This window comes from Triplophysa rosa, linkage group LG21 (genome assembly GCF_024868665.1).
Source record: "Triplophysa rosa linkage group LG21, Trosa_1v2, whole genome shotgun sequence".
NCBI lineage: Eukaryota > Metazoa > Chordata > Actinopteri > Cypriniformes > Nemacheilidae > Triplophysa > Triplophysa rosa.
This window is the reverse complement of record NC_079910.1, coordinates 10,955,353-11,077,248: the sequence shown is the minus strand read 5'-3', so window position 1 is coordinate 11,077,248 and position 121,896 is coordinate 10,955,353. Positions and strand designations below refer to the sequence as shown.

The 121,896-nt window shown below is 38.4% G+C and overlaps 3 protein-coding genes across 10 annotated transcripts in view; 2 read left to right on the top strand and 1 right to left on the bottom strand.

Annotated features, from left to right (window-relative positions):
- Positions 1 to 272: 272 nt before the first annotated feature.
- kcnab2b (potassium voltage-gated channel subfamily A regulatory beta subunit 2b) lies at positions 273 to 51,451 on the top strand. Of its 7 annotated transcripts, XM_057362983.1 has the most exons (17): positions 274 to 462; positions 2,992 to 3,081; positions 9,177 to 9,307; positions 31,638 to 31,681; positions 31,886 to 31,923; positions 32,852 to 32,931; positions 35,235 to 35,279; positions 36,262 to 36,306; positions 36,976 to 37,019; positions 37,117 to 37,203; positions 38,454 to 38,498; positions 39,890 to 39,975; positions 40,112 to 40,232; positions 41,541 to 41,635; positions 43,013 to 43,133; positions 44,560 to 44,648; positions 46,109 to 51,451. In XM_057362983.1, exons 3-17 carry the CDS (start codon positions 9,231 to 9,233, stop codon positions 46,196 to 46,198), a joined length of 1,107 nt encoding a protein of 368 aa, XP_057218966.1. In that variant the 5' UTR covers positions 274 to 462; positions 2,992 to 3,081; positions 9,177 to 9,230; the 3' UTR covers positions 46,199 to 51,451. The 7 variants fall into 7 exon arrangements, with proteins under 7 accessions (XP_057218967.1, XP_057218966.1, XP_057218968.1 ...); XM_057362984.1 differs by lacking the exon at positions 2,992 to 3,081 and having other exon boundaries at positions 273 to 462; positions 46,109 to 46,220; XM_057362985.1 differs by lacking the exon at positions 38,454 to 38,498 and having other exon boundaries at positions 278 to 462; positions 46,109 to 47,684.
- megf6a (multiple EGF-like-domains 6a) lies at positions 51,370 to 82,537 on the bottom strand. Of its 2 annotated transcripts, XM_057362954.1 has the most exons (34): positions 82,187 to 82,532; positions 73,615 to 73,737; positions 69,409 to 69,534; positions 67,392 to 67,514; positions 66,843 to 66,965; positions 66,350 to 66,487; positions 65,488 to 65,610; positions 65,226 to 65,348; positions 64,967 to 65,134; positions 64,521 to 64,652; positions 64,309 to 64,437; positions 64,100 to 64,228; positions 63,715 to 63,849; positions 63,487 to 63,621; positions 61,956 to 62,081; positions 60,901 to 61,032; positions 59,946 to 60,074; positions 57,156 to 57,287; positions 56,885 to 57,013; positions 56,677 to 56,805; positions 56,188 to 56,316; positions 55,694 to 55,822; positions 55,433 to 55,561; positions 55,193 to 55,321; positions 54,896 to 55,024; positions 54,676 to 54,807; positions 54,011 to 54,139; positions 53,775 to 53,903; positions 52,627 to 52,755; positions 52,234 to 52,362; positions 52,018 to 52,146; positions 51,813 to 51,941; positions 51,568 to 51,696; positions 51,370 to 51,483 (listed from the first exon to the last, which is right to left on the bottom strand). In XM_057362954.1, exons 1-34 carry the CDS (start codon positions 82,344 to 82,346, stop codon positions 51,467 to 51,469), a joined length of 4,341 nt encoding a protein of 1,446 aa, XP_057218937.1. In that variant the 5' UTR covers positions 82,347 to 82,532; the 3' UTR covers positions 51,370 to 51,466. The 2 variants fall into 2 exon arrangements, with proteins under 2 accessions (XP_057218937.1, XP_057218938.1); XM_057362955.1 differs by lacking the exons at positions 51,370 to 51,483; positions 51,568 to 51,696; positions 51,813 to 51,941; positions 52,018 to 52,146; positions 52,234 to 52,362 and having other exon boundaries at positions 52,642 to 52,755; positions 53,746 to 53,903; positions 82,187 to 82,537.
- Positions 82,538 to 119,592: 37,055 nt separating this feature from the next.
- Positions 119,593 to 121,896, top strand: part of emc1 (ER membrane protein complex subunit 1) — a 7,967-nt gene continuing 5,663 nt past the window's right edge. Inside the window, exons 1-6 of the mRNA XM_057362967.1 lie at positions 119,593 to 119,707; positions 119,885 to 120,012; positions 121,043 to 121,108; positions 121,195 to 121,288; positions 121,386 to 121,514; positions 121,659 to 121,785. Of these exons, the coding sequence (XP_057218950.1) occupies positions 119,616 to 119,707; positions 119,885 to 120,012; positions 121,043 to 121,108; positions 121,195 to 121,288; positions 121,386 to 121,514; positions 121,659 to 121,785 (636 nt within the window). The 5' untranslated portion in view covers positions 119,593 to 119,615. The remainder of the gene's footprint in view (positions 119,708 to 119,884; positions 120,013 to 121,042; positions 121,109 to 121,194; positions 121,289 to 121,385; positions 121,515 to 121,658; positions 121,786 to 121,896) is intronic.

Below are 121,896 nucleotides of genomic sequence, written 5' to 3'. Positions count from 1 at the left end.
AAGTCCTTGTGATATAAATCTGATGCCATAAAGTTGATTCAGCTACAGTAAACGCAAAACCAATGTTATTTTACTACTTTACGCGCTGTATTTTTAACGCTTTCCTTCGACAGAAATTATGTTGTGAGTTATTAAACTATTTTTACTTTATTTGTGATATTAAGCATTTTTTATTAAGCATATCTAATCTGTAGAAAAAACGCGGTGACGTCATATCATTTTGCGTATTACATAGACATCCATTCTGACCAATGGTGTCATTTACAACGGCACTCTTTCATTTTAATTCTGACGTCCATAGACAGCAGCTAGAGGCATCCTACACTTAGCGATGTAGTGTTGTCTTGTTGTCGAGATGACAGCGGTACGATATGTTTTCAATGCCGCTTGTGTTGTTTTGCATGAGGATTTCCCCGACATCGGCGCACAGGCGAGAACTCGCATATGTCTCAGCATTTAGAGGTAAGGCATTGCTCGTGCACGAGGATGCGAGCATGTTCACAGACAGACTGTATCGGTGAGAAAACTGCAGTCAGATGTGAAATGTGTAACGTTTGGCTAAATGGGCCCACCTGAATTCCTCTCTGTACGATCCAGGATGTTTACAAAAAACTAGCCATGGTGATAAATGGTCTTGAAACTTTACTGAAGTAAACGTTATGGACTTGTTGCAGATTCGTCATAATTGCAGCAGTGATTGTGTATTTTATTTTTAACTATGCATAGCCTATGGCAAATAGCACAAACATTTTACTGTATGGGAGCCTTAGCGACAATTATATTCAATGTAATGCGTAGCTCACCTGATTGCAAACGATGATAATTTATGGAAGCATTTCCTTGTCCTCTCCTCTCCTGTGTGAAGTGAAGCTGTACAGTACATTAGAGCTGAAGTTGAACATTATACCTTTAAACTCTTTGGTCATTGGGTCCCTAGGTTGTCATATTTCATTTTTTAAAGTGATGCTATATCTTTTATGTTGTCTGTGGTCTCTTTTAACGCAAACTGTTCAAAAAGATTTTAATGCAATTTGACATTATAATACTAAAAACTGAACAAGTTATGGTTACATTGCTCTGGCACGTGTGTTGATTTTACTTTTGTGCTATGTGTATTGCAATTTTAGATATGAATATTTGCAAAATATAGCATATTTCTAGTTTATTAGTTTGAAGTTTCCATGCTTTTAATGTAATTCATGGATTCAATAGTATATGTTGTAAAATAGGCATCAGATTTCTGTTTTCAGATTTCAGAGTCATTTAAAAATATAACTGAAATTCAATTTGCAATGACAGGCAGCACTTATATATAGTATATATTGCCACCAGTCATGGTATTTTTTGCTCAACACTATTGACCTTGGTTAAAAGACACTTGTTTTAAACGCGGTCCAGAGAAAACTGATGAAAGCAGCTGTCCATTCAGCACCTCATCTAATGGCCAAGCTAAAGCAGCATTATGCACAACCACTGTTATAAACCTTGAACCATGTTTTTTGCACATGTTTCTTGGGAACAAAATACAGAATGCAAGGCTGTCTTATATGTAAAGATCCTTTGACTGTGGACAGAAGAGTTTAAAATAGATCTGTGTTTTACAGTTCTGATCACATAAATATTTAGTTGAACTTTTTACAGCTCCAAAGAATTGTTGTTATCACATTCTCCCTTTTGCGTGACGTAAGTGCCATGACATGAAAGACTTCGGCTGCTTCCAGCAAGTCTATCACCACAGATCGGTGCGAGCCGAAGTGACAGAGAGAACTGAAACATTCCTGTCTCACTACTTCAAGGACAGGGCCTTCAGCTCTGCCTGCCATCACCTTCAGCAGCTATCACCTCTATTTCAAGTGATGCTCTTTGAGTCTTGGGTGAGAGTTTCAGTGAAGTGTTGAATGTTTAGTTGGATGGAACAAACCCTGTGATGCTGCGTCATTTTAGACAGTGCAGACAGAAACCAGAGCTTATCTATAGAAAGTGTTCCTTCACCTCTGTGTCCCTGCGGCAAAGTGATAGTTTAGCCTGGTGGAACCTGTAAGATGATTCATGTTTGTGCACACACCATATATCTTTTCTGTGAAGTGCAGTTAAAAGCTATGCTAAAGGTAACTTTTGAATGTTGTGTTTAAACTTTTCTAAGTTACCAGACTAGAGCTCTAAACACTTTCATCAGTATAAATGTAATTGATGAGAGTTGTTTTACAGCAAAAACATCAAAGATACATTTGTGTTGTATTAATACTTTCAAGAAATATTTTCTTTTGTTTCATTATTTATCTGCATAATTATAAATGTAATTTATATATTTTTAAATTTCACAGTCTTTATTTGCAGCTGTCATAAATGACTATTGAATTAATTTTTAGAATACATTTTATAATTTACCATTTTTAAACATTCAGTTAGTCTTACATTACATTTGAATTAATCACATTGTGCTAAATTATTACTTTGTCATTATCAATATTTCCAATATGAATAATAATAAAGGAGAATAAAGACAGAATCCTAGACTTTATTTCCATTTATTTTGTTTCCAACACAAAATATGTACTCGCATATATGGCAAGAAAATTTTGGAAAGACATGACTGAGGACAGGCCAAAAAGCTAAGAAAAAAGTTATATTAAGTTATTGCATTTTTTTAGTTTTTTGTCAGGGTATAAAAGAGACAAAAATAACAATGGTTTGTAGAATGACTCTCAAATATCAGTCCAATAGCTTCATGGCTTCGATGTTAATTTACACTCAGACAAGCACATCAGCATTGTTTATTGTGTTTTTGTGTATTTCACCCTCAAATACATCTTCACACAAGCACACACGCATACACAGGGTTGATGATCTGCATAGCCAGAGTAGCAGACTGCTGAGTTTGGAGAGGAATACATTACTGCAAGCCAAAGCAGCGGCAACATCCTGAGCGCACTCCTCCCTTTCTTTCCGTTCCCTGTCTGTCTCTTCCTTTCTCTATCTTACACCTTTCAGAGAGGATTCTGCTTAGCCCATCTGCGTTTCTACAGTGAAAGCCAAGCTGGAGTTATCGGACAGCAAGACGCAGTGCTGAGCAAGACACCGGTGAGTGCAGAACTGCAGTGTGTTCTTATATACTGTATTCTACATCTAGAGACTATTTGTCTGTTGTGTCTGTTTTCATGTTTTAAGCAAAATACTTACGGAAGGCAGAAATGCGTCTCTGATGTCTTTATGAAACCTTGCGTTCTACGATGCTACGCGTGTTAAAATCATATCCTGTTTTGTGGGAAACGTATTGGCAATGTGAGATAATGCCTGAGAAAGATGTATTTCATGTTTATTTGTATGCTAATGCATCCCACACATGTAAGATATGCAGTTTCTTATGGGTGATAACAGTTCACTTTCACACAGTTTGGCTTCGGTTCAAACTCCGTGCTGTGATTGGCTTACTGCGGTCATGGGGTTGTGATACACCATATACTGTATATTGAGTTATGGAGTTTTCTCTGAAAGTGAGGTATTGTGATTTAGCATGTAATACTTTAGCAGCTGTGGGTTTTGAAATATCTCTCTTTCTGTTTCAAAACTTTTTGTCTGAACATTGCTTCCCTGGAGCATGTGAAAATAGGTGAATCTGAGTTTCAGTGGCTGTAGCTAAACTTTAAGTACACCTTGCCCACTTATTCCATTGCATGCTAAATTCATATCCCTGTCCATTATGTTTTTTAAAGTACAGACTCAGCTTTGTGGGTTCAGCTTCTCTCAGTGTTTATGAGTTAAAAGCATTACAGTTGAAATGCATCCAAATATACAACACTTGGGTGTAGGGAGCATTTCAAGTTTCTGTTATTTATCATGCTATTTCAATTATGTTAATGTACAGTAGGGCTGTGGAGTTAAACACACTTTTTTCTACAATTTACAATTTGTTATTGATCAAGACTTTCTGTACTTTCTGCCGTCTGTATCAGGAATTGGTCTGGTACTGTAGAGTTTGGGTCAGCTAAAGGGTTGCGTGCCATGTGTATCTCATATAATTGCCACAGACTGGAGGTTTTGTCTTATGGCATGTTTTTTAATCAAATCTTTCGTCACGTTTCTCTATTAAGTCACCTGTACTGGAAGCAAGCACTGCAAAACTAGATTGCTCCTTTTATAATCAATGAATCTGCTTGTCTAAGGTAAACTTAAAACGTATTACAACTTTGAAAACGTTATGTTGATGATGGGAAGTCTTCATGTGAAGGAGGTGAAACACAGACTAGAAGTGCATAGTGGCTTATTAAATCTTTTTCTGTTTGAAGGTATCTCTTAAAGGGATAGTTCAGATGTACTTTCCATCAAGTCATTCCAGACCTGTATGACTTTTTTTAAGCAAAACACTTACAAAAAAATGTTTTGGGGTGAATTATCCCTTTAAGAAAACTAAAAAAATTCCATGCACGGAATAAGAACCAATCAAATGAATGTCCTCCTATCTCTGGTTTATAGGCACAGAAGAACTGTGAGATTTGAAGTGTTGTAATTGTTTGTCTGAACACTATAACAGGCAATTATGATTGATTTTGTAGTTAACTGAAGATAAGGAAAGCAACATCTAGGATTTATTCCTAATGAAAACTTGGCACCACTTCCTTATTTTGAAATACCAAATAAAATCACCCACAGCCTAAACAACTTATTTATAAGTTCACGTATCGGATTATCTGTAGAACGTTTTTGATGTATTTAAACACACATAGTTATAGTATGAGCACTTTAAGCCTGGCTGTACACGTGACACATAGTATCGTGTATGCGATTTTTTTCTGTATGACCATGCTCATGATTTCTCATATTTTGTAACAATTTTACTGATTTGATGCCGTGAGTACTGAGGTCATGTGGGGTGATTGCTACCTCATGCCACCTGGCCGCTCAGCGGACGCTTCAGCAAACATATCGAGGGCCAGATTGAACCCGTTGCCTCTTTGTCACATGGTCATCCAAAACCACAGAGTTAACCATCAGACTTAAGGTGAATTAAGCAGTAGACCTACCACAGGGTTGAGATATGATACGTATTCTGATACAAGAGGCCCAAGATAAGTGATGCGATAAAGACTGGTAAAATGTACCTAATCGTCCGTGTACATTTCAGGAGGTCGATTTAGGCTCTTTAGGGTGTGACCCAGGATTTCACAAATAGTTTTTATTTAGACTGAAAGCTTGTCAAAACTCACAGCTAAATATATTGATTTTAACAGTACTGATATTGTAAGTTGTTGCATTTGTCTTGATAATATTATTGGTTAAAGCAAGCTTTTCTCTGTTTATTCCTAAGTTCGACTCTGGAACTTCTTGAATGTGACAGATGTACAGTAAGGAACACATTAAGTGTCTATAACCCACAAGCCTCTCTGGCCCTCTGTTTGTTCCTCCGTTTCTTCTGGTACATTGCATCACTCTGCAGTAGCATCTGTACTCCACCTGCCACACAGAGCCGTGTAAAGTGTCCACCCTTCACTCTCTCTCACTTCACCTTCCTGCAGGTTTTAGCGCTGCAGTTTATAATGCACTGCTGGTGAAATTGTGCCAGACTGGAGATGAGCCAGTTGGCTAAGCGGTGTGAGCAGACAGCATGTGGACTCCATCAGGCTTTCAACGGCAGTGTCACGCTTGTTTACTGATAAAAGCAGTATGCTGGAAATAACACGCAAGGATTACTGTTTGACACCTCGTGTTGCTGTTTGGCACAATTGTTTTGTAGTTATAGCAGTCAAATGTTTGTTGTTAGCCCAGAAGACGTTTGAGAACAACAAGATTTGAAGTCAACATAAGAATGTTTAGTATGGCTTAGCTGTCTGCTTTCAGGAACAAAATGGCACAGAATTGTATGGCAGGACGATTCTAGTCAAATTAGAAATGCGACAAAGATGTAAATGAGCTCTTATGAAGTCTAACTGATGCAGGGGCATAGCGAGAATTTTTTTACTGGTGGCCAGGTAAGACCCAGTGATTTTATTAGGGTGACCAAAAAATCCTTACAGACAGAAATTCTTTAACTTCTACTGTAATTTAAACCAATTCTTCATTACACATAGTTTGCTGGTCAAAAACATACACAAAGAACGTAAACAATTTATTTGCAATGCTTTTATGTGCTAACATTATTTTAAAATAATTTGCTAGCTATCATTTGATAGGGAGCATTTCAAGTTTCTGTTATTTATCATGCTATTTCAATTATGTTAATGTACAGTAGGGCTGTGGAGTTAAACACACTTTTTTCTACAATTTACAATTTGTTATTGATCAAGACTTTCTGTACTTTCTGCCGTCTGTATCAGGAATTGGTCTGGTACTGTAGAGTTTGGGTCAGCTAAAGGGTTGCGTGCCATGTGTATCTCATATAATTGCCACAGACTGGAGGTTTTGTCTTATGGCATGTTTTTTAATCAAATCTTTCGTCACGTTTCTCTATTAAGTCACCTGTACTGGAAGCAAGCACTGCAAAACTAGATTGCTCCTTTTATAATCAATGAATCTGCTTGTCTAAGGTAAACTTAAAACGTATTACAACTTTGAAAACGTTATGTTGATGATGGGAAGTCTTCATGTGAAGGAGGTGAAACACAGACTAGAAGTGCATAGTGGCTTATTAAATCTTTTTCTGTTTGAAGGTATCTCTTAAAGGGATAGTTCAGATGTACTTTCCATCAAGTCATTCCAGACCTGTATGACTTTTTTTAAGCAAAACACTTACAAAAAAATGTTTTGGGGTGAATTATCCCTTTAAGAAAACTAAAAAAATTCCATGCACGGAATAAGAACCAATCAAATGAATGTCCTCCTATCTCTGGTTTATAGGCACAGAAGAACTGTGAGATTTGAAGTGTTGTAATTGTTTGTCTGAACACTATAACAGGCAATTATGATTGATTTTGTAGTTAACTGAAGATAAGGAAAGCAACATCTAGGATTTATTCCTAATGAAAACTTGGCACCACTTCCTTATTTTGAAATACCAAATAAAATCACCCACAGCCTAAACAACTTATTTATAAGTTCACGTATCGGATTATCTGTAGAACGTTTTTGATGTATTTAAACACACATAGTTATAGTATGAGCACTTTAAGCCTGGCTGTACACGTGACACATAGTATCGTGTATGCGATTTTTTTCTGTATGACCATGCTCATGATTTCTCATATTTTGTAACAATTTTACTGATTTGATGCCGTGAGTACTGAGGTCATGTGGGGTGATTGCTACCTCATGCCACCTGGCCGCTCAGCGGACGCTTCAGCAAACATATCGAGGGCCAGATTGAACCCGTTGCCTCTTTGTCACATGGTCATCCAAAACCACAGAGTTAACCATCAGACTTAAGGTGAATTAAGCAGTAGACCTACCACAGGGTTGAGATATGATACGTATTCTGATACAAGAGGCCCAAGATAAGTGATGCGATAAAGACTGGTAAAATGTACCTAATCGTCCGTGTACATTTCAGGAGGTCGATTTAGGCTCTTTAGGGTGTGACCCAGGATTTCACAAATAGTTTTTATTTAGACTGAAAGCTTGTCAAAACTCACAGCTAAATATATTGATTTTAACAGTACTGATATTGTAAGTTGTTGCATTTGTCTTGATAATATTATTGGTTAAAGCAAGCTTTTCTCTGTTTATTCCTAAGTTCGACTCTGGAACTTCTTGAATGTGACAGATGTACAGTAAGGAACACATTAAGTGTCTATAACCCACAAGCCTCTCTGGCCCTCTGTTTGTTCCTCCGTTTCTTCTGGTACATTGCATCACTCTGCAGTAGCATCTGTACTCCACCTGCCACACAGAGCCGTGTAAAGTGTCCACCCTTCACTCTCTCTCACTTCACCTTCCTGCAGGTTTTAGCGCTGCAGTTTATAATGCACTGCTGGTGAAATTGTGCCAGACTGGAGATGAGCCAGTTGGCTAAGCGGTGTGAGCAGACAGCATGTGGACTCCATCAGGCTTTCAACGGCAGTGTCACGCTTGTTTACTGATAAAAGCAGTATGCTGGAAATAACACGCAAGGATTACTGTTTGACACCTCGTGTTGCTGTTTGGCACAATTGTTTTGTAGTTATAGCAGTCAAATGTTTGTTGTTAGCCCAGAAGACGTTTGAGAACAACAAGATTTGAAGTCAACATAAGAATGTTTAGTATGGCTTAGCTGTCTGCTTTCAGGAACAAAATGGCACAGAATTGTATGGCAGGACGATTCTAGTCAAATTAGAAATGCGACAAAGATGTAAATGAGCTCTTATGAAGTCTAACTGATGCAGGGGCATAGCGAGAATTTTTTTACTGGTGGCCAGGTAAGACCCAGTGATTTTATTAGGGTGACCAAAAAATCNCTTACAGACAGAAATTCTTTAACTTCTACTGTAATTTAAACCAATTCTTCATTACACATAGTTTGCTGGTCAAAAACATACACAAAGAACGTAAACAATTTATTTGCAATGCTTTTATGTGCTAACATTATTTTAAAATAATTTGCTAGCTATCATTTGAAGTAAGTTAGCATTTTTTATAGAAAATAAACATTGCTGTACCCCAACTTAAACTTTCGCGAAAATGTAATTAATGAATGCAATCCAGTTAAACAAGACTGATTTTACTGACCTGATCCTTCTGCTCGCGATGAACTTCCATGGTACACAGACAGTACACTGTCACGAAGCGAGCTGTTCAGCTATAGCGCTCAGACTGTTTGCGTCAGTGCATCAGCGTATGACATCATATTAACGCGAGAATAATGTTCTCGCGTTACTTTCAGTGCATACGATAAATGATCTGCGCAGCACTCTGTAAACTCCGACACACATCTTAAAACTGCTTCGCACAGCAGAGGTGGCCAGATAGGTGGCTGTCGATCATTCAGGGGTAGCCGTGGCCACCCGTGGCCACCATGTAGCTACGCCCCTGAACCGATGGTCTCCTAAACGATTGTGTGTTGTATTACTTGCATTTACTGTATGTGGGAAACTGTATTTGGCGCCACCTATTGGCCATGCTTCTTTTAGACTGATGACCTGCATCATGCTGTATTTTTATTTGTGCACCTCCACTAAATGTCCAGTACATCCAGTTTTAATTTATCAATTATCTTTTTTTTTTTTGTAAAAAGTTAAGTTGGAATTGATGTTAACTTTCTTCTTGTACAGAAGCTGAGAGTCTGAGTGAGGCCGGTCAGCTGGTGTCACCTCCCTCACGGCTCCATGTACCCCGAACCTAACACAGATTCTCCTGCCCGTCTCTCCACCCGGCAGACGGACTCTCCTGGCATCAACTACACGTGAGCAGATCCTTCTCACAGTCTTATAGTTTTGACAGACATTCTTTACAACTTATATTAGATCAAAATTTTAAATTAAAGAAATAAAACCAGAAGTGTACAGGTTTATGTCATTGTCATATTTGTTTTAAGAAACACTATATATATAATATATATAATATATAAATATATAAAATGTATACATATTAAAGGTAAGATAAGATTAAGTGACAGGACGTTTCATTTTGACAACATGAAATTTTCATTAATACTCATATTTCATATAGTCACATAGTCTGTTGTTTTAACAGTAGATTGTTTCATTTTGCCACACAGGATTCTTACATTTATATTATGCATTTATATTTAAATAGTTCATTTGCAAAAGCAGATAACTCAAAAATCATGTTTTTTATTGTGCATTCCAATAAAAATCCAACTGCAGTTGGGTTGTTTTGATTGACTAATAATAACTAATCGCCTGAGCCACCTCGTAAAATAGCTACGAATTCCTGTGAGATCAGACCGTTCCTTCAATATTCATCAGCAGCATTCTGTAGAGCAATACTGTGGCTATTCCTGATTTTGGTAATCTGTGTGAAAGCTATTCTTATCATAAACATCTTTAAAACAGGAGGTAGCATTTCTAAATGATTTCTGCATAGTTCGTGAAACATCTTGCATATTGACATTTCGGTAGAGTTTCAGTCTTAAAAAAAAGGAGTGCAGATACGTGCCGGCCTATGAAATGAGTTATATAATTAGAGTGGATGTGACTTCACTTGGAAAGGGTCTCTGCTAAATAATAGATGCTTCTGTTTTAAAGGCGAGCCTGGAGTCCTAAATAAGAAATAACAGCAACGGATGCAACATTCACTGTAATTAACACAAGCAATATAAACGTATTAAAGGCTAATGTGCTTTTTGATGTATTAGGCTGCTGTGAACAGCACTCATCATTTCCTTTCTGAAGAATTAAATTGTCTTCTGGGTTTTATTTCAACTCGCATGCATAATCTGAGCCTCTGTCTTATCTAAAGCATATCTGCGTTCAGCTGCTTAACATTTTCACTTGAGTAGTTTCTGTCCTCTGTGTGCATCTATTCTATTCTACTATATATACAATATGGTATTTCTATCCATTTTCATATACCGGTTAGGAATACCCTGTTAGAAGTAGGTTTTCTCCTGATATATTCTTTGTTACAGTACAATCCATTTTATCTTGTAAGACTTGGCCACTCTTCGCTGCTCAGTTTGGTTGTATCTTCAAAATTTTGTACTCGCACAAAACAGGAGAAAAAATGGCTTTTAGTCCTCTTTTTTGTGCTATAGCATCTAAGGCTTTTAGAGCACAAGCTGTCCTGAATAATTAATGTTTGCAGAGCATTCTTGCACCGTAATAGGTTCAGCAAACATTACAGACGACATTCGCCAAAAGTGGTTGGCGTTTGATTTTGTCGAGGGGTGGAGCTTTGCTGTCATTTAGTCTCATATCAGGCGCTCTCAGGTTTGGTGGAAAACTGTCTTCATTTGTGTGTGGACCAGCTTTAAGTTTTCAGATGAGCAGCGTAGTGCAAAACCCGTATGTCACTCGCCCTCCACGGAACCGGGTGAGTACAAAGCCAGAACTTAAGATGGGTATGAGTCGTGCTTGAGGATGTTGCATGGTGGTTCTGCTCACAACCACAGCCCCGTCCCGGGCTATGGGAATATGCATGGCAGAGGTGCGGTGAGTGGGGCTTGGATTCAAATAAGCACAGTCGAGTGTCTTGGTCTACTGTTCTGCACCGTGATGTTTTAGTTATGAGGAAAAACAAATACGGACTTTTTAAGCTGTGGAGAAGCAGCAGAGGGTAGAGTATTGTTAACCTTCTGGATTTACAGCTTTATGATAGACGTTTTATGGGAGGCGAGTAATTTGCATTTTATTAGCTCGGCACAATGACAATAAAGTTGAATCCAATCAAATATCATCTTTTTTTCCATTCATAACTGACTCTCGAGACCCTCAGAGACCCTCATGAGTTGTACTTTGTCTTGAGATGTTGAGATTTGAACAAGCAGGCTAGAATTTATCAAATGAGACCTGACATATACTGTACATGCTGTCCTAGGCTTGGAGGCACGATTGTTGTTAGTTTTACTGTATGCTTTAAGTTGCTCTAAATTCTGCTGAAGTCTTAAAGGGATAGTTCACCCAAAAATGACAATTATGAAGTCATTTAAAACTTGTATGACTTTTTTTCTTCTGCAGAACACAAAAGAAGATATTTTGAAGAATGTTGGTAATCAAACAATGGCGCGGTACCCATTGACTTCAATTGTATAGACATAACAGCAATGCAAGTCAATGGGTACAGCTATTTGGTTACCAGCATTCTTTAAAATATATCCCTTTGTGTTCTGCAGATAAAAGAAAGTCATACAAGTTTCAAACGACAAGTGGGTGAGCAAATGATGAAAGAATATTAATTTTTTGGTGAACTATCCCTTTAATTATGAAAAAGTAAACACAGGTAACAGTGCTGTGTGGATGTTATGTTGTTCATGTCAAGTAAATTATTAAAAATGTTCTGGTTTTCTGAGGTTATACAGGGTAGATAGTTCTGAATAAATACCATTCAGTTTATTGTTGTTTGGAGGTGTGCATTTTTAGTTGGCTACTGTGGAAAGGAGATCGTTTAGGAGATAGCCGATACCAATAGCCGTTTTTTCAGAGTGATATCTACGTTACCGATTCTGAAGATTAAATTAATATTTCTTAACTTTCCGAATGTAATTAATCAATATAATGACTATTAATATTGAACATCAAACTGGTAATATGGCTATACATTTTCTGTATAGACTGTTTCATCTTAACAACATAAACAAATGTTACTGCGCATGTGCACTTTTGTGACCCCAACTGAACTTCCGGTACACATTCACAAACAATAGAGTGCCTAATATTTCTGATAACAATCAAAAGAAACCGAGAAGAACCGTTACTTGGCTTAACTTGTCTTTCCAGTATCTTGAATTTAGACTCCTATACCAAGCTCAACCGCTAGATGTCAGTGTACTATACGGTTTGTTTAAATGAGACCGAACTACAGGACCCATTCAACAAATTGTTTCTTTAATAAAATGAACATATAACAAAATTCAACAAATCGTTTATTTAATTCAACTACTATACAGTAAAATAATAATACAAATAAAATATAAATAGTTATATCAGTAGACACTAGCCAAACACAAACCGGAAGTTAACTGGGGGTCAGGCGTGCGCGCGTTTGTTGAAACGGTCTATACAGAGCACAAATTCATTGCATTATATCGGCCCTGATCATCGACTGTTTTTAAACTATGAAAATGTACTTTTATTGATACCGATTATTGGCTAATATCAGTGCATCTCTACTATCAAGATTTATCATCTGACAGATTTGATTAATTGTTATCATTTTTGAAAGCATCTATAACAACTGATTAAATGTCTTTGATCAATAGTTTTCCCTTGTTGTCATGTAAGAATGTTTTTACATTTATGCAGCACTTTAATTCAACTCAACAGTGCATTCATATGTGTTTTCCATTCGGGGTTAAACCCATGACCTTTGCGTTAGCGTTAGCGTTAGCGTAACAAGAACATATATGACCTATCAAGTGGGCCTCTATTTGTGCTGTATTATAATTATAAGTGAAAAGTACATCATGTCTTGTTTGCTTTTAGAATTCCAGCCTTTGTTGGGGTCAGTGCCAGTCTATTTTTTGACTCCTGGTTGATTTATCTGACTAGATGCTGAATAGATCTGGCCCTCATGTCTTCCACAGCAACTGCAGCAGGGTTTGGATCGTGTGAATTCCTGAATGTCTACTCACTTCTGTTGCTTGAGCATGCATGCATACAAAATTCCAGTTTCGCTTCCATCCCGAGCACACAAATGCATTCTGTTAAGATCTTTCTGTTTTAAGGAGTAGTTCACCTTCAAAATGAAAATTCTGTCATATGTCATGTGGTATTATTTTGAAGAATGTTGTTAACAGCCACCCAATTCACTTGCATTGGTTTTGTGTCAATACAATAGAAGTGAATGAGGGGGCTGTGCTGTTCTGTCATCAACATTTTTCAAAATATCTTCTTTTGTGTTCTGTAGAAGAAAGAAAGTCATACAAGTTTGAAACGACAAGAGGGCGTGTAAATGATGACATAATTTTCATTTTGAAGGTGTACTACTCCTTTAAATTTGCCATGGTGTTTGGGTCACACATGGAAAGACGGAGGGTGGGTTCACGATATCTGATTACAATGCATGGAGGTGTGAGTTTGGTGTTGATTGTCAAGGGAGACGGGCGCTATTTAAAGCAAGGCCACTGACTTGCACAAGTCTGCTGGTCTCTGTCATGCTTAACTCTGCGCCTGTGGGAAACGCAGTCTCATAGTTCAGCGTCGGGCACCGGGTCACCTGGTCGCAGGGCATGTTTGCCACTCACAGAAGCAGTCTGACCGACGTGCGGGTTGTGCACGCCGGCCACACCGGCCACACCAGCCACCGTCCCGGCCGCCAACTGAGTGTGCCTTCCGAACAGATCCCCAAGAATGGACCGCCGGGTAACACGGTACGAAGGAGCAGCAGCATTACCAGCGGCAAGATGCTGTCACTGTCCTTCAGCGAAAGCATGCGGAGCGACATCGACCGCTACCTGTCCGACCAGGGCCTGTACCCTTTGCGGCAGGGCGGGGGAGAACTGGGTGAGATTAGGAGCCTGAGAGAGGTGCGGGCAGCCGCCCAGCTCAAAAACCTGGAGGATTTCCTGAGAACCAATGGAGTGTCGCTTCAAGAGTCAATCTCCTTCCAGACTGGCATGAGATATAGGTAAGTGTCTGGTGGAAATTCTGAGGTTGAGGTTCTTTGTAAAATCCTTGAATAATTATTTGGAAAACTGTGATTTCTTTAATAGTGTTCTTGGGTGATTTTTAATGAAGCAGTGTGTCTGTTGTTGTTACTTTGGAAGTGTCATGGAGGCTGTTTTATTTGGGTTGTGTGTATCTGAGTCATCCAGAGAAAATAGCAAGTCTCAAGCACAGACAGAGGGGCCTGGACCAGCTGTTTGGCCTGGATTAAGTGCTTTGCTTTTATACACGGTTAGAAATGTCAGTTACTTCTATGACAACTTGCCATTTAAACATGGTCCTTGGAGGTTTTGGAATTCGAGAGACTGAAGGTCCTTGCACCGATGATCGAGGACAGTTGGTTGGTGTTTTGACAGAAGCGGTGTAGAATTTCAACAGTTTGTGTCCATGCCTTCCCATTTAGGTCAAACTGTGATTATTTTTTGTTATTTCATGCCTTTTCTAATTACATACAGTAAGATCTTTGAAATGTGTTTTTTACTCATAAGGATGTCACAATGTACTGGTATTGACAATAACAGTGATATTACAAACCATGAATATTGATACCGCGTTAATGGGCTAGTTGCACCAGATGGCGCCGGTGAGCTTTTGCGATGCCAGAGTCCACAGACTGATTTCCGGTCGTATAACACTATCGAGTTGTTTTGGCTAAGGCTTAACGAAATGCTCAGCAATGTAAATAGGATCTGTCATATCCTAACCCTGATCTATATAAATGACTGGATTGCGCCTAGAACACTAAACCAATGGCAGGAGGTAAAGCCACCGGAAGTCATCGCGCCGCCATCTTGGTATGCCCAACTGACAGAGAGCGCCATTGACTTACAGTCAAAATGACGATCTAAAATAACCCTTTTTTCAGCTTATTAGGCATGGGATAATTTTCAGTTCACATGTGTGTTTAAATTAGTTGTTACTTCTGATGTTTTTTTCCAATGTTTATGTTTATTTTGGGCAGAATAGCGACATACAGAAATCAATATATAGAAGGTGAGTGTATATTGCACACTGTTGTACTGGCACATATGTAAGTTAATTGTTTAGAAATAAAGCTTCATGACTTAAAGGACACATACAGCCTGTATTAATCTGTCAGGGTTTGACAAGGGAGAGAACCCAGATGCAGGCAGGCATAGGTGAAGGGGTTAACAGAGAATTTATTTAAAATAAAGAAACAAAACACCCATGAGGGGGTAACGAAGACAGGACTAATACTAAAAAACAGAAACCAAAATACTTCCCACGTGGGGGCAAAACGAAAAACAAGAACAGCAAAAACTAAACTAAAGAACACGACCAAACGTCTTACACAGAACACGGCAGGGTAAAACACAAAACTCACAGTCCACGGACAAGAAACAGCTAAGCACGGGATACAAAGACATAGAACGCAAGTACAAACACAATCCACGAGCACAGGACAAAGAAACATGAGGGCATTTTAAAGGCAAGACAAGCGAGGGATAATGACACAGGGCAGGTGGGAAACATCAGACACGGCAGGGAAGCAATACATGAAACGAGAGGGGCGGGGCCAATGACAAGACATGAGAAAGCACATGAGATGTCAAAACATAAACAACTCATGGCTTTCTCACATAAAACCTAAGGGCTCTGTCCCGATCCTGCCACACGACTAGGAATAAACAAGAAGGTAGGACCGTGACATAATCTGTATATAGATTTCAGAATAAGCACATTTGTCATATGATGAGGTGTATCGGGAGTTTGCTGATCTGATATGTACGCTACTGTAATGAACATGAACGTAACTCGCTCTATAGCTAGTAAGACGCGAAAATTTAAACGACTTTAAATAATTAACCATTTACATGCTTAAGACATTGTAGCTTCAGTGTAATGACGTCATGAGCAATCCAGTCATTTATATAGATCAGTGGTCATATCGGTCTAAAAAACACCCATAATAATTCCCACTTAAACCCGGAAATAATTTATGGAACGGTGCTCTTTTAATGTTAGCAGATACTTGTAATGTTTTCTTGCTATTAGTAACATTAATGTTTTGTTAATGTTACTAAATACTTACAATGTTACTAAATCGAGACGCTACTTCCGGGCTGAAGTGGGAATTATCGAATTTCCAAGACCATGTGAAGGCAGAATAAGTACACAGAGTAAAGGCTAGAGAGTAATGCACAATCTTATCAGCTGTTGCGCTATTTGTGATCACAAGATGGCAGTAAACACACATCATATGGGCATTGTGTGCCGCAAAGTTTGTTTCTATCCAGAAGCGGAGCTATTACTCTTCATTTGTCATGTTTAGTGATCCATTTATAACATTTACTTGAGATTAGATTTTTATGGATTTAAGACATTCAGTCAGCCGTCCTGTGATGTCACCGTGTTTTGCCATGGTCCTACAACACAATGCAATTAACTGTCAGGCCAAGACTTGTTAACCGTATAAGAGTAATGACTAATACGTCATTTAGTGCAGTGGAGAGGTGTTCTCTCTCTCTCTGTCTGTGTTGTGGTCGTTCTGTAGAGCTAACCAAGCACATCTCTTTTCTGCTCTATTTCCCCTTTAATTAAATGCTGCGCTTCATTCTGTCTCTTTGTTTTTCCTTCTGTGTTTCCCTTCAATTTTTTATGCCGTGTTCGTCCCTAGGGCATGAACTCTGGATTAAATGTGGTTACAGTCTGGGGAGGAAGGCTTGCAGCTTGAATTATAAATAAATACATACATTGGTTGATTTATGTCAGTTCTGTTCAAGGTCAGATTTCGTCCTCATCTCACCCAAAGATCTCAGGGAGTTTGTCCAGAAAGCATATGGAACATTCGTACCAAAAAATGGCTACACACAGACATTTTGACCTTGAGAGAATTGAAAAGTTTCTGCTTGCTATGAAAAAACCTTGAATTCTTATTCGCCACACTGACTGTAAATTTGCATTGAATAAGTATTCACATTCATCATTTGCAATTGTAAACGTGTTGCCATAGAAATACAAATATTCACTATGGATTCCAAAGGACGTACAGTAGCATTCAGCATCAAATCTGCTTTAAAATGTGCACGTAACATTTAAACCATTTATTGTTTAATAACTGCAAGCAATGTTCTTTTTCTCTGTTCTGTTGAACAAGCAGTTGACTGCAGACTATAGTGCCTGCCTAGTAAAAGACCAGGCGGTATACATTTAGTTTTAAACAAAGTGCAGTTCGTTTTTAAGATGATGAATGATGGAACATAGGGAGAACCGCAGGCCGCAGTGCACTGTCAGCTTGAAATGGGAGTGCCGTCATGTAGAAAAGCAATTCCTCCATATCACTACTGTCCTTTAAGAGCACTACATCCTGTGTTGCTGGCTGGATGTGTGTAACTGATAGCAAATTTGCTCTGAAGATATGTTGAGTCAGCAGTTACGAGAGCATCAGTGAGGTCAGGTGCTGATGTTTGGTGATGAACTTCCACAATTGTTCCACACATCTTTATGGACCTTGGGCAGCAGATGGAACAGAAAAGTGTCCTATTTTACTCTAAATGTGGGTATGAGAATATTGCATAATAATGTTATACCATTTATTGAAAGATATACCTTTAGCTGAAATAGCCAAGCCTGTTCATTAGATGAGTTTGTGTCCAGATACTATTGGTCATATACAGTATGTACAGTAAGGGCCATATAATCAGGAGGGCTGTCAGATTCACAACATCTGCACCTTTGCAGACCTATGCAGATTTTTCCCCTACCACGCTTTAATTGCGCTTTCTGTGCACGTGATTAGTTGGAAGAAGCTTATGGAATTTGTTGATCCTCACACTCTTCACATTGCTTTGCTGACCAGCACAGCAGCATTCAGTTTCAGCCGCTGGTATATGTAGATGTAATTGTCAGTGCTTTACTGCAGTAATTGTCATGCTATCCACCTGCTGGGTTTAAACAACAACAATTTACATTGAATAAATATTCACAGAATAGTCAACAAAACTAACCAAATAATTTGCCTTAACTTTAAATACAAATACAGAAATATTTCAGGTACTTTGTACAAATGTACAATAGTAAAAAGGTCCAGCAAAAAAGTGTCTCACAGCAAAGCCTACACCAATGGTAAAGTTGTAATTTGCCAAAAAGCAAATCCTTGCGAGCAAGAAAAAAACAATGCTGTTCTCTCCAAATGGGTTTCCTGCTATTACCAGGTAGTAAGTATTACCAGGTTCAAAATTGTTTACGATAGCATGTGTAGCATGTTAAACCGCATGACATGTCAACTTTATTTACATGTCAAAACCTGTTTTATGTTAACAATGCTCTTTATTCAGATTTTTGCTTGTGCTTTTTAATAAAGTCACTAACTGTTATCTGGCCTCTACTCTACTGTGTTTAAACTGTTCATTTATGTCACTTTGAGAAAATGTGTGCATTTTTGGTTCACAATGTACTTTTTCCTCATAGTCAGAAATTGTTTGGTGCGTTCCTGGTGAGATATCTAAAGCCTCAAGCTCAGTCTGATATTCTGTTCCATTCTGCTGTATTAATTCACAGCATTAACCGCTTCATTAAATGGTAAAAATATTTTAAAGAAACGTCTACTAAGATTTTGTTTAATGTACACTCTTAAAGGGACAGTTCGCCCAAAAATGAACCCACTCTCTAGTTGTTCCAAACCTGAATGAACCAAAATGAATTTCTTTGTTTGGTTGAACACATTGGCCACCATTCACTTCCATAGTAGAGAAAATTACAACGGTAGTCAAAAGTTCCCCCAGAACTGTTTGCTGTTCTTTAAAATGTCTTCTTTTGTGTTCAACAGAACAAAAAAATATAAAGTAATTATTCCTACTATGGTAGTTAGTGGGGGTCCAAGAACTGTTTGGTTACACACATTCTTCCAAATATCTTTCTCTCTGTTCATCAGAACAAAGAAATGTATTCATGTTTGGAACAACTCGAAGGCGAGTAAATAATGACAGGATTTTTATTTTTGGGTGAACTGTCCCTTTAAAAAGGATGTGTTAATTTTAACACACTGTTGCTGTTACGCTGTTCAACACACTATGTGTTGATTTTGTGTAAAATAATTGAAAGGGACAACACAAGTTGTGTTAAAAGTAACACTAAATGTCATAGAAACTGAATACAAAATGTGTTGTTTTTATAAATGTATGAATCTCAGATCTAAAGAAATGTTTATCATTTCTTGTCATTTGAAACGGATTTCTATTTGTCAATGCGCTTTACACAGTGAAGGAGTGTTTGTGCAGGTGAGAAGTTATTGCCCACATTTGCTTGTTTTTTGCTTGTGATGAAAGCGCAGGAGCCCTGTCGTGAGGCTCACTGGAGAGGGACTGAGCTCTGCTCTGAGGCAGATGATTGAACGACTCCAGTGGATTTTCCAGAGCTTAGTTGACTGTGGATAAGTCGGTAGTTCAGCTTCCAATCAAAGGCAAGACAGGAACGGCTTGATGGTGTTTGATGTGCCCTTGTTTGTGTTGTCTAGTGACCCTAAAAAGGTTGAATCACATGCTATAGGCCTGCTTCATCTAAAACTATTGAAACTATTTTACACAAAATTATACAGTATATATATGTGTATTATATAAGTATACATATACTACAATTTATTATTATGTATTTTTAACCATACCGCTGCCTCTTTATACCACAAGAGCCCTTAACACACAGTCATGCTTACCGTTCATGAGCGTTTGCCTTCTCTTCCCTAAGTACACCTCGCACGCCCCACCTCTCTCATTAGAAAGGTCACGTCTCCTGGTGAGCGCAGCGACTCATAATGGGCTACAGCAAAGGTTTCCATTCAGTAATGATAATTCAATTAGGGCTTGTGCATCCACTGCACTGACATTTTCTGTTACCTGTAGCGGTGATGACTGATTTGATTTACAACAACTGGCAGAATGGGAAACAACTAACAGGTGGACATTGCTATGGGCTGTTGTCTAAATGTAAAACTTGTAGATTCCAGGTTAATCTTTGCACAGGGTCACAGTGACACACAAATACATTTGTGATCATGATAAAGTGTGGATCGTTCTCTCTCCCCTTTTTATTCACAGTGCCGCATCACTCGAGCCTACTGTCAGAGTCTTTGTGTTCTGAGGCAGGTGCGTGTCAACGAGCCATTCAGGAAACGCTGTACGTTCACTTAAGCCGCCTGTCCACTTCCTTTCATCTAGAGGTGGAATGACATGTGTTCGGCTAATCCCGAGCGTATGAAAACTGGGCAGTCGCTCCATCACTCAGTGGTTTTATGAGATGCTTTAGGGCACAAGCGAGCTGTAATTTGCTAGGGGGACGTGTGTCATTTGCGTGTCAGATTATTAAAGAGCTCGTCTCAGAGTGTTTACGGTTGGTGGTATGTTTGTTGTATGCATTAATACTAAGGAACGCAGGAGTTAGTTTACAGATTTTTTTTATTTATACTTCTAGCTTTCCCTCCGATCTCTGACTTACAATCCTACAGAGACATTTTGCTATTTGTTCAAGAGTAATTTTTTTCTAATACTGCTTGCGTTCTCTCCAGCTACTAACCTCATGCAAAAAGATTTTTTGTTGTGTTTTCATTTTGAAAAGAAGGTAATGTGGTCACTGGTCAATGTCAAATTTACTTGCACATGATAATGACCTTGAAATAATGCAGAATATTTTACGTTAATTATTCATGTTACATTATGCTATTTATATACTGTATGTACAGTCATGGAAAAAAATAAGAGACCATACCAAATTTTCCTTTAATCAGCATTTAGATGTATTGCGGCCATTCCGGTCCAGTGTCAAAAAATCACAGCATGACAAGACACATGGAAACTATTGTAAAACAATTGAATGTATCAAGGTTATTGCATGAGATTTTTTTTAGTTTTCCTAAATACATGTACAAATATTGCTTAAATGTGAACTTGAACTTGTTTTTTGGCAGTATTTGAGCATTTTTCTGTTATTATGACGTGTTTCTCCAGTGTCCTTTTTTTGCAAATAAATGCAAATAGAAACAATATTTTTATCTGAAATTCAGGAGAAATATTGTTAGTAGTTTGCAGAATGAAACAAAAATTATAATTTTACCTAAAAACATATAAATAGTAAATTTAGAAAAACTGAAAATAATTTTGAAATGGTCTTTTAACTTTTTCCACAGCTGTATAGTAGTTTATTTGCATCAAAATAAATGTAACTGCAGATCAGGCGATACTGTATAATAGACATGATTTACTAGTTTCATTCTCAGAGCAGCGGCAGTCGGGACAATGTGAGAATACTCATATTTAAATGACATTTAACATGCGTGATGTCAAATGTGTCAAACTTTTGTTCTGATGAAGTGTCCTTGTAGTTTCTTTTCCTTGTTGGTAGGATATTGTGTTATGAGCATGTGCGTTAAATACTCCGGCTCATGACAGATTTGTGTTTCGTCCTTGAACATTCTGTCATGCGTAGGCAGTGTGGTATATCAGGTACGAGCTGATCTAACACAACATAGCATGAGTTTGGACCTTCCCACTTTCCTTTCCAACACTCCAAAACTCTCTCTCGCTCTCGCTCTCTCGCTCTCTCTCTCTTCCTCTCTTCCTCTCTTTCTCTCTTTCTCTCTTTCTCTCTCTTTCTCTCTCGCTCTCTCTCTCTTCCTCTCTTCCTCTCTTTCTCTCTTTCTCTCTTTCTCTCTCTTTCTCTTTCTCTCTCGCTCTCTCTCTCTCTCTCGCTCTTTCTCTCTCTTTCTCTTTCTCTCTTGCTCTCTCTCTCTCGCTCTTTCTCTCTCTTTCTCTTTCTTTCTCTCTCTCTCTCTCTCTCTCTCTCGCTCTTTCTCTCTCTTTCTTTCTCTCTCTCTCTCTCTCTCTCTCTCTCTCTCGCTCTCTCTCTCTCTCTCGCTCTTTCTCTCTCTTTCTCTTTCTCTCTTGCTCTCTCTCTCTCGCTCTTTCTCTCTCTTTCTCTTTCTTTCTCTCTCTCTCTCTCTCTCCTTCAATCTCTCTCCCTCTCCCTCTCCCTCTCTCTCTCTCTCTCTCTCTCTCTCTCTCTCGCTCTCGCTCCTCTCTCTCTCTCTCTCTCTCTCTCTCTCTCTCTCTCTCTCTCTCTCTCTCTCTCTCTCTCTCTCTCTCTCTCTCTCTCTCTCTCTCTCTCTCTCTCTCTCTCTCTCTCTCTCTCTCTCTCCTCTCTCGCTCTCTCGCTCTCTCTCGTCTCTCTCTCTCTCTCTCTCTCTCTCTCTCTCTCTCTCTCTCTCTCTCTCTCTCTCTCTCTCTCTCTCTCTCTCTCTCTCTCTCTCTCTCTCTCTCTCTCTCTCTCTCTCTCTCTCTCTCTCTCTCTCTCTCTCTCTCTCTCTCTCTCTCTCTCTCTCTCTCGTCTCTCTCGTCTCTCTCTCTCTCTCTCTCTCTCTCTCTCTCTCTCTCTCTCTCTCTCTCTCTCTCTCTCTCTCTCTCTCTCTCTCTCTCTCTCTCTCTCTCTCTCTCTCTCTCTCTCTCTCTCTCTCTCTCTCTCTCTCTCTCTCTCTCTCTCTCTCTCTCTCTCTCTCTCTCTCTCTCTCTCTCTCTCTCTCTCTCTCTCTCTCTCTCTCTCTCTCTCTCTCTCTCTCTCTCTCTCTCTCTCTCTCTCTCTCTCTCTCTCTCTCTCTCTCTCTCTCTCTCCTCTCTCTCTCTCTCTCTCTCTCTCTCTCTCTCTCCTCTCGCTCTCGCTCTCTCTCTCTCTCTCGCTCTCGCTCTCGCTCTCGCTCTCGCTCTCTCGCTCTCGCTCTCTCTCTCTCTCGCTCTCGCTCTCGCTCTCGCTCTCGCTCTCTCTCTCTCTCTCTCTCTCCTCTCTCTCTCTCTCTCTCTCTCTCTCTCTCTCTCTCTCTCTCTCTCGCTCTCTCTCTCTCTCTCTCTCTCTCTCTCTCTCTCGCGCTCTCTCTCGCTCGCTCTCTCGCTCTCGCTCTCACTCTCACTTTCACTCTCACACACTGTTATGCCATGCTCTTTTAGATATTCTCCCTCTCTCGCTTGCCATTTATGCATGTGCTCAGTACACCGTGGGCAACATTATAAGATGTTTATCTAAGCAAACAAAACTGTTAAGGAACATCAATAAAACGCCACCAGGGTGGAAGAGACTCGAGCGACTGAAGCATCGCGGGAGAAAGTGGTGTAAAAAGACAAGCGACTCATCGTGGAGTGCAGACAGGAGACCCAATAAACATGCTTGATGTTCTGCAGTGTGACATGGATGGATGTGGAATTTCCCCATGTGCTTTGTGTTGATGTGATTGGTGTCCACGGCTTCACGGGCTGCTGCTGAGCCACAGTGCTGGAATTCATTCATACTAACACACACACAGACGCACGGAGTTGCCTATAATGCGCTCATACAGGCAGCACATGGACATACACGCTCTACAAGCTCTTCAGACTACATCCATTTTTTAATAGATTTAATCGATTTAAACATCTCACCTCCTGTTCCTAAGGACTAGAAGAAACAAAACTTCAGCTATTTGTTCTTCTGTAAGAGGTCGCAACACTGGTGCCTTCTGAGAGACTTTAAAAACGATTTGCTCTTCTAAGAGTTTGAATTCTCGTTGTGGTAAGGCTGTCCGCAGGGGCTCGCCGTCAGCATGCAGGTGTCGTTTGTGTGCACGGACCACAGAGCGGTAAGCCGGAGCACGGAAGACAGACTGAACCGACAGAACACTAACAGCCCCAGCTTGGGGACCAAAAGCAAGTTCAGGACCGTGGCATTGGTGGCCCGAAGCCTGGGTCATTTGTCTGTTCAAAATATGCCATCTTCTGGTGACCACTGCTTGAGAACTGGCATGAAATATCGGTAGGTCTCTGTTTCTTCCTGGTCTTCTTGAACATTTTTAGAGATTTTTTTCTTTGCACTCCTGCCTCTGGCAATTAAATTAATATAAATTGTAAGAAATTGTTTAAATGACACATAAGTGGGTTGTAAACGTGGTTGAGCTGGTGGTGATTGAGGGTCAAATCATTTTTTTATAATTAAATATATGTTCTAATATAATTATGATCTTTATAAGTGGTGTCTCTTTATTGCTCTTCTTAACGTTCACATTTGTGTATTAAGTGTGCATTTTCTGCAGATTTTCATTATGGCTTCCATAACTCCACCATTAAAGTTCAAGTCTTTCAATTGATAAACTGACTAAACTTGTGTGGACACATTGTTCTGCTGGTCTCAGTTTAAATGGAGGGATGGAGATTTCCAAACAGCAGAACCTCTGTCATTGCCCATTAAAACTATTAGCATGGTTTTTGTATGTAATTGAGATGATACTGTATGATCAAATTCCACTGCTGAGCAATGTGGGAGCACAGAGAGCTCTTTCACTTTTACCTTTTAGCACGCATATGGCCCATGGTTTTTTTGTAACTCCTCCCTACAGTATAGTGTGGTATGGTAGTTTAAAGTAATCCAACCTCCCTTCTACTTTTTCCATAATGTAATTTGCATAATTGTACATCAAAGGCACTTAGTTTGTAGCCGTGCAAAGGTAATGTAGAGGATCGCCCACTTCCTGATTAATCTGCAACTGTATACTGTACCTGAGAAGTGCTGCTATCAGCCGTCTGATTCTCTCATTATCATTAAGGCTAAGAAATTCAAAACTTTTAATATGTAAGTGTCACATAGTATTTATGAAGTGTGTGTGTATTTTACGGGAATATGAGGTGTTGTTTTTACATGATTTGTGTTTTACATGATCTGTGTACTGTGTTTGTACTGTACCTGGCCACTGTTATGTTGCAATTAGAATTTCGCTGCTTTACATTCAGAGTGAATTACTCTAACAACATTGTTGTTGTAAAATAATTTGATGAATCTTTTAATTATGAAATTACTATTGTTATACGATTGTTAGAATTCATAACTGTAAAAATTAATAATTTATAATGTTTGTTTTATTCTTTTTACTCTTTCATTTTCTACATTAAAATGTGAAAATACTGTATTAAGATCAATTAAAATGCTAATATATTAGCTTTATACTATTTATAAGTGACTTAATATTGGTTTTATTCTTTCATTTTCTGTCCTAAAATATGAAAACACAGTGTTAAGATAATTAATTTATTATTTCTCATATAAGCATAATACTATCATATAAGATATTTAAGTAAGTATGTTTTAGTAAGTTATTTGGAATTTTTCAGTTCATTTCCAACCTGATTCATTGTTATTAGTTTTTAAAAATAATAGAAAATCCCTTTTGGTTATTCACCTGCAACAACTCCAAAAATTGTCCTGTTGTTGGTTAGTAAAGGTGTGTCCCGCATCACCCGTGTTCATGTAACATGATGAGCAGGTGATGGAAGATTCATTCCTCAAAGGGCTTCAGATAGTTTATAAATGAGATATATTTATAAATTATAAATGAAATAAATTTGGTGAATTTAAGATGGTTTTATGATCAAACACATAAATTGTTGTCATGGTCTTTTGACATTGCCTTGTAGTTTTCTTGTATAGTGTATAGTGCTCTGGTCTCAGTGTAAAACAATGTAAGTGACATCCAGAGATTTCACTATGAACTCAAACATTTCTTAACATCGAGATTTCAATTTTATAGCGCTGACCTCTCTCTGTGTGCCAACAATTGTCTCCTTTTTTATCCCCATCAAGTCTATTTAGTCCATTAAGACCTCCATTAAGTCTCCTGAGCTTTAAAAGAGCAACATCTGAGCAGTAACATTTTCCTCTGGGGCCATATTGAGTTTCCTGTGGTTGTTTCGTTTAAGTGCGCGAGTGAGTTGGAGAGATTGAGGAGGGTTTTGTTGAGGCATTGTGTAACCGTGTGCCTTTCTGGGATTGCCAGAAAGAAAACCAAAGTGGTGATTACATAAATGCACAAATGGGATGCAGTTTCTGCCTGCTGTTCCCTGGGTGGTGAACAGCGGGACCGCTTCAGTCTGGCCAGCCAGTTATGCAAGCTACCCTTTATTTTTCTGGGATAAACCCACTGGATCCAGTGTGTGGACCTATTACTGGAAGAAGCCCAAAGTGGAAAGGTGGAATGAGTAACTTAAGATCTTAAAGCCAGTAATTCATAAAATTATATACATCCATGTCCTCTGTGTTTTCGCTTTCATTTATCAATGAGAGCGTAGTTTAACACATTGTGTGTGTTTAACATTTGTTTAAATTCATACTGAGTATCTCAAATAAGTGCAAATATGGATATTCTGTCTTGTAATAGATTTTATTATGTACTGGTTACAATAATGATGCACAATAGTGTTTTTAAATTGACTTTAAATATCCACTAAATCCACTTAAATAATATTATACTATTATTTATATATTATATATACTACATAGTAAATTACATTTACCTGCATATTACCTGTCAGAATATTAAATCAGTTATTATATATATATATATATANTCCTTTATTTCCTATTTTCCTTTTTGTTTTCTTTTGTACTATATATATATATATATATATATATATACTGTATGTATACAATAATACATAAGGAATTTCCACTTTTTCCATCCATTGAAAAATATAAGCACTATAGGTTCCAATATGGAAATGTACATATTTTCCTGTATATTGCCATACAGTATTTTTTGTTTCGTAGGGGATCTTTTGTTCACACATGCTGATGTTTAGGCACACTGTGAGTAAAATGTGTACACACTCTGCATTTGTTCGGAGATAAGGTTACTCATTCTGATAAGATGCCCATGCCTCCCGGGCAGTATAACACCTGTAGTTCACTAGTGAACCGTAGACGTCCTCGCTGATGCATTCATTTTTCCTTCCTGGTTCCATTTTCATAACTTTTAGTCTCCTACCCATTCACCATATCACCTGTGCCTCCAGCCTTTCTTACGTAACCACATTTTGTGCTGTTCCAGATATTCCACGTGAAGCCTTATTTAGTTAAAAAGATGCAACGGAGAAATATTCTCAAATTCCTGTCAGCTTGTTGTACATTGAATGCATGCGGTGTCAATGAATGTATTGTGAACTTTGTGATCTCTGAGTTTGGGGTGTTCTTCAGGGTAATCATCTGCTATTTTAATGAGCTTTTAAGTGTGTGTGTGTGTGTGTGTCTTTCTTATTAAGACATCTGCTGTGTGTGCCAGCCGTAGGGCAGGAGGGAGGATCCAGCTAGTTTACTGTCTCATCGGATCCCGTCTGAGCCAAACTGTGCCTGACCATGAAGTTCATGGCATGAACATGTTGAAAAATCTGTCATTAATCAGTGTTGTTCCAGTAATTATAAATGAGCAACATCATAAGTGCATGCGCTCAGTATGGCATTATCCAGTTCCCGTACCTCTGACAGCTGCTGTGTTAGCGTACTGTAGGTAGTCTGCTGGCGGCAGTTAGAGACCCGATTTAATCGGCGTTAAGAGCCTGATGACATCTATTAACGGACCCCAACGATTAGTAAAGCAGACCCAGCGTTTCCTCGCCAAGTGCAGCTCTCTGGAGAGGTCCTGAGTTCAGGAGTTTCTCCTCTCAAAGTGAACAGATCTTTTAAACACTCATATGCGGCTGAGTAGCTTCAGTGCTCAGTTATAAGACTGAGAAAGATGTGTTTATAAAGACATGATGAATTATAGGATACAGGTTCTCTGGATAATCTGCGCTTTTGTTTCGCTGATGATGCAGTCAGATTTCTACTTTCAAGTGTTATGGATTCTGCTGCAGTGTTTAATACAGCAGAGACAAACCGTCATCTGTCAGTCCTAGTCCCAGTAAGGTTATTCCCATTAAAGGTCCTGCCCTTTACTGCAGTCCCATGCCTTTAAGGCTTCAGTTTGCATATTTTGCGACCGCTTGTATCTCAAAGGCGTTCGTTATTGACTATGTATCACTGTTATTTAGGTCAGTATGTGCACGGAGCATGTGAAGAATCACACTTGTGTAAATCATGTTTGAGAGAAGCTTACCATGATTCATTGTAGCGGCTCATGTAAAGGGCCCTTCAGTGACCTGATGGTTGTTCGTTACCATCCGCTTTACTGTTCTGTCAAGGACAACCCACAATTAGTCATGGTGCTTAGGTCCTGCTTGGACTGGACACACCAGTCTGGCGGTGGATAGCATTGGTTAGCCTGTTTGTATAATGTCTGAGTGGTTTGTTTGTTTATTCCATTTAATGAAGTAATCTGTATGAATGCTCCCTTGGTGTAATGTGAAACTAGACGCAGGCATTTGCATAGTAGATGTTTAGAGTTTACATGCATGATCACATTATATGCACAATCATATAGTTTAAACTAGTCTACCTGTTCTCTCAGTCGGACCAGTAAGTTGCCAAATCCCCTCAGCAAACCTGGGTTAAGCTGGGTTAAGCTCAGTACCGTCTGTGTGGACAATGTGCCACTGATTTATCTAAAAGATGAAGACGTGAAGGCGAGATGTGTATTACGATAACCTTTAATTACATTACACATCACATTACATAGAGAATCTGAATGCAATTAAGGGTAAAAGGTTTGTAAGAGAGAAGTTTTATAATTGGTGCACTTTAAGGTAGCTCATGGTCGTGAATCAATAACTAAGCCTTTAAAAGGTAATTGCTTTTTAGAGGACCTAAAAAGCCTCACAAAGCATGGCCAACCTTATTGAAGAAAAGGTTTGCTGGAGTCTCAGACTGTCAGGGTGGACTCGTTTAGAAAAGACAGTTTAAAGCAGTTAAAACTGTGTTCAACATGCCAGTGACTGTGGCACAGTGGCTTGATCTCTATCATAATAATTGATGGGTAACATGTAGGGGGAGGTCACTTTAAATACATGTCATAATTACACTGGGTTTTTTTAACCCTGCGTTGGGTCAAAAGGGGACAAACCCAGCCATTGGGTGAAAGTGATAGTTCACCCAAAAATGAAAGTTCTGTCATCATTTACTCACTCTCTTGTCATTTCAAACCTGTACGACTTTCTTTCTTCCGCAGAACACAAAAGAAGATATTTTGAATAAAGTTGGTAACTGAACAACGCTGGCACCCGTTCACTTCTGTATGGGCACAAAACCAAAGCAAGCGAATGGGTGCCAGTTAACAACATTCTTCAAAATATCTTATTTTTTGTTCTGCAGAAGAAAGAAAGTCATACAGCTTTGAAATGACAAGAGATTTAGCAATTGATGACAGAATTTTCACTTTTGGGTGAACTATCACTTTAAATGAATTAACCCAGACAATGTTTATATTTGATCCAACAATATGTTAAAACAACCCAGCATAGGTTAAATTATAACCCAACAGTTGGGTTTGTCCCTTCTGGACCCAATGCTGGGTTGAAAATAATTTTATTTTAGAGAGTATATTTGGTCATCATCCTATCGCACAAACAATGACCGCCTAAGACTTTTGCATAAATACACTGTAAAATATGCTTGGTTATTTTCAACCCAGCACTGGGTCGAAAAAGGAACGAACCTAATCCTTGGGTTTTAATTTAACCTACGGTTTGTTGGGTCATATTAAACCTATGTTAATTTAACCCAGCAGCAGGGTTTGTCCCTTTTGAAAATAACCCAGCATTTTTAGAGTATAATATCAAATCTTTTTTTATTTCAGTGCTTTAACCATAAATATGGATGTTCTCAAATGCAGATTCTCTTGGCAGTTTGCTGCGTTCCATAATTAAAGAAGGGTAAAGATGTGCTTGACTCTGATATCTGTCTGTTCTCTGGTTACAGCCGCTAAACCACCTTTTTGAACAGCCAATGGTCCATTGCTAGGGTGTTCTTCTAAAACTAATAGGCAATATTTGTTTTTCATTTTTAATATAAAATGAGTGGTTTATATATGATTTAGTCTTATATTTTAGAACATTTGTTTTAGTTCATTTATTTACTGTTGCCTCAAACCATCACCACTGCACTTTTAGAGAGGTGCTGAATCAGTTTAAAGACCCTACGACATCTTTACGATCATTTGCTTGCAGTGCATGCAACCTTTTTTATTCTGATGGGCTGTTTTAGATTTGCTGCATTACTGGCAGTGTTATAAATACACTCTGAGTTATTAAACAATTTTGCATAGAAAATTATACTGATTATTACCGTACTGTTGTAGATCAGTAGTGTGCTCACTTGTACTAGTTTCTGTGGAATTGTGCCTTGCAGACAGAAAGACTGTGAAAGGAAAATTGTAAATGGATTATGGGCTCTCCGCATTACTTTCAGCAGGTGTACAGTTCACCTTCACTCGCTGGTCAGTGGATCTCCCTTCCTGTAACTCTACCACCATCACACCAGTTAAAAATTCATCAGTGGTTTTCAGAGCCTCCATGCTCACTGATAATTTGATTTAAGCAGATAAGTTCCCTGGTGATGGTCAAAGCCACTGAGAGGTGACATCGTTGACAGCCTGTTTACATGTAATGTATACACTGTACATGCATATACTAAAAAAGCTGTATTCAGAGCTTAACAACATATTTATATATTTTGTTCATATGTTCATATATATTAATCAATGTTGTTCATACTTACTTTGGTATCAAAAGCTTTCCTGTAGCTCAGTGGTTAGAGCATGGCGTTAGCATCGCCAAGGTCATGGGTTCGATCCCAGGGATTGCACATACTCAAATTTAAATGTATAATATATCATGCAATTTATGTTGCTTTGGATAAAAGCATCTGCCAAATGCATAAATGTAAATGTAAATCAATGTTTAATTCATGTGATGTGCATTGCACTTTTTTCAAAAGTCTCAACATTGTAGATTTACATGTACACCATCACAACAATTTATGTAATATTTAGCATTTTGTTGAAATGAAATGATTTTGTATCGTCTCATAGTCTTCTTTAGATTTTTTCCACATAAAAACTAGTTCTCAAGTTAAGTTTCAGATGCAGTAAAAACACAGTAAATAATGGTAAATGCAAATCTTTTTCAAGGACCCACTTGTGGCCGTTAGTTCTGGGAAATGTTTTTCCACCTTCTCACTTTGTTGTCCTGTTCTTTAAGGTTTTCAAATTAATTTATTTATTTTGAAAGCATCGTATTCAGTCGATGTCTGTCAAGGTTGATTATAAATTGCTCCTCATCCTCTAAATGAGAAGCACAGATGTACTGAACAGAGGGAATTATGTGTCCTTGACTTTGTAGTCATGTAGTACTTGCCGAGCACTGTAACCCTGGCTCTTTACAAACTCAAAGGATGCAGATAAAAGGCCCAAACGGCTCTCTGATTGGTTCATCTGGCTGTAGATAGTGAAGCTGTCTCCAGGCTAGAATTCAATCTTTCTTCTGTGAGTGGAAGCTGCAAAGAAGACTTTTACCTCAGTCATACTGGTACACAGTCATACTGTACAAAAACATTAATTTCAGATTTATTAATGAATGTGTGCCCCTGACCACAGAGCATACCCATTCATTTTTGGACTGGGTTCAATCTCATGTAACTTGAAGAAATGCCTGCATTTCATTGACACAGTCAGTTATTGAATGTGATGTATAGTGCTTGATACATATTTTCTTTGTTTTGCAGGAATCTTGGGAAATCGGGGTTACGGGTATCATGTCTTGGGCTGGGTGAGTGAAACATGCAGATCAATGTTTGTGGTATCTTTATACTATATCAGAAACTTGAATTAGGATTGAATTAAGATTCTCAGAGCAGCAATGAAATGTAAAGGGTTGCATTACTCACAGACTGTTGTACTGTTATATAATACTTTTAAATCAGTCACGCCGAACGTCTCTGGCTCTGAGTCCACTTGTGCATTCTCTCCTCAGGCACCTGGGTGACCTTTGGTGGACAGATCCCAGATGAGGTGGGGATTTAGTGAACTCTTGGTTCATACAAATGTTGAATTGTCCTATTTTAGCAATAAACAGCAAGTAATTTTTCCTCTTAAAGTGTTTTTAGTATGTTTTTTTTATACTACACATGGGTATAGAGGTCACTACTGTTTGTTGAGGTTTCATACCAAGCCGAAAACAAGTATCTTCTCAGACTGGACAATAAAGTTTATTTTCAAGTAGTCTGCATATAAGGTATTTCTGCAATGGTATCAGTAACCAAAATCATTTTTGTGTGATGCTTATTAATAGGTGTCAGTAGAGTCCAAAACCACTCTTGTATCAGCCAGCATAATAAATAAAAAGGTCCAGTGTGTAATTTTCTGGAGGATCTATTAACAGAAATGCAATAATATACATAACTATGTCTTCAGATGTGTGTAAAGACCTTACATAGTGAAGCGTTATGATTTTATGACCTTAGAATGAGCTATTTTTATCTACATACACCGGGAGTCCCGTTACATGGAATTCACAATGTTGTTTTTACAGTAGCCCTAAACGGACAAACTGTCCTACAGAAAGTGTTTCCTAAACGCGTTATCTCCTTTGGCAAAGAAGCGAAAACGTGACAACGTCTTAGTTCTGCGTCAGCCTCCATAGTGCTTCGGAAGGGAGGGGTGGAGTGTGCTGTTATTTGCAATTCTCAACCTCACCGCAAGATGCCGCAAAATTTCAAACACTGGACCTTTAAAACACGGCCAATGAACAGCTTTGCAGAATACTTCATGTGTAGCTTGAAGGAATAGATAACTAGTGAAAACCATGTCAGATGTATTTGGTTTTATATTGCCCCCCTTCTGCTGTCCACTCAGTCTACACTTCTATTATATCTCACCCATGTCTCTCTCTCTCTCTCTCTCTCTCTCTCTCTCTCTCTCTCTTTCTCTGTCTCCTCAGGTAGCTGAGCAGCTAATGACGCTCGCGTATGAAAACGGTATCAATCTGTTTGACACGGCCGAAGTGTATGCGGCAGGGAAGTGAGTACATTTCTCTGCATATCCCATCATTTCAAAGTGAGGGATCTATAGGCTCATATGTAATGATTAGTAGGGTATTAAAGCGGCCCTAACACACGCGGTTTCTGCCAATCTCATATTAATCTTGAGTACCTATAGCGTAGTATTGCATACTTTGTATCTTCGAAGAGTATTTAGTTTGATCACATTTATAAAAGATAGATACAGCTGTACGATTATTTCCGAAAGCATATGGCGTGTGCGGGGGGGAGGGGCAGGCTGAACTAAAGCACGTACGCACCCATTGCCAACAAAACACAGACATCAGTTTCGCTCATCGCATGTGGTTCATGTCCGGCATCTTTTAGCGCTGGGACGGCTCCACATATCAGTTTCAAACGATCTCCAAATCCAGCGTTATATCCACCGTTTATATAACATTCATCACCCAAATGCAGTGAACAAACAAACACCTGAACTTCACCTCTCTCTCCTGCACACAAGTGAAAGTGACGTCTGCGCATGCTCCTTCTCCTGCTCTCCTTGCTGCCGCGTGGGCGTGCTGCGTGCTTTTCCGGGAGAATTGTCCAATAAGGGACTAAGAAAAATTGTTACGAAATGTAATGTTTTTATATGTTCGAAAAAAACTTTCCGAAACCTGTACGATCGCTGGGAGAGTGTATCGAGCACAGAAATACTACGTAATACACCCAACTCGTTTTTTGACAAGTTGACCGTGTTAAGCATGAGAAGACAGCACGTTTAACAGTGTAAAGAAGTCAGAATTCATGACACACCGTTGCACCACCCCTTTAAAGTCTTGGTTTTGGAACATGATGTAGGACTGTAAAGACTGCTTTTTCATTTTATAATGCTGATTTCTATTTGCCACTGTTCTCAAAGCATCTCAGACTTGAAACTTTTGAAGAATGTAAGACAGAAAAGAGGTTGAAAATTTAATCAATTTCACAGACCTTTTGTTATAGCTTAAAAATAGGATGGATGCATCTTAGACATATAGGAGGCGAATGCATTCAATACGTATTTGACTGAGAGTATTTCTCTCTGAGATCCTCGCTACAGTATTGCGTTTATAAAAATATAAGGAATGTGATCTAGATATTCTAGAAAAAATATCAATTTTATAGAGCATCATCTTACTCCAGCTTTCTTTGTGGGAGTTGATAATATGCTATTCATCTAAAATATGTTACACCAGGCGTTTTCAGTGTTTTCAGGCCAAGTACAGAGACAGATGATATGATTTAAAATGAATTAAAATTAAATGTTAAGCCTGGCCTGAATGAACATGTGTACGTAGTGGTGCATTAATGTTGTTAAATATTGATATGATGCTTACATTACACAGCCAATAAATGAATCATTCATGAACAGTGATTACATTTTACTCTCAATTTTAATGTGGGAAGGACAATGAAACATTTACTGTAACTTACTGTACCAATACCTATATTTAAAACACTACAAAAGACAAGTTTGTCGTTTGCAAGCAGATTTCACAGAAAGGTGAATTGCCACAAAACTGCCGTCTCGCAGTAAATTTAGCAGTGGCGTCTGTTTTTCTGCAATGCTGTGGAAATGTAACGGCAGAGAATTGCTGATGAAGTTCATGTTGAATATCCTGACTCAGTGAAAATCCACCCAACGATCCATAACGCTATTTTATCGTAAAGGCACATAACCGCACATTTATCGTGCCTCTGTGTTCGTGTACTGCATTTACCATCAGCGTTTGATGCCAAGTCAAGCTGGCCGTGAGGCTTCGGTTCAGAGCGTTGATAGCTCATGAAGAATAATAAACACATCATCACGGATAAACAATCTGTCCCTTATCGCTCGCACCCATATACACGCCTCTGTCAGCAGAGTCACTGTAACCTTTCTATCCTCACAAACAGCAGTTTCAATCATCTGTTAGATAAAAGGGGGATTCTGATGAAATTTTACAAGAATGTCTGAGGACATCTGCTGTGGAGCATGCATCATAACAGCGCTTCATTTGTTACAAGCTGTCCGCAAGACTCCCCTTCCCGGAGCTCCGAGAGCGGATGGGAGAACCATTCATGAAGAACATATCGGTCCTTAGGGCAGAAATGTAACATCTGTCATTAGGTGCGCTCCTCTTTTAAAAAATGGAGGGAAAAAATGGTTTACACGGGGAGTTCCTGCATGTGAAGTCAATGCTTCACTAGCTTAATTCTCCAGGAGCTGAGAATAGGGAATCCCCAATAAAGAGAGAGCTTGCTTTTAGATGATTTGGCTAAAATAGTTCCCTGATAATTGATTCAGTTTATTTTTAACAGGGCTGAAATGGTTCTCGGCAGCATCATCAAGAAGAAAGGATGGAGGTAAAGGGTTCAGAACACTCGGATTTAAATTGTTATGCCATGTTTGTGTGCAGTTTTGTCTTACTCAGATGTTTGGAGAATCGCTTACATCATCTCAGTGGGAAGAAACTTGCTGTACCTTGCAGCTTCTGTTTGTTTGTGAATGACTAATGTGGAATTTGCACATAAAGGGGACATCAGCTTTTATTCATCCTATGATTCACTGTGCTGTGTGCGAGCACTGAAGCGAAATCTTTCCTCAGGGGAAGATGTCTAATTTTGGCCTCAAGTACCGCATAGTACTGGAATGACTGCGATTTCAGTCCAAAAAAATCTTATTCTCTTGAGATTTTACCATAAATATTTTTTAACAAATGCCCTAAATTTAGATCCTTTTCTGCGGGGAATGCGATTTACCAAAAAAGGTCAGTTCTGTGCATAAAAGGGTCTAAATTGAGCTTACAGTAAGAACAGATTTAGATTTTTTCTTTTATTTAATGACATGAAAATATTTTTTAATTTAAAGTAATAGTTCACCCAAAAATAAAAATTCTGTCATCATTTACTCCCCCTCGTCGTTTCAAACCGGCAAAGTTGGTAAGCGAACAGCGTCTGCACCCATTCACTTCTATTGTATGGACACAAAACTAATGCAAGTCAATGGGTTCAAAATATCTTCTTTTATGTTCTGCAGAAAAAAGAAAGTCATACAGGTTTAAAATGACAAGAGGGTGAATAAATGATGACAGAATTTACATTTTTGGGTGAACCATCACTTTAACAACAGTAAATGAATCAAAATTTTATGTAATACAAAGTTCTATCATTCATGCATTATTTTTTAATATAAAATCAATTGATAGCTCAGGTTATGTTGTGTACTGTAACTGAGTAAATACAGTGACCTGAATCCTAAACTCACACGTTTGTTTACCCAACAATCATTGTGAAGTCTAGCATGTCCTTGCCTTTGTTCTGCTTTCAAATCTCCTGTCATTCACAGACGTTCCAGTTTGGTCATCACCACCAAAATATACTGGGGTGGAAAGTAAGTGTGTGTTGCGTGCCTGTGTGTCTGTTAGAAAGAGGTTAATGATGATCTATAATTTACGCCCTGTAGTGAGAGCAACAGGGGAAGCGGGTTAATGATGCTCTCCTTCATAAGTGTGTGACTGAGGTGTGTGTGTGTGTGTGTGTGTGTGTGTGTGTGGTATACAGTAGTAAAGGCGTCCTGCAGACCCTCACTTCAGACCAACAGACAGCTCTAATTGTTTCCTATCTGTGATCCAGGATAAATCCCTCCCATCACCTCCTGAGCTGCTCTTTCATTCAGAGTAAATTAAAGGCCACGGGCAAGATCTGATGTGAGGTCACCATTAAACGTTAATGGATTTAAATTGCCGCATTGCTGCTTTTTTAATAGTCATAGCCTTACATTAAGTCAGTGAAATTTATTCACTTCATTATAATTTAGTGCAGGGGTCTTCAGGGTTTTTCAGAGCGTTTGGTGGATAAAGAGGCCTTCTGTTAAATATTGTGTGAATTAGTACCATATGTTACAATATTGAATTTAGCTTTGTTTAGATTTATTTTTTATTATCTTTACACAATCAACAATCGCAAGCAATAATTGGCAGACCCCCTACAGAACTTCTGCGGACCTTAAAGTATCATTTATTTAGTGTGAATATCACTCTTTGTATTGTGTGTGTTTCAGAGCAGAAACAGAGAGAGGCTTGTCTCGGAAACACATAATAGAGGGTAAGTCATGTTGCAAAACCCTCTCTCCTCTGTCTCTTTAACTGTGTTTTTTATTATTTATACACAATCATGTAAAACCTTGTTTCTGACCGTCTAGGTCTAAGAGCGTCTCTGGAGAGGCTACAGTTAGAGTATGTGGATGTAGTGTTTGCTAACAGACCAGACCCCAACACCCCGATGGAAGGTAGGTGTGTTTGCGGGAATGCATTGCGGTTGTAGCCCACTCTTCCGTGTGCTTGCATTTTTGACCGTCAGCACCTGAATGGCTCACTTAAACAGCTTTCAGCTTTAAAGATCAGTCATACACCTGATGTCAGCACATGATTATTCAAGTTTGCATTAGGGGTCATATGGCGCAAATAAGTGTTTTTCTGTGTCTTTGGTATAAGTTGCCCATGCATGTATTAGACACGTAAAATTGCAAAAATGAAAGTGTCGTAACAAAAGATGCATTCTATCTAAAAGCGAATGCTCACCCAGACCTGCCTGAAACGCCTCGTGTAACCACACCCCCACAAATCTACGTCAGTTCGTGGTATGAGTTGACTAAGACCGCCCAAATGTATAAGCTGGGCGTACCTGTCAGTACAATTGCTTTGGAACCTGATGTTCCAAATATGGTAAGAGGCGTTACATTTCCGTCACACGCTTGCAGTATTCGACCAATCACTACGCATTGGTGAACTGGCCAATCATAGCACACCTCGCTTTTCAGAGCCATGAGCTTTGTAAAACATCTGTGTGTTTCAGAGAGGCGAGAGGAGATACAAACATGCACAGTATTTGGAAAATACAGCGTTTTTAAACCTTAAATCGTGTATACACATTGCGTTGCGATTACATCTATATCAAACAATAACATTCGTTTTAGCCGTGTCATACGACCCCTTTAAAGCAAATGCATCAATTATGCAGATATTGGGTACAGTAAAGAAGAGTGCATGGTCTTACTTTTACTTTTTACAAGCATTAAATGAAGAAGTAGATCTTACATGTTTATGCTGTAAAACATGAAATAATTGGGTTTTAAATGCAAATCTGTTTAAAGGACTAAACAAAGCCAGCATGACAGAAAGACTTTAGATTACGTCTAAAGCATAGAGTATTCACAGCACTATAGCAGGGTCATTCTGTCATACTGGTATCTGCTAAAGCCATTTGAGAAGGGAATTGTGGGATATTATTGCTGTCAAGGTACTGTGCTGTACTGCTGTGTGAGCTTTGCATCTGGACTGATGGTCAGAGTCTGGGTCTGAGGTTCGGAGGTCATGGTTTGTGCACACACCCCCTGATTTAGGTTTTAAGCGTGTTCCCTTTAAACCGAGATTGTCAGAATCCACTCCGTTCCAGAGCTCCTGCTTTCCCTTCTTAGAGATTTCATTCCATTTGCTGGTACACTTCTTCACAGTTTTTTGTTTGTTTGTTTATCACCAGGAGATCCATTTAACACTTCAAAATCAAGAACATTCATCATAGAAGGTACATGGTACCCTCAGTGAGAGTTTTGACCTCCTGTCACCGATTAGCATTTTATGGCTTTGATTTGTGATAGTCTGCCCTTTTCCTGGTGTGAGAATCCTGACCATGTCCATAAAATGCTGAAGATTTCCAGAAATTCCTCTTAAATCTGGTATGCACTAGAAATGATTCCTTTGAGTGTCCTGTCCATCTTGCAAGTGAAATTTGGAGAAGGTCATTGCATCTTACTGACCCATGAGTATTGTTTTCCTCGCTTTTTTGTTTGTTTGTCATGCATTTTCATTTAACCTCATTTTTCAAAATCATCTTTAGAAATGCACTTGTCATGTAGATGCTGAGCAGACATTTTTAAGCCTCCAATTTTCTTTCTTTTTTTAAAGACAAATAAAAACATACAGTTAGATATAAAATCATAAAATCATGTAATTACCAGTTTTAACTCATACAATGTTGGAGCATTATGTTTGTATTTTAAAGGTATTTGTTTTTCTGCAAGATGATTGGCTGCATCCCTGCATGTGAAATTTTAATAATGAAACCTGTAGCTGTTCTCTGTCCTTTCTCTGCGTGTGTTTGTCTTTTGCTTTGTGTTTAACAGTCTTGTGTAACATTCTCTTATCTATCTAATTCTTCGTTGCAGAATTGTTCACAAATCTTGTAAAAGACAAAAGCTTTTCAACAGAATCTAAAGACCTTAAATTGGTTGTTCAGAGATATGCATATAAACACTTGGTCGTGTTTATTTGTTAGTACCGGTTAAAATTAGTCTAACTACAAATATACATTAAAGAAGTTTGTGAATGTCGTCTTTTCCCCCTGCAGGATTTGCTATATATACAGTATATTACATATGTGTATGTATTTTTATGTATATTTATTAACATTCAGCTGTAGTATTTTTCTTTGGTGTATTATTTTTTTCTGATTTCATTCTCATCATAGGCAATGTAGACACAGGCGTAATTCTGGATAGCAGTTATAATAGCATGTAGTATGTAGGCTAGACCGTGGAAAATTGCGGCTCTGTGAAATGTCAATGAAATGCAGCCTTGTGGGAATGTCACACACTCATTTATTTTGCACCCACTGAAAAACTCAGTTCAGTTACTATCCGGTGCATAACCTTCAGGAACTATTTGAATGCCTTGTCACTTTCATAAAAGGAATGTAAGACAAATGACCTTTCTTTCTTTTAGCCTGGCTGTCTCAAATCTTCTTCTGCTCCACTTCCATGACTTTAATCTTATATTCGGCCTTGGTTTTAATAACTAGGTGTATTACAGTCTCTCCGTTTGCCTCTCTCTCTCCCGACTGTATTTACCTTTGTTTTACATTCCCTCAGTGTGTAAATCTGTTGTCCAGACTCTTGACTGTGAATGTTTGATTGGCAGAGACGGTTCGAGCGATGACCCATGTCATCAACCAGGGAATGGCAATGTACTGGGGAACTTCTCGCTGGAGCTCAATGGAGATTATGGTGGGTCTGGAAAAACTGGAGTGAATTATTCCTCACATGAAATAAATAACTTATTGCACAAGATGATTAATTCTTTTGCTACTTTAACATTATCGTCTGTCTTCAGTGACTCTGAATGTGTGTTAATGTTCCTCAGGAGGCGTACTCGGTGGCACGACAGTTTAACCTGATCCCACCCATCTGTGAGCAAGCTGAATATCACATGTTCCAGAGAGAAAAGGTGGAAGTACAGTTGCCTGAACTCTTCCATAAGATAGGTGTGTGTGTGTGTGTGTGTGTGTGTGTGTGTGTGTGTGTGCCAGCAGTGCCCAATCCCTTTACTTAACACTTAAAACACCTTAAAGAGATACTTCACCCCCAAATTTTTTTTCCATCATATCATTCCAAACCTGTATGACTTTCTTCATCAAAACACAAAAGAAGATATTTTGAAGAATGTTGGTACCCAAACAACACTAAACTCCATTGACATCCGTTGTATGGGCACAGACCCACTGAGAAATTTTTCAAAATATCTTCTTTTGTGTTCTGCATAAAAAAGTGTCATATCGCTGCTGTCCTTCTGAAACCTTGTATCTCCATATTTCGTGATTTTTATTTTTTGGCAGCGGCTATTTGCACTAATTGTAAATAGATGCAATAGATGTACACTAAGTGAAAATAGTACTAGGTTCTGTTTACACTGAGTGAATATAGCAGCATTTCTTAACGATATGGTATTTACACTAACCGAAAATAGCTTTTTTTTCTTTGAATTAAGTAGAAATAGTAGTTAGATGCTATTTACTTATAAGTAGTGGCAGATAACGTTACTATTTGCACCTCAGTATTGTTGTGCATTAAACATTATGCAATAATAACAGAGTGTAAATCATTATATTTATGAAAATTATTAAAATGATGGCAACTTATTGAGATAATAAAGTCCTACACCTACCCCTACCCCTAACCTTACCCTAAACTTTATGAATAAAAATGAATTTTAAGTTTTAAATCAATTTTATTGAAAACAAATACCTTTATGATCTGTAAGGTAATAGAAAAAGGTTAAAAAGCGTTTTCAGCGAGAGGTGGATTAGAACCCCGGTCACATATCCAATCACATATTGGTGGGTGGGGCTAGTGTAAATAGTCTCTGCCAACAAGTCGGGCTATTTGTACTCAGTGTAAATAGACACTCCGTTTTATTTTTTTGGCATAATAAATCACTATTATTAGTCACCCTTTATGTTTGTCACTGAGTATAAAACCAAATATCTAACCAATAAAAAGTATTGTTGCTTGTCAACTTTGGCAACTCAGTATGTAATTATTGAAAAAGTACAGTATTTGTGTAAAGTTGTTACAGTAATTCTGTTTGAACTAGAAGCTTTAAACAGGACTCTGCAAATGTGCTGTCAATAAAATGCTTTCATCGCCTGTACATCATCTTTAGAGGAAGAATGTCATTTTACAAAACCACCTGAAATTTGGCAAGGACAGAAAAAATCAGAAAAGGAAACAAAGTTCTGATGATCTGCAGCTCCAGATATGAGAAGTGCCTGTATCGTGTGATTATGTCACAGGTGTTGGTGCCATGACCTGGTCTCCTCTGGCATGTGGGATCATCTCAGGGAAGTATGACAGCGGTGTGCCTCCAAACTCTCGAGCCTCCCTCAAGGTACTGTATAACTCCTGTTACTTTCTCTCTCCAACGGTGACACCTCAACAGTCCTCTTTACGTACCTGGCTGTTGTCAGTGTTGGTATTTATTATTGACAATAATTATTCTTGAGTCTTCTCAACATTGAGTTTCTTTTGTATAGTGTGTCTTTTAAAGGGATAGTTCACCCAAGAATGAAAATTCTCTCATCATTTACTCACCCTCAGGTTGTTCCAAGCCTGTATACTGTAGATGTATTTGTTCCCCTGAACACAAAGGAAGATACTTGGCATATTGTTAGTAACCAAACAGATCTCGTCCCCCATTTACTGTCAATGTTTGGTTACTGACATTCTTCCTAATATCTTCCTTTGTGTTTAGCAGAAGAAAACAGTGTGTGGGTGAGTAAATGATGACATAATTTTTGGGTGAACTATCCCTTTAATTGCTGTAATATGTTTTCCCCCTACATATCTTTACACATAGCCATTGCCTTCTGATGCATGCATTTGTGGACTGTATATGGATACATGTTATGTTATGGATCCATGTTGGAAGGGAGAGGAAGCTGGGGTGCTGAGGGCACTGCAGTAGGTTTGTACCAATGTATATAGTATTATTTGTTAATACTTTTGAAACCAAATACTTCAGCAAAATATCCGTGGCACACACATTTGTCACAAGGTATGAGTATGACTTATGTTTAATGCACAGCTAATGAGCAGTAAGCATTTAAACTGGTAAACAGACGCAATGATGCTGGTTTTGTGCATTTACACTAAATGTGCGACGCCTGGTTGTTCCATCACAGCGAGGCACCAAACCACTTGCAAAAACCTTTACTCATTCGGTTCCCCTGTGGTGGAATGAACTGCCAGCCTCCACCCGAACTGCAGCATCCTTCACAACTTTCAAAAAACAGCTCAAAACATACCTGTTCTGCATTTATTTGACTAACCAATAACTGTCTGACTGTCTGTCTGTCAAAAAAAAAAGTTGTTCATTCTCTCCTTTGCTTGCTCCAGCTTTAATCCTCCTAGTAGCATGGCCTTGTAAACTAACGGTGTTTAGCGTGTTGACAAAATGTTTATATGCTCTCCTACTTGTAAGTCGCTTTGGATAAAAGCGTCTGCCAAATGAATAAATGTAAATATGCTATGTCCTATAATTGTCTCATAGCTTGTACAAGGTTTGAGAAATATTTCGGCCGAACCAGCTGAACCCTTCCCACCCCATCACGCTGTCCCTTCAGCACCTCCTCATAAAACATGTGTGCAGATTTCATCCATTCCATCATTTCTTCACAAACAAAATAAATATCCCTCCGGTTATTCCTGTGGTTTAGCGGGCCAGCGGCGCGAGGGTCTGAGCAGGTGTGCTGTGTTTTTGAAACAGGGCTACCAGTGGATGAAGGATAAGATCCTGAGTGAGGAAGGCCGCCGTCAGCAGGCAAAGCTGAAAGAGCTGCAGGCCATTGCGGAGCGGCTGGGTTGCACGCTGCCCCAGCTGGCCATCGGTAATACTGCCCGGGCTCTGCTGCTCTCTCTCTTTCTGTCTGTCTGTCTGTTCGCCTGCCTGGAGCTCAGGGCAGGCTGTCCCTGGACCTGTCTACAGCTTCTGTCCTGTGTGTCTTGTTGTTTGTAAAGTCTGGAAGTCTGTCGTTGGACAGTGCTGTGTCTGTTAAATGTTATAAGATTTCTGTTTTCTTGAAACAACATTTCTATCAACCAAATGTAGGCATAGTCTCAAAGTCAGACTGTTTCTTCATGTCTGAGTAGGCTGTTCTTGGCTGGACTTTATGCTGCGAGACCACCCAAATCAGAGGGCAATGTTTGGATGATCAGAATTTCAGTTTTGGAATAACAAAGGGTGTTTATGGAATCGCAAACCTGCCAAAATGAGACATACATAAATATAGTTACTAAAGTTATTACTCAAAAGCACGTGTCATTTTGTCAAACCACAAAATGTCACTGTGGTGTTAGACCTTCGCCCATAGCTAGTCCAGCACTCTGTGCTCGATTGATATGTCTGAAGTAAAACGCGCCCCTTTCATCATCCTATGGACACAGTAATGTAGATGGGTTGTAAATGTGTCCAATGGTGTGACAGCAAAAATGGAGAAAAAACTAACAATGAAGATACATTTCTCTTATGCTATTTTATGTTATAAATATAAATATTAATAATATAAAATAATATATTATTAACAGTTTGTACGGTATATTTGTGTACTACCTAGATATGTGAAATAAACAAATGTTGACAAATACATACAGTAAATAAGTACATAAATGTGGAAATAAGTAAAAGTGGAAATAAATACATGCATAAATAACGTGGGGAAATACAATAATATTGTATATTTATTTTTGTATTTATCGCTATAATTTGGCAGATTTGATATTCCACAGTTGTCGATCTAGTAATTTCCTACTTGTGCAAAGCGTATTAGGCATATTAAACAATCAGCTGCTAACTTGTTCATTGAAGGGAAAATAGCATAAAGTAGTGAAATGTGTCAGCGTAGGTTTTCTTACTGTACATCTACAGTATAGCTTTAGGTTTTGTATCCCACACTTTCAGACATTCATCATTAGCCGGCCTTAACACAACAACCCAGTTACAGGTTTTATTTTCTACAGCTCATAACCTTTTCTAATAGAGCAATAAAGGTCAGGGGAACAGCAGGAGATGTTGTGCGGGTTCAGTAGGATTGTGTTGACTGATTACTGTTGACCGAATGCATTTTCAGAAAATATTAAACAGAAACTAGGGCACTTAGTGGATGTCCTTGTTGTGTGATGTATCCTATACGTCTCTCTGAAACAAGTTAAATGTTGAATTGCTTTTAGACTCAACAAAAACTCACCAAGGTTGAGCTTTGGAAAATGTGGTACAGTACAGTCATAGTAACAGATGAAAATGGTATCTTTTACTAGCGTGGTGTCTGAGGAATGAAGGGGTGAGCTGTGTGCTGCTGGGAGCCTCCAGCACTGATCAACTGATGGAGAATATAGGAGCTATTCAGGTGAGTGCATGAACGACTAAGAGGTTTATCTTAAAGCTCAAATCCCAGTTGCCACTGGCAGCAGCATAAAAAAGCTGTGTTCTGTATGTGTTTTCTTTAGGGCTGTCAAACGATTAATCGCGATTAATCACATCCAGAATAAGTGTTTTTGTTTACATAATATATGTCTGTGTACTGTGCATATTCATTTATTATTTATAAACACATATATATTTAGGAACTATTTAGTGAAAGTGAAAAGGACCTATCTGTCAGATATGGTGACCCATACCTGAAATGTGACCTCTGCATTTAACCCATCTGGTCAGTAGTGAAAACACACATTGCAAGTCACGAACACACGTACACCTGGAGCAGTGGGCAGCTATCACCGCAGCGCCCGGGGAGCAAGGTGCCTTGCTCGAGGACACCTCAGTTGTTACCCGCCGGCACTGAGAATCGAACCGGTAACATTCTGGACATGAGTCCGACTCTCTAACCATTAGGCCACGACTGCCTTTGATTATTTTTCTTAAATAATTACATGTATGTGTATGAGTTTATATACAGAATTATTATGCACAGTGCCGACATATATTATGAAACACAAACTTTTATTACGAATGCGATTAATCTAGTTTTTGCTTAGGATTTGGCACAGAATAAATATTATGTAACATGCTGTAAACTAGAAATGTTAGAGTTTATACTGTATATATTTGAATCTCTGTACAAGAGCTATTCAAGCTGTCGAATGAGTGAGATTTGAGTTTTCACTCTAGAAATTATTGAATGAAAGACACAAAGACAATGAAATACAAATGGAAATTTGTATTTCTTCTGTAATTATGATTCAGGTGGATTCTTTGGATGTGAACAATACTTGTAACTGTGTATAGTTATAAAGTTAAAAGTCTTTAAGAAATAGTTCACACAAAAATTCTTTCGGTCCACTCACCCTGATGTCATTTAAATCCTGCATGACAAAAGAAGATGTTTTGAAGAACAATGGTAACAACATCAGCCTCTAATGTATAGACACAAACCCCCTGAGACATTTGATTTTTTTTTTTCAGGAAATGGAAAAAAACTGTTTACTTTTAAATGATTAAATACAGTGTAATCAGAGTTGACAAGCTTTTTAATAGCTTTCTATTGGTTAGATACTTACAAAACCCAATAACAAACATACATAAAGGGTGACTAATAATAATGATTCATGACAAAAAATAAAAATAACAAAATATGCAGATTCGAGGTTTCAGAAGGACAGCAGCGATATACTACAGGTTTTGAATGACATGAGGGTGAATAAATGATTGCAGAATTTGTCCCTTTAAAGCACTGGTTTCTGAACATTTCTACGATTATTGCATTATTTTTTTCAATTTTAAACAGTTAACATTCATGGGACAAATTAATTTATAAAAAAAGAAAAAATGTACAAAAAATATTAAAGCTTCAATGAAACACTCTTTCAGGTTCTTCCGAAGTTATCATCGTCTATTGTACATGAAGTGGACAGTATCCTAGGCAACAAACCCTACAGTAAAAAGGACTACAGGTCCTAAAAGGAAAGTGAGTGAATGTCGACTTGCTTCTTATTCTGAGCTTTGACTGAATAAAACATTGGCACACGGGACCAGCACTGTCACACGCCAACCCGCACAAAACAAGGAGTCTACCGACATTAGCCCGAGAGGAGCAAAAGAGCACGAGCAGACCGGAAGCATGCTCACGAACAAAACAGCTAGTCCGGCTCAAATAAGAATGGCACTCCTACCACTAGAAGAAACCACTTGCCTGCTTCCATCCCTTCAAAGTAAACACTAAAGGGGTGCATTATTAGGACTTATTAAAAATGCATGAGATCCACTGGCCAGTGCATGTGCTTTTCCCTCCATGTTGGAAAGAGTACATTCACATAAGCTTAAACATATCCCGAAACAATCTTCGTAATAGTACTGATGAAGCACTTTACTGATACAACAGAAAGTTACATCACTGGACAAAAGCGGTTTCAAAACCATTCATCTCTGTCATTTTCACTATAGGTTTTATATGGAAATGTTGCTATATTGATAGCCAATATTCTGCTTGTTTACAAGACCTTGTTTATATAACCAGCTATGGCTACTTTTTAGTTCTAAACATGAAGAAAGTTGTTATAGGGTAAACAGACGTAGTGTTGGGTTGTGAGACGGTCAAAAATATTAACGACACAAATACAGGCCTCCACAAATGTGCAATATCTGAAAGTGTTCATGAACCTATAGTTTGCACTCCGGCTTATTTTTCAAACCTTTTCCCAGATGAATGATCTAATACTTTGTGAAGCGTACAGCTGACCGGTTCATTCTGAAACCAAAGAATTGTGTGTCGTCTGCACTGCTGTTTTCATCAAGCGAACATAGGAAGGTCTGGAATGTACATGACGCCTGATGTTTGATTATGTTATGACGCGTTGTTTTAAGTTTTATAGTTTGTCATGTGTCTGCAGTACTGAGAGTTTGCCTTAATGTTCCATATTTAAAGTGGTTTTTGTTTCATGTGAATATGTACAGTATGTCCTTATTCAAATCGTTTTGTGTGCTGGGTTATTTTTGAATTTCTGTTGGGCTGTTTAAAGACAATGAAGATCATTTGTTTTGCTATAACGGTTAACATATAACTTTTTAGTATTAGCTTTTATTGTGGGGAGCAAATGTCTCCTCAAGGATAGCAAAACCTGAGATGCACATGCTGTACATTATTGAGACCAGTCAATGGTCACAAGGTTTCTGAGTTAGGGGAACGAAAATCCGTTAGGACTGTATTAAAACAAGAGAAGTCTATAGAAAGTCACCACAAAGTTACCAACACAAATGTGTGTGTGCGTGTGTGATTGTGTACAACACGATTTATGTTCTTGTCCAATGGCTCCCTCTACTGATCGAGATGCTGTTTGAACTATAAAGCAATCACCAACATATGGGTAGTTGATGGACGCAAATTTGTCTTATGGTGTGAAGGGAAAAATTTGAAAAAAAACTATCTTATGCTATTTTATATGATAAATATAAATATAAATAAATAATATAAAACAATGTAATATTAACAGTTTGTTTTCTAAGATTTGCTACGTCACACCATAAGACACCTTTTTTCGTCAACTACCCATATACCATCATATTAATGAAATATTTAATAATATGGGCCTACATGTAGTTTCTGTTTTTAATTATTGATATTTTACACTTATACATTTTATTATATTCTTGCAGTCAATGCAGTGTATGCTAGTACAGTGGTTCTCAAACGTTTCCGTTGTGTGGCCCCCTTTGTGTAGCGTGCATCGCTTTGTGGCCCCCCTTTATAAAAACTAATTATCTTAAACTTATCATTTTAATTAAACCAAAAACTAATTCTGTTATACAATCCTGGGACATCAATACTTTTGGTTGGTTGTCTTATTTTTCTGATGTTTGATTATATAAAATGTATGATAAATGTGTATATTTCATATAATGCCACAAAAGCTGTGGCCCCCCTGGATCCATCTTGGGGCCTCCCAGGGGTCCACGGCCCCCAGTTTGAGAACCACTGTGCTAGTACAAGTTGTTTAATTGTGTGATGTCATTACGCATGTGTTTTCCATAAACATTATTCAGTCTTTATAAAACTGATCAATCTTATCATACTCAGTCATGAAACCGATAAGCCAATGAGTAGGACAGCACTAGTTTGCTGTCAATGAGTTACTAGATTATATGCCTTATTCAATTCTAACACTAAATACTCAGTGCTGACAGCCATTTATTTAGCATGTGTATCATCTGTACTGATAGAATGAGCTATAGTATATGCATTATGGCATTTCAAATACACCAGTAATGAATGGAGAAGCATAAGAAGTGTGATAAAAGAGAGCTATAACGTGATCGATGTTATTGTCATAGTAAATACAGATTCAGTGCTAAAATAATTTGACATACATGCGTGTCACTTTTTTCTGAACCTAATGTGTTGTTAAACATCTTTATAGAGTTCAAACAAATCTCAATACATGTTGCATGGATATACGAAAAAATGGCAGATCAGTGGATATTATAGTAATAAACTGTTTTGGGCTGTGATTAATTGAATGTAATGAATAAGAAGGTTTTGATTGTTGATTAAACATGTACAGTATTGAACAAGAACAGAATCCATACAGCTTTTGGAAGAAGTACTTTAACCAAAGACCACAGTTGGATAACACAAGCTTCGATGATAGAATTGGCATTGCTTCAGTTGCTGAGGCTGGATGTAAAGTCCTTGTTCATATATTTGTTATATGAACATGTCGGGCATCGGTCTGCATCTACATGTGGGATTTTAGTTGTACAGTACATCAAGTTGGCACAACGTTTGTATCTTGTGATGGGCCTCGTATAACCTGCTCTAATTTGAATATGTTTTCTCTTGCTCAGGAAGTCATGACTTGATAGAAGTTGCTAAAACTGACATCTGTTCCATATGTACTTGTTTATTAATGTAGACTATAGGCCTCATTGAATGAGAAACTGTTTGCGTGTAAAGCTTTAAAAACAAAGCGAGTTTTGTTATCCCACAAGGACAAATGTCGCTGTACAGTACACTGTAAATCATATCTGTAGAAATGACAGTATTATTGGCAGCAGTTTGCCAGTAACTTACTGTAGATTTACATTTATGTAATTTACTGGCATGAGTTTGTTCAAAGATAAATGAACAATAAACATTAACAAGTCTTTATCTTTACAGAAAAAAACTATACAATAACAGCCTCATGCAAAGCATTCTGGGAACCAAAATTAGAAACAAAAACAGAAAAAGGTTGATGAGGATTTCTGGTTTCCAGAATGCATTGCATGAGGCTGTTATTTTATAGTTTTTTTCTGTAAAGATAAAGAAGTTACTGGTAACTAGCTGCATAACTACAGCAAAAAAATGTACAGTGTAGAAATAGTGGAATGAAATAGGAGTACCTAGTACATGAAATTATCATTTATTTGATTTCATAAGAATAGAAGACTGTTTTTGGTATAACCTTTTATTCTGACAGTTCTGTAATATTGACCATTACTGTTATTCATAGTATTATGGTTCCTGTATACACACAAGTAGACAAATAATGCAGAGTTTTGTATACATAATGGAATGGTTTGATGACCTGTATATATTCGGAATCTAGATATATGTTATTGATTTTATTTACTGTACTATTATCAAATTAGACTTTATTTATTTTTACATTGAGAACTACTGCTTATGACATTGCTTGAGGAAAACATGTACAGCTTCAAACCTATGAAAATAAAATAAATGATTTATTGGTCTTTATTCCTTGATACGTATGAAATGTGATAATGGGGGATATATTTTTTATTGAAATTATAATTGTGTCCAAAAATATACAGTACACCACAATAGTTTGGAATAACACTGTTAAACTGCACGAACGAAAGACTTATGAAAACACATTTGTCTTTTACTTAAAACTAGTGAAAAATAAAGTTACCTGTTACTTCTGAAATCATTCAAAAACCAAACAAGTCAAATGCCAGAAATAATAAAAGAGTAATGTGCAAATTGCAAAATACATGAACATATCTTTATAATGCAAAGAGAATGGTATGGCCAAGATTTCTTTAACTGCAGTAAAAAAAACATTCTATAAAAATTCAATGTCTATTTTAGCACTTAAAATGTAATGTGTAGTCATAAAATATCCGTAAACTTGCATCAAAATCTGCTGTGTTGGTCATGGAAACATTTACTGTTACAAAACCTGACAGTGCACAAAATATTTTTTTTGAAAAAGTGCTTGACGCATCTGCAGTAAAAATGGAAACACACATTCCCCTTTGAGGTTGCATAGTCTAAATTCTGTAGATCAAATGTCACAAATATTCGATACGCATTGCAAAGTTGTATAGACACACTTTAGGAATCTCTTTACAGTACTCAACAAGAAAACATTCATTATCTCAACAACAGGAAATAGTTCAATGTACAATGCTTGAGAAATGGACAATGTCAACACACAAATATTACATATCAGATTGTGTGCAAAGTCTACCTAAATTGAAAAAGAGAGAATTTGTTTGAAATTGTTCATTGTGAATGGTGGAAGATACTTACCATTTAACAGATGCATTTTTAAAGTACCTTACAATTGCAAGATTTCTCTGAAAAATGATTTAGTCTCACCTTATGACACCTCGTGTAAATGACGAGAAAGGTTTCATTTTTGAGTGAGCTAGTACAGTGGTGGTGAATAAAGGGTTACATTTTAGAAACACTTCATTTTCTGGCTCTTCTGCATTTAGGAAGATCTGATATTGTCAAGTGAAACAGGGATCTGGATTGGTAGTTTGTGTTTGATCTGTGCTGGAGCAAAACCCAAAAGGAAGCTGGTCCTCCCTGAGCAGAACTGATGCTTAAAACATTTTTAAAAAATGGTATTTGTCCTCATCCAGGAGGAGCTTCAATATTATAAGTCGTCTTCCTGTTGTCTTCATTGTCAACTTTTCCAGTAGAATGAATAATGAAGTTTTTCCTACAAACCCATCTGAATTGCCACAAGAGTTTGTGCATAAGTCATATTCTTCGTACGCTGTAGGTAAAAAAAACAATAAAAGGCTAAAATTTTAGCCAAAGGTGTACTCACAAATTCAAGCCCAGTCAGTTAACATTCAGCAACCGTATCCATGTTCAGTTTTTTTTTGTTGGACTGTCACATACAGTATTGTCTGAACTGGGTATGAAACTGTAAGATTACTATACTGGTACGCTGGACTATGACGAGTCCATGTCTTTGTGTTTCTGCTTGTTCTCTATCTAGACGTGAGCCCTGCAGTGAAAGAGATATGACAAAGTTATTGTTTAAATATGCATAATTTACTGTGATTTAACTACTGTATAACAGTATAATGACCTTCTTGGCAGCTTGGTCCAACCCAACCATTCAAACAAGTGCAGTGTCCGTTGCGCGGATTGCATTGACCTCCGTTGTGACATTCGCATCCCTCCGAGCAATCTGGGCCGAACCGATTCACTCCACAGTCTGATGGGAATTCAACAAGAAATATTTGACTAAATGACTAACGCAAAAATACATTACAGGAAATTTCAGTTTAGGTAAAAGCAAAACTACCAAATGGTTTCAGAGGAAAAAATTACCTATATCACATCGAGATCCCATCTTCCCTGGTGCACACAAACACCTGCCGTTGACAGGGTCACATGGTGAGCCTCTGTCACAGTCACAGTTTTGACCACAATTAGACCCAAATCTGCCCGGCTCACAATCTAAAACAACAACACCATTACCTGAGCAACCTAACCCCCAGTACCAGCTAAAACATTACATGAGACTGTTCTGCACCTCTCTCACAGCGGAGTCCCTGGTAACCTGGAGGACACATGCAGCGGCCAGTGCTTGGGTCACATGGTGCGTTGCCGCAGCAGTCGCAAAGATGCTGGCAGCGATGTCCATGAAACCCAAGAGGGCACACTTGAGAAAAAAGAAAAAAATGCTATTATATTGACTACATTAGATGCAACATGAGAAGAAATGACAAAAGATGCAATGGTTTCTCACCATGTTCACAGAGATGACCGTAGTAACCAGGAAGACAGTGACACTCGCCGGTAACTCTGTCACAGGCAGCATCATTTTGACAGTCACACGCTTTCTGGCATCCAGACCCATATTTGCCTCTGGGACACTCTGAACACAAGAACATGTTTAACTCACTAATGCACCATAATGTGTTGTTATCCCAAAGGTTTTATACAGTAAGTAAAAAATTGCAGTATGACTTTAGGAATACTGGTACTATAGGTTTATGGCTTTATGGGATACTTTAAGATTTTGTCATATTTGATTTTCAACAGTGCCTATCCCTTTTCACTTTCATTGCTAAGCACAAAAGTAGGTATTTTCACACTTTTCCCCCAAATCGGTTCCTTTAAGGATGCATAATCAGCTCACCTTTATCACAGCTGTCACCTGTCCAGCCCAGTCCGCAGGTGCAGTTCCCTGTAATTGCATCACATGCTCCTCCATTACTGCAGTTACAGCACTGAGCACAGTCCTCTCCGAACCAGCCCTCAGCACAGCCTGACACACACACACAGGTTTACTATCCCATATACTTCAACTGTTTTTATAACCGGCTAATGATCTTCTGTTAGCTGTTGTTAAAACTAGTCCTCATATAAACCTGTTAAGTGAGGACCATTTGTCATCATTATTTTAAAGGGGTCATATGACACGGCTAAAACAAATATTATGGTTTATTTTAGATGTAATGCAATGTGTATACACCAGTGGTTCTCAAACTTTTTCGTTGTAAGGCCCCCTTTGTGCATCACTTTGCGGCCCCCCATATAAAGACGTATAATCTTAAACTAAGAATTTTTATTAAACCAAAAACATTCAGTTATACAATGCTGGAACCTCAATTCTTTTGGTTGGTGGTGTCATTTTTCTGATCTATGATTGCATAAAATCTATGATAAATTTCTATATTTCATAAAATGCCACAAAATCTGTGGCCACCCTAGATCCATCTTGGGGCCCCCCAGGGAGCACGGCCCCCAGTTTGAGAACCACTGGTATATACGATTTAAGGTTTAAAAACGCTGTATTTTCCACATACCGTGCATGTTTGTATCTCCTCTTTGTCCCGCCTCTCTGAAACGTGCAGATTTTTAACAAAGCTCAACGCTCTGAAAAGCGAGGTGTGCTATGATTGGCCAGTTAACCAGTGCGTAGTGATTGGTGGAATACTTCAAGCGTGTGACGGAAATGTAACGCCTCTTACCATATTTGGAACATCAGGTTCTAAAGCGATTGTACTGACATGTGCGCCCACCTTATATACATTATAATACATTTGGGCGGTCTTAGTCAAATCATACCACGAACTGACGTAGATTTGTGGGGGTGTGGTTACACGAGGCGTTTCAGGCAGGTCTGGGTGAGCATTCGCTTTTAGAAAGAACGCATCTTTTGTTCAGACACTTTAATTTTTGCAATTTTACCTGTCTAATACATGCATGGGCAACTTATAACACACCAAAGACACAGAAAAACATGTGTTCGCACCATATGACCCCTTTAACAGACTTAATGACCTTTCCTACAGTCCTCCCCTCGCTGGCCACCTCTACACACGCATCTGCCTGTGACCGGGTCGCTTCTGGCTCCTTCGCCACATAATGCTACCTGTGCACAGTCTTGACCATAACGCCCTGCTGGACAAGCTTCAGAGAGAGTAACTGTTAGTAATCACACTGGTTCACTTTTATTACATCGTTTCAAAATGACATCATAATGTATGTGTTATAAAACTTAGCTTAGTGTGACTAACTGATATTGCAGTTTGGTCCGATGTATCCTGGTGGGCAGGTACAGGTGCCAGTGGTGGTCTTACACACGCCGTTATTAAGACACTGGCACTTCCTCTCACAGTTTGGACCATAATGGCCTGCCTCGCACTCTACAACAGTTAAAACAATGCATCATGGGTACAACATACTTCAGGCAACACTTTAATGTTTTTAACTTTGACACAAGTTTATTTGTACACTAACAATAGGCGCATTGAAATTCACAACTTTTTGGTTAAAAGTTAATAAATATCAGTTATAGAGAGGCTAAAGTTATAAATTGCAGTTTAAGTAGATGTTGAAGGGATTGTTCACCACAAAATGAAAATTTTAAACAACGGTGGAACCCATTCACTTGCATTGGTTTTGTGTCCATTCAATAGAAGTGAATAGGTACCGCGGTTGTCCGGATACCAACATTCTTCAAAATATTTTCTTTTGTGTTCTGCAGAAGAAAGTAAGTCGTACAGGTTTGAACTGACAAGTGAGTTGAGTAAATGATGACAGAATTTTCCTTTTTGTGTGAACTATCCCTTTAAGTAGATGTCAATCTGTAGTGTTTCTAAGTATGAAAAAAAACATTAAGAAGAGTTTGAGCATCAATAAAGGTAAAGATTTCTTTCTATAGAGATTATGAAGAGCCCACCTGCATCACAGTTGTTGCCATGGTAACCCGGGGCACAGTAGCACACACCGGTTACAGGATGACAGAGCTGATTCACCTGTGAACACTGACACACGTGATTACAGTTCAGTCCAAATGTGCCCGGGTGACACCCTGAAGAGCAACAATGAGACAGAATATCAGTTAAGAAACCATGAATCTTAAAGACAACACGGATGAGGAAATAAGAATAACAGCTCACTTTGCTCACAGCCGTTTCCGGTAAAGCCTGGTGGGCAGCCACACTCCCCGGTCACATGATTGCAGGAAGAGCCGCGAGGACAGAGGCAGCGTTGAGAGCATCGCCTCCCGTACCAACCAGGCAAACAAACTGTAAGAGCAAAAATGAGTTACACTGGGTCTGCCAGCAGAGGGCAGTCTTACAGAAAATACATGCTGAGATAAGTTCATATAAAGAGAAAAACTGTGTAAGTTTTTATGAGTTTTCCCAGTGGCTTCCCTGGTGAATAGTAAGTGTTTCCAGTGCACTGAAAATTACTTTTCTCACAGTGCGGTCCTCTCCAGCCTGCTGGACACATGCAGCTGCCGGTGATGTGGTGACATGGGGCGTTATGATCACACCTGCATCGCTCCTTACAACCTGGGCCGTACAAACCTGCCCCACATGCTGATCACAAACACACAGGACGGCAATATAAATGTATATTATTGTCCCATAAAGTATTTTTATTCTATTTTTTAAAAGCAGCATATGATGCGATCAGAGCAGGTTGTTTACCCCTTTCACAGCGGAGCCCGATCCAGCCTGCCGGACACGAGCACCTGCCACTCTGTCTGTCACACAAGCCACCATTCTCACATTCACACTTGTGTTGACAGTCTATGCCAAAGTGTCCCGGGGCACATTCTGGAAATGAAACAAAAAGACACATTAGGTAACACATACTGTAACAGGAGGAATCTAAAGCATGCCTAAGATGTCTAAAGAAATGTTTTATTGTTGCTATGAAAAGCAGAGAATGTTTAGTGTCTATCTCACCAAGTTCACAGGCGACTCCAGTCCAGCCGCTTTGACACATGCAGTGCCCACTGATTCGGTCACATGACCCTCCGTTCTGACATAGACAGTGCTGGTGACAGCCAACACCATAGAAGCCAGCTGGGCATTCTGGGAAGAAGCAACAGGACAGTGAAACAAACAGGTAAACACGCGAGTAGTGGAAATGAGATTATGACCCAGGCAGAGAATTAAAATAACAAATCTGTCATCATTTATTCACCCTCATGTCATTCAAAACCTGCATTTGACTCTTTCCTCTGTGGAACACAAAAGAAGATATTTTGAGAAATGTGGAAAACCCAGTGGTTTTGTGCCATACGATGGAAGACAATGTTCAAAATGTCTTCTTTTGTGTTCTGCAGAAGAAAGAAAGTCATAGAGGTTTGAAATGAGTAAACGGTGAAAGAATTGTAATTTTGGGGCGAACTATCCTGTTACACACTCAAATCAGAATCAAGGGATAAGAAAACCACCTTGTTCACAGCTGAGACCTCTCCACCCGGCTGCACACGCACATCGGCCATCAGCAGGGTCACAGGTGGCATTATTTTGGCAGCTGCAGGTCAGATCGCAGCCGGGACCATATGTGCCAATTTCACACGCTATGGCAAGAAAGAAACACAAGCAAATGTATTTTAAAAAATAGGGATCCGCAATGCATACTGAAATACAATGCCACAAGGTGTATATATATTCTATTTTATAATTTTACTTCACATTAGAGACAGAGGGAATGCTTTGAACAGGCATCTTATTACATTTTATTAAATATGTGCTAACGTGGCCGCTAACGGGGCCGTAACGGAGGCGTTGGCCGCTTAGACGGACGTATTATAACCCCCAATTATCCCCGCTACCCGCCCCCCCCCACCCCCGGTCGACAGATTTGGTTGAAGGCCTAAAAATGCCAGGGCCGATTTTTCTTCCCAATCCAGCCCTGGTGCTAACAATAAATGACTAACCTTTGTTACAGAGGGGCCCGACCCAGCCAGATGGACACTGGCAGTCTCCAGTCATGGGGTGACAACGACCACCATTTAAACACTGGCACTTCTGCCGGCACTCTACACCATAAAACCCCTCAGGACAGGCTGTGAAGTACACATAAATACACACGGGTTACTTTATAGTTTTAGAGTACTGTAGCCAGTTGAAACTGGACAACCCTACGTTTTTCACAGTGTGTTCCAGTCCAGCCTGGTAAACAAGTACAGGCTCCACCCACATGCTCGCAAGCTGCATCATTCTCACACTGGCATCTGTGGAGGCAGGCTTGGCCGAAGAAGCCCTCAGGACACTCTTTACAACAGGAAAACAACATCATCAGTATAAAATTAACTTTAAAGTAAGATAGAAATAGAATAATGACGATTTGGTTAAAGCTTTGGCACTGTTCAAATAAAACAACATGTCGTAAGAAGAGCAGTGAAGTGAAACATACTTTGCTCACAGTGTGGTCCCATGTAACCCACCTCACAGTGGCACTGCCCACTCACAGGGTCACAGCTTCCCACACTGCTCCTGCACTCACACAGGTGGGCACAGTTTGGCCCCCAGCGTCCCACCTCACACGCTGTCACAGAACAAACGCGACCCATTACAACATAAAATACTTTTTATATCTTGTTTACCAGTACAAATATCTAAAAATTCTTAAATCAAGACACATTTATTTGCAAAATGACATAAGATATTTAGTTTTGTTTCTTGAAAAAAAAATCTAAATAATGTGTTTTGCCGAAAAACAAGAAAAAAACTGCCAATGGGAAAATTATCCCCGCTACCCATTATCCCCATGTTGTTCATCTATATTTTGTGTTGTACTATGCTAGAGTGCAATTCTTTGAAAACATGTATAGTATAATCTTGTTTTCTCTTCAAATTAAGTTGAAAGTGATATTTTTTCTCACTTTCAGCATAAGATTACTTAATTTTGACAAATTATTAAGAAAACTTGTTTTATTCTAATTCATTCCAAGATAAATCATGATCTTAGATCATTTATCTTTATTTCAGCAAATAATTGCGAGTTTTAGTCCCAGTTTCTTTGTTTCTTCTATAGACAGTTTCATCGGGTGTACGCGGCTGACCCAATGTTTCCAACTTCCAGTTTGTTTGTTGATCGGTCTGGCTAGTGACTAATAATACAACTATTTATATTTTATTTAATTTATATTCCTATTAATTTAAATTAATATTTTACTGAATAATAATTGTATAAAATAATCGATTTCTTTAATTTTATTGTATATTAATTTTATTAAAAAAACAATTTGTTGAATGGGTCGTGTAACTTTGTCGCACTTAAATTTAGCCAAGTAATGGTTCTTCTACTGGTAACTAGACATATTATTAACTTGCTAGCAAATGTCATTTACTTGTTATTTCTTTTAATTGTTATCAGAAATAATCTACAGGGACTCGAGCCACAAAAGCGTGCATGCGCAGTAACGTTTGTTTATGTTGTTGCTTTGAAACTGTCTATTGAAATCAGCCATTTTGCTGTGTTTTGCCACTCATTTTGTTTCTTAATAAATGTATCTAAATTTAATACTGTATATATCTCTGTACTAAAAAACAAATAAAATACTAAATAATCATGTTTTTTTGCATTGAAAATTAAGTAATACAATTTAACGTATTTGAAAACAAGTCGTTTGCAATTTTGCTTCGCCATTAAAGATGTTTCAATAGAAAAATATGAATAAAATGATTTTTAGCGAGGAACCTTGATTGAAGACATGACATGAAAGGAGATTGAACAGATTTAGCTTCATTTTAGGTGAGCCAACCAGACAGGGCCGTGCACAGACATTTTTAGGGGCAGTGGCCGAAACAAACAAAAGAGGGCACTCCTAGAAATGCCTTTCTTATGCTCACACTGTAGCACTCAGTAAATATGTTCATCTATATTTTGTGTTGTACTATGCTAGAGTGCAATTCTTTGAAAACATGTATAGTAGCCAAAGCCATTATTTTCACATTAATGGTGATTTGTTGAAATTTCAACATTTTTTCAAAATTATTTGCAGGCTAAAAGTGATATTCATGCATTGACAAATCAACAGTTTTAACATTGATTCAATAGGTATAACGTACTCCCTTGCTATCTGGGCTACTGTTAATATGGTCTGAATGTTATATTAATATATTATATTATATGTTATAGATGACTGTTTTAACTAAGAAAATAGATGATAGTGGGAAATGTACTGCACAGCAGTTACAGTGTGAAAAACGGTCCGCTTTGTGTAGGCATTTACTACAAAGTGTGCCAATAACCGCAAATTTGGTGTTTTATCAAATCGGGTTCAACCATTTTGATTCGTCAAGAATTCTAATTCTCTTTGAGAACGTGGATATTTTGTACACGTTGTTGGCAGTTGTCACCAACAAAAGACCAAGAGCAAAACATTACCAACAAAAAATACAAAAAACAAACTATCAAATTATTCATTCTGCGGATCAGGCACTGTCTGTAATGTGGAATATAATTTTCTTACAGTAATGGGATGAACGTCTGAAACTGTTGTCTTCACTCTAGCACGCGGATCTGTGAGTTATACTAGGGAGCGAGCGGGAAAACACGGAGCGGATTGCGGAAAGAGTGGCTCTTTAGCGGAGCGTTAACATCTTTTAGCGGGGATCTTGAATGGATGCCTGCCCGGGGGTGGGGCTGAAAGGGGCACCTCAGAAGATGAGGGCAGCGGGGCAGTGGCTCTAGCCACCGGGCCACCCCCCTGTGCACGGCCCTGCAACCAGCAATGGGTGAGGTGCAAAAGTCCACAGTAAAGCCTGAACAAGGAGCTGGGTGGTGCTGCAGTGAAGGAAGGCCTGGAATTCTTTAAGTTTATGGGGCATGAAGAGGCAAGACTAAATGAGATCAGTAAAAGTCAGCTGGTCCTCCAGGATAACTCCAGGATTATTTGGCATTGGGAGGTGTTAAGTGAAAAGAGACTAATCTTGTGAAAGCTGATGATGAGGTTGTGGGTAACCATCCCAGATCTCACAGGAGCTTTTCATGTTGCCAAAGAGGCTGTCTGAGATCACAGAGGTGGAGACAGATGGGACATATACAGATCAAAGTCATTAGTTAAAGATGGAGTCACTGAAGGTGGATGTGAGAAGTGGGTGGGACAGGCGTGTGAATCATCTAATGATATTTTCTTAAAAATCATGTAGTGATGGAAAAGTGAAGGCAGAATGAATGTGGTTTCATTGGGGGCTTTACCTATCCCGCAGTTGGGTCCTGTCCAACCATCCTTGCAAACACAGAGACCCGTCACATGATGGCAATAGCCGTCGTTTTCACAGGAGCAGTGCCACTGGCATCCAAGGCCAAAGTATCCAGCTGGGCAAACTAAAAAGAAATAAAACAATATTTGTCATGTATTAAATAAACAGATCACATGGCTGTCAAAGAGACAAATGTGGTATAGAGGGTATGCACGTGACGTCACCTCTATCTGTACTCTATTTAGAACGGGAAAAAGTTATTGTGCAATTGATTGTACAAACAGATCGAGTACGAAATCAGAGTTTCCCCAGCTTTTTATTTCTTTTAACATTCAAAGCATGTATTTCATACAAACTTACAGTATAGATGGTTTCATTGGAAGGACGTATTTGTCCTGAAGTTAACTTCCAGTCTGTGTTTGTTGATCGGTCTGGCTATTAATATAACTATTTATATTTTATTTAATTTATATTAATATTGATTTATATGAATATTTTACATATGTTGTGTACTGGCGTGTTCACGTGCATGGGAAAGTGATGCCAATGCAAACTCTCTATTTCACGACACTTATTTCAGTGATGTCAGACACTTTTCTCTTATCCAATGAATCACTTACAAAAGTGTAATGATATCTAAAATTCATTATCAAAAATACACAACACATGTTTCTTTCCTGTTGCTCAGTGGTTAGAGCATGGTGCAAGCAACGCCAAGATCATGGGTTCGATCCCAGGGATTGCACATATTCAGAAACAAATGTATAGTATAATGCAAAGTAAGTTGCTTTGGATAAAAGCGTCTGCCAAATGCATAAATGTAAATGTTTCTGCCTTAATGTGTGACACTTAATTCTAAACTTATGACAGATGTTTAGTATAGATGACAAAATTAAAGATTATGAATTATTTTTATGAATTATTATTATTTGAAATAAAGTAGAGCTCACCGTTCTCACAGAGATTTCCCATGTATCCCGGGAGACAAATACAGGTTCCATTCTGTCTGTCACACACTCCACCATTGTCACATACAGGGCACAGCTCGGCACATCCCAAACCCCAACGGCCCTCTTCACAGTCTGAAAATAAACTTTACACAGTTACAGTTTGTAAAGAGTCCAAAGTTCCCTATAATTTGTGAAAAATCAACGTACAAATGGTGTACTTACATCATTTACTCTTCCTCATGTCATTCCAAGCCTGTGTGACTTTATTTCTTCAGCATAACAGAAAAGAAGATATTTTGAAGAACGTTGTTGACCAAACTACATTGGCCTCCATTGACTTCCATTGTATGAACACAAAACCACTCAGACATTCTCAAAATATCGTCTTTTGTGTTTTGCAGAAGAAAAGCATACAGGTTTTGAACAACATAAAGGTGAATAAATGATGACATCATAAAAAGCAAAATCTTACTGTATAAATCAAACACTGAAAATCCCTCACTAATAGGAGCCAATCACAACACACCTCATATATAAACACACACACATACTCAGCTGGAAGCCCCAGACTGTTCATTAACAGTTAATAGTCCTCTCCAGCTTGTTAACTGTCCTGTGCCGTAGCTTGGCTCTCGTCTTGTTATGTTCTTGTGTATTTGACAAAGAATTCCTCTAAATGAGTGGCCCATGAGGACAGATACATTACCACATTTAAGTCTGTGATGTTTGGCTAAGCAAACTGTGACTAATAATAGACCTCCACAGCAGTCTCTCCATTTTAAACAACATCATTCGCTCCAAAACAGAACAGGATGAAAAGTCATTAATGGCAAAACCAATTTCAGCTCTCTCCTCAACACAGTTTAAGCTTGTCAGGTTGTTTAATACGGATCAGAGAGCAATTATACAATTTCAGATACAATTGGATAATTGTACATGATGGTCCGCTTGCAAACAAATGATATCGCATGACATTGCACCACGTTTGTTCCGCGATTTCTTGTTTGTCATGCTGTTTTGCAGCATTTAATGACCGGAAGCGCTGCTTTTGTTACCTTTCTCACAGTGGTCTCCAGTCTGCCCGGCGGGACAGTGGCATTGTCCTGTTACAGAGTCACATGGGGCTCCATTACATTGACATGACAGTGAGCATCCAGATCCAAACTGTCCCACAGGGCACGCTGTTAAAATCAGTTAAATACAAATGTTAAAAAGAAGATATTTTCAAGAACATTTGTAACCAAACAACCATGGCCCCATTGACTTCCATTGTATGAACACCAAACCATTTCTCAATATATCTTCTTTTGTGTTGCACAGAAGAAAGAGTCTTATACATGTTTTGAACAACATGCTGGTGAATAAATGATGACAATTTTTGTGTGAACTATGTCTTTAAATATCTAACGGCTGATATTTCTGGTGGCTCTGCTCTCACATTGTGGTTGAAATATCAGCATAAACCTAAGAAGCTCACAAACAACCATGTGGCTGGACCAAGAGCTCCATTCTCTTCATCTTTGCTCTTGGACAGTCCAAAGTAAAGAATGGAAAGGTCAGAAAACAGAAGAAACACAGAGGCAATGAACAACATGTAGAGACAAGCCAAAGTGACTCCCTACGCAGCCCGCTGTTCCTAATTGATGGCAGACGCTGTACTCGGATCATTTAATGGCTTCCAGCTTGTGATGTTTGACTGCCAGCTCACTGTTTCTGTAGAAATATTCCGGATATTTCCGTACCCCCTGCCAAGTGGAGTGGAATCAAGCACGGAGGAGCTGCTCGGGGTCTGGGCTGCTGTATTGTTTCTGATTGGCAAATTCATATATACAGTATATACTGTATATTTACACATTTAGTATATATATGCATATTATTGATATTATTAATATATTAATATAATAAATTGAATTCTGCAGGTTGCAGCAAACCCTAACCCTCAATAATAAATAGACACTTTGTTTTTCTAAACTGGATTTTGCTTTACACTAAATAGGTGTTGATATGTGTCAACACGTTAATGCTTTCATAATATTTTTAAACATGTTTTAAATATTATTTCTAGATCTTCACATGAAATACAGGATCATAGTCATGCTCAGGGAAAACATTTGAGCGGGAGATAAAAGAATTTCCATCACGCATTCTAGTCTTTGGCGGCTGTATCTCACAATGAAACTACACAATGACTCACAGACGTAGATGACAATGTCTTCAGAGGTGTATAAAGACCTTACATAATGAAGCGTTATGTTTTCATTATCTTAGGATGAGCTATTTCCAACTATATACACCACGGGTCCCCTTACATGGAATTCGCCATGTAGTTTCAACAGTAGCCCAAACGGACAAACTGCTCTACAGAGCTCGTTTCGTAAATATGTTATCTCCTTCAGCAAAGAAGCAAAAACAAAAAAAAAGACAAACATGTTTGTCCTGTGTCAGTTGCCGTAGTGCTTTAAAAGGAAGTGAGGAGTGAGCAGTTGGTTGCAATTCGCAACCTCACCACTAGATGCCGCTAAAATCTCCACATTGCTCCTATAAATTTTACTGTACAATGTCATTAAATACCAGCTAAAACTTCACCTTGCTCACAGTTTTCCCCATGCAGACCGGCTGGGCATTGACGCTGGCATTGCCCTGTCACGTGATGACAGGACACTGCTGCTGGACACTGGCATTTTGACTTACATCCTGGACCGTAATAACCAGCATCACACTCTAAAAAACAACCAAACAGAAAAATGAAAACATTTCACATTGACACTAATTATTATTAGTTGAGTGTACAGTATACGTAGCTCTTCAGCTGACCTTGGTTGCAGGTCTTTCCCTGATAGCCTGGTTCGCACCTGCACGTTCCATGGCGTCTGTGGCACTCCTGTGTGTTTTGCTGTACGCATTGACATTCTGATGAGCAGCCAGATCCGTACGACCACTTTGGGCAGGCTGAAAAAGCCATTTTAAGACAATTGTTAGATTGTTTAAAGCTAACATGATTTACCCAAATAGGACATTTTCCTGGATCAACATCTTTGTTGGTCCTAAAACAACATATTTACAGAGGCACAAAAGATGCTGGAACATTCTAATATAAGGATTGCTTAACCATGTTTCCATTAAAATCCTACTTGGGTAAATCACATTGTGTCTGAGTCTTCAGAGTCTCAGATGTGGTCTGAAGTACTGACAAACTCACGTAAGTGACAGAACCTGCCGTACAGCCCTGGATCACACAAACAAGCTCCATATGTACGGTGACAGCGTCCATTATTAGCACAGTTGCATTTCTTGTTGCAATACTTTCCATATAGTCCCTTCGGACAGCCTGAAGATCACAGAATGAAAACATTTGCATTTTATCTAAACATGCCACTAATGATGATAATAATTATAATCCTTACTCACCATCCTGGCACAGGTCTCCACTGACTCCAGGTGGGCAGCGGCATCTCCCACTCACCGGGTCACAGGTACCACCATTTTTACACTTACAAGTGAAGGAACAGTTCCTGCCGAATGTGCCCTCGGGACAAGCTGAAATGAGCAAAGAAAACTTCATTCACAGAAATTAAGAAAATGATTTGTGTTAATACTGCATAAGCTCATAATGAACATACTCTGATTACAGATGATCGCTGTCCAACCATCAGGGCAGTCACAACCGTTTCTCTCCACGTTACACAATCCTCCGTTAGAACAGTCGTCACACGTCAGACTGCAGTCGTGCCCAAAAGTCCCATTCAGACACACTGATATTAACACATGCAATATTAAACTGTAGTTAGTATTACTTACAGTGTCATTGGCTATAATATAATATAACTGCTATAATAATCTGGTCTCTTTTTTATGCAAAAAGTATGTTTTAGATGTGTCATATAAACCCCCCTCAAAAAATTATACAAATAATAGCACACTTTTCCTTAACAAGCAGGATTTAAGGTATCATTCATATCAACACAAACAATGTGGGATACATTAGTCTTTTCAAATCTCTTACCCTAGGTATGGGCAATACTAACAGCGTATAAGTCTTGCCATATGGCGAGATTTCACAACAAACCAAATTTCTCAGAGATGGTGGTCTCCGCCCGCAGTTCCCCAAAGCCGTCTTCCTCATAGTCATTATAGCGCTCCAGGGATTGTGGGTAGTCCTGAAGAAGTGTTAGATGAACGAGAGGTCTTTCAACCACCACTGGACTAGACAATTCCTCAACGGCTCTGTCCAGAGCTACAGAGAACAAAAAAAAATATTGACATGATCAGTTTTGTCCTCTTAGCTGCGCAAAACTAATGAACACTTAGCGAACAAGTGAACTTACGAATACATGAGTGTCTATCCTCAGCCAGATGGTTTCCAAAGCGACAGAAGCATTGATAAGAGCCGGCCGTGTTCTGGCACGTGTGCTCACAGCCTCCATTATCAGACAGACACTCATCCACATCTACACACAAGCGGAAAACATTTTAGAAAGCATGACTGAATTGTAATAACCGCTGCTGCGTTTTTTTTAGCTTTGATACAGAAACTCACTGTTACAGCAAATCTGATATTGTAGTAAATAGAATATACGAGTACCGCACCATCACATCCACAGCCATCTGAGTTGAGTCTGTATCCCGCCCTGCAGTAGCACTCATAACCTCCGGGATAGTTTGTGCAGTCCTGCTCACAGCAGGATGTCCCTTCCTCACATTCCTCCAGGTCTAAAACACACACAAAAAAACACTTTTCATGAATGAAATAATTCCATATGAAAGTGATCATTACTATGTCCTACTCAGAGTATTTTAAGTGATTTATTTTAAGGATTTTATGTGGCCATTATAGTGTCATATGTTCACCTGATGCCATATGTCTTTTGATTGTTGTGGCACTATGAACTAGCACGCTGAAAAACTATATTGCTCATTGTTAGTTAATGTTAGTTAATGCATTTACTAATGTTAACAAATACAACCCTATTGTAAAGTGTTACCATAAATTCTATTACCTCAGTTTTGGGATGAAATTATATCTACTTTATGTGATGCTTTGATGTTTCCATTGTACATTTTGCTTGTGGGCCCCACAAGCAGTGCCCCCTTCAACGGCACAAAAAATGCCATTTGAAATACATCCCATATGTTCAGTCACTTTTACAGGAAGTGAGGCCACGAGCCATCGGCATGTAATGGACCTCTGAGTACTTACATATTTCCAGTTATGGTGAGGGGTAATTATTCTGAGAAAAAAAAAACTTCAGGCAGAACAACACAAGTTCTAATAAAAAGGCTAAGATCCAGCTGGTAGACATGTGTTTTTACAGGAAGCAGCTGTTTATATTTGAGGAATAATGATCTTGTGGTTTTATCAGTGCAGTTGGGATAACAATGAATCCAAGTTTACAGTATAGGCCCTACTGTATATAAACAAATAAATAACATATGAAACGGCAATACTGACCCACACAGGTTTTGAGGTCTTCACCGAGCTGATAACCCTGATTACAGCTGCAGACGGGTCCAGTCGTGCCGTGCTGACAGTGATGTGAGCAGCCGCCATTATCAGATTCACAACTGTTAACAATCTCCATTTCAATACCTGCAGGAAAGAATGCATGCAGAACTACACAGTCATACAAACACTCTTTAGCAAACATTTAACATACAGAGGCCCGAAAAGTATTCAAATTTTAAGATTTTCTATGTCACAATACAAGTCTCTTATCACAGTTTAATATTCAGACACAAACAATATGTTAGTCACGTGTTAGCACAAATGTTATGCTATGAAGAAGGATGTTTCGGCATCTTATCATTTAATAAAGGGATAAAATTATTTCATCATTTACTCGCCCTCTTTTCATTTAAAAAATGTTTGACTTTATTTCTTATGCAGAACACAAAAGTAGATATTTTGAAGAATGTTGGTAACCAAATGGTAAAAAGTAACTCACGGTAGCATTTCCTGCTATCAGAGCCCAGCTCATATCCAGGACTGCAGACACAGGAGAAAGAACCCGGCGTGTTTCGGCAACTATGAGCGCAACCCGCCTTACCGGTTTCACACTCATCCACATCTGCAACACACCCATGATAGACTTTTATTCTGTTTTCACAGATATCTAATGTCACATATACCTTCAAGTTCCCTGAGCTTGAGTCACTCTCAATCTGACAAACAGAAGAGATTCATATAATCGCATGAATGAACCTCGATGATCGCAACACACACCCAAAGGTTTCCTCATGTGTTAAGTGCATCAGTGGTTCTGTCAGAGTGGAAAGCTCTGCTCAGTGTCTCTCACCAACCCTGGCCAGTGTTTAGAAGACAAGAAACGTTCCACAAATCTCAGCTTTCCCCTGATTAAACACAGTGCTTTGCTCTTCTCGGCTTTTACAGCAAACCGTGAGAATGAAACAGGATGAGAAACCATACTTTCCATGACAGCGAAACTGAACTCTACCATGAAGATTCTTTCAGTGTTGCTGTCACAGGCATTTACCTTGACAGCTCCTCTGATCCGAGGCCAGCGCGAATCCTTGGTGACAGCCACACACAGCCTGACCGCCATCGCTGTGACATAAATGCATGCAGCCGCCGTTCCTCTCTGCACATGGGTTCCTCACTGAAACATGTCGGATCTCATTAGTCATTACTGTCTATCTCTCATGAAAACACTTATTATCAATACACAAACAACTCCTACAGGCTTCATCTGACTTCTCAAACTTTCCTGGCCAACACTTTTGTGTAGAATAGAGACAGTCTGAATTTGGTGCCCAAATCACATTATGGTGGCGTCTAGGCACTAGAAAAGCAGAATAATCAAGGACAATATATGAAATCCCTGGATTTGATTTTCAGAGGCTTATTTTTGTTTTCTAAACATAAAAGTTTGTTTGTCACATTGACATAATTGCTGTTTTTTACAGAAAGTACACTGTAAAAACAAATCAGTAAAAAAACGGAAATTTTATGTAAATCCAAAAACAGAAATATACCGTAAAAGATTTTTTACCCCTGTAAAATTATAAGATAAAAGGATTCAATTGTTTTCCCAAATTTCTTGTAAATGTGTTGTCTTTTCCGTATTTCAAAAATAAACTGTTAAAAAAAGAAATCTTGTTAAAAAAACTAAAATTTTCTGGCAGCTGGCCGCAACTGGGTTTTTTCCCAGTAAAATTACATTTCCCCAGGTTTTCTTTTAAATTTGCAGTCTTTTTCTGTCATTTTAGGGGTTTTGACCGTATTTTAAAATACATAAAACATCTGTAAAAACAACAATTAAATTCAGGGTTATTTTGACATTTTACATGAAAAACCTGTAAAAAAAAACATTAGATTTTTTAATTAATAACAAAACATTAATAACAATACAGTTTTTTTGCAGTGTACAGTAAAAACACATTCTACTCAGACTGTGAATACAGATAACGGTACAGTGTATATTTACTAAAATAAACATTAAAAAAAACAAATCACTTCAATTGGGGGGCTTTTTTGGTCCCGTATTTTAAATATTTTTATAATTTCTTTACATTTGTTGCATAATTGTCCTATGCCTGATCATTTCTGCTGCTGGTATAAAAATCACATTTACACACTGCATTTTTGAACCATTTGAAAAAAGATTAATTTTTTTAACCAAAGTAAACAGAAAAACCATGAATCTTATGATGTACTCATCAGGGAGCTACAAATAATTTCAGATTTATATCAGCCATAAACACACTGTTCAGCACACTTGGATGAGTAAACTGGGGTCTGTATGATTTGTATTGTTAACTTACTACCATTTTAAATGTGTAGCGCAAAGAAATTAATCATGTGGACCCATTTAAAATCACAAAAATCACACAAATTAAATGACACAATTATTCATTAACTGCAGTGCACCTCTCCACCCTTCACTTCAATGTGATGCATGTCACCATCTAAAAGACATTAGTTACACATGCAGCGGGATACACGTTTTCTCTCTTTTCTGCTTGTCTTCACCTAACATGGTTACACTTCACAGGGGAGCAATTGTCTCTGGTGTGTCAGGACATTGGATCTGTGGGGCAGGCAGAAGTGAATGTGATTTGGCAGGCACGCTGGAACCAACAGTGGGTTTGCCAAGATGATGATGCCGTTGTGTGAATAATGTAAGTACTACTCCGTGAAAACCATTGTTTGAAACTGGCCAAAGCGCACAGTTTTAAATATTGATGCCAAAGTGCCTCACACTAACTGTAGTCTGTTTTATAATCTAGAGAATTACTGTAACTGGAACCCTCAGTTTAACCCATCATTAAAGTTAACCTCATGTTTAGTAAGTACAGTGCTACTGTTTGAATTTTGCCATTATTAAAAAGCATACAAATTCATTCTAAGGTTCATAAAACAGGATTTTACAGTGTTTGAGTACAACAGCTGGAATCTTTTTTGGCTCATTTCATTATCCGTTCCTGACTGTCTACTACACACTTCTGAATCTGCATTCAGGGCAACCAAAGGAGTAGAAGAGCAGGACTCACGTCTGCAGCGCTTGTCGTCAGCGGTGAGCTGATAGCCGCGTCTACAGCGACACTGGAAGTGAACAGGGGAAAGCTGAACACATTCCTGCTCACATCCTCCATTATTCACCGCACATGAGAGGACAGCTGAAGGCAGAAGAAATGACCGTTATTACCAAAGGCCAAAGACAAACACTCCTAAAAACCAAAGCTAAAAGCCAACTACATTCAGTGTTTTAGTGAGTGCTTTTAATTAAATTCTACACATTCTGTCAAAGGGGTTTTGTTCTTTAATAAGATCTACATCTAAGATATTAAGTTACAAAATAAATGTATAATTTCTGAGGAAAATAATTAAAACTGTTTTGTTTGCGTAAGAGCACACACTTCATATTGTATTTCATGGTAGCACCTTTGGCTTAAATTACATCAGTAATTCTGTTTGGATTGGACTCTATCAACCCAAAACATCTGGATTTTACGGTTTTATTCCACTTCTCTTTTCAGAAGAGTTCAAATTGTGAAAGGTCCTCCAGTGCACACCCGATGTGGGTTAATTCTCAAATTTGTTATAGCCTACTGTAGAAGTGAAGCATGTCCTCTGAGTAAGACCATTCCAGGACGTGTTTTTATGCTTCATTTAAATGTGTGCTTTAGATCATTGCTGTGTTAAATGGTCAGATTCTTCATAAGTTTCAGCTCTCTGACAGAGACCCGTTGGATTGTACCAAAACACAACATATTTAGAGAACGTTATTTCCTCATGTCATAACCAGAGATCCCAGTCCGGCTGAGGAAAAGCAGTCCACAGCTTCTACCACAGCTGAGTTTATTCAGGGCTAATTGCTTCATTTGATTTCAAGTCAATACAATTTCTTAACATGATGCGGTATTGGCTTGGTTCAATCTGAGCACATTTATAACCTACATTGGGTGCTTTATAGCTGTAACAGTTGTCGGATATAATTTACTCAGGTTTTTTATCAACAAAAACTGCAGGCATGATAGGGATGTGTTTTAATATCCACTACATATCAGTCTACATAATAATTTTGTAATGTAAAGATTTCAATAAGTAATTCAACAACACAGTATAGAGCTCAATTTAGAATTTTCCAATGACTGGTAACATCTAGTTTTTTTTAGTTTGCTCAGCTGCGGTTCATAAATGTATCACTTGTGGTTACAGTCTTTTCAAAAGTTGTTGAAATGTACAAAACTTTAACAAAGCCTCACTCTTAAAAATAAAGGTGCTTTACGATGACAAAGAATGACCTTTTTTGTCTAAATGGTACTGTAAAGAACCTTTCTGTTTCACAAAAGGTTCTTTGTGGTGAAAAAAGGTTCTTCATATCATAAAAGTGTACAAAAGAGATGGTTCTTTAAAGAATCTTTGACTGAATGATTCTTTGTGGAACCAAAAATGGTTCTTCTATGACATCGCAGTGAAGAACCTTTTAAGTACCTTTATTTTTTTATTTAGATTAATTTTTTTCACTGTGAATGAAAAAGCTATCCAACAAGAAACTTGGTGACTTCATTCTATCCTGCTTTATAAGCATTTACTGTAAATACCAGTAGAAAATGTGAAACACTTATTGAATGTTCCTGTCAACAATAAGTTGTTCACAATAATAATCCCCATCAACAATACCACACAATAATATATAAAACTGAACAATGACTGAAATCAGTTCACTGCAAATAGACCATTTGTGGAAGACGAACATAAGGTTTAAATGAAAAACAAATAGCGTCTCATCTCCGTCAAGTGTTTGGTTTGTGATGTTTGGCATCATAGATCTTCTGTTTTTCAAAGAGGATATCCATCTAGAAACCAATCACAATATTCAACAAATAGCTTTGTTCTGCACCATTAAAAAGGAATTTGACATGTGGTGATCACTCTAAAAAATGCTGGTTTATTTTCAACTCAGCATTGGGTCAAAATGGTACATAACCAACTGTTGGGTTGTAAACCTATGTTGTTGTTTTTTAACTCATTGTTGGGTCAAATATAAACATTTTTGGGGTTAATTTAACCCAGCAGTTGGGTTTGCCCCTTTTTGACCCAACGCTTCAAATAACCCAGCATTTTTAAAGATGGTCAGGTTTTTAGGTTCTACAATCTCTTGCATTGATCTAAAATAGCAGATTATAGACTAAAACACACACTTTCATTATCTCTATGGGCCAGACATTGAGTGTCAGAGGCCTTTAATGGGACTCCTCCGCCCTCTTTCTGAACTAGACAGAGTTTCTGGGAACGTTCAATCACCTCTTTCATCAAACAGGGTCAGATAAAGTTCAGGTCCAGGTAAACACAGAGTACAGTAAACAGACCATCACATGGGGATTTACTATATGTCAACCAGAGCTAATGTCTCACAGTCACAGGGAGGATATGCCTTCATACGTAACAAATCTTATCTAGTCGAGCCGTTGGCTGCATAGCTGTTGGATATTAAAGCAGACTATATATCAGTACGCAGACTAAATATACATACTGTCATATCAGTGTATCAGTCAGACGCAATGTGAAGTCTGTCCTCAGAAACCCTTGCATACAGTGTGCATATTCTCCAAAACAGCTTTAAAAATGTCACTTCAGACACTTGCCAAATAAATCTGCAAAGAATAGTGACGATTTGTTGAAACTGTATCTTTTGGGAAGACAAATCTTTACGTTTCAAATTATGATGAAAGTGTTTCTAGACTAGACAAAGATAATGCTAATATAATGCTTTTTTGGGGAGGAAAACCTTCAAATCTGTTGGTCATATGTCACAATTTAATAAGCTTCTGGAATGAGATATCAGCTGGATTACCAGCTCGAATGACTTTTACCAAAACCAAAAGATCCTGAATGAACCCATCATTAATCAATTAGCATCTGTTTTTGGTTTATTCTGGTACAGCTTCACGTTCCTTCCTACTCAGATTTGGTTTCGATTGTGGTTTTGTAGAAGAGTTAATTTGGTATTGGAAAACACTGAAGAATGATCCAGGAGGCTGAATAGACTTCTGGGAGGGTAAAGATCTGATTTAGCTGAAGCACACACTAAACTGCGCAGCTAATGTATTAGATTCTCAGAAAAGTAAATAGATGATCGGTTTTCAGGACATGGAACTCCCAAGCAACTATTCTTAATAGAATATAAACAGCATTTGTTGGAAATTTAAAGGAATTTTCCATGTTTATTACAAGTTCAGCTCTATCTACAGCATTTGCAGCATGCTATCCAATGTCATATGAAATTATTTTTAGATATTATGGTAGTCTTGTAGATTTGCATTTTTTTGCAATTTATGTTTTTGCTTGCGTTTCCAAACACTGGTTTATTTTCTGTGGTATCCAACACTGCAAAAAAACTGTAATTAAAAAATTACTGTTTTATTTTACAGAAATTTCACATAAAATGCTGTAAAAAATAGAATATATATTAAAATACTGCAAATTGGCAAGTTGGGTGCAAAATAACATTATTTTACTTTACAAAAATGTTATTGGCATCCCAGCTGCCTAGAATATTAAAGTTTTACGGGTATTTTTTTTACAGTGTAGGTGTCTCACATATCGCTGCTATCCTTCTGAAACCTTGTATCTCCATATTTTGTGATTTTATTGCCATAAGTAAAGTAAAGTAAGTAAAGTATTAAAAAGTATTTAATCATTTAGGTACAGTGTTTTTTTCCATTTCCTGAAAAACAGCAAATTCGGACATCCGACGTTTCGAGAGAACAGCGATGAAATGCTCTTGGTAGAGCTTGAAGAGCTTGTAAAAAAAGTGAAAATACAACATCAAACGTTTAGAGATGACCACAGCTGTAAAAAAAATAATTCTTTATTTTCACAAAAGACAATTGCTGGGTTTCATCTGACACCTTCTACATCACATTCACATTTGAATAGATGATTGTGATAGTTTATCAGTTAACAGGGCCTGGCAAGCGAAAACTGAGTCCAATGGACAGAGACATTGGTCTATCTCAAAAGTCCATCACAAACTCACCATGACAAGGCCTGTACAGTAGAATACTATAGCGAAAATTCCACGACTGAAAACAAGGGGCTCTTTGATTCCCAGAGCTGCTTGCTTTGAAGAGAACCCCATTCTGTGAAAGCAAACTTTTCTAAGGTTGTGATGATTACAGCCTCTACACCCTTGGAGGCAATCCAGTCCGTCAACGCTGTCACTGACCTCTCATGACCTCCGAATGACTCACCTAGGCAGGTGCGTCCATCAACGTGAAGACGGAACCCTGGGTTGCACCTGCAGTAGTAGGACTCTCTGGTGTCCACGCACCTATGCTGGCAGCCTCCGTTGTGTACCTGGCACTCATCAATATCTAAAGAGAAAACAGAAGACACAAGACCAGACTTTGGAACGTGGTTGGGTTCTTACACAGTCTTCCAAAACTTTACCTAACTTTAAGCAAACACAACATACTGTAAGTCATTTCCCTTCTGCTGTTTGGACAATCTAATTTAATTCATCTACTGTACTCTAGAGCAGACACAAAACAGCTTAGTCGCTTTACAGATTCTTCATAATTGAGGTCTTTAGTGACTTCCAAAGTAAACAGTCAGCACAGCTACGAGACATGGTTCATTCGCTGACTCAGTAGTCAGCATGCTTTTAGGAATCTATTGGCACCTTAAAGTGCACGTATGTGGTTGATGCATCACCAGAGTGAAAATAAGCAATCAGCACTTACTTTAGCTCTCTTTGTGAATAACCTCTTTGTGTTGTGTCTAGTGTGACCTTCCAAGAGTGTTGCCGTCAGCCTGACCTTTAAAGTACTGTTGCCTACACAGCGCTGAAACAGATTTTAGCATCATGTAATTGAAAACCTGTATGACTTTCTTTCTTCTGTGGAGCACAAAAGAAGATATTTTGAGAAATGTCTCAGTAGTTTTGTGTCCGTACAGTGAAAGTCAAATGGGGCCAGTGTTGTTTGGTTGCCAACATTCTTCAAAATATCTTCTTTTGTGTTCTGCAGAAGAAAGAAAGTCATACAGGGTTGGAATGACATGAGGGTGAATAAATGATGTATGTTCATTTTCTCTTTAATGTAACTTCAGGAATAGAGTTGTTTCCACAAAAGGAAGGTCAGGTAAAAGTCAGCAACTGAGATGATACATTTTGACAGTTTAAAACTCATTTCTTTATTTCTTTCAATAATGTACTGTACAGTGTGTGTGTATAAAGCATTCACATAGCTTTATGTGATTTTGAAAATACCGTAAAGGGGGTTATAGTTATATTAATATTGGTAAATGTTGAAAAAAGCACAAATACATGAAACAAGTGAATCAAATTTATAGAGTTTCTAATGATGAGTTTTAAGAGTGGCACATATGTAAAATGAGAAGTACAGGTGCAGTGACGGTCTGAGAGAGTTCAGATCTGTTCTAGGCCTATGAAGTCCTGCTGTGTGACAGACAGTAATAGCAGCAGTGTTCAGCTGGGGACTGTGTCAGACAGTGAGTTATGTGCACTGTGCTCTGGGTTATAACTCATGCACCAGAAGGGGGTGAAGTATTAAAGTGATATTATATGAAGAGAAATAGCTGGTCATTATGAACTCGCATGCATTCATATGGAATTGATTAAGGGAGAAGATTTAAATGTAATATCGGTTTCAAGACCAAATCCTCTTCTTATGTGGCTGATGTTTGGAATCACTAATATGAAGAATAGTACATGAAAGTAATTTATAATAATCAATATAGACTACTCCCTTCATAGAGCATGCTTATCCTATAGTTTCCAATGTCTTTTCCAAGAAAGATTATTTTAAAGTAAATATTTGACCAAGCGGCATTTGAAGAGTGTGCTTCTGTATTATTTATATCAAACTTTTTTACCTATATCTTGAATGATGATTGCCTTATTTTTGGAACAAATTAATGTAGCTCTATAAAGGGTTATTTCCGCATCTTAAAGCATATAACAACTATGGCCAATATTCTGTAGGCAAGAGTAATTACCAGTACAAATGATACACATTTATTAAAATACAGTTGTTTTAGAGCCAGAAAGACTTTTAGCTTTTGGATGCAACGCAAAAATGGAAAAATAGAAATGGAAAGGACAATCATTTAAATATAATGTTAATGTGAAAAAAGGTCTGAAAAACAAACTATTACAAATGAACAGTTCACATTCGACCAACTATAGGGAGGCTCCGAGATGACATAATTTTGTATGCAAAACCCAGAAGGGAGTTAACATTTTAGGAGTTCCGGTTCCATCGCTCCGAAGTCTATGGGTTTTTTAATGGGTTTTTGGTAAATCGCCCGAAATAAGGTCTGTGGTAAACAAAACCTCTAAATATTTTCACGTTTTATTCTATGACATAAAACACACCAATTATAACCCGCTTGGGATTTATTAAATCCTTATTGTGTCTTAAAACCGGCGGTTGCTAACAAGTTGCTAAAAGTGACTACTTCCTTTGGTGGGGGCGTTAGACGTCATCGCGCATATAAAGCTCACAAATAATGCAACATTGCACAAATCTCTTAAAACGTATATGCGGATTCATTCACGGAGTAATTACTTACCAGGTAACACATTTTTAATAAAGTTTGAAAGAGTTGTCGGAGGCTTGATGGTGATGACGTTGATATCGAGCGACCTTAAGTGTAGTCTGTTTGTAGCATCGTGTTAGTATTTTGGCTTCATAAGAAACAAATGTGGTGTTAATTTGTAAAGAATAACTTGATAGACAAAATGTGTAAACATTATTAAACTTTGTTAATCACAGAGCTTATTTTTTACATCTTCCAAAAGTCTATGGGAAAAATGCATAGGCTTTCGGTCGAGGGAACCAGCGCGGCGCTTACTTCCGGGTTAGCCAACAAAAATACGACAACAAATTGTTCAAACAAAATTGAATTAATTTACGCAATAAATAGCTCAGAGTCTAAAGCAATTTGCTGTAAATGTTTAATAGGCAACTATTATTGACGTTCATGTAAGCAGGGTGTATTTTATTTTGGTAAGCCATTTATCATTGGCCCATGTAAATTAATTCTCTTAAAGGACCCACTGGATGAAAGTCAAAATTTTTCTGTGTTTAAGTGCTATAATCGGGTCCCCGGTGCATCTAGCAACCCAGAAAACATGAAAAACAAGATCCCAGTAACTTTGTTTTGGTAAGCCTTTCTCTGCAAGCATATGACAAATCGAGCTGTTCAGATTTCGCTCCTGATGTGACGTAGACGCAGGCTCTTATTATAATATTATCGCCCCTTAATCCACACAATTCCACCCACGGCGTTGCCGCCATTGTTGTTTTCACAAGCGACAGCAGTGTACGTGACGCCATGGCTAAAGTTTGTGGACAACATGCAATGTAGTCGCTGCACAGAGTCTTAACCTCGAAAGAGACAGGAGTGGATTTATTTTATTTTTAGTGGAAATCCATCAGAAACGATAAGTAAAAACCTGCTTGTTTGCGCGAATCACTTCAAGCCGGAGTGCTTTATCAACCTGGGACAGTACAAGCAGGATTAGCTTCAAAGTTATTCCTCAAGAGGGATCGAGACCAACTGAACGAGACAAAGCTGCAGATGTAAATAATATTTATCATGTACCATATATAGGAGGATAACGTTAGCATATGATAGCGAATGGAGCTAAGTCAGTCACAGGCTAAATAGAACATTCAAAGCCAGTGTTAAACTTACTCTATATTTATATGTTATTTGGCAAATGGGCACATGGAGTTTAGCTGTATGTATATTAATACATACAGGGGGGCAGTTGTGGCCTAATGGTTAGAGAGTCGGACTCGTGACCAGAAGGTTGCTGGTTCGATTCCCAGGGCCGACGGGTAACAACTGAGGTGCCCTTGAGCAAGGCACCTTACCCCTACTTGCTCCCCGGGCGCTGCAGTGATAGCTGCCCACTGCTCCGGGGGTACGTGTGTTCACTACTCTCTGGATGGGTTAAATGCAGAGGTCACATTTCGTTGCCTTGTACCTTCGTACATGTGCAATGACAATAAATTGAATCTAAATCTAAAAAAAATCTAAAATACGTTATGTGTGTTAATATGTTCAGCTGCGGCAAGCTGTTTGTTTTGCTAATGAACAGGGGCGAACACTGCGGTTAGTTTCGTTTTAAACATCTCAAATCATTCGTCCTTAGGCTGAAAAATCTGTCACAGCATACTAGTTATGCTCTCACGTTGTGTGTGTAACGGGGGGTGTGCTGTGCTGTAACTAATTATCATTTAAAGAGACATGCACCAAAACGGGTTGCTGTGAGCATAGCTGTTTTTGACGAGGCAAAAAGGGTTTTGTTTACACAGCCACTGAGTGTTTTCAAGCAAAATCTGTTCCAGACATTTCATGAAGACCCTAATAAATCATATCAACTTGCTGAAAGTGCTCATTTAATGAGTCCTTTAAGAGGTTCAGCACTATGACTTGAATACCACATACTGTATTAATGTTCTGCCAATCACAGGTTGTGAAGTGGGATCTACAGTATCTAATACAAATACACCAGAATGTTGATGGTCCAATTGACCGCAATGGATCTTCTGATTACAATGAGCCGTCTGAAGAGAGTATTTAAAACCAGATATTTAACTAGACCAGTTAACCCTGAGCACTTCTGTTTGATAAAGAGTCCGATTATGTGAAACAACAGGCCGGGAGTAGATTAAGATGTGCGCTTATGGCCATTATGATATGCTGAAGATTTATAAAGCTTACTCTATGATGTCAAGCAAAGACAGTTGACAGAGACACACATCTGTTTTTTTCCAGAGGGCACCAAGAGAAATCTAGTTTTAATAATCGTTGTATTCTATTCCAAAAATTATTTATACAATAATGTCCAAAAGAGACAGGGGAATATTTGTGCAATGTTTGCTTTCAATGCTCCCTCGGGTTAGATTAAACCAACATATGAGGTATATGGGACAAAATTGACAAAAACTTTATAGGACAAAATATTTTTTAGGGCAAACCACGGCAAATCAGGGAACAGATTTTATTTGAATATACAAAGAAATGCATAAACTTACAGGAAAGAAAGTGTAGAATGACTACAATTGTATCTCTTATCTAATCAACAAACATTTGTTTTTTGTAGTCTGTCACGAATCACAAACAGAACCCAGGCGCAAACAACAAGGGTTAATAGAAAACTTTTATTTCTTTAAACATAAACAAAAACCCACAATGGGGAGCAAAAACTAACTGAAATAAGACTTAACAAAACAGTTCCCACAAGGGGGCAAAACAGAAGGAGTACAAAATAACTTCAACCAAACAACACGGCAGGCAGGACAGGACTAGGGAACTCAGCTGTGGAATATTGCATACGGACACGAAGTAACAAGGTCGACAAAACGAACAGGCACAGGACAGAGGGAACTTGGGCTTAATAAAGGGGAACACTAACGAGGGATAATTACATGGGGAAGGTGACAGCAGGTGACGGGAATAATACACTAATGGGGAGAATTACCGGGAAACAAGAGGGCGGGGACAAGGGACGCGACAGGAGAAACACATGGCACAAAGTGACCACAATGGCCATGTGTCTAACAAAACAAGCACAAAAGACATGGTACTGTCACGACTCTGTCCACAGAACTAGAAACTCATGACAAGGACAGAATCGAGAGTAGTGTGTAATGTCTTTATAAAATTTGCAAATGTGTTGTCATTTTTTGCCAATGTTTAGGGGGGTCGTCCTCCTCCGCCTCCCCCACAGTGAAGGAGGACCCGCTCAACACCAGGGCCAGCTCTACAAAGTCTGCAAATCTCCCTTGAGGATTATACTGAGAAAGTTCTGATCTGATGGTTCATTTAGACTGGCGCGATAAAAAACAATCAGAGACTTATCTGGGTAAAGCCATAGTGGGTATCTGGAACAAGATCTAATAAGTCCTGGGTGTGATCCTCAAGGGAGCAGGAGCCCTGGCGGAGCATGAGAAGACGCATTGCCGGGTGCCATACTGCTGGATCCATGTTTTGGTGAGTCGTTCTGTAACCAAAGGCAGGGGATCCACGTGCAGAAGATTTATTTAACAAAAAGACAAAGTAATAATAAAAGAACACTGAGCAAAAAATACTGGGAACAAGACCAAACATTCAACGGCTCACACTAGACAAAGAACATAATGGGGTTTAAATACACTGAAAACTAAACACGATAACTAGACACACTTGGGAGAAACAATTAACAAGAACCAATGAACAAAAGAACTACAAAAGAATACAACATAAAACAGGAACCATAATTACAATACAAACTAAAAGTCCAAACTAACAGGGCAAACAGACTGAATCGTGACAGTTGCATTCAATATCCACTTCGTTCAAAACTATTTACATGCCAGTATACTGTAAAACAAATCTGGTTTAGACAAAAAGTATTTAACATGCACTTAAATTCATAATAATTGCACAAGACAGGAAACACTTCTGTTGCCGGATTACGCCAGATGGAATGTACTCACAAACAGCTAGATGAAATCCACATTGGATCTCACTAGAAGAACAAACAAGTCATCTGACATAAGGAACAATGCTGTGATATAAACAACACTATAAACTGACAAAGCAGTAACAGGCCTTCATTAAGATAAGACAGATTCGTAAGATGGAGTGTGTCATTTAAATGTTAAAATAAGCATTTTGCAAACAAAACATTACACTCTTGAAAGAAAAGGTGCTTCAAAAGGGCATAGAAGAACTTTTTGGTTCCATAAAGAACCTTTTAACATCTGAAGAAACTTTCTGTTTCAAAAAAGGTTCTTTGTGGCGAAAAAAGGTTCTTCAGATTATAAAAAATTAAGAAAGAGATGGTTCTTTAAAGAACCTTTGACTGAATGGTTCTTTGTGGAACCAAAAATGGTTCTTCTATGGCCTCGCTGTGAAGACCTTTTAAGCACCTTGAGCTTGACCATCACTGCCACAGCAACATCAGCTCATTCAATGGTATATGATTTTAGTATTGAAGAACCTGTTTAAAAATAAATAATTTTCCAAAACCACAAGCCTCTGTTTCATCCAAAGTTTGACTTTAGTGTGCATCACTCAAGTGCACTTTAGAGTCATCACAGCATGGAATGATAGTGAAGTCAGAACAGCCAAAAACACCACGGTGTGAGATGATCAGTTGTTGTGTAGGTAATAGAAACCACCTGTCCAGAATAGCCGGAAGGAACCTCAATTACAAAAGTGCTGTACACAACAACAAAGCACAGAGAGAGGAAGAACTGTGGCCCATTCACAGCATCAGGGTGTAAATAAACAGCTAGATTTCAAACGAGACTTGAAATGCAGGAATTCACCGGAGAGCTCAGCTGTGGAGCCAGCAGCAGCCCGTGGGTCTCCACAATTGCGTTCTGCAGTTTTTCCTGCAATTAATCAAGCAGAATTCAGGAAAAAAATCGATCAACCAATTAATTTTGTGCTGACATGCATCACCACTGAGGATAGTCTATAAGCGAGGTAATAAGGAAATCCACATTTTGCCCACTTCAGCCAAGGTAAGGTTGCTTGGCCCTCAAAGATCCCCAGTTATGTGAAGTGTACCTTTAGCAATTGAATCGGAAGGTAAAATCAATGACCCATGTGAGCTTGAACCCCTCAGGTCCTCAGGTTAGAAAAACAACTGCTTCTTATCACGATAACCTCTATTTCAAATGAAACACTGGATGGAGATCACCAGCTTTTGCTTAGGAGTTTAGAAAAGATCTGGCTTGATATCATCCACAGAAGCTGGAAAGCAATTGTTACTCTTTAATCTTGTACTACTACTCGTATTATTTAGATCACAAGCTTGTGTGAAGATTGTCAAGCATGCTTAGCAGACTTAAACATGTGTGCTTCTGTAGTGCCAAAATCAAAGTCTGTCGCCCACATTGTTGAAAGGCATATCAATGCCATTCCAAACTGCATAAACAAAGAGCAAAATATGCATAGTTGACTGATTATGTAACAGATTCAATTTATTTCAACACACATTTCTCTTTAATCCAGCATTGAGCTGAGATATCTAAATACTCTGAAATACGTTCTGTAATACTCTGTGTTCTTGACCAAAGCAAATCATTACAGACTTGTTGTTAAGCAGCCCAAAGAATCCCTTAGGTATCATACTTGCACTGCTCACTTAAAAGTGTACACTTACAGTGCAGTCAAAACACAAGCAGTTTTGTCTTTCATAATGAGAGAGAAAGATTTTAGGATTATAATAGTTATACTGTAGCTACATACGCCAGAAAATTTTCACTGAAGGAATTCCATGAGACTGTCAAAAGACAAGTCGGCACATTTACAGAAAGTTAATTGACATGAAGTGTTCACCTGCTGCTTTAATGCTAGTTCTTTATTAATTTAGAGCTAATGACTGTCTATAATTTCAACCAGTGCTTTAGACAGTCAGGTCTGTGTCACTTAAAACACAGCCTACTTATTTTAACATTCAGTTAGAAAAACATTTCAATATTACATACAATTTTAGGTCTCTTAAAGTGGAGACAAAACAGAAATCGTCTAAAATATTTGGCAAACACCACTGAATTATTTGTTTTGCTGGTCTATTACAAATCTGACATCTGTTCCCAGTGGACCGATGGCATTGTCTTTTCCAGTCCTTCACGGTGAATTAATAGTGCTGAATAAAGCTCCCTTATTCGCCAAAGCCAAGGCATTACCAAAGATCTGATCCAGTCTGACACTGTCATTAAAGTAATGCGATCCACCACATTCCAGTTCAAACAGCTAAATCAAAAACTAACTAAATGGAATTGCACTCACCTGGGCCCAGGTGTCCCGTGTTGTATCCATGATATCCATTGAAGCAGGTGTAGCAGTTTCGTTGATAATATCTGTGACGTGAATTCCCAGCGCCCAAACTCAGGACCAGTTGAGACCAGAAGGTAAATAAGAAAGCTAACTTCTTCCGATCTGACAACATTGTCAAAGCTCACTGTGTTATTGAGAACTCAACTCAACCAGAAAGACCAACACAACCCACACAAGACAAACACATCAGTCTAGCCATTATGCAACAGAAGAGAGAACAACTGTTCCTGAGGAATGAGTTTGCTACTTATAAGCTGTTTCCTGGCTTCTCTTTCTCTCTCTCTCTCTCTCTCTCTCTCTCTCTCTCTCTCTCTCTCTCTCTCTCTCTCTCTGCATTGACAGACATGTAGTTTCTCGTAGCTCTGTACCTCCTGTTATGTGTCCCCACCGACTCTTCAGGCCTCTGCAGACCCACCCCCTGTCTCTCCAGGCTCCTCCCACCTCCTCCCTTAGGTACTGAAGCTCATCTGAACTACCACATATAATGAGCAGTGATCTTCTGAATTTCAAATGCATATTCTGGTCCCACACAGCTGTCATGAGATCACTTTATTAAAAAGATAAAAGACTTGAATTCTCATAGCCTCATCCGTCACAAGTCCTGAGATTTATGGGGTTATAGCCTTATTGATCTTCAAAACTCTGTGTTACACTTGAGAGGTTGAGCAGATGCAGTATCTGAACGAGTCGCAAAAAAACTGAGCTTTGACATGTCCAGCATGACATGGAAAAATAATTTTCTGACAAACTTTAACACAAGTAATGGAAAGGAAGATTTTTGAGGCTGACCAGTCCAAGCGTGGCTGGCATATTTGCATACAGTACAAGATGAGATCATACCACAGCATCCTAACCACACAGGAACCTATCCAAAATGCCAAGGACATGTACAAATGTGCAAACAACCCCCCAGATACAGTTTAAACTGAGAGGAAAGGCATGCTACATATGTTTTTTCCTCAGAAGATATGAAGGTTGAGAGAAGTTTAAAAGGTGCAACTGGATACGTTTTCACAATTTCTTTGTGTTTTTATTACTTTTAGGCAATGAAAGCAAGATTTGAACTTTTCATACACACATTTTAACTAATCCATTTTATTTTTCACTTGAGTATAGCAATTTTGTACCCAATAAAACATTTATTCATTATAAAAATGCCTACATTTTTATGTATTTCAATGCTTATTTTGTATCATTTTAAAAGACTAGTCATCTTGAGGCCCACTTTGAAGACAGCTGAGAACCCTTGTGGGCCACGGCCCCCCTGTTGAGAACCACTGGTGATGGATGGTATATACTGGTATAGGATGATGCACTAGAGTGCCCTGTATTGGATGATGTCCAACTCAAAACCCATGCAAACACAAAACATGGACCAAAATATATGGCAAATTTGACCAAACAATAGTCATTTCATTACCTGTGATAATATTTTTGCAGTCTATGGAATTCGTCTGTTAATTAAATCCATCATACACACAGTCATATCTTATGCCTTACGTGCTATAAACTTATATGTTATGTTTTTAGTCGAGTAGAAAACACATTACATTATGTGACAAACAGTGTTGGGTGTAACTAATTACTAAGTAATTAGTTACTGTAATTTAATTACTTTCCCCTTGAAAAAGTAAAGTATGGGATTACTCTTATTTTTCTGTAATTTAATTACAGTTACTTCTAATGTAATTAAACTAAATTCAAAGTCTAACTTTAAAATCCGTGCTTTAATGTATAATTCTCACATTTGTAATACTTTGGTGAGTTAATAAGAGTACTTTATGTAGTTTAATATTATTTATTTGAATGAAATAAAAGAGCCGTTTCATGTCTATCCTTCAATCACTTAACTAATCAAGCTTGATGTAGGATATAGAAAGTAATTAGTAATAAGTAACTAAATACTTTTTGGAGAGAGTAATTTGTACAGTAACTTACCCAACACTGGTGACAAACCACTTTTTATTTAAAAGAGCAGAATTCACAAAAGATAAGTAGTTTGCATCTCTGAAATCTCTGAGACCAGAGGCTAGCTTTTTTAAGGGATGTCACCGAGTTGTTAGCCGTTACACTTTCTCCAACTGGAAGCATTACAGACCCTTCCATCTCCCTATAATAAGAGTATCTCTGTCCGCGCCAGAGCATGTGAGTGAAGCGGATATTCAGTCTAGATGTTAATATTTCGCTCTATGACAATTCGCTTTGCTCAGTCACTCCGCTCACGTTACGCTCACGGGTAAACCTAAGCCTAATTGTTTTCAGTTTAATAAACTTCTTGAATAAATGTCTCAGTTTAAGTAGTAAGCTGATAAAGAGCAGTTATGTTTCAGACCGACATTCTGTGACATTACAGCCTATATTTTTTGTCACTTTTTATTTAAAGAGTGCCTAAAATAACTGTATAATAACTGTTAATGATAAAGAATATTATTGATTTTCGTTACTTTATTTCTGTGAACATATAGCTGCCATAGTGCAACATTCAAAACAAATGCACAAAAGATGAAATGCACTATATGAACACCTTTATTATTACTGGCGTTAATAAAAGAAACAGGTTCTAAAGAAAAATAGACCAAAATAAGGGGAAATGCGGTCTTAAAACGTCAAAATCGTTACAGCATTTTAGAATGTACTTTTAGAAACTTGGACAAAGTAGCTGCGTCTTCAAAGGCTGCGTCCTCCGTAGATCACATTTGTCGACTTCGGCCGCATATATGACATGGAGGGTTATTCATGTTTTATTCAGAAAAGCAACTGTGACATTGGGTAAGTGACTGCAATGTCTTCTTAAAAAAAATAAATAAACATTTTATAATGTTTTTTAACTGAAATGAGCCTGTATCAAACCTCTGGTCGAATGCACACCTCAGCAAATAGACGAGGCATTTGTAGTTGACGAACATGCCTTTGCCGTTGTGCAATTATTCAGGCTTCAGGCTCATGCGGTGTACATGGGACAGTAATTTAGCAGCAAAAAGCAATCACCAAGAGGGTTTAGCAAGTGACTGAGCGTATTCCGCTACGCTCTCGAGCCAATTCGCATACTATGGAAAGCCACGAGGGTCGCATTGAATACGCGTTGTTTGCGTGTAGAATACGTGTTGTTTACGTGTCAAATACGCGTCAATTTTTCACACGCAAACAACGCGCATTATACGCGCAAACAACGCGTTCTCAACACGTTGTTGACGTGTTAAAATGTGCGCGTTTTTGACCCTCATGGCTTTCCATAGCTCACATGCTCTTCTCCACGCTAATCTCACTGGAAGCATCTTGGGCGTGATTTAAAATGACACGTCTCCCTGAGTCCATTGTTGATTGATCTCAGAGTTCAGAGGTCCCATGTCCGACTTCGAGTGCCCTTCCAAACATTTATTTCTGGTTTTGAGGTGGAAAATTCCAAATCTGTAGTGTGATTTTATCATTATTAATCACCCATACAATGACGCTTTGATTCGGAGTGGCAAAGTACCTACAACATGTGAGAAGTGCAGGTAGGCAAGAAAAAGTATAGGTACGCTATTAAAACAGCGTACCGGCCCACTTCAAGCACCGTTGGTGAGGCAAGTTGCTTTTGTCAGGTTTGCACTGTCAAGCCTGGTCGCTTGTTTTTCTAGCAAGTTCTGGCAACACTAAATGTAAATGGTGTTCAACGAGACCAGGAAACATCTGTAAAATCCATTATCCACAAAGTTGTACTCAGATTGTAAAATCATCAAAGGTAGCCTTGTTTCAATCTTGCCATATGTATAAAACATTTATGAAATGCACCTGCTTGTTTATTTTAATTTGACAAACTGGTGAGCATAAAATCAGTTACATTACAGTCTACATTACATACAAGCCCTGTTTGAGACTGGGAGAGTGAGAGTGCATCGGTCTTGATTCTCTTCCACAGATCTAATCTCAAAGCGTCCACATGCCACATGTGCTTGGCCTGCCGTAAAACATTAAAGATCAGGATCCAGTAAAATCAGAGAGCTGATACTATACAGGACACTGCTTCAAATCTGCAGGAGTTGAATGGTCACTGCGGTTACAAATGTTTCATGTGGAGCAGAACTGTTTTTACAGGAGTATCCCAAAACTCAAAGTGTCTTCAGGAATCCTTTATGCTACAAAAAGGAATTATGAGCCAAATATATGATGAAACTTGAAAATTGTAATTGTGACTGCATTTCTTAAGGCCTCAACACAACAGTCCCAATGTACAGGACATTTATTTTTTTAATCGTCATTGAGTCAATAAATTAAGTTAAACTGACCCATGTGTCTGTGATGCTATTCCAACTATCCCCTTAATAATCGAACATAAATCATTGGGATAGATGTCTCAGATGTTGAAGTTAAGCTGTTAGGGAAGTAAAGAGCGAGCTGTTTTTATATAATCCATCATAGCTGCTGTATTTGGATGGGGTGTCCCACATATTGCCAGTTTCAGTTCAGCTAAATATTTAGAGCATTACTGTTTAGCTCTAGTGATGGGCCAGGTTGTCGGTGATCCACGGAAAATACACAGCTATAATTCATACAGTTACACACATCCCTGCACGCTTCCCTTGATGCCGGATTACAGTACATTGAAATGCAACAATAGCAACAGTGGGCCTTTCGCTGACATGCTGAAACTGATCTTTGTCAGTTTTCGAAGAATGAACATATTCCCCTCATTATAATTCATTTTACTATTAAGAAAAATTAGGTTATTTATCTACACTGCAAGGGCAGGACCACATCCAATTCTTGTGGTTTTGAACAAAATATAATTATTATGTAATGATCATAACTGTTATAATTATCACACAGTTTGGTCTACAAGCTCACATTTCACATATCTAATTGATGTATTGTTGCGCTTTTCTTGCATAACTTAAGGTTGTGTGATTTTTGTGCCGCTGGCGATGTAGAATGAAATAAATGATTTTTAAACAGTTTCATTGAATGTAATCACGCCCATAAACTCACTTAAAGTTGGTGTAAAAACACTTATGTATCGTAAAGACACTGGCTTCACTTTAGTCAGTAATCTGGTTAAATTCAGCACTCAAAATGCAAACCTTGCAGCTTCTAGTGCTGGAAGCATTCCAGAATCCCTTCTGTGTTTTCCATGGATCAGTGACCTCTAGGGAGATTTCAGAGGAAAAAATGTTCCTCACATTTATGACACCGACCTCTGGCCAACAGCACTGCTCTCACAGCGAACCTCACACACACAATAAACCCATCTCAGGTTGCTGGATATTTAGCTCATCTTTATAAGCCAATTTCTTTTTTTAAGCTAGATATGCTTTGCAACCATACTTTGATAAGTATGTACACTGAAGATTTGTGGCTGCTCATAGCAGAATGGATCAGCATATGGCAGTAAACAGAGCATTGTATCCAAGAAAAAATGTTCTAGTATCCAATAAGTGTCTGTATAATGGAGTAGTGCACTGCCAACTGAGCCCTTGATAAATGAGGAGACAAACCACGTTTCCTTTAAGCCTGGTGATGCCAACTGCTAATACAAACCTAAGGAAATATCTTGATTTATTATACCATCTATAACCCCCATTTATGAACATCTCAAAGTCAGGACTAATTAATGGACTTTATGAATGTCAGCTGTGGGCAGGGGTAGTTTTGGATTGCTCCTTTACCAATGCAGATGTGTATGAACATGCTCTCAATACGTGATAAACCATTCCATGAACAAATGAACATTGGCTTTCAGAAGTATTCATTCACTTTGGAAAGTCTTTGTGAAACTGCTTTTATAACCTTTATTTATCCAGCATACCTTTGTGGAGGGAAATATTATCTGAGTGATCGACGTTTCTCTAATCATTTATTCACCTTCATGTCATTCCAAACCTGTATGACTTTCTTTCTTACATGGAACACAAGAGGACATTTTTGAGAAATGTCTCAGTGGTTCACATGCATTTTGCATTTACTTTAGTTTGCATGCAATGATAATAAATATGGTTTGTGCTGACCACAATGTGTTTCGTGCAGTAAATTACTCACTGTAAGTGCCTGAAACTATTGAAATTTAAAAGGCATTTCAAATTGGCAACCAATTAATAGTTTTGCCTGTCCTTGGTCCTATGCAACTCTTTTAAAAATACATTTTATTCAATTTTACACAAGAAACAATATTGGCACTGTGTTTGGTTGCCACTTAAATCCAATTAAATCTAGGTCCTGAAGAAAAGCAATGGAAAACCACAATTTATTAAAAGACTGAGCAGAGGAACGGCTACATTGAATGAAGATCTGGGCAAAAACAGATATATCAGCGAGCTATATGCGTTCATGGACTACGTGTCTGACCCAGTACTTAAACAGGAAATTTACTTTGGCTAAGTAGAGGTGTTAGCAGTCAAAGCATCTTTTGATGTCCTAGTTCAATGAGTGTCATTACAAAGCCGAACCCTTCCTATCTAATGACAGACACTTCAGGTTTAGGACATTATCCAGAGCTCACAGACCACACCTAAGTAACTTCTAGGCAGAGCTAATGGAACAGGGAGTGTCTGCGTGAACTTCTGTGTGCTTATTAGTAATGCTAGAGGTTATCCAACAGACACGCTATTGACTTAAAGGCCTATTACATCAAATGTGAAATTCAGGAGAAAGGTCTGTTCTCAATACTTATTGACCTATATGAATAGCACATTCACTCACAGGCAGTAGATGGAGTAGATCAGCATACTGTCAATATGAACGATTTAATGTGAGATTTAATGTGCCCTATGGAATCCAAATCGAATGCTTTTAAATGGCACTTCGAGAAGGGGCGACAAATTAGGAGTTGTCCCAGACAAAGAGAAAGATATGGTGATTTTTATTGTATTCTTTTGCAAAGTGTGTTCCAAACAGGTATAAGTCTGCTGTCCTTCTGAAACCTCTTATCTTCATTTTTTGGCATTAATCATTATTATTGGTCACTCTTTATGTTTGTCACTGGGTTTTGCAAATATCTAACCAATAAAAAGTATTAAAAAGTGCTTGTCAACTTTGACAACACAGTATTTAATCATTTAAAAAGTACAGTGTTCTCCTAAAAAGCTGTGAATTTGGACATCACAGGTTTCGGGAGGACAGCGACAAATTGCTCTTAAATATTTAATGCATCTACTTTGTGACCGGTATTGTACAAACCCCCAACATCTCAGATATAAGATGATAACAGAGTGTAGGGGAAGTTGCATTGTGCATGTGTGCATAGAAAACAGCTCTAATTTTCCTGAGGAAAAATAGCTTTACATTTGCTCCATAATTCATTTTTTCTATTCAAAATCTTTTGTCTTGAATAGGTTTTCAATTCTGGATTTCTTCATTTTTTATTTCTTCCTATTATACTAGACAAATCTGTGGGAATATAACATTTTTATATCATGCTTAAAAAAACTATAGCCTACTCCCGTGTATCAACAAATATGAAGATTAAAGATGAACTTGATTGTTTCCAAGGAGTTTTGCTTTGGACACAAATGTGTTTCCACACTAAAAAAAACTGCTTCCAGATGTATAATGTGCTTCAGCTGTGTAGTAAAAGTATCAACAACAATATTTTTACTGAATGTCCTGACATGTAAATATATTAAACAACTTTTGTATAAAGTAATAACTGTCAGCACGCACACAAACCCAAACTCTGCTCTATGATAACAAAATAATTAACAGATCCAAACACGTAATCAGAAACATCTGCGAGATCACGGGCATTGTCTAAACTGCGTTTGGAGTTGCCACTTCAGAGCAAACTCCCAATGTTATTTTCATAGCACTCCTGTGACGTTCTCTAACTCTAAAGTGTTAATGCTATTGAAGTTAGAGGGGAAACATGCCAGAGAAGCTGCCAAAAGTGTTAGAACAAAGACCCACACATTCTTCATTAACTTGTTCACATTCATTCACATCTGCAAGAGACAGAGAGTTCAAACTAGTTCCACAATAAAAGCCATGAATAGAATGTAGAAAGACATAGAGTAATACAATACAGCAGCGGCTGCTGAGCAGCAGGGCCAGTGAGAGGTGTAAACTGTCCAGCAGTGGAAAATCCAAACTGTTGTGGGAATGAAGCCTTTCCAGTAAGCAAAACTGGAAGGTTAGTGTGTAAAAGCTGCTCTGCCATTTCACCCCAACCTCCCCACTTTTGAGAATGAAAAGCCATACAAATTTACAGTATGAACAAAGTAAGCATTCTTACTCCTGAGACAGCTGGATACAATTTAGGGTCGGACGCATATAAAGACTTTCTGGTTTATTTCATGTATAGAATTATAGAAATACTGCTGAAATCAATGAGAGACATTTAACAACAAAAATTTCCTACATTACACAAGACCTATAGGGTCATTTCAATTTGGAAAATGTGTTTGGCTGATTGTAGGTAAATGGAAACAGAAAAATATGTACCACGTTCCATAATGTGACATAGACCATCCGGACCTAAAGGGGGAATAATTCCATATAAAATGCAAAGTCTAGATGGAGGAATTCTTTCGAACGCCTACATGCTAGTACCATAAATAACCCAGTAAAATAAATATCCTGTAATTTAAAGTTACTGTGCAGTGTTGATAGTGTGTCCTGAACTGACTTGAACTGAACAAAAACATAATTCAGTTTCAGTAAAAACATGAATATTGGCAAACACAGCATTCAAAATTCTATTTATTCTTGACCCACATTATATTCCTGCTCTGATTTGACAAATCCCATTAAATTTAGGATTAAATGTTCGAAATGCTGGGTGTGTTTCTGGGCTGAAACCCTCACCCTGGAGAAGTGAGTGCACCATAGCAAAGCCTTGCCAGTTTATCTCTGCTAAACATCAGTGCTATTCCACCTTCCAAACATCTAACCAATCCAACAATAACACTGTTCATAATTTTCTGAGAGTTACCCTTCATCTCAATGAAGTAAATCTTCAGATAAAAAAATGCACATGTCAAAACGGTCTAGACAGGACAGCGATGTCAGCGCAGATGGCTGACATATAGAGCCAGTACTCACGGCATTTTTAGCATTAACAATTTCTTGTTATTTGATTATTTATTTATTTTTAATTTTGCAACATATGATTATTTTTATTTCAGTTGCAGTTTTACTTTACTTTTGTTTTGTTTTTTTATTTGTTTTTTTGCCTCGACTTACACTGTATGTGAGCAGCCTCTACGCTAATATCATTTCTTTTCCATGTCTAATCCTCATGTTCCCGAGGACACTGGAGGCCCAACACCAGATCAGCCAAAATGTTCATCCTTAATATGGGACAGGCTTACAGTCTAATAGAGCGAAGGTGAAGAGAGTCGCGAGCAGTTTACACACAGAAAGAGCACAACATGTCTTCATATGAACGAGATATGGACACAACAACCCTACCTGGTTCAGTCCCTGAAGTCATCGTGGATGAACCAGAACACGTTGGGTCCACAGTGCTGTCAGATATGACTACAAACGGTATGAACCTAATCTTTCTAACCGGTATTTAGGCAAACAGCTTTAACGGTTATTTTTTAGATTTGTGCATCGTTTAAAACCATCATCTAAACATAACACGTGTAAGGCCGGTACCGAGGTGTCCACACCTAAAGGGCACCTCATCCTGAGAAACACAGACATAAAACTTGCAAAGATTTATTGGTTTCACTATACAAGGGATTAGGGGTGGGAATCTTTTGGTACCTCACGATTTTATTCATATCGATTCTTGGGGTCATGATTCGATTAAAAATCGATTCACAATTTTTAATAATGATTCTTTCTCAAAATTAGATGTTATATATGTTTAGCCCCTTAACTGGCGCTGTCCTGTATCAGCTGATTTACTTAAAGATTTTGCACGTGAATTCTTATCTTATTGTGACAAACATTATATCGTTGGAAAGTTTCTAGAAAATATATTCCATCACCATTGTATAGAATAATGTGTGTAGGAAGAGTAATTGTTTCTTTTTTTAAAAGAGTAGGCTTAAAAATGTTTATGTCCTTTCCCTTCTCACAGCATAGTTTCATACAAATGTATTGTTTTTATTGTTTCTGTGCTTGTGTATTTTTTCATTGTGTCTGTTAGGGCTGGACAATAATTCAATAACAATAACTATCGCGATAGAATTAATTTAGATAACGATGATATGGTTTTTAAACACATTTTCGTTATTTCAATATACATTACACGCAGTGTTCGAATTGTGTCAAGGCTCTTGGGGGGTCCCTAACCAGTCTTAAAAAAAAAAACAGACGGAGCTGCCAGTACAAGCATCAACCACATGATAGTTTGGATCATTGTAGTAATTTGACCACATTACATGCATAAATGTCCTTAAAATGTTGAAAAGAGATCCACATGAGGGAGAGATTAAAAGACATATTTCTTTGTTTTTTGCAGTGACCATGACTCTTAATTTTTTTATTTTGTATTGTGGCCTAGATTTTTTTATAAGATTTTGCCTAGGTTTGATGTCTTTCTTGCTGAGATTTCACTCATTGTAAAATCTCTTAAATTTATGTATAGCAATAAGAATAATGGTTTTCAAAATGTATGATAACATTTTCTTACTAAATGAGATTTTCCTGTCCTCTTTATATTATTTATATTATTGTAATGCAGTGCTGTTCCCTTTTTTTGGAATATTAAAAAAAATCATTGGAGCCAGTGAGGGAGAGGACGCGTCACCTCATGCAGAAGCGTATGAGCGTTAATTTAAACGTGATTAATCTTCTGATAATTCAATTCAATTCAATTTTATTTATATAGCGCTTTTCACAATTGTTGTGAAATTGTTGTGCATTGTTCCAAAGCAGCTTTACAGGAGCAAATAAGAAAAACACAGAAAGGTAAAACACAGCACAGTGCATGGTGTTTATAGACCAAGCAAGATCATTATAATAAATAATATCTAATAAATAAATGAATAAATAAATGCTGTCTCCCGGTGAGCAAGCCAACACTGCACTGCTGTGGCGAGGAACCCAAACTCCAATGATGAATAATGGAGAAAAAAAAACCTCGGGAGAAACCAGGCTCAGCCGGGAGGGCCAGATCTCCTCTGACGTGTCATAGCTGCAATCAGTGACCCCGACCAAAGCCACCGAGCAACGTCCACGAAGAACAGGGAGAGCCCACGAGCCGCGACCCAGGAAGCCCCACCCGCCGAAACCGTGCAGGTCCAACCCGGTCCCATTCCGTGGTCAACAACAGACAACAGAGGGACAACCAGGGAAAAGTAGTAATGGCATAATTAACTTTATTCCTCTGTTGTCCGACATCGACCACAAAACAAGACCAACCAGACCAGACCCACACAGTCCCAACAAATGAAACGCCCCGAACCACAACCAACAAGCCCCCCCACTCCCCACAACACCCACCCAGCTACCTCCAATCAAAGTCACTGAGTGCAGCCATAACTTCAAACTGCTGTCGTGTGATGTAAGTTTAGCATTAAATACCAAGTATTGTAAATTTAGCATTTATGTGACAGGTAGTCCGTCTTTGCTCTCGGTTGGGGATGGAATTGTCTGAGCTGGGCCGGCCAGATGGTCGCCTTTTTCTTGGGTGGTGATGGAATTGCCTTGGATGGAGCTGGATGGTCAGTCAGTCCGCAGGCTCTCGCAGGAGGATGGCACGGGATTTTCAGATGTAGCTGGCGTAATCTCTAGTTGTGGATGGGCATATGACGTTCATCTGGGTCTGGCGGAATCTCTCCCTACCTCGGGATGGGCATCCCGAGGCGAGGGCAGAAACAGAAAGAGAATAATTAGCGTAGCTGCTGTTCATTAGCTATGTATTAGTGAATGCTTGGCTGAAAAGATGTGTCTTTAATCTAGATTTAAATTGGGAGAGTGTGTCTGACCCTCGAATAGTATCGGGGAGGCTATTCCAGAGTTTAGGTGCTACGTATGAGAAAGCTCTACCCCCTTTGGTGGATTTAGTTATTCTAGGTGTTATCAAAAGTCTGGAGTTTTGAGATCTTAGAGAGCGTGATGGGTTGTAGTGTGGTAGAAGCTCTGTTATGTAGGTAGGGGCTAAACCGTTTAAGGCTTTATAAGTAATTAAAAGAACTTTAAAGTCAATACGATACTTAATGGGTAACCAGTGAAGGGTTGATAACATTGGGGTTATGTGATCGTATTTTCTGGACCTGGTTAGAACTCTGGCAGCTGCATTCTGAACTAACTGTAGTTTGTTTATTGATGCTGCAGGACAACCACTAAGCAGTGCATTACAGTAGTCAAGTCTTGAGGTCACAAATGCATGAATAAGCTTCTCTGCGTCAGCCACACATAAAATATTTCGCAATTTGGCAACATTTCTAAGGTGGAAGAAGGCTGTTTTTGTGACATTTGAGATGTGATTTTTAAATGACAGGTTGCTGTCTAATATAACGCCAAGGTCTTTAACTGTATTTGTTGGAGTAACAGTGCAGCCTTCAATTTGCAGGTCATAATCCGAAATATTCTGCTCACGTGTCTTTGGTCCGATAAGTAATATTTCTGTTTTATTAGAATTTAAAAGAAGGAAATTACAAGTCATCCAATGCTTTATATCGTCGATGCACTCTGCCAATTTGGATAGTTGGAAGGAATCATCTGGTCTTGATGAGATATATAGCTGAGTATCATCTGCATAACAGTGGAAGCTAATTCCATGTTTTCTAATAATGTTTCCAAGGGGCAGCATGTATATGGAGAATAGCAAGGGTCCTAAAACCGATCCCTGAGGTAATCCATAATTTACTTGCGTTAGATTTGATGATTCCCCATTTAAATGGACAAATTGATGTCTGTCTGATAAGTAAGATCTGAACCATTGTAGTGCCTGTCCCTGAATACCGGTATAATTGTGTAAGCGATCTAGAAGTATTTTATGGTCTACAGTATCGAACGCAGCACTAAGGTCGAGCAGGACTAGGAGTGAGATGTTACCTTTATCTGATGCTATAAGCAGGTCGTTTGTAATTTTAACGAGCGCAGTTTCAGTACTATGATGCGGTCTAAAGCCTGACTGGAATTTTTCGTGTATGTCATTATTTTGTAAGAAAGAGCACAACTGAGTGGACACTACTTTTTCTAGTATTTTAGACAGGTAAGGGAGATTTGAAATCGGTCTATAGTTTCCTAGTTCATTGGGGTCTAAGTTTGGTTTCTTGATAAGAGGCTTAATGACGGCCAGTTTAAAGGGTCCTGGGACATGGCCTAGATTAATTGACGAGTTGATAATGTTATAAATGGGCTCAATTGCAACGGGTAATAACTCTTTTAATAATTTAGTTGGTATGGGGTCTAATAAGCAAGTTGTAGGTTTAGATGTTGCAATAAGTTTAATTAAATCTTCCTGTTTTATAGGTGAAAAACACTGTAGCCTTTCTTTTGGGGCGATGGTTGGTACTAATTTATAGGACAGACTTGGAGGTTGAGTTTTTACTATTTTGTCTCGTATGTTTTCGATTTTCTCTGTAAAAAAATTCATGAAATCATTGCTACCAAGGTGCGGCGGAATACCCAGGTCAGGTGAAGTCTGTTTATTTGTTAGTTTAGCAACTGTACTAAATAAAAACCTTGGATTGTTTTTGTTAGTTTCTATGAGGTTACGGAGGTGCTCAGCCTTTGCTGCTTTTAGTGCCTTTTTATAACAGTTTGCACTCTCTTTCCACGCAATTTTAAAGACCTCTAATTGGGTTTGTTTCCATTTGCGCTCCAGTTTACGTGTTTCTCTTTTAAGGGCGCGAGTGGTGCTATTGTACCATGGTGCTGCGTTTTTCTCATTAATCTTTTTTGACTTCATAGGTGCGACAGCTTCTAATGTATTAGAGAAAATAGTGCCCAATTTGCTGGTCATGTCATCGAGCGATTCTATATTTATTGGTATGGTTATTAAAGGAGTCAGATCTGGCAAGCTCTTTGCGAAACTATCTTTAGTAGTCGAGGTAATTGTTCTACCCTGTCGATAACGAGTTAAACGGCTGATTTCTGCAGTGCGCAGTGTACATGTTATAAGATAGTGATCAGTGACATCGTCGCTTTGAGGTATAATATCTATATTGGTTAGATCGGCTCCGTGAGATATAATCAAGTCTAGTGTATGATTAAATCGATGAGTGGGTCCATTGATGTGTTGTGTTACTCCAAAAGAGTGTAATAGCTCTGTAAACGCCACTGCTAATGCATCGTTAGCACTATCTACGTGGATATTAAAGTCTCCGACAATTAGTACTTTATCAACGTTAACCAATAGGTCCGATAGGAAGTCCGCAAACTCTTTCAGATAAAAAATAATGTAGATCAAGTATAAATATAATAATAATTATAAAGTATAAAATAATCCATATGAACCAATGCAGAATAAGAAAAACGAATGTCATTCCTTTGGGCAAAAGCAGAAACTTTCTCGTCAAAGTCGGAGCTCATGTTTGCAGAAGGGAGCGCAAAATAATCTCTGGGGAATGCGAAAGTTTTCTGAGGGAAAGAAAACTATTCTTTGGGAAACGCAAAAGTTTTGCAAAGGAACGCAATGATGGGGAGAGCAAAATATTTAAAATATTTTCACTCCCTTTCCTATTTTTCCACCACCTGTATATCCATTTATATATATGTATATCTGTTTTAACAATGTGAGATAACATCGTACATTAAGACTTGCATATCAAAATAATACTAGGCTAACTGTAAAGTTTTAAGATAAACGCTTTCAATATGAAAGGATCCGCACGCAGCCAGTGTCTTGCTGCGACATCTCTTTACATGTCTTCATTGAACACTGTGTGGCGCACTTGAGCATGCATGGATTTTTCAGATAAAAATTACATTTTAGTTTTATGAAATTTGTACAAATAATGTACAAAAGTGTTTTGTTTTAGCATGATAATTTGACCATATTTTTTGTGTGTGTTTTTAGTTGTCTAGTTTTAATGAAAAACCAGGGAAGCCCCCAAGTTCACTATTTTTGACCTTATGAGAGGCCCCTTAAGGCTTATGAGGGGTCCGGGACCGCCCCAGCACCCCCTCGATTCGAACCCTGATTACACGTCCGGGTCTGAGCCCTCGCTCTGCTCCGTGGCAGGGGCTACTGGTGTTATGGAGCGCCACTCCATCTTGCCCTAGTATAAATCTCTAGTTTAAGCCTGTGTTCACACTTAACTTCTTTTTTGCGAATAAAAAGTTGACCAAGGCGCTTTTTTAGTAAAAAAAAAAAACGCTGCCAGCGTTTGGTTACAAACAGCAGCCAAACACCATGACTTCGTCATCAGCGTCCGTGCACGAAGGCAGCCCAGAGTAACAGATAGGCAGCGTAACGGAAATCTATTTGAATTACAAACAGAAAGCGTATTTGCAATAACTAATCACACATTTAAAAACTACAATATTAATTTCTCGTTAGAAATGCAATCAGAGCTAAACCATGTAAATTACTGCTCACACATACATACACACGCGCACGCACGTTTTATGAGGTCATAGCGTGGAATCCTAGAGCTACGAAGAAAAGCAGAGCTCGAGCGACTGATAAGAGTTGTTTGCTGCTAAAGTCACGCGATCGACACGGTTCTTGTCTGACACGACTGTTTCAGTGATAATCTGAGCGAAGGCGAAGAGAGTCGCGAGCAATTTATACACAGAAAGAGCGCGAAAGTCCAGAAACACGCGAGTGTTTTTGAATCTGAAAAATCGGCCAACATGTCTTCATATGAACGAGATATGGACACGACAACCCTACCTGGTTTAGCCCCCGAGGTCATCGTGGATCAACCAGAACACGTTGGGTCCACAGTGCTGTCAGATATGACTACAAACGGTATGCACCTAATCTTTCTAACCTAATCGGTATTTAGGCAAACAGCTTTAACGGTTATTTTTGAGATTTGTGCATCGTTTAAAACCATCGTCTAAACATAACACCAGAAAGTGTTTTACGTGTTTATTTGGCATTATGTACGACAAACTAAATGCTCTCTTTGCTCATGGCAAAATGTATAAACTGTATTTGTGTTATTGTGTGTATAATACACATAGTGCTGTCACGTTTATTAAATAATCGTCTCATCGCGATTGTTTGGCCTCAGCGCGATGGTTTCAGATCATCGCAATTATTGCACATCTCTATAGAAGACACTAGGGGGAGCTGTAGTGCATCTGCATATTGCATATTTTATTGTGTATATTGTTACTAAAGCATGGTAATACTTGTAAAATGTACCACCACAACACAATCACTTTAAAAAAAACTAAAGCATATACCATAAAAATAAACTACAGTACAATTTAATATTATTTCAGTGTGAAAACCAGTCTACCAAAATCTCATTAACATAGAAGTAAACTTTTATTGTAGTCTTGCAAGTGAGAAAAAAACAGACTAGAAGCTTTTCTATGACTGATAGCATTTTAATGGTGGCTTCAATTCACTCCTGATCAATTTACTTCATTTACAAGTATTTGGCGGTTGTATTATTGACAGGTAAAAGCCTAAACCTTAAGTATGATGACCCAATTTTGTACTATGTATTTCCAAGAAAAAGAACATAGTCTTTATATTCAGAACAATATGGTCGTTTCAAAGCTGAATAAAAAATGTATGAGAATTAAAAGTCAAAGCTCTAAAACAGACAATTAATCGTCATAATCGCAATGATTTATTTGACAATTAATCGTCAGCCAAATTTCATAATCGTGACAGCCCTAAATACACACAGTGTATAGTACTGAAAGACCTGTATCTGTTCACATCAGTATGATACACTGCAGTCGTTACTCTTATGTGGCCTTGAGTTCTTCAAATGCGTTTAATGATTTATCGATTAATTAATAAACATCATTCATTTTAATCAACAATCTATATATCTTCCTGAATACGTGCAGCCCTAGTATGTGCACATTTCTGCAATCAGTCATTCTGATGAGCTGAATATTATGTGAAGTTTAATCCTACAGTGTATTTCTAGATCTTTATTTAAAATAGCATTACTGTGGATCTATAACATTTCAGGTGAGAATACAACAGTTAATTTAAAGAGAGTTTTGCGCTGAGGCCCTGCACTGTGTTTTGTTTTGGTTTTTTTTTACATAAAAATGTTCTCTTTCATTATTGTAAAGTGTCAATTCCAATGGTTATCTTTGTTTTATAAGCTAAATACACAATTATTTCCATATGCTTTTTATTCAAGTAACTCTAATGTTTGAATCGCTTTTGTTTGGTCTGTTCTCAGAGATGTTTTAATAGTTTACTGTTTGTTCTTCTGTCAAAGGAAAAAAGAGAAAAGGAATCGGTGGCTTCTTTAGGAGAGCATGGAAGGCTGTCAAGCACCCTTTCCGTCGCAGCTGCCATGAGACCAGAGTGGAGGTTATTGTGCCGGACACATCTGCCCCGTGTGCTTCTGGCCTCCAGCAAAAAGCTGACGGAGAACGTATCGTTTCTCAGTTGTCTTCTGTCAGTGGTCCTTACCAGCCACCTGCCACAGCTTTGACCCCCAAAAAGGACAGAGATGATGATGATGAAGATCTGGAAGTAGTCAGCATTACCAGCAACGTCTGGTCAGTCTGCAGCAACATCCAGCAGGACTCTGCGCTGCCAGCTGATGCTTCAGCAGAAGACATAGAGAGCGTCAGCCTGAAGGACAATGTAGAGAACAAGCAACAAGGTGAGATGAAATAATTGTGGAAACCTGGACATTTAGAATCAGAATCAGAATCAGAATCAGAAGAGCTTTATTGCCAAGTGTGCTTGCACACACAAGGAATTTTCTTTGGTGTTGGAAGCTTCTAGTACAGACATTTAACACAATGACAATACAATATAATACGATTTACAGTCTAAAAGATTCTAAATTGTGCATATATAAAATAAAGACTATTTTACAGAAAATGGGGGATAATAACATATAAGAGACATTGTACCGGGTAGTATATAGTAGAATAAACATATTAACAGATTGTATGTACACTTGTGCAAATGGATAATTTAGTAAGTAGAGGTAGTGTTATATACATGTATACATAAGATGTAGATATAATAAGGCACAGTAGTGCACACTATAGGAGTAGTGGAAGTGGAATATTGCTCTTAAGGAGCAGTTATCTGTTTAGGAGGGAGATTGCCTGGGGGAAGAAGCTGCTTCTGTGTCTGGAAGTCCTGGTGTTTGGTGCTCTAAAGCGCCGGCCAGAGGGCAGCAGATCAAAGAGTTTGTGTGCTGGGTGTGTGGAGTCAATGATGATTTTTCTTGCCCTGTTTTTCACTCTGGAATCGTACAGGTCCTGAAGTGTGGGCAGAGGAGCACCAATAATTTTCTCAGCACTACGAACTGTCCGTTGTAGTCTTCGTAGGTCTGATTTGGTGGCCGAGCCATACCAAACAGTAATTGAAGTGCACAGAACAGATTCGATGACCACTGAGTAGAACTGGGTCAGTAGCTCCTGTGGTAGGTTGAACTTCCTCAATTGACGGAGGAAGTATAACCTCTGCTGGGCCTTCTTTACAATGGAGTCTATGTGGGACTCCCACTTCAGGTCCTGAGAGATGGTGGAGCCCAGGAACCTGAATGACTCCACAGTATCCACAGTGCTGTCCAGGATGGTGAGGGGAGGAAGTGATGGAGGGTTCCTTCTGAAATCCACTATCATCTCCACTGTCTTGAATGCATTCAGCTCTAGGTTGTTTTGACTACACCAGGCAGCCAGCTGAGCAACCTCCTTTCTGTAGGCAGATTCATCACCGTCTTGAATAAGGCCAATGACTGTGGTGTCATCTGCAAACTTCAGGAGTTTGACAGAAGGGTCTGTAGAGGTGCATTCGTTTGTGTAGAGTGAATATAGCAGTGGAGAAAGAACACATCCTTGAGGAGCTCCGGTGCTGATGGTACATGTGCTGGATTTAAATTTTCCCAACCTCACTAGCTGCTGCCTGTTCGACAGGAAGTTAATAATCCACTGACAGGTAGAGGTTGGCACAGAGAGCTGGGTAAGCTTGGGCAGGAGGAGGTCTGGGATTATGGTGTTGAAGGCCGAGCTGAAGTCTACAAACAGGATCCTGACGTAAGTCCCTGGTCTGTCTAGGTGTTGTAGGATGTAATGCAGTCCCATGTTTACTGCATCGTCCACAGACCTGTTTGCTCGGTAAGCAAACTGGAGGGGATCAAGAAGTGGTCTGGTGATGTCCTTCAGGTGGGCCAGTACAAGTCTCTCAAATGACTTCATGACCACAGATGTTAAAGCAACAGGCCTGTAGTCATTAAGTCCAGATATTTTGGGTTTCTTCTGTACAGGGATGATGGTGGAGCGTTTGAAGCATGAAGGGACTTCACACTGCTCCAAAGATCTGTTAAAAATATTAGTGAAGATGGGCGACAGCTGCTCCGCACAGACTTTCAGGCAGGAGGGTGAGACATTGTCTGGGCCTGGTGCTTTTCTGATCTTTTGTTTGCGGAAAAGCTGGCAAACATCCTCTTCGCAGATCTTAAGTGCAGGTTGAATGTCAAGAGGAGGTGTTAATGGTATAGCAGAGATAGGGTCAGGGCGGGTGTGAAGGGTGAGACTCTGCATTTCAAAACGACAATAGAAGTCGTTCAGGTCGTCAGCCAGTCGTTGATTACCCATAGACTGAGGGGATGATGGCTTGTAGTTGGTAATGTCTTTCAGGCCTTTCCACACTGATGCAGGGTCGTTGGCTGAAAACTGGTTCTTCAGCTTTTCAGAGTAGCTTCTCTTAGCTGCTCTTATCTCCTTTGTCAGTGTGTTTTTGGCCTGATTATACAAGACTTTGTCCCCACTTCTGTAAGCATCTTCTTTGGCCTGACGAAGCTGTCTCAGTTTCATTGTAAACCATGGTTTGTCATTGTTGTATGTTAAGCGAGTCCTGGTGGGAATACACATGTCCTCACAGAAGCTGATGTAGGATGTCACTGTGTCAGTTAACTCATCCAGATCAGTGGCTGCAGCTTCAAAGACACTCCAATCCGTGCAGTCGAAACAGGCTTGTAAGGCCCGCTCTGTTTCGCTGCTCCATCTCTTTGCTGTTCTTGCTACAGGCTTGGCAGATTTAAGCTTCTGTCTGTAGGTCGGAAGAAGATGAACCAGGCAATGATCAGAGAGACCCAGAGCTGCTCTGGGAACAGAGTGGTATGCATCCCGTATTGTGGTGTAACAGTGATCCAGAATGTTGCTGTCTCTGGTGGGGCATGTGATATGCTGCCTGTATTTTGGCAGCTCACGGGAGAGGTTTGCTCTGTTAAAGTCCCCAATAATAATAATAAGAGAATCCGGGTGTTGCTGCTCCGTGTCAGTGATGTAATCCGCCAGCTGTTGCACTGCTGTTTATGCCTTGTCACTGAAATGGTTCTCTGTGCCTCAGCCTGAAGAGATTATAATGACTCACTAACCACTGTTTTTTGTTCTGTGTTTTAGAACATGTCAAAGAAAAGAAGAGAAAAGGTGTTAGGGGCTTCTTCAAGAGAGTGTGGAAGGCTGTAAAGCGTCCCTTCCGTCGCAGCTGCCACGAGACCAGAGTGAAGGACAAACAACAAGGTGAGGCGAAATATGCTGATATCAGAAGATCATTTACCTTTTCATTGAAATAGTTCACTGTGCCTCAGTCTAAAGAGCCAAATACATCACACGCATGTTAGCCATTTCCTGTTTTTTTTTTAAATCACAGTTTTTTGTTGTGTTTTAGAACAACATGTCCAAAAAGAGAAGAAGAAAGGAAAGGGCCTTTTCAGGAGAGGTGTAAATCGACTCAGATGGAGATCAAAAGCAAAACTGATTGATGCAAAGTTTTTCTTCCGGCACCATCACCGACGCTTGAGAGAAAACATGCAACTCCGCCGCTGCCCCCACCACCGCTGCTGCGAGCACGAGCACCCCTGCCTCTTACGTGGAGAGCAGATTGTTTTAGGTGTCAGAGAGCAGATCATGTCTACGGTGCCCTCAGTCAGTGGTCCCTCCATGAACTACCCAGAACAAGGTGAGATAAAATATCTGGCTTTTAATTAACAGAAGATGATGAATACATTCATTAATAATTTGGATTTATGTCATATACACATTTTTATTATTTTTCAACTACTACTTCTAATGCAGTTCGCCATGAGACGTTTAGGAAAGAGAAGCGCCCCATCGGTCACTTCTGCTGCAAAACCAAGGTGAAGGGCAAGCCACAAGGTAAGATGAAATAAACGTATAAACCTGGACCTTTATATCGATATTGCCTTTTTTATTGAAGTTGTTCTCTGTGCCTCAGTCTGAAGAGCCAAACAGATGATAATCACATAGATAATAATGTTCGTTCTGTTTTAGAACAACATGGCAAAAAGAAGAAGAAAGGACTCTGTGGGTTCTTCCAGAGGATACCGAAGGCTGTGAAGCATCCCTTCCGTCGTTGCCAGAGCAGAGTAGAGCCTATTGTGTCAGACACATCCGTCCCGTGTGCCTCCGGCCTCCAGGAATCACTGTCTTCTGTCAGTAGTTCCTCTGGTGAGAGCTTCAGCCACCAGTACAGCGAACCACGAGGTGAAATGAAATAAACCTGGACATTTCTGTCGATAATAGATAAATACATGATATTATGACACACACTTGTCAATTATTTCTTGATTTATTTTTTTCGTTTTCTATGTTTCAGAAAGAACGCCGTTGCTTGTTCCCCCAATGTTTAAGCCGTCTGATGGTGAGTCCGTCTCTCTGTTTATTATCGCCCGCAGTTATATTTACACCCCAGTGAAACTAACCACAAACATGTCTTGACATGAATTGGCAACGTCATATACAATATTACTGTTTTTTGTGTCTTTGTGTTTTTTTTTTTTTAGAAGAATTTCAATCTCGCTATCGGCTGAAGTATGTTATTCTAGGGGATGAACGCTTCGGAAATGTCTTCTTGGCAATCCGTAAATCCGATGGCCAAAAGGTATCCCCCTTTTTACCAAATTCAACAAACATTTGACTTCTTATGTACCTAGAGATTAATATTCATGTCTTAATCAACACATGTAGGCATTAAACGGTTTACAGACTGTAGATTGATGTAAATCATGTTTTTATTTACAGGTCGCTGTCAAAGAAGTATCGAGACCTGATTGGAGCACTTCTACTTATAATATGGCAAGTTGGTCAATCATATAATGGATTTATGTGTAGTGTATATGTAATTTATATGAATTTATTTAATTGCCTATGATATGATACAATTAATGTAAACCTTCAGTTAACAAGAAATACACATGAAATAGACGTTATAGTGTGAGTAACGTCCAGCCAAGTATAACAATATTTGTACCTTAAATCTAAAGAGTTTACCATAGCCAGGTAACCCTTACTTGTACTCTTTTCTCTAGGCTGGCTATATAGATCATGTGATGACCGAAGTGGCAATGATGACTCTGCTGCAGCAAGGTCCCATAAGCCCCTACGTCATTCAAATGCTGGAGTGGTTTCACGAGGAATTCGACACATATATTGTTATGGAAGACCCCGGTCCCTGCACGGCATTGAGGAAATTAATCGAACTTCATCCATTGGATGAAAAAATAGCGCGCGTCCTCATGCGGCAAGCAGTACAAGCAGCACAACACTGCATTGCCCACGGCGTCTTTCACACCAACATCAGCGCAGAGAACATCCTGGTCAACACAACAACTTTAGACCTCAAGCTGACAGACTTCGGCTATTCTATGCCATACACTGCCAGAAAATACTATCGATTTGCTGGTGAGCCATCATTTTGTGTTCTTGTAGCACAGTGTGGAAACATATTCATCATGTGAACATTTTACAGCTTCGCTCAAATCTTATACCTTCTTTCTTGCAGATGATGACGTATCGACTGAGTATGAGCATAGGGCCGTCGCATCAAACGTCCAGCAACTAGGGCAGCTCCTGCGTAAAATGATTTTTGGACCAGATCTGCGACGTGCCATTTTTTTTTGGAATCGTAAGTGAAGTGATAAAATGTAAAGCACACACAGAAAGTGTCGAACATCATTAGAGCAGATGACAAATCTAGCAAGAACCAGAAGTAGTCACATGATCAGAGGTTGTGTGTGTCAGGTGGTCATGGCTAACCAGCTCTCTTTTTTTCTCAGCTGCTTCAGCATGCGGAAGCCTTATAGAGTGGTGTACACAACGTGATCCAACTAAACGGCCCACGTTGGAACAGATGTTACAGCACCGCTGGTTTACCCAAGAATGAAGGATGGCAGCAAGCTTTTTTCTATTATTTGTGTTTTTAATAGCATAAGACAGTAGAGAGGGGACATGAAGGGATTGGATGGAGAAAGGGGTGGTGGATCAGCAAGGACTTGAGATTGGAATTGAACCTGAGTTGCCGGGAGTACTGGCGCTATATGTCAGACATCTGCCCTGACATCACAGTCATGTTCATTTTTAGCATTAACAATTTCTTGACATCTGATTATTTATTTATTTCTAATTTTGCAACATAAGATTATTTTTATTTCATTTACAGTTGTACTTGAGTGTTTTTTTTTTTTTTTCTGCCTCGACTTACAATGTATTTGAGCAGCCTCTACGCTAATATCTTTTCTTTTCCATGTCTAACCCTCATGTTCCCGAGGACACCGGAGGCCCAGCACCAGATCAGCAAAATGCCAGGGTTCGTACGGGTAATGCAAGTCCTGAAAAATGATTGATTTTGAATGTGGTGTTTTCCAGGTTAAAAAAAATGCTTGGATTCGGATAAAGGGCTTGAAACTGCTTGACATTTTAATTGCTTAAAGGAGCTGCATGTAACATTGACACCTAGCGGTTGAGCTTGGTATCGCAGTCCAAATTCAAAATCAAATTTGGACTGCGGCCATTTACGGGCCATATTGCTGTCTCGTTGAAATAACCGTAAGTTGTAAAATAATATAGTACTCCTTTCTAAGTTTGCAACGCAATAGTACCATAAAGGGGTGTATCTGCTCTGACCCTGTTTGTTTGCTGCAATATGCAGTGATTGTCGCCAATTGGCAACCGAGCAGCTGTTGAAATACACTAGTGAGTAAATCGTTAGTGGGCGGGGTCAAACGGACCAAAACAAAAACAGACATTCCAGCACGGAACGCACATTTCAGAGTGGAATAACTGGCTATAGCATTGTTTTTGACAAACCTATATATCGTCGCTGTCGGGCGGAATCCTCGTATCTCCAAAACCATTATTTTTCAGGAAGTTAAAAAAACTGCATATTTTTTGAGTTATTAAACATTGTATCGTTAAAGTTGGTATTATACCTTATATTGCTATCATATACTGTTGTGTACCAACATTAACACAACATTTCCCCAAAACCATGTTTAATCGGAGATACAAGGTTTATAACGTGGGAGCAGGGAGATACGAGATTACGCTGTCATTGATAAGAATGGTACGGACACAGACGTCGCTGCTGCCAGCAGTGTTCATCAAAGTCTGCGGTCGCGTTGAGCCTTTTGACAAGAGATGAGGCTTTAAGAGCTAATGAAAGCTAAAGATTGTGGTTACAAACATCTTCCTAAACTCTATTTTAAACGTTAGAGCTATGAGTGATGCAATACCAAAATAAAACGTTAAACAGGCTGTCTAATATAGGCGGAAATTAATCTGCACGCAAATAAATTTGGCGGTCGCATTGAGCCTCTTGACAAGAGAAAAGGCTTCAATTGTTAACCAAAGCTAATGACTGTGGTTACATACATCTTCCTAAACTCTATTTTAAAGGTTTAAGAACTATAAGTGATGTAATACAAAAAACGATGAGCTGACTAGGCTGTCTAATAGGCGGAAATTAGCCGAATCTGCTCGCAAACTTACCTTCGTGGCTCACGGACTTCCTTCTGCACCGAAGCATTACAACTATCGATTTTTAACAAAACAGACCTACTCAAATGTATCTAACCTAACTATTTTCACTCGTTATTGTCTAAAAAAACTTTCAATCAGGAGACGTAATGCCGAGAAGCTCCCGCGGAGTGAAGAAGAGGTGGAGTTACGAGACTTCTCAGACAGTTGAAGTGTCCAATGGAGTTAAGAGATTTGCTCTCAAGCTATTTTCAACACTTTAGATTGGTTAATAATTTGTAAAAATAACAGACCCACATGGGGACTGACCAATAGCATCGATTTGTGAAAAAATATGAAATTGACCAAATTTGGACATAGGAGGTTTCCGCCCGACAGCGACGATATATAACTTAGCAAGCATGCTTCCTAAATGTCTACGAACATATTAAGGTATTGTTTTGATTTAATACAGTACAATTATTACATACAGCTCCTTTAATTTCATATCAAATCAGTATGTGCAGTTCACTTTTTAGATAAAATAACTGAAAAGTTCTTATTGGGTTTGCCGTTCGCATTAAAAACATTCTGTTTGAGCTTCGCGTGACCCTCTGAATCTGCGCACGCGGTGGGCGGCTACATATGAAGAGTTCAGATGCAAAACCCTCTAAAAACAACCTCAGTCAAAAACGTGAAGAGACAATGAAAATATAGACAGGACTGTGAACAACATAATGAAAAAACATGACATTTAATATCTTATGTCTGCATTTTTTTTTTAATTATCATGATATTGTTTTTTATGCACTCTCTCATTTATGACTCAGTTACTCCTCCTACATATTTTATTTTATAAAATAGTGATGAAATATGTATTCTAGAGACTTAGACCTTTCCAACGATACATAGTTTGTCATGATAAAATAAGAATTCACATGCCAAATATTGAAGAAAATGTAAACGTTCCGCTGGTGGAACAATGTCATTTAGCAAGACATCAATTTTTTGGAACCACTCTTGTCATATATAAATAGATTACTCCTCCTACATCATTTATTTTATAAAACAGTGATGAAAATGTTTTTCTAGAGGCTCAGACCTTTCCAACGATATATAGTTTGTCATGATAAGATAAGAATTCACATGCCAAATATTGAAGAAAACGTAAATGTTCCGCTGGTGGAACGATGTCATTTAGGAGGAGATAAATTTCCAATATATAGTTTGTCATAATTGTATTAGAATTCCTATGCAAAACAAACCGTAAACGCAGGTGTTCCGTATACAGAACGGCGCCAGGTAACTTTTACTGTCACTGGAACACCTAGGTTTACTTCAATTTTCACAACTAAATCTGATCTAATCATGACAAACTATATATCATTGGAAAGGTCTAAGACTCTAGAATACATATTTGACCAGTGTTTTACAAAAATAAATTATGTAGGAGTAGTAATTTATTCATTTATAACAAGAGTGAGCATAAAAGCTATTAAATGGTGCTAAATGTCACCGTTTTAGTGGAACACTGAAGTTATGCAATATAATTCCATTTTACACCTGACAAACTATATATCATTTGAAAGCTCTAAGAATGTAGATTTTATATTTCAGAATTGTTTTGCAATAGAAATCACTAGTGAACATATGTACATCCGTCAACCAATTTGAAGTTTTAATCAAATTAATTGATGCTGATTAATAAACAAATACGAATTTGAATGATTTGTGTAATTAAATAAGACATTACATTATTCTGTTTGTTCAACATTGGCTGTTGAGTCACATTTTTTTTGTGTCATAGCATAAAACTTACATCCTTTTTGTCTTCCATTTTATTATGTTTTGACCAACTGTTGAATGCAAAAATATATCCAGTGAGAACAGACATAGAAATAGCTTTACATTAAGGAGCTCTTTCAAGTGTAATTTGCTCCGATATAAAAACTCCTAGTCGTGATGTTTTCATACATGTAAAGCCTGTGGTATACTTTTTTTTTTTACGTTCGCGTACAGCCGAACGCTTAGCCTTTCAAAGTATATTTCCATTGAATCATACGCATAAACATGGGTTTTGACGTATGCGCATTAGAACATATTGCAATACCTCTCCGGGCCTACAGGGGTCAGGTTTTCTTCTACTACCTTGAATTGTTGCTCCCAGGACACAGTTGCCACCCGGTGGTTAAACTATTTAGTGCAAGAAATGCAATGCGCATGCGCGACCGGCGCATATTTTGTATGCCAGGAAACAAAATTCCGGGATGTCTGAAACCGGTCCCTATCTCCTATATAGTGCACTATATTGGGTGTCCACCATTTTGTATGGGTGTCCGAAAGTGAACTATTTCTTTCCATACATTCGTTCACTCATTATTACCCACAATGCACTCTGATTTTGAGTGTACATTCGATGTTTATACACTTGTGTTTGTTCTTGTTGACAGTTATTTTCGTGTTTTTGAGAATAAACAGATTAAATGAATGTTATAGACATTGGTGCTTTATTTTTTCAAATAATTTTATTATTAAACATAATAAACGTTAAAGTAAATAAACGTGGCAAACAGTTTGTTCTCTTTATTAAAAACTAATACAAAAATGTGACAAATGGGTGAAAATTAACTTTACCATTTTACACAGGTTTAATATAACCATTATGTCGAATGTCCTGTAAAAGACGCAGGTTATATTACGTCAGTGTCCGAAATCGTTCACTCATTTTCATTCACTTCTTCCCCATTTAGGGGACTCAAATGTCATTCACTATATAAGGAATAGGGAAGGATTGAGCAAGGGAGCGGTTTCAGACACAGCACCGGTGTCATGACAAATCGAATCCCCTTTCGAAATCGGTCCCCTTTAGGACCCCGCGTGATTCTGTTGCCTAAAATAACTTCTAATGGGTACTCTTTTTGGCGCCTGATTGCAATTCTTACTAAATTAAATTACGATTTATGTCCCTAGTACTTTGTTAGAATGATCATTGTCTTTCACTAAATGCTTCATATAATAGTACACTGTAAAAAATTATCATGTAAAAAAACGGTAATCTACTGGCAGCTGTGGTTGCCAGCTTTATACTGTTAAATAACAGCGGGTTACTGTTATTTGAATTAACAGCATGATACTGTTTTATTAGCTACAGCATACAACTGTTATTTAGCAGCCTGATACTGTTTTAAGAACAGCATACTAATGTTACTTAGCAGCATACAGCTGTTAATTTACATACTAGTCAACTTATTTTAATTGTAATGCAATTATACCCTGTATTTTATATTTGTGGATAAAAAACAAATGAAGCCAACTTATTCTTTTTTCATCTTTTCTTTATTCCTATTCAACATCAGATTTTATATGCTTTGTTTGTTACGCCATAAAATGGGCAAAAATACAAGCCATCATTATAATATTTAATGCACAAACTATGTGCAACAAAAAAGCACCCATAACGTATAAAAATACAAAAATGGCTTTCGTAAAGCAACTAAACAAAAACAAATAAGACACAATAAGGCATTATAAATGCCTTAACATAAAATACAAATGTAGCTTCAAATTAATGTCACTAACCTAAAACGAAAAAAGTTAATAAAAAATCATTCAATTAAAAAACAAAAAGGTTTAAAGTGATAGATCGCCAAAAATAATTTATTCTGTCATCATTAGCTCACCCTCTGGTTATTTCAAACTTTTATGACTTTCTTTCTTCTGTAGAACACAAAAGAAGATATTTTGAAGAAAGTTGGTAACCGAACAGCGCCGACACCCAATCACATCTATTGTATGGACAAAAAACCAATGCAAGTGAATGGGGGCCGGTTACCAACATTATTCAAAATGTCTTCCTGTGTGTTCTGCAGAAAAAAAGAAAGTTATACAGGTTTACAATGACAAGAGGGTGAGTAAATGATGACAGAATCTTCATTTTTGGGTGAACTCTCACTTTAACAAACAAATGAAAACATGGTTTACAACATACAAGCCAGTTAAACAACAGTTAAAAGGTAGGTTTCTTGAAGCATCTTGGAGACGTTGCCACAGGTCTTCTGGATTTACTTTGTCTCGGTAAATGGAATCAGACTGCTTTTGGACCAAAAAAATTCACCAGAGTCTTAACCTAATGGTTTCCCTTGTGTCCTTAAGAGTTTTAAGGTACCCTGCTTGTGTTGACGAAACAAACAGACATCATTTCTCCATTAAAATAAAAATTAGAATTATGGACATACGAATCATATGAGTAGCAAATATGTCATTTTTGATTGAAGCATTCCTACACATTTGTTCATATAAGAACTAACAACCACAATTACAAACCCGATTCCAAAAAAGTTGGGACACTGTACAAATTGTGAATAAAAACAGAATGCAATGATGTGGAAGTTTCAAATTTCAATATTTTATTCAGAATACAACATAGATGACATATCAAATGTTTAAACTGAGAGAATGTATCATTTTAAGGGAAAAATAAGTTGATTTTAAATTTCATGGCATCAACACATCTCAAAAAAGTTGGGACAAGGCCATGTTTACCACTGTGTGGCATCCCCTCTTCTTTTTATAACAGTCTGCAAACGTCTGGGGACTGAGGAGACAAGTTGCTCAAGTTTAGGAATAGGAATGTTGTCCCATTCTTGTCTAATACAGGCTTCTAGTTGCTCGACTGTCTTAGGTCTTCTTTGTCGCATCTTCCTCTTTATGATGCGCCAAATGTTTTCTATGGGTGAAAGATCTGGACTGCAGGCTGGCCATTTCAGTACCCGGATCCTTCTTCTACGCAGCCGTGATGTTGTAATTGATGCAGTATGTGGTCTGGCATTGTCATGTTGGAAAATGCAAGGTCTTCCCTGAAAGAGACGACGTCTGGATGGGAGCATATGTTGTTCTAGAACTTGGATATACCTTTCAGCATTGATGGTGCCTTTCCAGATGTGTAAGCTGCCCATGCCACACGCACTCATGCAACCCCATACCATCAGAGATGCAGGCTTCTGAACTGAGCGCTGATAACAACTTGGGTTGTCCTTGTCCTCTTTAGTCCGGATGACATGGCGTCCCAGTTTTCCAAAAAGAACTTCAAATTTTGATTCGTCTGACCACAGAACAGTTTTCCACTTTGCCACAGTCCATTTTAAATGAGCCTTGGCCCAGAGAAAACGCCTGCGCTTCTGGATCATGTTTAGATATGGCTTCTTTTTTGACCTATAGAGTTTTAGCCGGCAACGGCGAATGGCACGGTGGATTGTGTTCACCGACAATGTTTTCTGGAAGTATTCCTGAGCCCATGTTGTGATTTCCATTACAGTAGCATTCCTGTATGTGATGCAGTGCCGTCTAAGGGCCCGAAGATCACGGGCATCCAGTATGGTTTTCCGGCCTTGACCCTTACGCACAGAGATTGTTCCAGATTCTCTGAATCTTTGGATGATATTATGCACTGTAGATGATGATAACTTCAAACTCTTTGCAATTTTTCTCTGAGAAACTCCTTTCTGATATTGCTCCACTATTTTTCGCCGCAGCATTGGGGGAATTGGTGATCCTCTGCCCATCTTGACTTCTGAGAGACACTGCCACTCTGAGAGGCTCTTTTTATACCCAATCATGTTGCCAATTGACCTAATAAGTTGCAAATTGGTCCTCCAGCTGTTCCTTATATGTACATTTAACTTTTCCGGCCTCTTATTGCTACCTGTCCCAACTTTTTTGGAATGTGTAGCTCTCATGAAATCCAAAATGAGCCAATATTTGGCATGACATTTCAAAATGTCTCACTTTCAACATTTGATATGTTATCTATATTCTATTGTGAATAAAATATAAGTTTATGAGATTCGTAAATTATTGCATTCCTTTTTTATTCACAATTTGTACAGTGTCCCAACTTTTTTGGAATCGGGTTTGTAATTTAAAGAAAAAATTACATTTTTTTTTATAATAATTTTTTCTTGCTTCTCTGCAAAGTGAGCCATTAGACTTCCTCCTTGGAACGAAATATATATTTTGGTCACATAGGTGGCAATCAAGCCAGCAGTGGTTTTGAAATTGACATGCACAGTAATCAGACAATAATTAGGCATTTTACTTATATAGGCCTTCCCAGTTACCAAAACATAAATATTTAATAAACTAACTGTTTAATGTATCTTACCATCAATGCATGCACACGGAAAGCTTACCATCATGTATTACAACAGCTTGACCGAATCTTTACAACTTAGCGGTATTTTTAGACATACTTGATAGCATCACTGATCTATAATAAATCAGTGGGTAACATACTATATTAAATGGATTTTAAGATAACACGAGAAATCAGGCGAATTTGCAGACAATATAAAATATTTCTCACCTACATGGTCAGAAAACGCACATTAAAAGTGTAAACTACACAAAAACAATAATTGATTTAGATCGTTCCCGATTCATCTTTTACACAGATATTAGTAAAACGTACAGGTTGGATTAAATTTAGGGGAATTCTTACCTTTTGGTCAAGAGCATTTGAATCTCCTGTTTAAGCTAACGCTACCCAGTTACTGTTTCAGAAGTTTTCCGCTACCCAGCATATCTTAGCGTTGTTTTCAGAAATACTTTGCCTGATTAAAACAGGAAATGTTATGTGATTTAAATAATAAAAACTTCACTGGATATTTAAGATCTAACATTTAATTTAAAGATATTACACCAAAGGTGCAGACGTACCTCATGCTGATAGTCCAAAATGGCGCAGATAGGAAAATATGGTATAATGCTCTTAAATAACAGTGACATACTGTGGTTGTTCGACCACTAACCTGAAGTGAACAAGTCTTCCCACAATGCACTGTAAAAAACAGTAACATACTGCTATTAAACGAAAACAGCATTTTGCTGTTATATTTCCATGTAATTAACAGGAATTTTTTACAGTGTACATAAATGAGGCTATGGCTAGTGAAATCAAACAAATCTCGTTCTTACAGTTTTGGTTATAATAAAACCATGGTAATTTTTAAATATCAAAAGTGATGTTTTTTGTTTGTTAAGCAGATGTTGACCCAGAAATACATCAAGTTGATATGCTCATATGTTTTACGTAAACTTAAATTTTGACATGTCATTTTAATGCTTTTATTTTACCCAGCGTATTAAGCTTGTTTGCTTTCCTACATTCTTCAAAATATCTTCTTTTGTGTTCAACAGAACAAAGAAATTTATGAAGCCATTTTTCCTATTATGGTAGTCAATGGTGGCCAAGAACTGTTTGGTTACAAGCATTCTTCCAAATATATTTCTCTGTGTTCAACAGAACAAAGAAATTCATTCAGATTTGGAACAATTTAAGGGTGAGTAAATGAAGACAGACTTTTCATTTGGGTGAACTGTTCCTTTAACATCTCAAACTAACAGCCCCACTGATTAGGTATCACTTTTGTTGCATTTTCCAGTAGCTTGACAACTTAAAAAGATTTGTTCTACTACAACAACAAAACCTTTTAAGTAATTGGCCTAATCACACATCTGAGATTCATTGTCATTCAGGAAAGAAGCCAATATCAGTTTAATGAACAGAACATGTGTTTACTACCAACAGCACAGCCCAAGACATCTTCAGTAATTGAACTGAGCCATTACATATCTAATTATATTTGCTTTGATTATTTCCTTGTCAGTTCTCTGTCCTGATCTTATCTAAATATTTAGAATGGGAGCTGCTGCTGATAGAGATAAATGAGGCAGGCTGAAGTGCTTCAGGAAGTCTGGCCGATGGCCACCTCTTTCAGGAATGACAGGGTGTTTGTGTAGCTACTGATAAAGCTCTCAACACGACAACCGAGCTTTAAAAAAGTTTCTGGGCCTGAATTTGCCCAAAAGAACTGATCTATAAACAACAAAGTGAATTTGGTGAGATAAGTCTCAGTTTATACAGGGCTCCTGTGATCTTTTGCCCACATGGGCACAGAAAATTTAAAAGTGCTCTTTACTCAAGTATACTTGTATCAATATAAGCTGATGCAAGGACTCAAACCACTAAAAGTTTACTTCATCCAGTACACCACTGCACCTGAACCAACTCTTTAGAAAATGTCATACCAGACATTTTCCAAATTCAAAGCCCAAATTTTAAACAACCTCAAGCACCAGAATGTTAAAACCATTAGTTCAGCATAGGTCATTGAAAATAACACAAGAGACAAAGCATCACTTTCATAATAATGTCCATTACAAATTACATTCACAGCTTTTTATGTACATTTCACTATGTCTCTTGAGGGCACCACATCAAGATCATACCTGACAGTCTTGGGCACCACACGCTGATATGTTATGTATATGTGCTGCTACACAAGACCCAAAGAAAACGAATAAGATCATGAAAGAATTCAATTCTGCCTCATTTGTAAGTCGCTTTGGATAAAAGTGTCTGCCACATGTAAATGTGAATTTCTACTATGCTTTATTAATATACTGTCCCATGGATGCCTTCCTTATTTCTTGTATTCTCTATTGGATTTACCTGAAAAGTATACCTAAAAAAGTCATGGTGTGAACTTAGTACTTGGTGTGTGTTCTGGACGAGCTTACAGATCTTTTCAGAACAGTTACACATTCGACTTCTGGCTTAGGTGAAGCTACAGAGCAAAAAAGCAGTAATGTAATGTAAAAGTTTCATCTAATTTGTCTCAAAATTCAAACATTTTCTTGATGTAAGAAAGCTCATAATGTAATTTTCATGTCTTTCAGTTGAAGAATGATATTAGCATTCTAATCACTTAGAGTCAAAGTTAAATGAGTTACTGAAGCTTGTGTTTTAAGTAACTGAACAGCGTGTCAAGCTTTAAAATATTTGTGAAAAATTTCCAAACATGACAAAACCTATTACATGCCTCATATAGGTCTTGCCTTACAGTGTCATGAATTATCACATACAGATTGAATTCCTGTACCTCATAAACGAAACAGTAATTCCATAGTTTTTTTAAAAAGGGCTTTTGTTGCACTACCACCTGAAGAACACAAATCTCAAATGTTCTTCGAGACAAATGGACAAGAAAAGACACAAAAGCAGCATGATTCTTGATTAAGCACTTGGCAAACATGAGAACTGGGATTTTGGGATTTACTATTGGCCAGTTGTTGATGATCCTTTCTGACATGTAGCCAAAACTTATCTTGCAGTGTGACGATGTCTGTCTGATGTCTGATATGTGATAGAATACTGCAGCTGCACGATCTATACCAAACTCTCCTCAACTCTGATCCTCAAAACTATTTTTCAGCTCTTCTGACTAGTGTGTTATAAGTTTTGCACAGGCCAACAACTTGCACATTTCTATCAGAAAATATAGAAATTTGACAGGTTCATTCCATTACACATTCACTGAGTCTTTCACAACAACAGGCAGGTGTTGTTGCTCAGAATGCATCTTTCTGACCTTACAATTTTTTATTCCGTTGTTTTAAGGAACTGTCCAAAACATGCAAGCTGGAGGTTGGAAGCAAGCATGACAGTTTTAGAAACCTTCATCTAAAACAGCAGCAGAGTTGTTATTTAAATGTCTAAAGTGTTACTTTCTAAACTACACTTTCTAAACGAGTGATCTAGAATTTGACCCATTACAGTAGAGACCGTACCACACATGGTTTTGGATTTAAGAACAAAGATCAACATCCTTATGTTTTCCTGTCTCATATTATGTTCTCCTGTCTCATTGTTTTTTCCTATATCACCACTAGTTACGTTTCTGATTAGTGTCAGTGTGTAATTTTCTAAATATTATAATATTCTTCCGGCAGCATGTGTGTGCGCATAGTTGGCTTTTTAATCCTTGGGCTCGGGACACAGCAGGCTGTTACCCCATCTAACATTTCTGCAGCAGCCAGCAGGTCTTTGGTAACCTGCTAGATTTTCCCACCCACACAGACAATGCAGCTGTGCAGAAGGACCCGCGAACCCTCCAGAGACCCGCTCTAAATCACTTCACAGGGAGCCCTGACTGTGTTCCAGGACTTTATTCTCACATGCACTTTCACAGAACTTTTCATAAGGGAACACAGGGCCTGTTGTGTAAGAAGAGAGGTTTAACTGCACCATCAGCCCTGCTTAGACCTTAGAGTGGTTATGTTCTAGTGATGCACCTGGAGGTAATACTAAGCAATTTAGCAAAATGAGTAAAGCACAATGTGCAGACTGAGAAATCCAAAGGATGCAAAAATTAAGTAACAAGCTGTTTAGGATGACTTCACACATTCTGATAACAGGGGTTAGAAGTCCATCAAAGCAAATTTAATCTCGCCCCAAAGAAAAGTGTACATTAACTGAAACAGAAAACAGTATACTGGACTGAATACTGTTCTACAGAATTTTAAAGCCCCTTTACATTGAATGAGCTTAAGTATTTTAATTCACACGTGCCAATGGATTTAGTAAACTACACATATTGGAACTTCTTGATTCCTTATTTATATGTTTCTGCTCTTAAAATGAGTATCTGATAAAAAGCCTATATGTGATCAACTGTGGCAACAAAGCCAAAATTCCTCTCACTGAGACGGTGGGAAGTAAGGGATGTCATTAATCATAATCTAAGCCAGTAATGTACTCCACAGTTTTACGTTCAGATGTGTTATCAGTCAGAACTGAGTGTGCAACACTTACGTTGAAGGCAGCCTGCCTCTCCATCCAGCTGAGACCATCCAGGACAGCATTTGTATGTTGTCTTGAAGTTATGTTTGAAGACCTGTCTGTAGCCTATGTAGCAGGCAGTCCTGCAAAAAGATGTGATTACTGTAAAACAAGCAAATTCAATCAAACAACATGGAAACTTTGTTCTTCATTGTATATTATAAAGAGCTTTGGAGCCAATCTGAGGGCATTTTGTAAAAAACCTGATTGCCCTAAACCCCAATTAGTTCAGCATTTGTTCGGTGCAATGGCAACATTTGGCATGTTCAGTGTCTGTTCCATGAGGGCTATTCAACAATCTTCCATAATTGCAGAGGGGTTGATGGCTTTGGGAGCCGTGAGCTTCCTTTTGAATCCTGAAGCATCCGAGACCCTTAATAACCATCGTCTCTCAACAATAGGATCAGTTTCCAACTGCTGTCTTTCTCTGCCCTCTGCCCATTCTCAAAAGAGGATAGAAGTTGGCCAGCTCTGAAAGGTGTGCCATTGAGAAATGGCTGTTTGGGTAAAGGCTATTGATAGTGTCTCTCACTATGTGTCCCGGGACAGAGAAAACTCTGTTTTGTAACGCTACAGCAAGTCTGGGGTAGACTTTCAAAAAACTACTAAAATGTTGGTAAAATTGTTCATGTCAACACCTTAATTGTGAACGAAGAATGCCTAATTTCTTATCAAATGCACACTTTATAAATTGCACAGTGAACACTATAAGGCTATAGTTGTTTTAGGATATGTAGAAGCAAAATAAAGATCCAAAGATGCACTGGTTCTTTAATATGTCGTTCAATCACTTTAATCAAATGAACACTTACCTCCTCTCATAGTGCATACCCCATGCCTGATCTGTGCTGCTTTGCCTACACACCTTTACCATACGTGTGAAAGGCTGTTTCTCAGCTGTCTCTTGTACTGGGCAAACATTTGGCCTTAAGGACAATGACAAAATAATGGTCTAGGCTCATTTAATGTGAATTCTATTCAGAATTCATGTGAATATTCTATTCTTGTGCATGTCCCAAAATCTGACAACACATCCAAGTGCGAATGTTCAGTCTATTTCATTGATACTCTATAAAAAAGGATGAGTAGGATCAAGTGCCTGAAGAAGTTCTTGTGAACGTTTATGCAAACTGATCACATTTATAGTGTAGCATACATAGAGCAGGGGTGGTGGGCACATACCTTTGAAATCTTGTGAAAGGTTTTTGTAATGATGTGCAAATTTATTTGAAAAGATGTAGATAAATGATCGTCCAATCCATCCTGTGCAAATATTTATTAAATTAAATTATTATATCTTACGTTTTGGCTCATTAACACTACATTGCAAACGTATTAATTGTAAACAAACATGTTATGCAGAATAAAAAGAAAAGTAGAGTTGAATCAATTGCTTTGTAAATTATTTTAGAAATAACTTTATCAAAACAAACAAAACACAAGTATACTTAAACAAATACTGAGAAACCCAAATACACCTGCCTAAAAGTGAACTAAAACGCTGTAAGCAGTGAAAGCATTTTTGTAGCTATTTGCTGCCATCTAACGGCATTAACCGTACTTTAGGAGCACTGAACTGTAAACTAACTGTAAATTATAAACGCACTAACATTTTCAATCAGGACAAATATTTTAAACCTTAATGAATATACGTTGTTTACCGAAGCAAATGATATCCTAAACAAGACACGCAAGAGAACAAGTAGAACAGGTGAACGTTTAAAAAGCCTACTGTCTATAGGTAACGCGCGCGAGTGCCTGATCATAAATGTTGGAGCAGACGCTCAAGCCCTCTAAAATATGTAATATAGATGACCTTTACTATATATTTTTTGTATACTGAAATAAAACATCCTATACGATGAAAATAATACATTTACATTGTTTGTTTGTTTTAACAGTTAGCTGTTCGGGTCCTTTGCCGCACGGCATTGTGGGAATTATTCCTTTGCAGCAATGGCTTGGCTTGGAGTCAGATTAGCAATATCTGTGTCTTTATTATTTACTGCGTCTGCGGTATTTGAAGATCAAGTTGGAAAGTTTGATTGGTATGTTATCGGACTTTACACCTATGTGTTGTGTTTACATTTTGTGTACTGTGTGTGACTTCTGCGGCCGTTACAGAACCCGGCACTTCAATCAGACTGGTGTCAGCTGCACCAGGCTGATATCCATTGCTAGTCATTCATAGATAATTTGTCATTAAACACTGCGTTTTCTTTCAGGAGGCAACAGTTTATCGGCAAAGTGCGTTTTGCCTTGTTCGATACTCATTCTCAAGCGTCCAAAAAACTCTTGGTGGCAACTGACAAGAACGTGTTTGCTTCCCTCAATTCTAGGACAGGCGACCTGTGTAAGTGTTCACGCTCCTCCGTCTATTTGCAGCCTCACAGAAGATGATTGCATTAATGCGTTTTAGTTTATTCCTCTGATGTCCTTGTAATGTTGCAATAAAACAAAATGTAGTTTTAATTATACATTTTTGTTTTCTTTAACTATGTGTCTACAAAATGTAAATTAACTCTTGTTACGAATGGCACAAGTGTATTACTGTACACCAGAGTCGGCGCCAGACCACGACTAACAGGGGGGCAAGTGGCTCACAATCAGCATTATTAATACAAAAAAAGTCAAAACTACCACATCTGTGCAAGGGCACACTTACAACTCGTGCAGGGTGCTATTTTCCGTTCAAGTGAACAAGAATAACACAAATTAAACAATATTACCACACACAGTCGCAACAAAAACAGCAGGTTGACAATTATAACTTGTGCTGTGATATAATGCTCCTTCGCACCAAGGCTTGCTAAAAGTAATGAAACACGTACCTTTTAAAAAAGCTAAAGGCTTCGCGTGCGAACATTAAACCAACTTAAAACTGTCCTTCCATTCGGTTGTAAATTTTCCTTTTCCAAAGCTGAACTAACTGAGCCTTCCGTTTGTGGAGCATCGAGCGTCTGTAACTTTGCTAATTGCTAGCTGTTTCCCTCCACACGTATAACGTTACATACATTAATACACTGCGTAATGACGCATCATCACAACAACCGGACTAGATTAATCTTTTTTACAAAGTAAACACGTAGGCTAGGCTACCATTTTCATTTCCACTTTGTTTAAAATTATTTAAACGTTAAAACGTTTTATTAATTATTTCCAGTATGTATTACATGAATTTAAACCCGTGGGGGGCATGGCCCGCGAGTGACCCCCCCTTGGCGCCGGCCCTGCTGTACACACTTTTGCGGGTCTAACATTGCTGACATTATCTTATCCTATGATAGAAGAATTTAGGAGTAGTATTTTACCTTCTTAGACTGCAATAACAACTTCTGTTATAAGGGGTTTATAATAATAATACCCGCTTTTGGTTCTTGCAGTCTGGCGTCATTTGGATAAGACTGGACCAGAGGGCCACCTTGATTCACTTCTTATGTATGGACAAGGTAAGTATGTGCTATAAAGCTTGTATTTGTTGAGAAAGGCAATAGGCATTGTTTTTATTTTCGCCTTTGCACTTGCCATCTCTTAGATGCTGTTGTAGTTGTTGGGAACGGGCGTCTGCTTCGCTCCTGGGAGACTACAGTTGGTGGCTTGAAGTGGGAGACAGTGCTTGATACTGGAAGGTTATATAATGTTCATCTTTAATTCAATTACAATCAAATGTATTTTTTTAAATTTGAATGGTTAGATAATGCTGTTGGTTTCATTGTTTAAACACAGCTTTAAGGCTGCTGCCTTAGTTGGAGTTCAGGACCTTGTCAAGTATGTTGCTGTGCTCAAAAAAACAGCAATCTCTCTTCATGACCTCTCCAGCGGTGGCCAGATATGGGTGGAAAACCTGCCTGACAGGTGAAAAGATCTTTAAATTGATCATAGCAAAATATTCTTTAGTCGATTATTACTAGGAACGATCGGTATGACCCAACATACTCTTATGCTACAATAAATATAAAACTTTGTGTCTTAGTTGTTTCATCTCTTTTTATCCTACAGTGACACTGTTCAGTATCAAACAATTTATTCCGAAGGAAATGGACTGGTGTTTGTTTTGGGACTTGTCCCAAACTCTCATGTTGTTATTGTTGAATACAAAATTGAAGACGGGGAAATCATGAATAAGGTATTGCTTTCTGTATGCAATGAACATTAATATAGTAATGCACAAATATTTTTCCTTATTGTGTAACATCAGCAGTCATACAAAGTCCAATGTGATGAGAGATTGTGGTCT

What these genes read in the sequence shown, in the direction of transcription:
- kcnab2b (XM_057362979.1), top strand. Translation starts at nt 13,754, where the DNA reads ATGTTTGCCACTCACAGAAGCAGTCTGACCGACGTGCGGGTTGTGCAC. An exon ending in GTGGACAGATCCCAGATGAG is followed by an intron (nt 31,924 to 32,851) that starts GTGGGGATTTAG and finishes CTGTCTCCTCAG; the next exon opens with GTAGCTGAGCAGCTAATGAC. An exon ending in TGAACTCTTCCATAAGATAG is followed by an intron (nt 40,233 to 41,540) that starts GTGTGTGTGTGT and finishes ATTATGTCACAG; the next exon opens with GTGTTGGTGCCATGACCTGG.
- megf6a (XM_057362954.1), bottom strand. Translation starts at nt 82,346, where the DNA reads ATGTTGTCAGATCGGAAGAAGTTAGCTTTCTTATTTACCTTCTGGTCT. An exon ending in GGATCAGAGGAGCTGTCAAG is followed by an intron (nt 66,966 to 67,391) that starts GTAAATGCCTGT and finishes GGTGTGTTGCAG; the next exon opens with ATGTGGATGAGTGTGAAACC. An exon ending in GGGAAAGACCTGCAACCAAG is followed by an intron (nt 63,622 to 63,714) that starts GTCAGCTGAAGA and finishes GTTGTTTTTTAG; the next exon opens with AGTGTGATGCTGGTTATTAC.